General features: G+C 39.2%; 1 pseudogene; it reads left to right on the top strand.

Annotated features, from left to right (window-relative positions):
- Positions 1 to 35755: 35755 nt before the first annotated feature.
- On the top strand, positions 35756 to 131664 carry LOC149183411 (uncharacterized; annotated as a pseudogene).
- Positions 131665 to 144179: the final 12515 nt, after the last annotated feature.

The raw sequence follows: 144179 nt of genomic DNA, 5'->3' as shown, positions 1-144179 counted from the left end.
CTTCAATAATGTTGTTAGAGGTGCTGCTATTCTCCCATAATTCTTAACAAACTTGTGATAATACCCTGTCAACCCGAGAAATCCTCGTAGATGCTCTATGGATATGGGGATTTTCCATTCCTTAATGGATTTAATTTTTCTAGGGTCTACCTTAACTCCTTCATGAGATACAATATGACCCAGATATTTCACCTCTTGTACTCCAAAGAAACATTTGGATCTTTTTGCATATAATTTTTTCTCCTCCAAAAGTTGTAGCACCCTATCAACATGTTCAACATGATCCTTCCAAGACTTGCTGTAAATTAGTATATCATCAAAAAATATTAACAAAAATTTTCTAAGGAAGGGTTTGAAAATGGAATTCATCAAACATTAAAATGTAGAAGGTGCATTGGTAAGGCCAAAAGGCATGACCAAAAATTCATAATGATCCTCATGAGTTCTAAATGCTATTTTTGGAATGTCTTCAGTCTTCATTCTGATTTGATGATATCCTGAACAAATATCCAACTTGGTGAAGTAAATTGTTCCATGCAATTCATCCAGTAATTCATCAATGACAGGAATGGGAAACTTATCTTTAATAGTGAGCTTGTTGAGCTCCCTATAATCCAGACACGTGCACCATGATCCATCCTTCTTGTGCACCAATACTACTGGAGCAAAGAAAAAACTTTGACTAGGTTGAATTATACCAGCCTCTAGCATTTTTGCAACCATACGTTCAATTTCACTCTTTTGGGCAAAGGGATATCTGTACGGCCTAATGTTTGGAGGAACACTTCCTGGAATCATATGAATAGCATGATCATGATCACGAATAGGTGGGAGACCTTTGGGAGTCTCAGATAACTTGGAATGATTGTCCAAGAATTTTTGGAGATCTGGAGAAATAGATGATTCCGATGTGGAAACATCTAGAGAACATAATTGTGCAATTACACCTCTTTGTTGCTTTTTTAGAAGCTTTGTCATACCGTTAGAGCTGATTACATTTCTAGTTCCCCTACAATACCCCTTAATTCAACTTCCTTTCCTTCCGTAGAAAATTTCATGAAAAGTTTTTGAAAATTAAAAGCTATTGTACCCAAGGATTGTAGCCATTAGACTCCTAGTACAACATCAGCACCTCCCATTGGAATGGAAAGCATTGGGCTAGTCAATACATATTTTCCCATGGATAGCTTGATATTATGGCACTTTCCAGAGCAATTTATCATTCTTCCATTTGCAATCATCATTTGACACTCTGGTGTTGGATATAGGAAGCAATTCAATTCTTTTGCTATCTTACAATCAATAAAAATGTGGGTACTTCCTGAATCAATCAACACTATTACCTTTTTCTTCTTGATTTGTCCTTCTATCTTGATGGTTTGAGGAGTGGTAATTCTAGCCAATGCATTACAAGATATGGCTGGATTCATTTCTTCTTTATCTAGGCTTTGTTCCTGGAGTATATCCTCTTCTTTTGACCTTTCTTGCTCCTTTTCTTCTTCCTCTTCACAATATACGTAGAATAATTTCTTCTCAACACACTTATGACCTTTAGTGGATTTGCTATCACAATTGTAACCAAGCCCTTTTTCTCTTTTTTCTTCCAATTGTTGTGGTGTCAACCTTATAGGTTGTGGAAGACTAGGGGCAACAACACTTCCATCTTTATAGTTGTGAGTGGTATGCTTCCTGGTTGCCATAATTTTGCTTTCCATTTTTCTTGTTAACCTGAATGCCTTCTCTAATGAATCAGGTTCCCAAAGGCGGACATCATGTTGGATATTATCCTTTAAAGTGCCTATGAACACATCAATCCTATGCTCCTTTGGAATATTTTTCACCCTTATGTTCAATTTTTGGAACTCCTCAATGTGCTTCATTATTGAACCCTTTTGTTTGAAACTTATCAATTGGCTAAAAAAAGTGTTTCTTTTTGTATCCTCATAATGTGCTGTCAATTCTTCCGTAAAAATTGTCCAAGTGATAATTTGTTTAAGAGAGCAAAGCCATTGATACCATACAAACTGATTTGGTTCCAAATATAAAGTTGCAATATGTACCTTTTGTGTGTTTTTCACATTATTGGGATCGAAAAATTGCTCCATCTGTAATATCCATGTTGAAGGATCCTTGCCATTAAACTTCCACATATCGATTTTTGGAATATGGTGGGTCTTCGATCCAACATTAAAGTCTATGAAATCATGATTAACATTTCTTTTGTTCTCATCACGAGTTTCCTTTACTACCCTTTCACCGTTAGTAAGAATTTCTTGTAGAAACTTTGTTAAATTTGTCTTCAAATCTATCTTCAAGCTTCCATGCCTGTCTTCAAATATTCCATGTTTGTCTTCAAATCTATCTTCAAATCATCCATCTTAGCTTCCACGTCATTCATCTTAGCTTTTATGCCCTTCTTTAAACAATCCATCTTAGCTTCTATGCCTTTCTTTAAACCATCCATCTTAGCTTCTACATCTTTCTTTAAACCATCCATCTTAGATTTTGTTACTTTTTGTGCAAGTGACACTTGTTGCAATTGGTCTCGTAATTTTGATATATCATGTTGCATTTCTTCCTCTTCTTCATGAGTCATGCTAGAGCTTTCAAGTTGCTTACTAGGTGTTTGCATTTGCTTTCCTCTAAGCATCAATTATTGATAATAATGCTTTACGATGCCCTTTGAATTCCTTCAAACTAATTTTCAAAACCAAGCTTATGCAAAAATTAAAAGAAACTACACACATTTTTTCACTTTGTAGGAGCTTGATATTGAATCTGATGTATCTTTGTAATTTTAGATCATCTAGTTCTAAAATTGCGACCTGCAGTAGCCCTCTATGTCCTCTTTCCAATGCCACCAGTCTGATCCAAATTGGGTTCTCCAAGGAAGAGTTATGCCAAATATCCCACAATGACCTGATTTTAGGCTAGTTCAGTAGAGCGAAATTGTACGATGTGCCACGAGTCACTGTTTTGACCTTTGGCTGTGAAAAATATATACAAGAAACTACAGTTCGTCCTCTTTCTACACCTTCTTACAAAATTTCAATCCGATGCTCAGAGAGAAACTTATGACGATTTTCCCTAGGTCACCTGTTTGGAATGTAATTCAGGAGTTTGCAAAAAGACCATCTCACAAAAAGATAGAAAAGATAGTTGAACGCCTTAGAATTCAGCCTCTTCGAGGGGGCAACCTCCTTTACATTACACAAGTGAATATTTCTTGGATGATTTAAATGACAAAACCTCCTTTCTATATATAGGAGTCTAAGGAGTCATAATATAACCCAGTCAACCTAACAATAATAATATAAAGCCACAAAAATAACAATAGAGGAATTCTATGGGGCACAATAATAACAATATGGGGACAATAGGGGCACAACAATATTAACAAGAGATACAACTACAATAGTAATTTGGTAATCACTAGTATTTTAGTGACCTAACACTCTGACCTTAGACCATGAAATTTTGGAAGAAAAAGATGGAGGGATGTTCTTCATGTGCACACTACCATCAATATCTTGAATGGGAAATCTGAGAGGATCTTCCTCATTGTCATCATCTCCATCCATTTCTTCTACATTATTTGCCATCTTCTTCTTCTAGCTACAAAAGTGAAAGGTGATGCGACTCTTACTGCACCATGTGATAAAATGTTAGGACCCTATACTACCAGTGTAACCCCTCATTGTTATTAGTACAAACCCCTTATTATATTTTTGTGCCCACATAATCCCCATATTGTTATTATTGTGCCCCAGAGAAGCCCACTATTTTTATTATTGTGCCCTTAAATTATTATTGTTATGTCAGCTCTGATTATATTATGACCCCTTAGACTCCTATATATAGAAAGGAGGTATTGTCATTTGTATCATCCAAGAATTATTCATTTGTGTAAGGTAAAGTAGTTTGCCCCTCGAAGAGGCTTATTTTGAAGGTGTTGATATCTCTTTTCTATCTTTTTGTGACCTGGTTTCATAACATTTGGTATCAGATCTTTGGATTCTAGGGTTTCGCTGCTCCAAATAGGTTATTGTGGAATTTGCGCTATAACGTTTTTGTTACGAAGTTTCAGAAGCTAAAAAAAACCCCATTTGAGCTGAGATTGTTCTGAACCTGGGGTCCAAATTTCAGATATTTTCTCACTATATTTTCAGAGATATGATCTGAGGAAGTTAAGGTTTCTGGAAGCTCCAAAATTCCATCTCAAATAGGTAATTGTGGAATTTTCGTTATACATTTTTTTTACGAAGGTTCAGAATCTGAAATTACAACCCGTTTGATTCAAAATCTTGCTGAAGCTCAGGTCTGAATTTCAGATCTTTTCTAGCTATATTTTCGGAGATATGATTGAGGGAAGTTAGGGTTTTTGCAGGCTCCCGAATTACATCCCAAATAGGTGACCTTGGGAAAATAGTCATAACTTTCTCTCTATGTATCAGATTGAAATTTCGTAAGAATTTACAGAAATAGGACAGACTTTAGTTTTCTGTGCATCATTTTTAGTTCTGAAGGTTAAAATAGGGACACGTGGAATGTCATACAAGTTCGCTCTACTGAAATAGTCTATAATCAGGTCATTGTAGGAGAATTTGGCATAACTCTTTCTTGAAGAATCCAATATTGATCAGACTGGTGGGGCTATAAAGAGGACTCAGAGTGCTACCACACGATGCAATTTCAGAACTTGTAGATCCAAAATTACAGAGTTACATTCCTTTCAAGATCGAGCTCCTAAAATCAAGAAAATGCGATATGAAGAAGTTTGATAGAAAGGATTTGGTAAATTGGATACTACAGATGGAGAAACATTTTGATCTACATGATGTACAACTATTACAAAAGGTACATATTTCATCTTTATATTTAGAATCGAATCAATTTTTATGGTATAAAGGGCTTTGTTCTCATAAACCACTTGTCACTTGGTCGATTTTCCTGGAGGAAATGATAGCACATTGTGAGGATACAAAGAGAAACACCTTCTTTAGCCAATTGATAATCTCAAACAAAAGGGTTCAATGGTAGACCACATTGAGGAATTCCAAAAATTAAATATAGGGGTAAATGATATTCCAGAGAAGCAAAGGATTAATGTCTTCATAAGGAATTTAATGGATGACATTCAACATGAGACTCGTGTTACATATCCATTTGGGCATATCAACCCCAACTTACAGGTCGGTGTTATTAGGGCTCATCAACCCCTAATATAGTTGTTACATGCCCTAAAGAAGTTAGTCATCAGAATGCCTTACTCCCAAAGAAGTTTCATCAAAGAAAGAATCCAAAAAGTGCCCCTAAAGAGATCAGAGCAGGAAGCCTTCTATCAGGCTACAATGCATTGTAGGAGCTACACTGACTAAGTGCTATGCATCGCATTTAGTCCCTCTTTAGCCTGTGATGAGCGAACTTAGGAAAATTTTTGTGAGGGTTTGAAGATTCCTCATCCAATGGAAGCCTCTAGAAGTTTCTCAAGTGCCACCTGTCCCTCTGAGTTCACCCTTGAATGACAAAGAGAATTGAGAAACATCATCCTATCCCCTCTTTCATGGAACTAATTTCCAAAAATAGAAAGGCATTCATCATCATCATTGATGACACAACTTCCTTCACTCATCTATAAATAGATCACTCATCTAAGAGATCTGGAGGCTGAAAAATATTGAGTTGCAAGGAGATGCTGGTGGTATGAGATTAGGATTGAGTACAAGTATTGTGATATTATTGGAATTTCTTGCTTTTCATGAGGTGAAGAAGGATTGAATTGGAATATTGACTTTGGATCAGACTCGCATTAGTTGTAATCTTTCCTCTTATCAATAAAGTTTTCAAGATTTTTCCCTTATGTTTGTGTTAATGTTAAATGCATTCATGTGTATATCATGCTTTTGATTCCGTGCTATTTATGAACAATAGATCATTATGCTTTGATGGGTTTTTGTTTCTGTAAGTTGTGCAGGTACTTCTCAAGCGATTTAAGTATGGGAAGGAGCAGCGAAATCCGTCAATGGAGATAAGGAACAAGCGGAAGTTACAAGTAGGTTCTCTATCTCTTATCTTATCTGTCGTTTATAGGAAAAATTAAGATTGCTTTGACTGTTGTTTCTAGATTAGTTATTAGATCTAGAGGGTTATGCATTTGTAGAAACACTAAATATTCCCAAAACAAATTGGCGACTCCTCCTTCGCAAAACTACCATTTTATCAGATTTCAACCCTATGGCATACATCTTGTCACGTCAATTGCTGGGGGGAAATATTCTAAATGGATATTTATCTTGTAGGAGTTTGATTTGGAGTTCATCAAATCCAAAACAAATAAATCTCTCGTATTTGCTGAGCTACTTTGCGATCTTCCCTCATCTTCCAATGATTTAACATCAAAATCATCAATCTTGGATGAGTCTATGTTTCTGATTTTGTCAAGTGATCCATGGTATGGAGATATACTGGTCTATCTCCAAACCCAAGATTTTTGGCCTAATACCTCTCGCTCTGAACAACGACGTACTCGATATCAAGCCAAAGATTATCTGATCATTGGTGATACACTTTATCGTCGTGGTGTTGATACGATCTTACGTAGGTGCCTTACTCATGAGGAGGCCAAGAAAGCTTTGAATGAATGTCATTCAGGTGCTTGTGGGGGGCATTTATCTGGTTACGCAACTGCACAAAAAATTCTACGAGTTGGTTACTTCTGGCCATCTATATTCAAAGATTGCATTCTTGCTGTCAGAAGTTGCCATGCTTGCTAGATTTTTGATCATAAAACTAGATTACCACCTACACCACTGCATCCAGTCATTGCTGTTGGCCCATTCGTAAAATGGGGCATTGATTTTATGACATGTAACCCCACCTCGGCCGGGGGGCATGGGTATATTATAGTCACTATTGACTATTTTACCAAATGGGCCGAGGCGATGCCTACATTGAACAACAGTGGCGAAACGACTGCTCATTTTTTTTTAACCATGTGGTTTCCAAGTTTGGTGTGCCACAAGCTATAGTTACAGATCATGGGTCGCATTTTTGCAATCACATGATGATTGAATTAACTATCAAATTAGGACTGTCACATGATAGTTCTACTCCATACTACCTGCAAGCCAACAGACAAGTTGAGGCAATCAACAAAATCCTTAAGTTCATGTTGCAAAGAATGGTTGGAGCCCATAAAAGGAATTGGCATTTAATCCTGTACTCATCTTTGTGGGCATATCAGACCTTGGTGAGAAATGTGACCGGATTTACACCTTTACAATTGGTGTATGGTTTGAAAGCAGTCTTACCATGTTATGCTCTTAACCTGCAAAGCAATACCCAAACATAGAATTTGCGAAGAAAAGATACCGAGAACACAGAATATGCGAAGAAAATATACCCAGAGCACAGAATAGCAATGATTTTATTATTCAGAGAGAAATGTTCACAGGCCTCTTCGAGGGGGCAACCTCCAATAGAGCAGAGCTCGATTACAAAACAAGACACGATGCTCCTCGCAGGGAGTCTCTATCCTTTATATATGACTCATACATGCAATACCACGGGCCAATATCGTGGGTTTTATTAATACCATCTATCTAATACTACCGCCCATTTACCATCTATCTAATACTACCGCCCATTTGCAACTAACTGTGGTCCCGTCATTAATTGCGGGTTAACCACTTACAAATATTAATATGGGCTTTATTGACTCTTGACTATGACGTGATCCCATGACATAAATAAGGGGGTTAGGGTGGGACCCTAACATGCCCTCCCCCTTAAGACTAGCCTTGTCCTCAAGGCTGAAGTTGCGGAAACTGCTGAAGAATAATGGCTGGTTCCCAAGTTGCATCTTTCGGAGAGGTGTCTTTCCATTTGACGAGGACCTCCTTAAGCATGCGGCCGCGCAGGTGCTTGTCTCGTGTGTCTAGAACCTGTTCAGGTTGAAGCCAGATTGACCCTTCTTCGTCCAATTCAGGTAGACTGGTTTGAACTCGGCAATTGTTCCCAATCACTTTCTTGAGGCACGATACATGGAAAACTGGGTGGATTTTTGCTGTAGGTGGTAAAGCCAACTTGTAAGCCACTTCTCCAATGCGCTGAAGTACTTGGTATGGTCCGTAGAATTTTGGAGAGAGCTTTTGACAACCCTTGTCTTTGAGTGATGTTTGCTTATATGGTTGCAGCCTCAAAAAGACCTGATCCCCTTCTTGAAATTGGCGCTCTAAGCGATGTTGGTCAGCCTGTTGCTTCATACGGTTCTGAGCTTGATGAAGATTCTCGCGCAGATGGGCAAGCATGGTTGCGCGGTGTTGTAGGAGTTGATCCACGGCTTGTACTTTGGAGCACCCCGTGAGATAAGAAGTAGGGGAAGGCGGAAGTTGTCCATAGACTGCTTCATGGGGAGTCATTTTGGTGGTGGCATGATAGTTGGTGTTATACCACCATTCCGCCAGAGGTAACCACTATACCCAAAGGTGTTGTTTTTCTGAAGTGAAACACCTAAGGTAGGTTTCTAGACATTTGTTGACGGCTTCGATTTGACCATCTGTTTGCGGATGATATGAAGTACTGAGTTTGAGTTGAGTGCCTTGTATTCTGAAGAGCTCCTGCCAAAAATTACTGGTGAAGATTGGGTCGCGGTCGGACACAATAGAAGTGGGCATGCCATGCAATTTGAAGATCTGATCCATGAAAGTTTGAGCAACCAAAGTGGATGTGAATGGTTGGGGTAGGGCGCAGAAATGAGCATACTTCGACAGTCGGTCCACAACCACCATGATGACTGACTTGTTCCTAGACTTTGGAAGACCTGTAATGAAATCCATGGAGACCTCCGTCCAAATTGACGCCGGAATGGGCAATGGTTGTAATGTGCTTGGTGTGTTGACGGTTTCCCCTTTGTGGCGTTGACAAACGTCACATTCTGCTACGAAATTAAGGATGTCCTGTTTCATGCCAGCCCAAAAAAATGATCTTCTGGTGCAAGCATATGTCTTCTGAAAGCCTGAATGTCCTGCAATGGGAGATGAGTGCAATTCTGCCAAAATGCGACTTTTGAGGGTGGATGTTGGTGATATTACGACTCTGTCCTTGTAGCGAAGAATATCATTCTGCCACGAGTAGCCCTTGCTGGAATTAGGATCTACCTGCAATTGAGAAATGAGTTGGGAGAGCCCAGGATGTGAAAACCATTCCTTGCGAGCCTCTTCAATCCAGTCTGGAATGGGGAGGGAAATTGCGAGCAGAGTACTTTCCTCCTCAAATTGGCGCGACAATGCATCTGCTACCCTGTTGTCTTTCCCTTTCTTGTAAATGATCTCATAATCATATCCCAGCATTTTGGCTAACCATTTATTTTGTTGTGGGGAAGATAGGCGTTGCTCCAAAAAATATTTAAGACTGTGATGATCTGTGCGGATTTGGAAACGTCGCCCCAACAAGTAAGGTCGCCAGGTCTCGACTGCATGTAAGATGGCCATCATTTCTTTCTTGTAGGTAGATTGGCCCAGATTCCTCCCACTTAGTTGTTGGCTGGTGAAGGCCAATGGTCGCCCTTCCTGCATTAAGACCGCTCCAATACCTGTTCCCGAAGCATCACATTCAATGACAAATGATTTGGTGAAGTCCGGTAGTGCTAAGACAGGAGTGGAACACATGGCGGTTTTGAGAGCGGTAAATGCCTGTTGTGCTTCTTCGTTCCAGAAGAAGGAATTTTTCTTTAGGAGTTGCGTTAGGGGCTTCGCTATGCGGCCATAGTTGCGGAAAAATTTACGATAATAGCCTGTGAGACCCAAAAATCCTCTCAAGCTTTTTAAGGTCTTAGGTTGAGGCCATTCTTGCATTGCCTGGATCTTTTTTGGGTCCACCTTGACACCTTCACGCCCCACAATGTGGCCCAAATACTCAACTTCTTCCATGCCAAATGAACACTTAGACATCTTGACAAATAATTTATGCGTGCGGAGCAGTTGCAAGAGTAGATCTACATGCTGAAGATGTGCCGCCCAAGTGCCACTATAGATGAGGATGTCATCGAAGAAGACCAGGACAAATTTTCTGAGATATGGTTTGAGGAGGTGATTCATAAGGCTCTGAAAAGTAGAGGGGGCATTACAGAGACCAAATGGCATGACCAGGAACTCATAATGGCCTTCATGAGTTCTAAAAGCTGTCTTGGGAATGTCGACTTCCTTCATGCGAATTTGGTGGTAGCTTGAGCGAAGATCCAACTTAGTGAAGAATTGAGCCCCATTGAGTTCATCCAGCAAATCGTCAACCACTGGGATGGGAAATTTATCTTTGACTGTTAACTTATTGAGGGCCCTGAAGTCGGGACACATCCGCCACTCCCCATCTTTCTTGAGGACCATGACCACTGGAGATGAATAAGGACTAATGCTGGGACGAATGACACCTGCTTCTAACAATTCCTTGATGAGTTTTTCTATTTCATTCTTTTGGGTGAACGGATATCTGTATGGCCGCACATTTGGGGGTTGGGCCCCTGGAACCAATGTGATGCTATGATCATGTTCCCCTCGCGAGGGTGGAAGCTCATGAGGCTTGTCAAAGACCGTCCGATGTTTATTTAAAATCTGTTGCATCTCAGGATGAATTGGCGGAGACATGGTGTCTACTACCTGGATGGCATTAAATTGAGCTACCACTCCATGATGGCCCTTTTTTTAACAATTTTTCCATCCTATGCGAGCTGATGATAGAGGGGGCTCCCGCCTGTAGTCCACGGAGGGTATGTGTGGAGTTGTTCTGCTTAAAACTCATATATAACTCCTGGAAATCCATTGTGATTGGCCCAAGCGTGCGGAGCCATTCCGCGCCTAGGACAATGTCACAACCCCCCATGTGTATTGCAAACATGTGGTTTTTCAATTGATAATCCCCCATTTGAATTTTGACATTTTCACAGCGACCTTCACATTTCATTGTGCCCCCATCTGCAATCTGGACTTGGAAGTTAGAAACTGCCCGGACGAAACAATGTGCTGCTTCAGCGATCTTTTGGTGGATGAAATTATGGGTACTTCCAGTATCAATCAAGACTACTACTGGGCGATGTTTAAGAAAACCCCTGATTTTGAGAGTTTGAGGGGAAGAAATTCCTGCCAATGCATTTAGCGAAATAATTGGTTCATCAGATACAATCTCCTGTTGGTTATCTTCTTCGATCGCCTCCGGTTCCTCAAGTGGTGGATCTTCCTCGGTGGAGCTGTAATCGGTGGCATCTATTTGAAAAAACTTGTGCTCTTTGCATTTATGACCCAGGGAATATTTCTCATCACAGTAGTAACATAGTCCTTGCTTCCTTCTTTCGGCCATTTCCGCTGTTGACACCTTTTGAATCTTAAGTGTCTGAGTCATATTGGGAGCCTGTGAGGGACGACCTTTAGCGTGGAAGTTGGGGAGGCTGGATTGGGCTGTTAATGCACGTTCCACCTTACGGGCTACCTGGCAAGCCTCTGTCCATGTGGGAGGGTGGTGGAGTAGAACCTGAGCTTTGATGGCTTCTTTAAGACCGCTGATAAAGCATTCCATGTAGAACTCATCTGTGAGACCCTTAGTGCGGAAGGCTAAGGCTTCAAAAGTAGTAATATATTCCTCCACTGTACCCGTCTGTCGGAGCTTAGTGAGATGCCCCAAAAAAGAGTCTTCCTGTTCAAAGCGACTGCGAAGAGTTTTGGCAAATTGGGCCCAATTCTGAAAATGTCCATTGCAACGCTGATGCCATTCCTTCCATTGCCATCGTTCATTGTCCAAGTACATGGTGCCCACCATAAGCTTAGTCCCCTCATCTGTGATATGATTCAATTGGAAATACTACTCCATTTGTGCTAGCCATGCGGATGTGTGAGAACCATCAAATTTCTACATATCCAACTTGGGAGGTCGCTGACTGGGTGGTGGATGGGAGTGCCAGACGTGATGAGAGTGGCTAGACTCACCCTCATGGTATTCATGGCCATTATACGCCTCCTCGTAGGCTGGCTCCTTGCCCTTTGGGAGTGCATCCTGTATCTGGTTACTTATTCCTTTAAGCTCAAGTTGTATCTGGTTACTCATTCCTTTAAGCTCATGTTCGATATTGTTCACCACAGTTTGGAGGGAGTGCACATGGTTTTCAAGTTTGTCGATCCTTTCATTGGCCATCGCTTGAGTGCGAGTTTCTACCATACACCAACATGATGAAAAATTGGGACCGCCTAAAATTTTTTACTAAGAAATTGAATGGTACCACCTTGCTCAGCTCGTCGTCCTGATACTGATGGGCTAGGTCACCAATAAGCGCCCCGGAAGATCTCATACTTTTTTTTTTTTTGGAAAACTCCTAACGGAGTTTTACTCCTTCCTGATCAATACTGCAGTCGCCAAATCCTCAAAATTTCAATGCCGCCAAAAGTCATGCGAAAATTATATCCAGGTACAGGAACCCTTCACAACTACTCCGATCTGGTGGATCTGAATGGTGGAACAACTGCTGCTGCTGATCTGGAATATCCGATCTGGTGGATCTGAGAGATCTGAATGGTGGAACAACTGCTGCTGCTGATCTGGAATAGATGATGTGTGATCCCCTGATAGAAAGGGAACTATGGTCTTGGGGAGTGTCAGGTGCTACAGATCACAATATACATAAGGGTCTGACAGTAGTACTCGGCCCAATGTTTCAGGGCTCTAACTAAGGAGGATCGACCGTACCCTTAGCCGTACAACCCGACTACCCTATCGTACGGGCGAGTAATCTCTCCGAGTGCTGTTCTCGGTGTACTGAAGCCACAAGACGGCTGAAGGTTTATCTATGGCGAGGTTTCAAGGGAGCTAGGGGGCTTCCTATATACCCAGAGGGTACGTGGAAGACAGTCCGTGCGCGGTTCTGTCTAATGCGCTACTACTCGAAGGGGTACCCACAGGGGTTACAAGGGAGTCCAACAGACGTGATCACCTCTTGTATTTCCTGCGTGCATGCCTCCCCAAATCTGCAGGTTTATGCGCTTAACGACAGATCCCGTGGTTTAAAGACGCCGGAACACGTCTCTAGCCAAAAAATTTTTTGCTAAAATTTGGAGATCCCACCGAGCCCTAGAAAGTGCTCTGATACCACTTTTTATGCTCTTAACCTGCAAAGCAATACCCAAACATAGAATTTGTGAAGAAAAGATACCGAGAACACAGAATGTGCGAAGAAAATATACCCAGAGCACAGAATAGCAATGATTTTATTATTCAGAGAGAAATGTTCACAGGCCTCTTCGAGGGGGCAACCTCCAATAGAGCAGAGCTCGATTACAAAACAAGACACAATGCTCCTCGTAGGGAGTCTCTATCCTTTATATATGACTCATACATGCAATACCACGGGCCAATATCGTGGGTTTTATTAATACCATCTATCTAATACTACCACCCATTTACCATCTATCTAATACTACCGCCCATTTGCAACTAACTGTGGTCCCGTCATTAATTGCGGGTTAACCACTTACAAATATTAATATGGGCTTTATTGACTCTTGACTATGATGTGATCCCATGACATAAATAAGGGGGTTAGGGTGGGACCCTAACATACCAATCCAATGTGAAATCTCATCCCTCAAACTCGCAATTGACCTGCTACCTGATACTTCTGAAGAAGAAGCATGTTTCTTGGAATTAATCCATCTAGATGAAACCCTTGGTGATGCTGAATTGGCTAACGAAGCACGTAAGAAACACATCAAGGCACAATATGACAAGAATGTTAAGCCTTCTGTCTTCTCAGAAGGTGACCTAGTCTTGCTTTACGATCAGGATTCTGACAAACTAGGAGCAAGGAAGTTTGAACCTTTATGGATAGGCCCTTATATTGTTAAACTTGTGTTGATAAAAGGAGCCTATGAGTTAGTCGATTATGATGGGATTCCATTATCGTAGCCCCGAAACGGGTTGTATCTTAAACATTACTATGCTTAATTAAGTGTAGTAAAAGTCACTGTACATATGCTTTGATTGCATTTTTGTGTGTTAGTTTTCTTTTAGAGTTTTGATTTGGTTAGGTAATCCACTTCACATTTGTTGCAGATGTCGAACTTTTCAGAACCATTTGTTGGGTATGCCAATGGAGCTAGTCGTAGTACGCATAACCTATCTTCTGTAGCATGGGCCATTTTTGCTCCAAGTGGCGAGTTAGTGAGTTTCAGAGGGATATGTATTGGTCGATCGACAAACAATATCACTGAGTATAGCGCGTTGATTGAACTCCTCTCTGATGCCATTTCACATGGCATACACCGAATCATTGTTAGGCTAGATTCACAATTGGTCATACTACAGCTTACTGGCGTTTATTCCGTTCGAAACCCAGCAATTCATCGCATGTTCCTTAGAGTTCGAATTTTGGAAAGACATTTTGAATTTATTCAATATCAACATATTCCCAGAAATTTAAACACATTGATTGACTCTCTAGCAAACTATGTGTTAAATAGACATTTGCAACATATGTAAAGAAAGAATTTTCAAATCACATCAACATTTGAATAGGATTTCATCAGTTAATCACAATAAAACTCTGAAAGTCAAATAGATAGCTGTATATAAGTTTTTACAAATAGTTTGTGTCCAAGACAAAATCGGTCATATGGCCCAAAAACTCAAAAATGAATGCAAAAAATATCTCAGTAGAATAGTGTTGCTGATGATAACAGGTCATAGCCTGTGCTATCATACACGAGAGTCTCATCCAATGACTTGGACGCCAATGGTATGGCACTACAATCTCATGGGTAACTCCTCAATCCGGACATTCAAAATATCGAGGATTAAACCCTCTATGTGATCTTGCATCTGAGCCAAGGTCTCTGCTATGTCCAAATCTCTAAGAACTTCCCTCCCAACAAATCTTTGAACTAGCGCATCTGCTTTCCGTAAGCGTACCAATGGTCGAACAGATCCAACATCTGCATACATATACAAGTTTATTTAATCTTGGTAATAATTAAAAAAAAAAAGTAAAAACTTTAAAAACAAAAACGACATGGTCGAATCAATTTACCAATAGCGCCCCACTGTGCCCCAACTGGTAGTACCAGATCTGAATCACCACGAAAGTCCATCCCAGCATATGGATATTCCAAGAAGACCATCTCCTGATGGTCAAACCACTTGAAGAAAGCGAAGGAAAATGAGATCGATGATTGGCCAACATTCCTAGCCATAAGATCTACCCACCTCTACATCCGTGGGTCCCTAGGTCCAGGTACTCCTAGAGAAATGTGTTGTGGCTGCATAAGCAAGATTCTCTCCAAGGTGAAGGAAATCAAGATAGACCCATAACCAAAATTTTTTGTCTTCCCAGTCTTCACCTTGGTCAGTTTCTCTCTCATAAATGGAAGAATTGCCTCGCACCAGTTGAATACCTTTGGCTCCAAGCACTCTAAAGCACACTGCATATAAGATCTATTTGCCAAATGTAAAGCCACACTACCAGCCAGTCTGGCAAGGGTAAAGAGGATTGTTCTCAAAGGTAGATCACTAACATCTCGGATATAAATCTTTCCATCTCTACTGGGTTGAGATCCTTCTTGATAGAACTAACGAATATAATCTCTCACTGATTCACCTCCTCTGGTGAATCCTGATAATGAAATGGGGGCACCTTGCCTTGATAAACCTGTCAGAAAGTAAACATCCTCGATGGTAAAGGGGATCGCTTTGCCCCTAATGTGAAAAACCTGGTCAGTAGGATCCCAAGCACGAACAAGATACTGTAGCAGTTCAATTTGTTGCTGCATGCTGGATAAGCGAAAGAATTTCAGCAACCCACAGTTCCTTAAGGCATCAACTGTGCCCTGATCATTTAAGGCAATCATGTCTTGTTCCTCGTGTTCTCATTCTCTCCATGTAACAACCATTTTGATCCGATGAATATCTGAAACACAACCATTAGACAAATTAGGATCCAACTTGTGCAAAAATTAGTTAAAATTTTGGGAAAAAACAACTGTTTAATTTTAGTTTTTGCGCCCATCGCACCCCCTCCTTAGAGACAGTGCTATGCATTACATGCTTCCTTTTAGGTGCATGAAATGCATCGCACCTTTCTACAGGGAAAGGGTGCGATGATCCAGAAAACGTAAGATGAAACCCTGGGGGCCTGAAAAACTAAGAATTTTTGCTCAAAATTGAAAATGAATGGAATAGAATGAAAGAGCACTGGGATAGCTCCTACTTGGTCCCGACGGTGTGAGAAATGATCCACATAATCCTTCGCAATCAGAGGGTGAAGTTTGGGGTTAAAAGCTGCTCCAGAGCTCCAAATCAAATGGTAAAAATGAAATGGTTAAAATGAATTACTAAGCTTGTTTTTAATATTTACTTTTACATGTAAATCAAGTAAATGTTGGTTTTTATTCATTTTTATCCATGAAATATGTATTTTTAATCATCTTTGGTGGAGTTTTGAGCAAGATGAATGACTGGAAGCAGAATCTAACATACTAAATGGCAAATTGAGCATCTTTGACCATAAAGAAAACTTTTTGTTTCTTTTTCGAGCTTTGATAAAAATGAAAAGAAACCATAGAGTCCTCTTTAAACTCTTTTCAGGTTATCTAAATAAGAAAAGATTGTCGAGCGCTTGTCCATTCCAGCTTGTTAAAGGATTGGAAACAACATCTCTCTTGTATTATTTTATGCTTTTTCGGACTTGAGAGATTATTTTACGAAAAATAACTTATAGAGTTTTCTTTTTGTCCCTTTTCAAACTCTCTAAACATGAAAAGGACTGAGTTATCTTTGTTGTTAAACTCGTTAAAATATCAAATAGTGACAAACTTGTCCATCTAGACAAGGCTGAGTTTCACTGTCGCTAGACTCGTTAAAACATTAAATAGTGATGGGTTTGCCCAAAGGGTGAATTATAGAACAAGCATATGTTATCCTCCTCAAGCTTGATAAAAATAAAGAGGTACTGGTCAACAATGACTGGGGAAAATGGGAAAAATCGAGAAAATTTTATGGTAGCGAGTCACTCTTGAACATGACACTTTCACTTCATCTCTGTGACTAGTTGGGTTGGGTCATTCAGTTTGATGGTTATCACACCGTTGGTCTATCACACCATCCATCACTTTTGTTTTGGGTCAATGCTACCAATTCATCTCAGTGTCGCTGATATGTTCAAGAGAAGTCATCCAGTTAAAACTTCATCTGTTGCAATACTGTAAACCTTCATTTTCATGATCGCCATTTCTAAACCTTGTGTCATTAGTCGATTCTCATCTCCAAAATCATTTACTTCGTTTCATGTTGTAGATGTGGGATACATCAAGGCCCTACTACAATGAGTCACTTCTTGTCGACATTAGCTCATCATCCAAGAAGTTGACTTAGAAACACCCTTTCAATACTTTGAAGCTTACATACCTCAATGGTAGGTTTCTCGTTTCTGGCGACAGGTTGACATAAATGGCCTTCGACCGAAAGATTTTGCATGGTGTTCAACATCAAATCGTTTATTCACACCATGCGAAATGTACTATAGTACCTTGAGGATCATTATTATTATCGGTGATCCCTCTCGCATCTGTTAACAACTTACAATTGGTTGGTAATCAGGTGATGTCTCTCCATGTTCAACCTCATAACATCTATTCACATGGTTAGACTTGTACATTGAGTGAATATTGAACGAGATTGAAGACCCTAGATCTAGTTTCATCCATCCGGGCTGTGATATATTCAGGAGTACCAAATAAAATGTACAAAGGCCTTACACAGATAGTCATCTTAATCATGGATCACGCGTCTATATTTGTAGACGACTATCTGATTTATGTACATGTAATGAAAGTTTATAAGCTGAGCATGGGAATGCCTCCCTCAGCTAGTTCATGAGAAAAAATCAAATTATCATGATGTGTTGTATTGTAATTGATGCAGGTCACCTTCCGTTTCAAAACTTCCTATCCTCATGATAAAGCATTTCACCCGACATAGATATTTATGACCTCATGCTTTAGGGGGCAACTGTTATAGATCCATTTGGGCATATCAACCCCAACTTACAGGTCAGTGTTATTAGGGCTCATCAACCCCTAATACAGTTGTTACATGCCCTAAAGAAGTTAGTCATCAGAATGCCTTACTCCCAAAGAAGTTCCATCACAGAAAACATCCAAAAAGTGCCCCTAAAGAGATCAGCGCAGGAAGCCTTCTATCAGGCTACAATGCATTGCAGGAGCTACACTAACTGAGTGCTATGCATCACACTTAGTCCCTCTTTAGCCTATGATGAGCGAACTTGGGCAAATTTCTGTGAGGGTTTGAAGATTCCTCATCCAATGGAAGCCTCTAGAAGTTTCTCAAGTGCCACCTGTCCCTCTGAGTTCGCCCTTGGATGACAAAGAGAATTGGGAAACATCATCCTATCCCCTCTTTCATGGAACTAATTTCCAAAAATAGAAAGGCATTCATCATCATCATTGATGACACAACTTCCTTCACTCATCTATAAATAGATCACTCATCTAAGAGATCGGGAGGTTGAAAAATATTGATTTGCAAGGAGATATTGGTGGTATGAGATTAGGATTGAGTACAAGTATCGTGATATTATTGGAATTTCTTGCTTTTCATGACATGAAGAAGGATTGAATTGGAAGGATGACGTTGGATCAAACTCGCATTGGTTGTAATATTTCCTCTTATCAATAAAGTTTTCGAGATTTTTCCCTTATGTTTGTGTTAATGTTAAATGCATTCATGTGTATATCATGCTTTCGATTCCATGCTATTCATGAACAATAGATCATTATGCTTTGACGGGTTTTTGTTTCTGTAAGTTGTGTAGGTACTTCTCAAGAAATTTCAGTACGGGAAAGAGCAGCGAAATCCGTCAAGGGAGATAAGGAACAAGCAGAAGTTACAAGTAGGTTCTCTATCCCTTATCTTATCTGTTGTTTATAGGAAAAATTAAGATTGATTTGATTGTTGTTTCTAGATAAGCTACTAGATCTAGAGGGTTAGGCATTTATAGAAACACTAAATATTCTCGAAACAGCTCGTCTTTGGGAACCTGATTCATTGGAGAAGGCATTCAAGTTGGCAAGAAAAAATGAAAGTGAAATTATGGCAACAAGGAAGTCTACCACTCACGACTATAATTATGGAGGTGTTTTTTCTCATAGCCTTCCACAACCTAAAAGGTTTACACCACAACAATTGGAAGAAAGAAGAGAAAAAGGGATTTGTCATAATTGTGATAAAAAATACACTAAAGGTCATAAGTGTGTTGAGAATAAATTATTTTACATAGATTATGAAGATGAGGAAGAAAAGGATAAAGAAACATCAAAATAAGAGGATATACACTAGGAACCAACCCCAAAGAAAGAAGAAATGAATATGATCATATCTTGTAAAGCATTGGCAAGAATTACCACTCCTCAAACTCTCAAGATAGAAGGACATATCAAGAAGAAAAAGGTTCAAGAAGTGAAAGATCACATCGAGAAAGAAGAAATGAATTCGACCATATATTGTAATGCATTGGTCGGAATTACCACTCAAACTATCAAGATAAAAGAAAATATCAAGAAGAAAAATGTTCAAGAAGTGAAAGATCACATCGAGCATCAAGAAATGATTCCGACCATATCTTGTAATGCATTGGAAGAAATTACCACTCCTCAATCTCTCAAGATAGAAGGACATATCAAGAAGAAAAATATTCAAGTAATGAAAGATCACATCGAGCATCAATAACAAGTTCTCCAACTTTTAAAGGATAATGCCACTTTGGTGCAGAATCAAATGAAATAACAGATAGATCAACATTGTAGTGAAAGAAGTTTTGATGTAGGTGATTGGGTATTTTTACGACTACATCTCAAGAAAGCTATTTATGAGAAGGAAATGTTGGGAATACTACATGCACTTAAGAAATGGCAACCTTACCTAATGGGAAGATACTTCAAGGTAAAAATGGATCATGATAGTCTTAAATACTTTTTAGAACAAAGATTATCTTTAGAAGAGCAAAAAAAATGGGTCACAAATATGTTGGGTTATGACTTTGAAATCATCTACAAAAAATGGAAGCAAAATGTTGTTGTAGATGCACTCTCGAGAAAGGATGAGGATGTGGAAGCATTGTTTTGTGTTATTTCTATTATCCAACCAGATTGGATAAACAAAGCAAGGGATGAATGGAAGGACGAAGTAGTGTGGCCACACATTCAAAAGTTGCAGAAGATCCCAGTTCAAACAATATTGCTAGAACTTAACGAGGAAGGAAAAATCATATTGGAACTTGGAGCAATCACATAATCAAGAACCCAAAAGCTACAGAATCAATCAGTTTCAGATATCTCATCAAGTGGAAGAACTTACCCACAAAAGATTCCACATGGGAGGACAATAATTTTATACAAAAGCAGCAAGAACTACTCAAGCATTGAGGACAACACTTTTTGAAGGAGAGGGGAATGTTAGGTCCATATACTACTAGTGTAACCCCTTATTGTTATTAGTAAAACCCTCTTATTATATTGTTGTGCCCATGTAGTCCTAATATTGTTATTATTGTGCCCCATAGAAGCCCACTATTGTTATTATTGTGCCCTTACATTATTATAGTTATGTCGGCTCTAATTATATTATAACCCCTTAGACTCCTATATATATAGAAAGGAGGTCTTGTCATTTGTATCATCCAAGAATTATTCATTTGTGTAATGTAAAGGAGGTTGCCCCCTCGAAGAGGCTTATTTTGAAGGCATTGATATCTCTTTTCTATCTTTTTGTAAGCTGGTTTCATAACATCAAATGTGGGGGGGGGGTGGCTTGGTGTTGGATATTTTTTTTTTGTTTTTATGATTGAATGAAAACACTAATGCAATGCAATTTTCTATTTTTGAAATAAAATATGCCTAATGAAATTATTTTTTGTTTTTGCAAAAAGTAAAAAAAATGAATCAACTAGGGAAGAAAGTGATGCATACTTTGACACCTCCCCGACAACGGTACTGAAAAGTGATGAGCCTCGATATTGCAACAAGAATTCTACAACTCCCAAGGCTACCGAATTTAATTATCAACCCGAGGTTTGTACAAACTTAAGTGGTATCGGCACTATATGTGCAACATACAATGCGTCCTTCCTTTGCTATCATGATGTAATGGAGTGCATGCAGTGAAATAAAATCCTAAACTAATTACAGAAAATGCACTGCTCGAAATGGAAACCCTAATCTATTGCAAGAAATAAAGTATAAGGAAAGAAACATATTCTAATTTCATAAATATCATGAACTAAATGTAAAAGAAACCTAACTTAACCCTATTTATCAGTTGTGATGATTTAAACTAACTAAGCATGGAATTTGACCTAGGGAGTATTAACTGCTGCATGCATGTGCTAATTAAGAAATAAAAAGAACTATTTTTCTTTATCTTTTCATTTTATAAATGCAAATTATAATCTTTCCTTGTTCTTTGGCAGGGGCGATAGGTGTGGAGGAAGAGGGTTACAATGGTTGTGATGACATAAAGTTAAAGTATATGCCTAATACTAACTTCAATAATGATTTTTCTTAATTTGGGCTTGTTACAGATCCAATTGGGCACATCACTCCCATCATCCATATTAGTGTTTTAGGGTTCATCAAACCCTAATTTCAGTTGCTACATGCCCTAAACAATTGACCCTTTTGAATTCCTCATTCCTAGATAGTTTCATGACTTGAAGACATCCTGAAATGATCTCTAAAGGGACCAGCGCAGGTAGGCCCATGTAAGGGTGCGCTGCAGAGTAGTTGAGGCCATGCCATGGTGCTATGCAGAGCACTTAGGCCCTTTTTCACCTGCGTTGGGCGAGATTGAGCGAAATTCACATAGGGTTTGGGGAATATTATTATCTCTTGGAGTCATCTAGAAGTTTCCCTCACTTATCAACTCCTATGAGCTCGAAAATGGATGAGGAATGAGTTACGATGCATCCTATCCTCTCATCCCTTCCTCCATGGAACTAATTCTAAGTATGGAAGGCCATTCAATACCCCCATTTATGACATAACCTCCTTCATCTTCCTATAAATTGAACACCCATATAAGTGATCAAGGGGCTGGACTATGTTGAATTGCAAGGAGATAATGTTGCTATGAGAATTGACTTTGAGACATGTATTGTTATGCTACAAGTTTGTCATGCTTTTGATGCGATGTGGATGGGATCCAAGCTAGAGGAGTGACTTCGAATGAGACTTGATGGTTGTAATTCCTTCTTCTATTCAATAAAGTATTTGAACCTTTTTCCCATATGCTTATCTTCTTATATGATGCTTATATGTATGAATGTATCTGATTCCAATTACTTGTATTCAATAGATCTTTTGCTTTGATCGGTTTTTTGTCTTCTATTGATGTTTACAGGTATTTCTCAATCATGTTAAGTATGAGAAGGAGTGACAGGATTGATACAAAGGAGACAAGAGGAAAGAGGAACTAAAAGTAGGTCTTCTCATCTTCTTTGTCTTATCTATTGCTTATAGGAAAAGGTTAAAGTGCTCTAAACCATTGTTCTAGATATGGATACTTATCTAGGGAATTAGTATTTATCCGTAGATACCAAAATTTTCAAAACAAATTGGTGACTCTGCTAGGGAAGATCATCCTTCCTAGTAGCTTATCCACCTCCTCGGACACTCTTGTAGACCCTAATTGTGTTCATTGATTGTATTTCAGCTCTTTTGCATTGAATTTTGGTCAAAACTGTGTCAAATTGCCTCTTGAAATGGCTTATTGTCACCAGCGCAGGCTTGTGAGGGACACAGTGCGCTGCAGAGCACCCTTGGCTTAGGGACAGTGCTCTAAAGTGCACTGTCTCCCATTCAGGCCTACGCTGATCCTCCTAGGGTCAGTTTCCCACCTTTGGATTGAGTTTTTGCCAAATTTCCTTTATTTGATTGCTTGCTAATTGATCAATGAATGTCATTTCGCAGAAAACAAGTTTTTATCTCCTTTTCTAGCACTACTTTGACTTGGTTGATAAATGTTTCTTAAACGTTTTCTTTTTCATTATTGATCCATAGTCAAAGTTAGATTATATTCGATTAATCTTTGTTCAAAAGAAAGTGCCGTAAAAGTCTTCTTTTCCTTCGAAATAAAAATATCGTAAAGTCTTCGTTCTTGTTAAAGATTGATTGACTGTATGTGCATTAGTTTCCTTTTTTTCATATTCAAATTAAGGAAATTGAAAATAAATACATACATTTTGCATTGAAAAGTTTGTGTTTGCTCATAGGAATAGTTTAGGGAAATTGCATTAGATTGTGCTCTTTGCTCTTTGATCGAAAGAAATCTGATTGCTCTATCCCTATTAGCTAATATTTTCATTGTTAAATTGAATGGAAGAAATTCTTATCATAATAGTTGCATTCCTAGGAATTTCAGAATACATCACATGGTGAACTTGAAAGAAAAATTCCTAAGCAAGATCAACTTAAAATTAACATCAATTTACCTAATGGAGCATTGTCACCTAATGAAAAACATTTAGTGGTTCTAGGCTAGAGACATGTTCGAACATCGTAAAACAAAGCATCTATCGCTAACTTTTCTGGAATACATTGTGAGTGTGATACCTCATTCCACGTATGTGAGTATATCGTAGCTCGTCCACGTACCTTTAGGTACATAGGGCGGTGTTACAGTACGTAAAGTATATGGGAATGCTCTCACTGTGTGGTTTTGCATTAGACAACACTTACATGGATTAGGCCTCCACGTACTTTTAGGTATATATGGGAGGACAAAACTAGGTTGCTATCCATCCTTAGGTAACCGAGTAAGCCGCTTTGTAAACTGTGATACACCGAACACAACATTCAGGGAGATTGCCTGCCCGTACTTCTCGGTTTGCCGAGAGGTATTTTGCAGTTCACAATTGCTTAGTAAACCTTTTTGCCTAGATTACCCCTTTTTGTTTATTTCCTTTTTGTAATTAAATTAATCAGAAATCATGGAGGAACATCAACCCTTTCCCCGTCATTCCCAGAGAGCAGTGAGCAAACCGACTTTGCCACCCGAAGCTACACCTATTCGGTTAAAGCGGTCTCATTTAACTAAGTCAAGTACATCAAGAACTCTTGGTTCTTCATCTGAATTACCAGAATCATCCATTTTGGTAAGTACCGAGACTCCAGTTACTCCAACTAATTTTGGTACATTTGTTACTGAAGAAGAAGTTTCACAATTACCAGAGGACACTATAACTGATACTAATGAAACAGTAACCGAAGTTGTTCAACAATAAGTTGATCCTCAACTTGAAATTGCTCAGTGATAAATTACTTCTGAACTTGAATTAGTTCAACTAGAAGTTAATCCAAAACCTATCACAGTTCAAACGAAAGTTACTTCTGAACCTGAAGTTGTTCAGGAACTGCTCTCTGAAACTGTTGTTCTTTTAGTAGAACATCTGGATTTCTAATTTGAACATTCAAAAGTTGTTACTTTACTAGAAGACGATCAACCAATTAACCCTTAGACATCAGTAACTACTGAAACTTCCACTTTACCAACACCAGAAGTCTATAACGAACCTGACGGTGAAGTTCTTACACCTGGTTTAATTGTTGTTGAGGAAGAATTTGAAGAAGATACTACACTTGGAACCCCATTCCATTTTGGAACTGGGCTTTATATTTACCCTTATACTCCTCATTTTATTGCTCCTTTTGATCTTGCTTCTTTTCAAGTACTTGTTGATTCTTTAGGACATCTATTAGGTCAGTTAACTATGGCTAAACAACCATCAACATCCCAGACTATATCATCTGATGCAGCTACGGTAGAATCTTCTATCGCAACCTCTTTGATGTTTTCTACTACTCTTGAGTCACATCTATATGGTGAACCATCCATCCCGGTTGGTTACCAATATTTATCTGGAGCTCACTCAGGGGTTGCTTCTATGCCATGGTCGTTACCCATGTCCTCAACCAAAATTTTACCTAGTTCTTCATTTACAAGAACTCAACAGTTTGATCCTGCATATCAATATCAAACTGGGCAATCTAGTCAACAACAACCTATGTATCCATTACATACTGGATTGCCACCATATGGAGGGCAATATGATTATTCACCGTATCCTCCATATCTTGGAGGACCATCATATGGCAGTATCCCATCGTATTCAAGTCAGCCTGGAATGCGAGTCTGTCAATGGAAACCAACAATGCCAGTCAAACCAAGGCTTGTGTATCCAACACAACCAATGCAAACTGTGTCGAATATTCCTACTACACCTGTTGTTACCATTGTACCGCAGTCACAAGTTCAAACAATTGTATCTCAACCTATACAAGCTGGTCCTTCTACCTTGCAACCATAAGTTTCAGGTTAGGAAGTCCAAGTTTCTCAGGTAGTTGTACAACAACCACTTGTGTCCGGGGTCCAACAACCTTAGGTTAGTGTACCTTTATCCGAAGTGACTTAGGCTTACACTAGTATAGTGTTTTCACAACCTGGTCAACCTTGCATTGCTGGGCAACAACAATCATTAAATTAACAACAATTGTACCAACAACAACAGTTGATTCAACAACTATGGCAACCCCAATATCAACAACCTCAATTCCAACAATTCCAACCCCAATTTGGACCTACCCAACAAGCTCAACCTAGGTTTGGACAATATCAAGCTTACCAAGGTCCTGGTCAACAAGGCTTTGCTGGTTATGGACAACCGCAAATTCAACCTGGTTATCAACAACCACCTTATACCGGATTTGTTCAACAACCACCTTATCAAGGTTACTAGATACAGATGCCCTATGCTGGTATGCAAAGACCTATTGCTTAGGCAATTCCATCATATCTTGGGTATGCTCAACCTGACTTGAATCGATAGTTTCCATTTGTAGCAACTCTTGAATTACCATATTTGAACCGGCTCACTAATGATCCAATTTTATATGCACCTTGGTGGCTAGTGATTTCGCATAAGTTACCTTCTGACATTCTGAAATTCAATGGAAATCCTAGAGAAGACCCATCAAATCATGTCATGACTTTTCATTTGTGGTGTTCATCAAAGTCCTTAAATGATGACTCATTTAGACTCTGTCTTTTCCAAAGAATTCTTACTGGTCCGGCTACGAAGTGGTACATTGAGTTACCACGACCTTCTTTCGACAACTATACGACTCTAGCCACCACATTTTTGAACCAATTCTAGTTACCTATCAAATACGAGACTGGAATGGAACTCCTAACAAACTTTAAACAGAATATTGCTACTCATATATTAGTTCATATTCATGAGTGGCGGCATCATCATCGAATGGTTAAGACTTATGTTCCTAATCAGCTTTTGGCTGAGTGGTTTATAAAATCTTTACTGCCATCAATCACCGAGGATGTGGTGAAAGGTGGAGTTGTCACAGAAGAGCAAGTAATTGCTCGTGCCCAATATTTGGATTCGATCTATACACAATCTGACATGCGCTACGACAAGATTCCGAATGCACCCCGACCAAATTTTACTATTTGTTCTCCTCCATAATCGAGTAAGGACTTTCATGCCGACGATGATGTGATTGGTTCTTCAAGCACGCAAACAATAGGTAGACCATCTAGTCAAACACTTCCCATTTCTAATGAAACTTCTAATGCATCAAAAAACACTCTTGCTTCCAAAGTCAATGCCATGTCATCTAACAAAGGCAAGAATCAAAAGCAACCAGGAGGCAAGAAGAAGGGGAAAAACAAAAAGAAGCAAGATAATCCCCCTCAAGAGAAATCATTTGATTGCTCTAATTCGGCAATGAAACCTCGTTATCCATGTCTAATATGTAATGACGAGCATTTTACAAGAGATTTTCCACACCACTCAGAAGTTTCTAAGCTTTTAAAGACTTCTAAAAAATATGTAGTGTTGACTGATCTGTTTACAAACCCGGAGACACATTTGGTTGCGACAGACCATGCTTCCACATCACAAGTAATTATGCTATCCGTTGTAAAGCCTGAAAATGAGGTTTTGGTGTCGACACGAAATAAATATTATGGAAATCGACAGTCATCATCGAATAATCAAGCCACTGATTAACCTAATCCTTTGACTTCGACTTCATTTGAAAATATTCCACCACCTATTGCACCAGAATTGACAATAAAACCACCAAAGGGAGTTGTGCATAAATCGACATTTAACCCTCGAGCTCGAGCAGCTCAGAATTATAACATAGTAGAAGACCTTTCTCAATCACCTTCTGTTATGTCGACGCTCGAGGTGTTACAAAACTGTCCCTCCCAGAAGCAGGCTTTACTGTCAGAAATTGGTGGAATAGACCCTACGAATTCCAATCTTGTGGTTTTTAACCATGTGGGATATACACCATAGTTACCGGCACAATTAGCTTTCCTAATTCAAGTAAAAGCTCTCAATAAAAATGTTCACCAAACTATTATTGACGAGGGGGCATCTACTTGCATTATGTCAATGAGCTGCTAGAAAGCACTTGGTTCATCATCGCTTTCACGATCACCAACAACATTAAAAGATTTCGACAAACGCATATATACGCCTTGTGGGATTTTTGAGTAACCTGCAAATTGAACTAGGGGGCAAAACAGTTACTATTGAAGTTGAGGTAGTTGATGAACCCCTCAACTACAACATTTTACTGGGAAGGCCATGGGTATATGCTATGGTTGCTATGGTTTCCACATACTTTTGTACGATTACATTCCCTCATAAAGGTGGAATCACAATTATCGATCAACTTTCCTTCTTTACATCGAGTTCTCAGGCTACTGGAAGCATTCCGTTGGTACACGGACCCCCACTATCACTTAAAAATGTTGGTTTAGGTCTCTTTAAAGATCCTTCCCTAATGGGTACTTTTATGCTACCGTCACCATATGATATGGCGGAAGTGGTAAGAGAAGAGAATTGCAACATGATTTCCTCCACCTCATTTAATTTAAGGAGGATTACCAACAATTCTGAAGTTGATAGTAATATTGAAGTTATGCCACTAAGTCCCATTGAGCTTTCATAGAAATCAATTTTTATGGCTTGTGCGGCAAACCCAAATCCACTTTCACCAATTGTATGGGAAGATTGTTCATTAGAATATGGTAGTTCCTCAGATCCTTTTTCACGTATATTTTCTACGGATGAAGGAATTGTCCTGTTAGCCTCCTGTTGCAACAGGTTTCATATTTCATGATTGACAGTGGAAGTGCCAAAAATGTTCATCTTTTTCAAGCTGCAAAAGTTCCATTTTTGAATGATGCCTCAGTTAAGGGAAAGCCAAACAGCCTAAGCTTGGTTTCCCTAGGTTTAAATTTGCTTGCTTTAGAATAGAGAATGTGTCTGTCCAAACAGCTTAAGCTTGGCAGATGTGTAGATAGGTAGAGAATTTTGGGAGCTCAACAGCTTAACCTGAGCCCCTGGCAGATATAAGGGTAGTTTTTAGATAGGAAGGCACTTTAAAAGAAAAAAGCAATTAGGGTTTGCAAGTTTAAATGCACCCTTCCTGAAGTAACAAAAAATGCTAGGTACATTAGGCTGGGTAGGTAGTTTGGGGTTGCAGAAATAAGGTTATCTTCAACTCTGGCCTTATAGAGCAGACTCATCAAATCAGTGGCAAAGGTAGCAAAGCAGTGGTCCAATGGCAGAAATTTGGAAGCATGTCTAACTCCCCTCGGTCCTTTCAAAAGGTTTCTTACTAATATCCCCTTGAAGGCCTTAGGATCTGCCTAAGCAATCCTCCTTCCATTTCTCTCTTCAGAATTTCATGACAAGTTGTGACCTTCTTCTCTGAAAAGAAGCCACATTTCTTGTGTAAAATCATGTCTCACTTTCATCTGCTTCTAAATCTGAGTTTACTCTTTAAACTTAGTTCTCTGTTCCTCTTTCACATCCCCACCTCATATTGACTTCTAACCTTATTATTTAATTCCCCAAGTGTTCCCTTCCCCTACTATTATAACATTCGATGCAAATTCCCAAAAAATATATTGAATATCCCCCCCTTTCAGCACTATAGCTAAGTATTATGGTCAAGGGAGATATTAGCCCATCTGGGGCTATGCTCAACCCTTCTGCGTTCTTTCCCCGGGATTAGTCTAACCTATGGTTAGGACTAAGAACCCTTGCAGTTTACCCCTCGCAGTCAACCCCCATTCTGAAATGTTCAAATGTGTTTATTAAACATCTTGGTGTATTAACCTTCATAAATCCCAACCCAAAAAAAAGAAAAAACCCACTTTCCCAAAGTTTTTTAATTTTCCGCCGGCATATAACACATAAACCCTTTGTTAATGTTAAACACCCCCCCCGCCATGCGTTTTAATTAAATTTAATGGCGGGCGGGTCCCAGTCCTAACCCTCCGCCACATTAAATGTCCCGCCAGCCATTAGATCTGGCCTGCCCCAGATCTACGGTGGGCAGGCTTTCCTATATACAACGCACCTGGCCTTTAGCGTCCAGGAGTTCGGTGGTTTTGCTGCCGTACTCCCGCCACGCGTCGAGCTCGGGGGTGTGGCGGAACCCCTCCTCCCAAAACCACTTGTGTTCATAAGCGGTGCGCCCAGATACCGCTTACCGCCCGCTCCTGCGTGACGTCAGCGCCACGTCCTATCTGCCGACGTCGCCTTCGGCGCTCCGTTGTCCTGACATATTGCCACTACCTCAACCCTCTCGTACCTGTGCCCTACCTCCGTGGCACTGCCACGTCACTGCCACCGTGTGCCTGCTACTGTACTGCCATGTCACCCATCCGTATATGTTGACGTCATCCGGAAAAAGCGCGTCATCCTCAAAGAGCGCCAAAATCACCCAAATGTCATATTTTTGCATAAAAAGGGCGCGCTAACAACCGTTACCTTTCATTTTATCGCCTCATTTGAACGCTCGGCTCCCCTGTTTTATTCACCTGCTCACTCTCAAAGCTTCAAAAGTGACTAAACCAGCTGCTGCGGCCTCCAATTCGGGTTCATAGTTTACCTGAGCACCAGTTCGACCTCTTTGGCACTGTTTTAAACCAGGTATTTGCCATATCCTCCTCTTTTTCACGCCTGTTCTTCATGTTTATCCACTGCACATGACTATAAGCTTGTAAAGTATCCAATTGGTATCCTTGCTGCACCTGAGACTTCATTAAAACCACTGCAAACCCTGTACACCATAAAAGTCACAGAAACCTGGTGCCCATCTGCAATTTTACTGGCGAAATCCTATTTAAACTTGGCCCCTGGCAAGAAATCCCGCAACAGTCCCACATTGCCCTACTTTACCCCTTTTTCCGCTGTTTAAAGTCTCCACTGAAACCACAATTGCCCTTTGCTCCCCTACATTGTCCCTCATAAGTCTCTAGCTCCGAGAAATTCACCAAGAAAAGGGGGAAATTGACCCAAAGTTCTGCAAAGTTGACCTCTTACAGCATAAATTCTTAAGCGGTCCAGCTACTGTCACATTTGAGTGTAGTTTTCCTACTCCTACAGGTTACTACAAGCAAATCTGTTCGCTAGTTGTTGTGTTAGCCCTTGTTCAGCTCAAGCCTTCAAAGAAATGCATAATGGCTGCCCTTTCTGATCTGAATGTCACTCCCGTAAACCCACCAAGCAAAGAAATAGAGTCCATGCCCTTGGCCGATACAGATTTTCTTATCCAAGACTTTGTTGCCAAAAGGAATCATTTACACACCTACTGCCAACTGAGAAATAGCTTCCTTGATAAAACTGACAAGTACTGCATATGGGAGTCCAATCTGCCATGTTATTTCCTCCCTTCTGTGAATATTTTTCCTGAGATTATTCATCTCTGTGCTGCAAATTATGAACCAAGTCAAAGGGCCATTAAGTCTTCATCTGGGAGCATACTTGTCTACACTACTCCTGACTCCATCAACCAGATGCTGAACTTTAGAACGAATCACACGCTGTTGCCCTTTTCCATAAACAGTTTGCTGCAAGAGACCTCTTGGTTACTTGGTACTAAGTTGGAAGTGATCACAGAAACATTTATGAGGCCAGATTGCTAGCCAAAGGAATCACCTCCATATCCTTATGATCATTTCAATGAGGTAGGCAAATTACTGATAGATATGATAACCTATGTGTTGGGCTTCACATCAACTAAACTTATAGATGAGATAGTGCTCGTTATATTATCTTCTTTCAGCCAAGGACAGCCTCCTGCTGTCAAGTATAATTATGCCAGGTTTATATCAGATAAAATCCATGACCAGCTCACTAGACTAGATAGGCAGGGAATCTTCAAATATTCCTCCTATATCTATCATTTGTTCATATTTTATCAATCTGAAATCCTCCAATGCCCTGTCAAGAAGCTGGATTCAAAGGGAGAGAGGAGGTCTGTTGTCTTCTGGTCATCGGTTTTCCATCAAGTTCAAGACTCCCCTTATTCATATTCTGAATTCATAGACCAGTTTGTATATCCTGTGTCCTGACTCTTAATGAAGATTCCTCCTCCCAGAATAACCTATGAAATGCAAAAGATCTTGCAGCTGTCTAAGAATTTCAAATTAGGTGATTGGTACCTATATGAAAACCATACTATTATCAGAATTTATGGTTGTGAGTTGTGCCCTTACAAGCTTCCGAGATATGTGCCAATGAGGCTGTTTGCATTAGAATACTACAGGCAACTTATAAATTCAGATTTGACTCACTTCCACAGCACTAAGAAAAGGGCACAACTGAAATTCAGAGACCGCCTAGGCCCCTTCATCATGAATAAGAAGGATGGTTGGCAAGAAGCTGACCTGATACTCAGTGATCAATTCAAGTTGAAGAAGAGTTTCTGGTGGGCCCCTTATGACCCGCTTGGTTTCATTAATGCCAGAAGGGTCAAATATAGGCTAACACCCTATGACCACTCCAAAAAGCCAGAAATTGAAAAATATGCCAATCAGGATGCATGGGCACATGGAACTTTAATTGAAGAATTAACTCAAGAGGAAATTTTGGAACAAACTGCTAAAGACCTTGAAAAGACTCTTGACTTGGATTTTGAAGACCAAGTAAATTTCAGACTGCCATACCAACTGGAAGAGGGCACATCTACAGCTACAGCTTCAAAAGCTACCCAAGGGCCTTCTACGTCAGCAGCAGTTATAGCCAAAGGCAAGGAACCAATGGAAACAGGGCAAGAGACAGTCACTAAGCAACCAGACACTTCAACAGAACAAATTCAAGGGCAAGCCCTTCCACAACAAAAAGAGGCAACCCAAATACCAGTTTTGCAGACTCCTGCCCATGAAGAGAGAAGCAGGAAGAGAGATAGAGAGGAATCCACACTTGCTAGTGGGTCTGTGTAGCAACCTGAGTCAAAAAGGCAAAGAGGGAACTCCCCGGTTGAGGAGGACATCAGTGAAGAAATTATAAAGAACCCGAGAAGGGAAGAAAGCCTGCATACACCAACAACCTCTTTTCAGCAAGAGTAGCAGGCACGGCAAGAGCAAGATATACAGCGCGGCATGGAGGTATCTTCCTCCACACAAAGGAGCAAGAAGCCAGTCAGCACCAAGACCAGCTTTAAAGAGATCAAGGCTCAAAATGAGCTACTAAGAGTGCAACTATATGAGCAATTCCTAAAAGCCACACCTGCCAAACAGGAAAGATTGATGGCAGCATATGATATAAAGCAAGAAAAGATGTTTTTGACCCATTTCAAGCCCAAGATTCCGCAGCCACAGTCAGCAGCAGATTTCGTCAGGACGAGGCTAGAGGTTCTGTCCAAAGATATTCACCCTATGGACCAGATAGAGCTACACAAGCAGACAGCTGAAGTGCTTTATGCTACCCTTGCAGAAAAGGCCACATTGGCCCATGAGTTAGGTGAATCTTTGAAGAATACCAATACTCAGCTAGATTTTGAAAGATTGTCCTCCACAACTAAGGATAATAGAATCAAAACATTGGAGGAGATCACTATTGACTTGGGTCATGATCCAAAATATCCTAAGGCTGTCAGGACCCTAATAAAAAAGAAAGATGATGACATCGCAGCACTGAAGAAAAGGTTGAGGTTGCTACCTACTGAGCATCCTCAAACAGGAGAACTGAAAAAGGAGAAAGAAGCTGAGGATCAATGGGATTTAATAATGAAATTAAATCAGAAACTAATTGATTTAGAGGGAGATTTGGAGAGGGCACTACAAAGCAAGGAGGGAGGGTCGGCCTCCCAGGCACCTCAAACGCTTCCAACTGGTGTTGCCATTCCTTCAGCACAAACAATGGCCACCCCTCCAATTATTTCAACAACCACAACAGCTACAGAAGCCACAACAACAACAACAACAGTTCCTGAGGCCAGCATGAGCATGGACGAATTGAAAAGAGCTATCAAGGAGGTAGAGCTTCAGGCAATAGAGATCAGACAAGCCAGAGAAAAATTGGCTGAAGTAGAAACAAAGTATGACAAGTCCAAAATGACAGTGGGTGAGCAATCAAGAGAAATCAAAGCCCTAAAGGATAGAATCAAATCATTGGAGAAAGAGTTATCGTTGGACAAGGCCTTTGCTGAAATAAAAAAGCTCCGGTGGGACAAAATAAATCAGTCAATCGCTGGCCAATGGAGGTCAATACAGGCAATATATGAGCAGGTGGAACTTGTTGGCCGTGCTAAACGTGAAATCCAGAGAGCCAAGGCAACATTAGGTAATATGCCTGATCAGGCCAACAAAATGATCAATTTTCTAAATCATCAGACTAGGGAAGAGCTGGCAGCACTCAATATCATGAACAGAATAGATGCCATATTGACAGCAAAGAGTGTGCTCACACTGAGAGGCTTTGTACAAACTCTGGAGGCAAGGTGTCGGGATATACAAAGGGATCTCGACAATTTTGACGTGAAGATTGCTGCATTACAAGTTAGAGGATTGTCGAGCCTACTGACCAGTGCTGGGAGATTATTGACATGTGACCAATATACTACCAGACTCAATACTTTTGTCACTAATCAGCTTACGGCTGCATCAGGTTCTGCAACAGAGACAGGACTGCCTACAGGGTAGACACTTTACGACAAGCTGGAGAGCTTATTTTACCTAGAACATGAGATCAATCATCTGTTTGAGATGCCGCCCAGCTACTACAAATACACAGAGGCCGATGAAACACTGGTCAAGATACAAAGGCATCAGTTACCTTCTGATAACTGGTGGCAGGCAATGCTGGCGGTGTTGCCCAGGTAAGCGTTAGTTGTTCCCTTTTTTGTTTATTTTTACATCACAGTCAGCTACAGGTCATCATCAAGCACAGGTTAAAGCGAGAGGGCACCGACAGAGCAGTTAAAGAGCACGATGAACCGGCTGAGGCGGTCGCAAAGAAATGATGATGGAACGATGAGCCTAGGAGCGCGGATTTTTGAAAGTACAATGCAGCCGACTTAAGCATATTCAAAAGTCAATATTTCCTGGCACAAAAGAACAGCTTTTACATATGTATTTATTTCAGCCTTTACTCTTCATCAAACACTCCTTGAAAGTTGGCAGAGAAGTTATTAGCTATTAACTTCTTGTCTAGATATTTTTGTATCAAATTTTTTTATAAATACCACCCTCTGTATTGTTAAAAGGGTTGGTCGGCTAATGTATCTGAAGAGAGACTCGCACTGTATGTCTGAAACTTTTTTATAATAAAAGACTGCTCAAAGGTTCGGAGGACATCTGTCTGCGCTGTGTTAAAGGGTTGAAGATGTGATTGTGGAATTCTTGCGCTGCTGTATGAATCAATAAGTCTTCTTTATCTCTGTTATCTTCATCTCATATATGCTTAAATCACAGAAAGAAAGATTGGTCTAGAATTTGCATGCTTGCACTCTATGCTTAGTTTCTGTGGTTTCTTAATGTTTGCCTCTTGATTTAGGGATGAATATGAATTCCTTTATGGCTCATGTTTAACCTTTTTCGCATATGAAGGACTGTTAGCTAGGAATTCTTAATTGCTCCTGGGCAAGGTTCATTGAATTTCCTTCTGCTAAACATGTTTGAGAGATTCTTAATTGCCTCTCATGCCTTAGCTTTCACTCCATTCTTTTAGTTTGAAAGGTTGTTTCATATGCAGCTACCTTGCTCCATGATTATCTTATGACCAAGAAAACACCTCAGCAGTCCTGTTCTTTGACTCCATGCCCAATGGTTTGAAAATGACCAGATAGTATTTTGCCTCTCTACTTGGAAGCACCATCCTTCCCACCAGAATACAAACAAAACCCCTGAAACTAATAGCTAGCCTAAAATCGTCATCAACAAAGCTAAATCAAAAAAAGAGAGCCCTCTCTGACTGCAGGTGGGCTAGAACCTGCAGTCCAAAGTTGGTTTGTGGTTACCTCGGCCGTATCCTTTCCGGAGCTTAAGGACAACCTGAGTGATAACATAATGGCGACTCCGCTGGGGACCATCCTTAGTTAATTTTACAAAGTTTCGCAAAGAAAGTTGGAAAGCTCCACTGAGAGAACCAGACCTTCAGAAGCATTATTACAAGTTCAGTTCTGGTCTGTGATGGTGGACAGAGATCAGGCACTTTACAGATGAGTCATCCACTTGGCGACTCCACTTTATTTATAAACAAAACTCCACTGGGGAGCAAACCTAAAAGAGGAATGTATTAAAAGTTTTTTTTAGAGATCTAGAGCTCCAAGATTTCGTAACACCACTTTAGCCAAGTATTTCCCCGTCCAAGAGCTAATAGTGAGAGAGGATGACAGGATCTGTGGGGGATCTTGCAATAGAGAAAGCGTTGGATGAATTCAGGAAGTTATTATCCCAATATGAGCTTGATGAAGATTTTGTTAGATCTCTGCTGCTAAAGGTCAAAACAATAAAACAGCCTCAAATCAGAATGTGTTTACTGGACCTGATTGTTGAAGAACATGAAAATGAAATTGAATGGTTGCATTCTCAAATTCAACCATATGATTTTCCTAGTCCTAAAGAGGTTTTCCAAAGCCTGCCTTTTCCTAGTCGCAAGGAAATCGTATTACCTTCTGACTTGCAAATTGAAGTTGATCATACTTTCAAGAGAAAGAAAGATATACTGGCTACGGAGGTAGTTACTGAGGATGCAGCTGTTCCATCAGACAAAGAAAGCCTAGAAGAGACTCTCCCACATGATTCTTTTATAGACCCTATAGCAGAATACATGGAGGATTTTCTCTACTCAAAGTCTGCAGCAAATTTTCTATATGAAGACCAAAACATTCAGCAAATACCTTCATATGTCACAATCTGGATTGTGAGAGCACATAACCAAGTAGTGTCTTTGATTTCACCGACTATCAGTCAAGCAGTTTGTTTTCTTCTACAAATGCTAAAATGGTTGCACTAGTTGTTTCATTTTACCTAACTAGCAAACAAGTGTTGATTAGGTAGGTAGGTAGGTTTTTAGTTTTCTGTTTTAAACAGCAGCTCAATGCAGTTGAAGCCTGAAGTGAAGGCCCTAAGCTCTTCTGAACTGCTGTTATATATATAAATAAAGCACCCAGCAAAAGGAAAGTTTTTAGAGTACAAAAGCAGATGAAAAACAAGGCACTATGACCTGCTGTTCTTGACTTTTCACAAGGAAAAGCCATCCCCAAGTGGAGCCACTGTTAGCCTCCTGTTGCAACAGGTTTCATATTTCATGATTGACAGTGGAAGTGCCAAAAATGTTCATCTTTTTCAAGCAGCAAAAGTTCCATTTTTGAATGATGCCTCAGTTAAGGGAAAGCCAAACAGCCTAAGCTTGGTTTCCCTAGGTTTAAATTTTCTTGCTTTAGAATAGAGAATGTGTCTGTCCAAACAGCTTAAGCTTGGCATATGTGTAGATAGGTAGAGAATTTTGGGATCTCAACAGCTTAACCTGAGCCCCTGGCAGATATAAGGGTAGTTTTTAGATAGGAAGGCACTTTAAAAGAAAAAAGCAATTAGGGTTTGCAAGTCTAAATGCACCCTTCCTGAAGTAACAAAAAATGCTAGGTACATTAGGCTGGGTAGGTAGTTTGGGGTTGCAGAAATAAGGTTATCTTCAACTCTGGCCTTACAGAGCAGACTCATCACATCAGTGGCAAAGATAGCAAAGCAGTGGTCCAATGGCAGAAATTTGGAAGCATGTCTAACTCCCCTCAGTCCTTTCAAAAGGTTTCTTAGTATTATCCCCTTGAAGGCCTTAGGATCTACCTAAGAAGTCCTCCTTCCATTTTTCTCTGTTTGTTTCTAAGGCAGCTGTCACACCTTAGTGGGATAGAGCAATTCTAAATAGACACTTTTCCCTGTACCAAAATGGCGACCCCACTGGGGAACTAATTAGTTTGTTTGTTTATCATTCTTTGTTGTTTGTTTCATAAACTTACAAGTAGCATTCGAACTGCATTTGTCATAACAAATGCAAAGTAGATAACTGCTACTTCAATCCATCTACCGGATCTATTTATGATTTAAACAACTGATTCACAAACTATCTGATTGCCCTTGTGATAGCTCTTACATCCTCCTTAGATCTACCCCTGATTGTTGCATTACTAATTGCTTTTTACTCGGCCAAAACCCAAGAACTGAACTGCAAACTGTGACCCGGAACCTGAACAAAGTCTCGTTTCTAGCCCAGCGCAGGTACTGTTCAGAGATTCTGAATTTCAGCGCACTTCCCGAGTGGACAACCTGCGCTGCATTTCAGATTCTCTATGTTACAGGTGCACTGATCAGACTAGCTCTGTGTAGCTGTGGCTTCTGTGTTTCATTCTTTCCAATTCTATTCCTGAATCTTGCTGCCTGTGATCAGTATATGTTTGTTTGAAACCCCTTTTCCTTGCTGTTATTCCGCCTCCTTTGTACAAAAGAACTATAGATGTTTTTGTGTGTTTTTTGAGTCATTTACAGTTCTCCTTTGCAAAAGTAGCATAATCGTACTATCGTCCTTTCATTTGAAACTGTCGCAAGTGTCGATTTCAATCGTAGGAAAGAGTTTGATTGCTGTTGATGGTCGATTATCCTGTTATTATTGCTTTTGGTCTGAATTTGTAATTTTCTAGTGTCGAGAACAAGTATTCAGTTCAAAATCGTAAAGTGTTGTGTTCGTCTCCATTTTTTTTTTATTTCGAAAAGAAACTTGTTGATATTTGTCACTTGAAAAGAAATTCAGATTTGTGCATCAACTTTATTTTTAGCATTCATATACTAAGAAAGTCAAAAACAAATACATGCATGTGCATTTGCATATAGACAGTCTGATTGGCTTGATTTAGGAAAGTGCATTTAGAGTGTGCTCTTTGCTCTTTGTGAAAAGATTCTGTCTTTCTTTTCCTTAGTAGCTAGGATTTTCATTGCACAAAGAAGATAAAAAGTTTGTTTATCATCTTAGATTGCATTTTAGGAATTACATCTACATCTCGTGGTGAACCTAAAAGGCAAACTTCATAAACAAGATCAACTTAAAATAAATTCAATGAATCTAACAACGCTTTGGAACTTAACGCACAACATTTAGAAGTCTAGGCTAGAGACGTATTCCGGCGTCGTAAAGCCTGGTAACTATTGTTCTCACTGATGGTTGGGTGATTCCTCCACTTTGAGACAATAAGTGCTAGTACGGACTTGTGCTCCCATGTACCGTCGAGTATATTTTGGGAGACCCCAATAGGCTTAATCCTTTATCCATAGGAAGCTGTGTCTACTGCCCTATCGATCGCAATGCACTGAACACAGCATTTGGGAAGATTGACTGTCGTACCGTAAAAAGTATTCTGCAGTTTTGTGACTGGTTTGGTAATCCCTCTACCTAGATTTCCAGAGCAGTCCCTTTCGTTCCTTTTCAGACTCTTTAACAGAAAAGGTCCATCTGAGCACTTGTCACTTCAGGCTCATTAAAAATCGAAGGAGACTAGAGTCATCTTTTGTTTTTTCTCAACTCTTAAAAATTGAAAAAACAAGTTGTGTCAAAGCGTCTAAAATTCATCTAATTCGGAAACATACTTCCCCTTTATTTTTAGTTGATCGAGTAATCCGCAATCGTGGAAGAAAGTCAATCGAAATCGCTAGAAAATCTTTTGGATAGACTAAATATGTCTGAACAACCGTCGACATCTAGGACTGTGTCATCTGATGCAGTAGTGGCAGAGCCTCCTACTGCTACTCCAACGATGTTTGTTGGTATACCATTTGTCCCGGCAAGTTATCAACAACAAGCCAGAGTCCAATCAGGGACTGTCTCGACGACATGGTCAGTTCCTATTTCTTCATCCGGATTATCATCTGGTATTTCTCATGTTGAAACTCAAAACATTGATCCAATATGTCTTCAAAGGCCAATCTACCCTTTAAGTACTGGATTCCCACCATATGGAGGGCAGTATGCCTTTTCATTGTTCCCTCCCGGAGAACAACCATATGAGAGTTTACAACAAAGTTCAGGTCAAACTGGAATTATGTCCAGCAGTTGGGTACCAATACTGCCTCAACAACCAAGGGTTGTATATTCAATGCAACCAGTCCACCCTGTGTCGAATATTCCCACTATACCTGCTATGGTGACTACGTTGCAAGTATAAGCGCTACTTGTTGTATGTCAACCCCAAGTTTCTCAGGTTGCAATACAACAGCCTCTTGTCTCAACGACTCAATCACAACCTCAGGTTAGTGCCTCCTTATCTGGGGCGACTCAGACTCAAACAGGTACTATGACTCCTCATCTTGGTCAATCATCTAGTATTGGGCAACAGCAAATGGTCCAACAACCATGGCTGGTCCAATCTCAACAACCGCAATTCCAGCAACCATATCAAGGACCTGAGCAACAAGTCTTTGTAAGTAATGGGCAACCGCATTTCCAAAGCGGTTATCAACGACCATATTATAATGGTTATGCCCATCAACCTTGTCAAAGTTTCCAGCAACAAATACATTATGTTGGTATGCAAAAACCCACTGCTCAGGCGATTCCATCTTATCCTGGGTATGCTTCGCCTAACCTGAATCAACAGTTGCCCTTTGTAGCAACTCTAGAATTACCAGATCTAAACCGGCTGACGAATGATCCAATTGCTTATGCCCCTTGGTGGCCGGCGATTCCGCATAAACTTTCATCAGATATTCCTAAATTTAATGGAAATCCAGGTGAAGACCCGTCGAATCATGTGATGACCTTTCATCTGTGGTGTTCATCAAACACCCTAAACGATGATTCAATTAGGCTTCGCCTTTTTTAGAGGACATTAACTGGTCCGGCAGCAAAATGGTATATTGAATTGCCTAGAGCTTCATTTGACAACTTCAGTACCCTAGCCACGACCTTTTTAACCCATTTTCAGTTACCGATAAGGTACGAAATGGGAATGGAGCTTCTTACCAATTTCAAACAAACGACGGCCACTCACATATCTGATCATATACATGAGTGGCGACGTCGTCGTAGAATGGTGAAAACGTATGTTCCCGATCAGCTTTTAGCTGAATGGTTTATTAAGTCATTACTGCCTTCCATCACAGAAGATGTGGCAAAAGGGGGAGTCATCACCGAAGAGCAGGTTATCGCTCGTGCACAATATTTGGACTTGATTTACACTCAGTCCGGCATGCTCTACGACAAAATACCTGACGCTCCTAGATCGAAAGTCTCAGTCCCTCCTCCTAAATCAAATAATGACTCTCATGTCGAAGATGGTGTGATTGGCGCAACAGACACGAGATCGACAAAGGCTACATCTAAAAAGGCCCGTAAGATTTATAGTCAAAATGAAAATGAGGGACTTCTTGCCTCGAAAGTAAATGCTGTGTCGACCGACAAGGGCATACAACTGAAGCAACCAGGAGGCAAGAAGAAAAAGAAAGGGAGAAAGAAGAAGCAGGATGAGTCATCTCCTGAAAAAGCTTCTGCAAACCCTTCTGGGCAAAGGAAACCCCCTGTGGGATGTCATATATGCGATGAGGATCATCGGACGAGAGATTGTCCACATAAAGCTAAAGTTAAGAAACTCTTTAAGAGTTCAAAAACCTCAGCAGTATTGACTGATCCGTTTCCAAACCCGAGAACCAAACTGGTTGCTAATCAAAATGCTTCCCGATCCCAAGTGCTTATGTTGTCTATCTCAAAGCAACAAAATGATGCTTTGACAAGGAATAAAGATTACGGGAATCCACAGCTGTCGGATAACAATGCTAAAGATCAACCTAGTAGTTCGACAACAACTTCGACTGAAGTTGTGCCACCCATCATTCCTGAGCTAACGATAAAGATGCCAAAGGGAGTAGTACACAAATCGACATTTAATCCTCGTGCCAAAGTAGCACAGAATTATAATATAGTAGAGGACCTGGCCCAATCGCCGTCCGCTATCTCAACACTTGAGGTACCGCAAAATTGCCCCTCCCAAAAGCAAGCTTTATTATCAGCAATAGGTGGGATTGGCCCAATGGATTCCAATCTTGTGGCCTTTGATCATAAAGGATATGACCCTCAGTTACCAGCTCAACTAGCTTTCCTTATACAAGTGAAAGCCCTCAACAAAACTGTTCATCAAACAATTATTGATAAGGGATCATCTACATGTATTATGTTGATGAGTTGCTGGAAAAATTTAGGCTCATCACCCTTGTCGAGATCGTCAAAGACGTTAAAAGTATTTGATGGGCGATCATACACTCCATACGGGATTTTAACTAACTTGCAAGTTGAATTGGGGGGAAAAATAGTAGAAATTGATGTTGAAGTAATCGACAGAAACCTCGATTACAACATCCTACTAGGAAGGCCCTGGATATATGCCATGGCCGCAGTTGTGTCAACCTACTTCAGGAAGATTACATTTCCCTTTCAAGGAGGAATTACAATCGTCGACCAACAAACATTTCTCCCCAACAGTTCACAAGTTACGGGAAGCATTCCAATGATCCATGGAAGCAATCATTCACTTCAAAATATCAGAGTAGGTCTCCTAAAAGACCCTGCCTTAATGGGTACTTTTTCCCTACCACCTCCGAGTAATCTAGTGGAAGTGGCCACAGTGGAAACCTACAATATGAAATCTTCTATATCTAATGGATTCAGAAGATTCCTAAACATTTTGTTAGCATGGATCATCACCATTTTAGAAATATTGTAGCAATCAATTTTCTTGGCTTGGGGGGTAAACCCAAATCAACGCTCATCGAGTGTTTGGATAGATAGGTCTAAAGAATATGGCACCTCTTCAGATCCTTGGTTGCATGTACATTCTACAGACGAAGGAATCATTCAATCCATGATGATAGGAGAGGCACCATGGGAAGATTACCACCATCACTCCCATCTTCTGGATTACCACGAAGATTATTCCAGCAACCTTAATCATCCATCAGTTTTTGATTTTCTATCAAATACTGTAAATACGGTGGATTCTGAGGACGGTTCTTATCTCGTGTCGACCTCGTTAAAAAATGAAACAAGGAGTTGTGAGGATAGTTCTTTTACTGTGTCAACCTCATTAAAAAATGAAACGACTCCCTTTCCAAATCGAATCTTTGATTACGATCTTGTAAAATCAAAGTCGAATCTTTCGAAGATCTCGAAGGTAAACCTTCATTCCAACCACCAAGTTGAATGCAATGAAGCTTGGGGGGCATGCATCTCGATTTGCGTTATTATGCTGGGGGCATGCAAACTTATCATGAGCAGTGTTACTGCAGGGTTCAAGCTCGTTAAAAAATAAACCCGCCACGAGCAGTGTTACTGCAGGGTTCAAGCTCGTTAAAAAATAAACCTGCATCGAGCAGTTTTAGCACATAGTTCAAGCTCGTTAAAAAATAAACATAAGTCATGAGCAAATGTTTCCCCCCGCATTTAAGCTCGTTAAAAAATGAACTATTCACCAGTAAATAACCATCATGAATGTAGTACTTCAGCCATTAAAGCCTTGGTCGTGTTTGCACCGTCACCTCCACTTTTGCATTGGTCGATCATTCACCCCCATTTGATTGTTTACCCATTTTGAGGAACAGCTGCGAAGAGTGATCTCACTAGCCATCCTTGTGACACTGCCGTGATTGGAAAATTCCAAACCTTACCTAGAATCAGTTGCTACCCATTTTATCACTCGTTCCTCAAAAGACGAGTCTCCTTTAAGCTCTTTTCAACTGACTCGTAAAATATGAAAAGATTGCCGAGCCATTGGCCTCTCCAGTTCGTTAAAGGGGCAGGAAGTGCTATCCCTCCTCTAGATTTTAATCTTTTTGGACCTGAGGGATTATTACACAAAAAGATCGAGCGCTTGTTTTGTTCAGCTCGTTAAAAGTATCAAAAATTCATCCCTTCTGTATTGTTTTATACTTTTTCGGACTTAATGGATTAGATGAAGAAAAAGGAATTTTGGAGTTACCTTTACGTTCCTTTTCAGACTCTCTAAAATTGAAAAGGACTGAGTTATCTTTGTCATTAAACTCGTTAAAAATATTAATAGCGACAAACTTGTCTATAGACGAGAACGAGTTTCACTATCACTAGGCTCGTTAAAACATAGCGATGGGTTTGCTCGAAGCGAAAATTATAGAACAAGCATATGTTATCCTCCTCAAGCTTGACAAAAATAAAGAGGTACTGGTCAGCAATGACTGGGGAAAATTGGGAAGAAAACTTGAAGAAACTTTGTTGGTATCAAGTCGCTCTTGAACATGACACTTCCAATCCGTGTCCGAGTCGGGTTGGGTTGTTTCATTCACCGGTCACATCACCATGGTCACGCCATACCATCCACATTTGGGGTTAATGCTACCAATCCATCACATCAGTGTCGCCGATATGTTCAAGAGAGGTCATTCAGTGAATTCACCTGTGTCTCACCCACTACCATACATTATACTCCATTCTTTCATGACCGACACCCTGAACCGTATATCACCTGATCGTTTTCACCTCCAATAAAATCATTTGCTCCGTTCCGTGTCATTGATGTGGGATTCATTAAGGCCCTCCTGTGACGGATCACTTCTTGTCGACATCAGCTCATTATCCAAGAAGTTGATCTAGGAACACCCCATTCAGTACTTTGAAGCTTGCATGCCTCAATGGCAAGTTTCTCACTTCCGGCGACAGGTTTACATCAATGGCCTTCGACCGAAAGATTTTGTGTGGTGTTCGACGCCAAGTCCTTTATTCACACCACGTGAATTGTACTGCAGTACCTTGAGGGTCATTATCATTATCGGTGATTCCTCTCGCGCTTGTTAACAGTTTACATCATTGACTAGTAATCAAGCGATGTCTTTCCATGTTCAACTTCAGAACATTTCTCACATGGATCAACTTGTACTTCGAGTGAAGATCGGACAAGATTGAAGACCCTGGATCTAGTTTCATCTATCTGGGCTGTGATATATATTCAGGGAAATAAAGACATTAAATGTACATCATTGCCGCACAGATAATCATCCACTCAAAAGGATGATGGCTCTATCAGAATCATCAGTCTACACTCAAACGATTGTTTGTCCTATGTACATGAAAATGAATTTATAAAGCTGAGCATGGGAATGCCCGCCTCAGCTAGATCATGAAAATGTTATGAAGATAATGTATTGTATTGCATCTTATTACAGGTCTCCTCCCAGCATTGAAAGAACTTTGGATCCTCATAATAAAGCATTTCACCCGACACCAAAAGGTTAACGGCCTCATACTTTAGGGGGCAACTGTTATAGACATTTTTGTGCCCTACAAGCCCAAGCATGAAATGTCCATAAACCAAGGGCTCCTAAGTCCCTAAAAGTGTTGTTCTAACCCCTAAAGGAACAAGGTCAACAGATTACAACTTCTCCCAGAAGTTCTCCATGAGAAACTACTCAGAATTGGTCAAAACAGGATCATTGCAGCTGCTCCACTGGCTAAGTGTGTTGCATCTCACCTAAATACACTGTGAGGGTGCATTGCATTTCAAAAGTCCCTTCTGTGGGGTGCGATGGGTGAGAAATGACAAATGGCAGTGTCATTCCGCAAGGTGGAGAGGCAATGGAAGCTTCCAGAATCTTCTCCTGTGACACTTGCCTCACTGAATTCGACCAAGGATGAGTAAGAGGCCCTCAGTCTCCAAGTGGAAGCAAGAACTGTCAGAGAGAAGACACTAATCAAATCACAAGCTGACTCATCCCCCTTATAGATATCTATATATGGATCCCTCATCCCAGAGATCCAGGGGCTGGAATTTTGCATATTGTAAGGAATTGCTCTTGGTTTCTAGAGACAAACATCAGATTGTTGGGTGATCTAAGCTTTGTTTAAGGTGAAGAGGGGCTTCTTTGCTGGGAGGTTGATGCTAGGTCGGAACAACTGGTTGTAACTCCTCCTGGATCTTTTCTTGTTTATCAATAAAAGCTATTTGAGTTTTCCTCCATGCTTTTGTATCATTGATTTTGTTACATTTGTATGGTCAATTTACATCTGATCCTAGATTGTTTATGATTATAGATCCATGTCTTTGTATAGTGCTATGCTTCTGTGATCTTACAGGTACTTTGTGAAGCTGGGCATGCAAGGGAGCAGGTAGTTGAGGACTATCAAAGAAGAGAGGGATCAAATCGAAGGATTAGCGCAAGACAGAGGTTGGTCTTTCTGTTCCTCTCTATCTATAATTCATAAAGGAAAAACAAAAGTAGTTTTTCTCTGTTTGTTTCTAAGGCAGCTGTCACACCTTAGTGGGATAGAGCAGTTCTAAATAGACACTTTTCCCTGTAACACCCCTTATTATCCGCAAGCGAATGGACAAGTTGAGGCCATCAACAAAGTCCTAAAGTGAATGCTTCAAAGAATGATAGGGATTCATAAACGAAACTCGCATTTAATCCTGTACTCTTCCTTGTGAGCATATCGAACCTCGGTGAGAAATGCAACTGGATTCACACCATTTCAGTTGGTGTATGGTTTGGAAGCAATCTTACTGATACAATGTAAAATTTCATCTCTCAAACTTGTGATTGACCTGTTACCTGACACTTTTGAAGAAGAAGCGTGTTTCTTGGAACTTATCCATCTGGATGAAACCCGTTGTGATGCCGCATTGGCTAAGGAAGTGCATAAGAAATGAATCAAGGTGCAATATGATAGAAATGTCAAGCCTCGTATCTTCTCGGAAGGAGACCTGGTCTTGCTTTATGATCAGGAAGCTGATAAAATTGGAGTAGAGAAATTTGAACCGATGTGGATGGGTTGTGATATTGTCAAGTGTGTTTTGGAAAAAGGTGCCTATGAGTTAGTAGACTATGATGGGATTCAATTGTCGTAGCCCTGAAATGGGTTGTACCTCAAAAATTACTATGCTTAATTAAGTGTAGTAAAACTCACTGTATATATGCATTCATTGCATGTCTATGTGTCTTTTAGAGTTTTTTTTTTTATTTGGTTAGTAATCCACTTTGCATTTGTTGCAGATGTCAGAATCTTTGGAACCATTTGTTGGTTACGCTGATGGTGCTAGTCATAGTACGTAGAACCTATCTTCTACAGCATGGGCTATTCTCACTCCAAGTGGCGAGTTAGTGAGTTTTCAAGGGATTTATATCAGTCCTTCAACAAACAATATCACTGAGTATAGCGCGTTGATCGAACTTCTCTCTGATGCCATTTCACTTGGCATTCACTGAATCATTGTTAGGCTAGATTCATAACTCGTCGTACTACAACTTACAAGTGTGTATACCATCCGAAACCCAATAATTCTTTGTATGTTCCTTAGAGTTCATATTTTGGAAATTCATTTTGAATACATTCAATATCAACATATTTTCAGAAACTTTAACACATTAACTGATTCTCTAGCGAATTACATGTTAAATAGACATTTGTAGCACATGTAAAAGTAACATTTTCAATTCACATCATTAGTTGAATAGGATTGCACATAAACATAGAAAACTATGAAAGTAAAATAGATAGATGTTTTAAATTTTTTCACAAAATTTGTGTCCAAGACAAGTTTGGTCATCTGACCCAAAAACTCAAAATGCATGCAAAATATCCTAAGTAGACCTAGTGATGCTCATGATAACAGGTCACAACCTATGCTATCATGTGCAAGAGCCTCATCCAATGGCTAGGAACACCAATAGTGTGGCACTATAGCCTCATAGGTAACTCTTCAAGCTGGACATCTGGAATACCATAGGTTAATCCCTCTATTTGATCTTGCAACTCTGCCAAGGTCTCGGCCAAATCCAAGTCTTGGAGAACTGCTCTCCCAATGTTTCTCCGCACTAGTCCACCTGCACCCTGTTGGTGTCCCATAGGTCGAACAGTACCCACGTCTACATGCATTAGAATTATTTTAGTTTAGTCTTGGAAACATTAAAAAACACAAAAACATGTAGAAACTTGAAAAATCAAAAACACTTTGGTCAAACAATTTACCTATAACACCCCATTGTGCTCCAACTGGTAGAATCAAGTCTGGATCTCCATGAAAATCCATCCCTGAGTATGGATGCTCCTTGATGACAAGGTGTTTTCGATCGAGACAACTGCAGAATGCATGGAAAAAATGATTGTTGACTGACCCACATGTCGAGCCATCAATTCAACCCACCTCTGCGTACATGGATCTCTAGGACCAACTACACCTAGTGATACATGCTGTGGTTGCATCAATGGGATTCTCTCTAAGGTAAAAGTGATTAAGATCAAACCATAGAAAAAATTCTTCGTCTTACCACTTCTTACCTTAGTCAGTTGTTATTTCAATGAAGAAAGCACAACCTCACACCAGTTGAATACTTTTGGCTCTAGACACTCAAGTGCATACTGCATATATGATCTGTTCGTAAAATGAAGTGTCACACAGCCAGCCAACTTTCTGATTGTTAAGAGGATCTTTCTCAAAGGAAAATCACCTACATCTCTGATGTTTATTTTCCCATCCTTGCTAGGCTGTGTACCTGGCAGACAAAACTGTCGAATGTAATCCCTCATTGATTCACCTCCACGGGAAAATCCAGAAAGTGAGATGGGGGCACCTCGCCTTGATAGTCTGGTAAGAAAGTAAATATCATCAATGGTAATAGGGACCATTTTGTACCTTATGTGAAAAGTATGATTTGTAGGATCCCATGCATGAACAAGGAATTTCAATATTTCTATTTGTTGCCTCATTCTAGAAAATCTAAAGTATTTAAATAACCCACATTTTTGGAGGGCCTCGACTGTACCCAGATTGTTTATGAAAACCATGTCTTGTTCTCCATGCCCTCTTTCTCGCCATTTAATCGACATACTGATTTGAGGAAAGCCTAAACTCCAATCATAAGCTTAGTTAGGATCATTTCCATGCAAAAAACAGGGCAAATTTTGGAGCAAACAGCTAAATCTAATTTGGGAAACTTGCCCAGCACATCCCAGGCACAAAGATAGTGCACTAAAGTGCAGGAAACCTTCTATCAGGGTGCTCGTCAGCATAGTTTTCAATGTGAAAGCCTACGCTGATCCCAGGGCGAAAAAATCAAACCCTAGAGGCCCCAAAAAACCCTAAAACTTGCAAGAAACAGTAAAAGAATGACCTGAAAAGAAAGAGGAGGGACAGATCTCCTACCTAGTCTGGACGGAATGAGAAATGCTCCACAAAATCTCTCGCAATCAATTGATGAAGTTCAAGGTAAAAAACTAGCCCAGAGCACAAAACTGAATGGTAAGTATCAAATGGTAAAAACTTGTTTTATGTTTATTTCATGTTCATTAATCGAGTAAAAATTAGTATTTGCCTATTTTTACCTATGAAATAGGTGTTTTTAATCCATTTGGTGATGTTTTGAATAGGTTTTGCAGCTGACTTATAGAATTTGACGTGCTCGATTGTAAATTGTACCTTTGACCATAGAGTATACTTTTCTCTCTTTTTCGAGCTTTGTTAAATAATGAAAAAGGAACCCCCTTGGAGTCCTCTTTAAGCTCTTTTTAGACTCTCTAAACATGAAAATATTGTCGAGTGCTTGTCCTTTTTAGCTTGTTAACAGATTGGAAACGACATCTACTCAGTATAAGTTTAACCCTTTTTCGGGCTGAGATAGATTAACTATGAAAAAGGAATACGTTGACCGAACATGGTCAATAGGTTCTCTCTCGTATTGTTTTATGATTTTTCGGGCTTCAAAGACAAATCTATGAAAAATAAATTGTGGATTTTTTCTGTTTGTCCCTTCTCAAACTCTCTAAACATGAAGAGGACCGAGTTATCTTTGTCATTAAACTCGTTAAAACATCAAATAGTGACAAACTTGTCCATCTAGACAAGACCAAGTTTCACCTTCGCTAGACTCATTAAAACATCACATAGTGATGGACTCACCCAAAGGGTGGAATTATACAACAAGCATATGTTATCCTCCTCAAGCTTGATAAAAATAAAGAGGTATTAGTCAACAATGACTGGGGAAAATGGAAAAAGGGGAAAACCACTTTATGGTAGCAGGTCGCTCTTGAACATGACACTTTCAATTCATACTGTGACTACTTGGGTTGGGTTATCAATTTGATGGTTATCATACTGTTGGTCTATCATACCATCCATCACTTTGTTTTGGGTCAATTTTGTAGAAATTCCACCTGTGGATCACATGATTATGCAATATACTAAAGCAAAATACAAGATCTACTTCTACAAAAAACTTGCGGAAGCTTAATCGAATATGAGAAAGATCAATTAGAACACATATAACTCAGAATGAGAAATCAATCACACATAACATAGAAGAAATAACCCCGGGAAAACCTCAACCTAAAACCCCAATCTCTGTATTATCATACAAGTGGAAATATGTTCAAGTTACAAAAGGAATCAACTCTCAAGCTATTCTGCTCTCTCTGCAATCAAACAATACTGCTCATAGACAGTCAAAGGCTCTCACAACCTTCTCCTCTGCCCTCCAAGCCTCCTATTTCCTTGCGCATTTTTTCCTGGGATCCAGTGCTTCCACTTGTGTGAATTCCCACCTCACATTGCTCACTTGGCTCAGAAATAACTGCACAAACCTGAAGGAGATAATTCCTTCTGAATGGATGAGTTTCCTTTATAGGAAAATTCCTCCAACTGATAGTACAATGTCCCTTCCTTTGATCTCAATTGGGTCTCTAACTCAACTGACATGCATGAGTTATTTATGAGAGAATATTCAGTTATATGAGGTGGAGCAGTTACATACATGCATGCATTAACTAACTGAACTCACAATTAGTTCAAAAAACTATTTGAACTAATATAACTGGACTTGACTCAGTTAACTAAGCCAACTAATTACAACTCAATATTACAACTCATCCTTATCTCTTTAACTGATGGATAAATTCCTCAATCAATGGAGAAACTATTGCATGTCCCCACATAGACTTCATGTTTGATTTTCTACAACTAATTAACTCAAGATGAATTAATTAATTATTAATCAAACAACGGCTAAGAACAAATTCAAATTTTACTTCTCAATTTTAGTTTAGGGACTAACTAAAATAGGAATCCATCCTGAAATGTTATTTATAGCAATACTATTTTTAGCACTTCCATTTTTCATTCCTTGTTGCTATGTCCAACACTGGTACCCAAACTGCTATTTATAGTAGTGATATTTTTAGCACTTCTATTTTTAGCATTTCTTGATGCTATTTTCAACACTCCCTCTCAACAAGAAAGGCACTCAACTAGAGCCCGACCCTGAAACTTTGGAATTTTCTGCATGCAACACTTCTCCCAAGTGTTGTTACTCCAGCAACTCTAGAAACAAAAAAACTCCCAACTGACCTCTCTGTTGGGCTAGAAACATCCTCTGATGTTGAAGCTCCATATGCCACTGACAAGTGCTCCCTCTCTGACCTTTGAGCTAGTACAACACTCCATGCATCTCGCACCATTGCACACCTCTCTATGCCATCCTGCACTGGTGCAACACTCCTGTGCCTCTCGCATTGTTGTATCCTGCTAGCTCTGCATTGTCTTGGGATTCCTACACTATAGCTCTCTTTACCGCTCCATCCACATCTATCTCTACCCACTTAGCCAGTCCTGCTACTCCTCGTCGGGGCTCTCGTAGCAAGGTCTAATCAAACAGGTTAGGTACCTTAATGATCATGCCCCTATTCCAGCCTTCTTGGGACTGTCACTCCACATCGCCCCACCTCCGACCTGGAGGTATGGATGCATGTGATCCCTCTACCCACTTGGCTCAAAATTTCCCCCTACTGGAGGTCTCTACATGAGTGGATGCCTCCACTCAATCTCCTCTTGGATTCTCTAGTTGTGGCTGCTCCACAACCTCCTGAAGCTACTTCACCAATTGTGGCTCCTCCACAATTGTCTGAGACTTCTTTTAGTGCTGCATGTTAACAGGTAATGTACTCTCCCTCTCAAACACCAAGTCTCAAACAGTTGCCTTGCTTCTCAAGGCTTTGCATGCATCTTTAACCTCAAGAGCATACAGGTTCTTGACTCGTGAACCGATCTGCTTCACCTGTCTTGTGGTGATGTGTCTAAGGAAAACCTTTCCCTTACTGAAGACTACATCATAGCCTTTGTCTTCTAGCATTCGCGATCGATACCAAGTTTTTCTTAAGTCCTGGCACATACTTCACATCAGTAAACATAATGCGAGCTCCATGCTCCCTCTGAAAAACAACCGTGCCTACACCTGAGACACTATACTTTTCATCATTACCCATTGCTATGAGTATCTGGAGATGTTTCTCCTCCAAGGTACTGAACAAACTCTTGTCACCGGTCATGTGGAAAGAAGCTCCACTGTCAAGAAACCAACCACATCCCACCATGGATGAAACCATGCATGTGAAGAGTGTGAAATCCAACTCGAACTATGAGGCCAATGCCTTACCTTCAGATCCTTCCTTGGATCCCATCTTGGATTTCTTCAATGGAAAATTTGTTGCAAAATGGCCCACCTCATGACAATGAAAGCATCGCACTTTCAATTTTTCAAACTTCTTCCCGCCATGGGAAGAACTCGATTTGGGATGAGAAACCTTCTCCTTCCCTTTCTTTGCCTTACTCGCTAAGGCACAATTTTCTTCATCCTCCTTGGATGAAGAACCATCTCTGGTGCTTCTTCCTATCTCCTCTTGCATCAGATCCGACCAAAGTCATTCCCAATCTGGCAGTTTCTCTTTTCCATTAACTGAGTCTTGGTAGCTATGCCAGCTCTTAGGAAGACCGAGGAGTGCAAGACTCACCATGTCATATCGGCTGTCATGATCCATTCAATTCCAAGCTCATCCCTACAGGTGATGAGATTGTTCAGATATGTAGAGATCATGTCACCCTTTTCACACTTGATTTTCTGAATATTGTCTTTCAGTGCTAGCTTCCTCTAATAGTTTCTGTGCTAATATAGATCTTTCAATGTTTTACACATCGAAAACGATGTCTCCTTCCCATGGAGGCTCGAGACTATGTGATCTCAAACTCCCTCCAGGAGGATTATCCTTGCTCTAATCACACATTTCTTCCATTCCGCCAATTCTGTAGCATCAGATGCTACGGGGTTGGGGACTTCTTGATCAATGAAGTCCTTTAGACCGTTATCCTCTAATACTGCTTCCATGCAATCCTTCCAGGCTATATAATTCAAGCTACCATCAAGGGCATACTCGAGTCTTAAACCATTGAATGTCACTGGTGAAATTGAGATGTGATAAGAACTCAATTTCTATATTTAGGAACCTCAACCTTCGAACTTCTCCCTTCTTGTATACTGTTCTTTACTTTGATCACCTTTGCTCTGATACCATGTAGAAATCCCACCTATAGATCACCTGATAATGCAATAAACTAAAGCAAAATACAAGATCTTCTTCTACAAAAAAATTGCGGAAGCTTAATCGAATATGAGCAAGAACAATTAGAACACATATAACTGAGAATGAGAAATCAATCACACATAAAACAAAAGAAATAACCCAGGGAAAGCCTCAGCCTAAAACCCCAATCTTTGTATTATCATACAAGTGTAAATATGTTCAAGTTACAAAAAGAATCAGCTCTCAAGCTATCCTACTCTCTCCGCAATCAAACAATATTGCTCATAGATAGTCAAAGGCTCTCACAACCTTCTCCTTTGCCCTCCAAGCCTCCTATTTCCTTGCGCATTTTTTCTGGGGTCCAGTGCTTCCACTTGTGTGAATTCCCCCCTCACACTACTCACTTGGCTTAGAAATAACTGCACAAACTTGAAGGAGATAATTCCTTCTAATGGATGAGTTTCTGTTGGGTGTGGAGCCTGATTATCTTCTATATTCAGAGGTTTCAGCTGGATGTATACCCCAGGAAGACTGTACACCCCTTCACGCAGGGGGGACTTATCCCCCCTGCGAGGGTTCGGGGGTAGTGCCCCCGAAGCTAAAAATAGATGTAAATTTGCCTTGTAAAAGTCTAGTAATTTCTAGTCAATCTGGGCCGTTCATTAGGTGGATGATCTAATGGTAGAAGTTATGTTTAATTTAGGGTTTTTTTCCCTAGAAGGCAACCCCTCACTATATATGAGGGAATTGTGTTACGTCTATGCATATCTATATTCTGAGTGAGGAAGAGAGAGGAGATTGAGAGTGAACAGGATGTTACAGCGGATCTGCTGTAGGTTGTATATCTTCAGTTTGTTGGATAATATAATAAAAGAAGGATTGGCTGTTTCTCTGTGGACGTAGCCCAAACTGGGTGAACCACGTATTTCTGTGTCTCTCTTGTTTTATGCGCTTTCTGTGTTTATATTTCTGCAATATTTTATGTGTTCCATTGCTCTGTAATATATATAATTTTCTAACAACTGGTATTAGAGCTGAAGGTCTATTTGGCTGATAAACTCGCAGGAGAGAAGGGTTCCTAGTTCGAGTGGGAGCAATGGTGGAAGATGGTAGGTTTAGGGTTGAAAAAGTCAACGACCAAAACTACCAGCTGTGGAAGATGTAGATGGAAGATTATCTGTATCAGAGAGATCTGTACCTACCATTGAGCGGAAAGACAAAGAAGCTGATGACTATGATAGACACAGAATGGGATATTCTGGATAGAATGGCACTTGGAACAATACGGTTGTGCCTAGTGGCGTTAGTAGCGTTTAATATTTCAAAGGAAATGACAACACAAGATTTAATGTCGGCATTGGCCAAACTGTATGAAAAACCCTCAGCCTGAAATAAAGTATTTCTTATGAAGCATTTATTTAATATGAAGATGTCAGAAGGTGGATCTATTGCAGATAATTTAAATGATTTTAATATAGTTACAAGTCAGTTAAGTTCTGTAGGGGTAAATTTTGATGACAAAGTTAGGGCTTTTTTATTTCTGTGCTGATTGCCAGAAAGTTGGAATGGTTTAGTTATGGCCGTTAGCAACTTTGTCTCTAGATCTAGTACTTTAAAGTTTAATGATGTTGTTGGTGAAATCCTTAGCGAGGAAATACGACGGAAAAGCTCCGGTGAGACATCAGGTAATGCTTTGATTGCAGAGACTAGGGGAAGAAAAATGGAAAGAGGAAAGAGCCGAGGATATCGCAGTAAGTCAAGAAAAGGCAGATCCAAGTCCAGATCGGGGATAGTGTGCTGGAAATGCGGGAAGAAAGGACACCTGAAGAAAGACTGCAAGTCTCGGAAGGGAAAATAAGGAGATGCACAGCAAGAAAATAATCATGAAGCGAATGTAACAGGTGATGTGTTGCAAGATGCTTTGATTTTTTCATTAGAAAATATTATTGATGTCTGGGTGATAGATTCAGGGGCCTCATTCCATGCCACACCTGATAAGAAACATTTTCATGATTATGTTCAAGGAGATTTTGGACAAGTTCGATTGGGTGATGATAAACCCTGTAAAATCGTTGGAATGGGTATAGTTTTCATAAAACAGCAAAATGGAAATCAGTGGCCATTGAAGAAGGTAAGGAATGTTCCAGATCTGAAGAAAAATCTAATTTCAACACGGTAGTTGGGAGGTGAAGGTTGCGTAACTACTTTCATAGATAAAACCTGGAAGGTCACTAAAGAATCTGTGGTAATAGTGAAAGGAGAAAAGGTTGGTACATTGTATTTATGCAATGGTATTTATAATTCTGTTAATGCTTTAACCTCTACAAGAGAAGATACAGCATTGTGGCATCATAGGCTCGGGCACACGAGTGAGAAGGGGATGCAAATTCTTCACTCAAGAAATTTGTTACCAGGTTTGAAGCATGTTGATTTAAAATTCTGTGAGAATTGTGTTTATGGAAAACAGAAGAGAGTTAGATTCCTTAGAGTTGGGAAAGAAAAGAAGAGTGAAAAATTAGAACTTGTGCATATAGATGTATGGGGACCTGCTTAGGTATCATCTCTTGGTGGATCTCGTTATTATGTTACTTTTATTGATGGTGCAACCAGAAAAACTTGGATTTATTGTATTCGAAATAAATCTGATGTATTTGATACTTTCAAGAAATGGAAAGCTTTGGTTGAAAATGAGACAGGGAAAAGGTTGAAGTGTCTCAGATTAGATAATGGAGGTGAATATTGCAACAAAGAGTTTGATAGGTACTGTTTAGAGAATGGAATTCGCAAAGAGAAGACAGTTCCAGGAACACCATAAGAAAATGGTGTGTTAGAAAGGATGAACAGGACAATCATGGAGCATGCAAGGTGCATGAGATTGCATGCAGGATTGCCTTTACAATTTTGGACAGATGCTGTAGATATTGTTGTTTATCTAATAAATAGAGGCCCTTCAAGTTCCTTGGATGGTGGTATTCCAGAGGAGGCATGGGCAGGTAAAAAGGTAAACTACTCATTTTTAAAGACTTTTGGTTGTGAAGCCTTTGTCCACATTAATAAAGAAAATAGAACAAAGCTTGAGGCAAAATCAAAGATGTAATATTCAATAGGTCTTGTATAAGAATCAGTTGCAGGAAAAGAAACAAGAAAAAGAAAACACAGAATACACAGTGCTTGATGATATCATAGGAAAAGTGATGGTGCCTGAAAATCATAATGATTAACAGCTAGAACAACAACCACAACAACAACAAGCACTTCAAACACCCGAAAGTGGTGTCAGAAGATCTACCAAGATAAGTAGACCCCAAGAACGATACTCTCCTTCATTATATTATGTATTGTTGATTGATTCTGGTGAACTAGAATGTTATGAAGAAGCAGTGCAGGTTGAAACCAGGAAGAAGTGGGAGCAAGCCATGAAATAAGAAATGGACTCAGCACAAAACTAGACTTGGGACTTAGTCAGGCTGCCTGCAGGTAAAACAGCATTGCAGAATAAATGGGTTTATAGCCTGAAGGAAGAAGATGGAGGAAAACAGAGGTATAAAGCTAGACTTGTGGTGAAAGGGTTTGCACGGAAAAAGGGTATACTCTTTGATGAGATATTTTCTCCTGTTGTTAAAATGACTTCAATAAGAACTATTTTAAGTCTAGTAGCAGCTGAAGATTTGCATCTTGAACAGTTAGATGTAAAGATAGCCTTTCTCCATGGGGATTTGGAGGAAGAGATATATATGCAGCAACCACAAGGATATGAGGTAAAAGGGAAGGAGATACTAGTGTGTAGGTTGAAGAAGAGCTTGTATGGCTTAAAACAGGCTCCAAGGCAGTGGTATCTAAAATTTGACAGGTTTATGTTTGAACAAGGTTATACTAGATGTCACTCTAATCATTGTGTTTATCTCAAAAGGAAAAATGATGGTAGCTATATTATATTGTTATTGTATGTAGATGACATGCTTATTGCAGGTTCTAACATGCAAGAAATAAATGTGCTCGAAAGGAAATTTGCAAACACATTTGCAATGAAGGATTTGGGTGCTACAAAACAAATCCTTGGCATGAGAATAACTAGAGACAGGAAGAATCACAAATTAACATTGTCTCAAAGTGAGTACATAGAAAAGGTGTTGAAAAGATTTAATATGCAGAATGCAAAACTAGTTAGTATACCCTTGGCTAGCCATTTCAAATTAAGGAGGCGTGTCCCAAGACTCAGGAAGAAATGGCTCATATTTCTAAAGTTCCATATGCATCAGCAGTTGGAAGTTTAATGTATGCAATGGTCTACACAAGGCCTGATATTGCACATGTAGTGGGAGTTGTAAGCAGGCACATGAACAATCCAGGAAAAGAACATTGGATAGCAGTGAAGTGGATTCTTAGGTATTTGAGAGGTACCACAAATCAAGCATTATACTTTGGTTGGTTCAAACATTGCTCTACAGGGATATGTTGATGCAGATATGGCAGGTGATAGAGATAACATGAGGAGCACAATAGGGTATGTGTTTACTGTAGGTGGAACAACTGTCAGTTGGGTTTCAAAAATCCAAAGTGTTGTTGCACTTTCAACAACAGAAGCAGAGTATGTTGCTGCTAGAAAGGCTAGTAAAGAAATGATTTGGTTACAAAGGTTTTTGTATGAATTGGGCAAGAAGCAGGAGTTGGGCAGGTTATACAGTGATAGCCATAGTGCCATACATCTTGCAAAGAACTCTGCATTTCATTCCAAGACTAAACATATACAGGTCAAGTACCATTTCATACGATCAGCGTTGGAAGATGGACAGTTGAAGCTAGAAAAGATACACACTAGCCATAATCCTATAGATATGTTAACAAAAGTTGTAACTAGGGAGAAATTGAGAATCTGCTCAGTTTCAATTGGTCTTCAAGTATGATGAAGAAGATGAGAAACAACTAGGTCCAAAGTGGAGTTATTTTCTAGCAAATGAAGCAGCGATGGAGTTGCTATAATTAGTCTCCAAGTGGGAGATTGTTGGGTGTGGAGCCTGATTATCTTCTGTATTTAAAGGTTTCAGCCGGATGTATACCCTAGGAAGACTGTACACCCCTTCACACAGGGGGGTGCGGGGGGGCTAATCCCCCCCGAAGCTAAAAATAGATGTAAAATTGCCTTGTAAAAGTCTAGTAATTTCTATTCAATCTGGGCCGTTCATTAGGTGGATGATCTGACGGTAGAAGTTATGTTTAATTTAGGGTTTTTTGCCCTAGAAGGCAACCCCTCACTATATATGAGGGAATTGTATTACATCTATGCATATCTATATTTTGAGTGAGGAAGAGAGAGGAGATTGAGAGCGAAGAGGGTGTTACAACGGATCTACTGTAGGTTGTATCTCTTTAGTTTGCTGGATAATATAATAAAAGAAGGACTGGCTGTTTCTCCGTGGACGTAGCCCAAACTGGGTGAACCACGTATATCTATGTCTGTCTTGTTTTATGCATTTTCTGTGTTTATATTTCTACAATATTTTATGTGTTCCATTACTCCGTAATATATATAATTTTCTAACAGTTTCCTTTATAGGAAAATTCCTCAAACTAATAGTACACTGTCCCTTCCTTTGATCTCAACTGGGTCTCTGACTGAACTGACATGCATGAGTTATTTATGAGAGAATATTTAGTATCTGAAGTCCAACAGTTACATGCATGCATACATTAACTAACTAAACTCACAATTAGTTCAACAAACTATTTGAACTAATCTAACTGGACTTGACTCAGTTAACTAAGCCAACTAATTACAACTCAATATTACAATTCATCCTTATCTCTTTAACTGATGGATAAATTCCTCAATTAATGGAGAAATTGTTGCATGTCCCCACATAGACGTCATGTTTGATTTTCTACAACTAATTAATTCAAGATGAATTAATTAATTATTAATCAAACAGCTCCTAAGAATAAATTCGAATTTTACTTCTCAATTTTAGTTCAGGGACTAACTAAAATAGGAATCCTTCCAGAAATGCTATGTATAACAATTCTATTTTTAGCACTTCCATTTTTCATTCCTTGTTGCTATGTCCAACACTGGTACCTGAAATGCTATTTATAGCAGTGCTATTTTTAGCATTTCTTGTTGCTATTTTCAACAAATGCTACGAATTCATTTCAGTGTCGCCAACATGTTCAAGAGAAGTCATCCAATTAAAATTCATCTTTTGCAATACGATAAACCTTCATTTTCATGACCGCCATTCCTGAACGTTGTGTCGTTAGTCAAATTTTGTCTCCAAAATCATTACACTCATTTCGTGTCGTTGATGTGGGATACATCAAGACCCTCCTGCAACGAGTCACTTCTTGTCGAAATCAACACATTATCCAAGAAGTCGACTTAGAAACACCCTTCTAGTACCATGAGGCTTGCATACATCAATGGCAAGTTTCTCGCTTCCGGCGATAGGTTGACATCATTAGCCTTCGACCGAAAGACTTTGTATAGCATTCGACATAAAAACATCTATTCATACCATGCAAAATGTATTGTTAACATTATCGTTATCATTATCGGTGATTTCTCTCGTGTCTGTTAACAACTTACATAAGCGGCTGGTAATCAGATGATGTCTTCCCATGTTCGACTTCAGATCACATATTCACATGGTCAGAATTGTACTTGAGCGAACAATTGAACAAGATGGAAGACCCCTGATCTAGTTTCATCCATCCAGACTGTGATTTTAGGAGTACTAAATCATATGTACAATGGCTTTACATTGATGGTCATTCCAATCATGGGTCTATATTTGTAGACGATTGTCTATGTACATGTAATGAAAGTTTATATGCTGAGCATTGGTATGCCTTCCCTAAGAAATTCATGAAAAAAATCAAAAAATCATGATATATGTATTGTAATTGATGAAGGTCACCTTCCACTTCAAAACCTCCTCATCACATCGTAAAGCATTTCATTCGACGTTAACATTTTTTCGACTTCATGCTTTAGGGGGTAGTTGTTATAGATCCAATTGGGCACATCACTCCCATCATCCAAAATCAGTGTTTTAGGGCTCATCAAACCCTAATTTCAGTAGCTACATTCCATAAACAAGTCACCCTTTTGAATGTCTCCTTCCCAGACAATTTCATGACTTGAAGACATCCTGAAATGACCTCTAAAGAGATCAGTACAGGTAGGCCCATGTAAGGGTGTATTTTAGAGTAGTTGAGTCCATGCCAGGGTGCTCTGCAGAGCACTTAGGCCCTCTTTCACCTATGCTGGGTAAGATTGATCGAAATTCTCATAGGGTTTGGGGAATATTCTTATCTCTTGGAGTCATCTAGAAGTTCCCCTCACTTATCAACTCCTATGAGCTCGAGAATGGATGAGGAATGAGTTAAGATGCATCCTATCCTCTCATCCCTTCCTCCATGGAACTAATTCTAAGTATGGAAGGCCATTCAATACCCCCATTTATGACATAACATCCTTCATCTTCCTATAAATTGAACACTCATCTAAGTGACCAAGGGGTTGGATTATGTTGAATTGTAAGGAGATAATGTTGCTATGTGAATTGACTTTGAGACAAATATTGTTATGCTACAAGTTTGTCATGATTTTGATGTGATGTGGATGGGATCCATGTTGGAGGAGTGACTTCGAATCAGACATGATGGTTGTAATTTCTTTTTCTATTCAATAAAGTATTTGAACCTTTTTCCCATATGCTTATCTTGTTATATGATGCTTATATGTGTGAATGTATCTAATTCCATTTACTTGTACTCAATAGATCTTTTTCTTTGATCGATTCATTGTATTCTGTTGATGTTTATAGGTATTTCTCAAGCATGTTAAGTACGGGAAGGAGCGACAGGATTCATACAAAGGAGACAAGAGGAAAGCGGAACTACAAGTAGGTCTTCTCATCTTCTTTGTCTTATCTATTGCTTATAGGAAAATGTTAAAGTGATTTAAACTATTGTTCTAGATATGGATACTTACCTAGGGAATTAGTAGTTATATGTAGATACCAAATTCTCCAAAACAGGGCTCAAAACAGGTCACTGCAGGATTTCCTACGAGATGTCTACAGGATGTACTAGTTCCTATAGGATCCCCTGATTTATTACAAGAATAGGCCGAAATATTAGGAAGTGGTCTAGAAGGTGGAATGGAACTTGGGAAAGGTGGATAATGGAAGAATAAGGCATGGAAGTGGTGGACACTACCCAGAACTCAAGCAAGGGCTTCAAGATGGGTAGATTTTCTCAATGGAAATGGCAATTTTTGCTTATAAAACAAGAATTCAGATTGAGATTTTAGTGGATTTTGGCGACATGGGTGTAGGAGGCTTGGATGAGGCGAACAGGATGAGGTCTCCCTTCAATGTAGAAGATCCTGCAACAAAACAGATTATTGTATGCATCTATCCACAAATTGATCTATACATTGGAAAGATTTATTAAATAACAAAAAATTACTAGTCTAAAATCCAGAAATTTGAGAATTAGTGAGCTAGTAAATCTATCAAATGCCTAACCTAATCAAGTGAAAATTCAATGGCATAATTTTTTTTATTAAATAGTTTTTTTTTTTTTTTTTAATGCAAGTGGAACCAACTTGATTGAAGCTCGTTAGCATTCTCTAAAAAATAGCACAAATTTACTGTTCTTTGCCACAAAGGAGTTCCAAAAATCTAGATTTGGGAATAAGAAAACTAATCCAAGTAGCTCAATTATTACTACGACATTCCAAATATTTTTCAAGGATGAAATTATGCTTGTGATTCTGAAAATAACTTACATCAACCGTTTAACCCAATCCTACAACAATAAATCATTAATACTAAATGCAGAAATAGAAAGAAACAAGAACAAGAGATGCATGTCAATAAGAAGTGACAAGAAAAAAAGAAAATGATACAAAAGGGATCTGAGGCTCTTGGGATGGCCAAGCCCAAGGAAACTCAGAGACCTATGAAGGAGAACAAGATTTAGAAGTTGAACATGACACCAATCTTCATTATTTTCATTAGTACAATTACATCCCTGCAAGAAAATATAATGGAGCTGCAAAAATTCGAGTTATCTATAGAAGAAGACTAATAATAATCCACCCTAGAGAAAAATTTGACGTTTTACTTATACAAAATAATTGGGAATCATTCCCCATGAAAGGAGGAAGCTTTCCCCACCAAACTCCCTTGATTAGTGGATCTGGTTCCTAATACTAGGAATCTTCATTAAATGGCAGGGAACACATTCCTAGATTTTCTCAATCATTGGAATTCCTCAATCTGTGCCATAATTCCATAATATATTGTTGATTTATTATTTAATATTGATCCTCATGTAGTAGGGAGAAAGCCTCTAAATTACCTCCTCCTCCAAATCTTCATAATTTGCTCAATATTCTCATAATATTATGCAAAAATAAATAATATTAGGCACAAAAATGAAATTATTCATAAACCTTCCTAATAAACATATTAAAGTTAAAACACATTATCTAATGCAAAAAGAGAGGTTTAATATGCTGAAGGATGGTTATATGGGCCTTAATTTATGTTTAATTTAGAGGCATGGGCCTTAATTTATGTCTAATTTTGAGGCCCATTACCTTTCCAACTAATAATGGATTAATTTAAGCTATTTCTACAAATTATGAATGATGAACAACTTGTTGGTCAGCTGCGGAAAAGGTTAAAGGCTATTGTTAAAGATGGTGTGTTTTCTAAAGAACCAATTCTGTGAATTTACCTGAGCAACATTCCATACGAGTACAATGGAACAAGAGGTGAATTGGAAGGGAGTTTTGGATAGAGGCTTAGAGTGCAGGTTTTCAAATTAATGACTCCATGTTGGACTTGGGCTTGGATTTCAATATTCTGGAAAGAAAAACTTGGGAAGATCTCGGAAAACCCAAGTTGGTTTTTGTCCCTATTCAGTTGCGCATGGAAAATCAATATCGTATTCTTCCTATTAGCAGAATAGAGTGTGTTGAAGTTGATATTTCAGGTGTCGAAACATATGAAAATTTTGAAGTTATTGACATTATTGGGCATCGACTAGGCTTTTGAAAACTATGCAGTCTTTGATTTGAAGCAGGAAACTATGACTTTTTAAGTAGGTGGAATGTGAGTCATACAACCTCTTGATCCTTATCAGGGTCTGAGTTTTGTTAAACTAGTGGACGATGTTGAGTCACCTTATTTACTAGACCAATTATATCAACTAACCATTGGGAGGTGAGAATATTATATTAACCCCATGAAAACTGGATCTACTAGTTGGCAGAGTATTCAAGGTATTGAAGTTGGCTCCGATGCTACTAATGAGCCTTGATATTGCAACAAGAATGTTTGAACTCCCAAGGTTACTGACTTTGATTATCAACCCGAGGTCTGTACAAACTTAAGAGGTATCGAAAGTATATGTGCAACATACAATGTGTCCTTCCTTTGTTGTCATGATGTAATGGAGTGCATGTACTGAAGTCAAATCCTAAACTAATTGCAGAAAGTGAAATTTTCGAAATGGAACCTTAACCTATTGCAAGAAAGAAAGTACAAGGAAAGGGACTGAAATCAAATGATAAAACACACCATTTTCTAACTAACTGCTAAGAGGCTTTGCTTCAAAAGAATGCTAAGTTAACATGTATGCAATCCTACTATCCTAAGCATGCAGATTAAAACCATCAAACCTTCAACTGATGTGCATGTAAATGAATAAAATAGATCTGTTTTTCTTTTTGTCTTTTTTCATGTGAGAGTGTGAAATCTAATCTCTTTTAGTGATGTGGCAGGTGACTTGGAGATGATGGTGAATGGTCAGAAGGCTTGGGAGACAAGTAGGGACCCTTTGCTATCTTCCTAGAGGCTTTTTCCTCAATTTGGCCTCAAAACAGGGTTTCCTACAGGATGCTATAGGATTTCCTATAGGATGTCTTGAAAACCTACAGGACCCCTGAAAACCTACAAGATACAACCGAGAGAAAAAGGATTGATGTTGAAGGTGATGGAAAGCTTAGGGAAGGTGGTATGAGGCAAGAGAGTGCCTAGGACCACTTCAGAACTCAAAACCAAAGTTGGGATATGGATGGATTTGCTCAAAAAGATTAGAGAATTTTCCTTGTGAAATGATGAAATTGGTGAGGGTTTAGTGAAAGAAAGTGAGGACCATGGGTGGATGAAGTTGGGATGAGGTTGTTGACTATGAAATCTCTCTGTACTCCTGAAACAGTTGCACTGCATCAAACATTGACATTTACCCAAAAATCATGCAAACAAGAAGAATTTCAATTATCTATAGGAAATAGAATTTCATGAGCTAGCTGTCTACTTCATGCATGAGGAAAACTTTGTAGAATGATATAAAACATTGATGAGATCAAATGTAAGACTGAAAATAGAAGAAATGGAAATCAAATCATATCCTTGAAAACTAGAAAAACGCTGACCTAAGTGTGGAGCAAGAGAGTCAAAATGGCCTTGATGGCATGGAGGTCAAGTAGAAGCCTAATCCCAACTTCAATGATGATTTTTCTCAATTCGGGCTAAAAACAGGATTTCCTACAGAATGCTACAGTGATTTCCTACAAGATGTACAGATTTACTATAATTCATCGAATTACCAAGCAAATCAAATCCAAATTGGATGGGACAAACTTTGTTATTATCTATGATGTCTTAGGTCCCTATTCCAAGTGGAATCACTCAAAAATACCTCTGTTAACCCATGCTAGAAAATAGAAAACATTACTAGTCGAAAATCTAGAAATTTGAGAACTAGTGAACTAGTAAATATAAAAAATGCCTAACCTAATCAAGTTCAAATACAGTGGGGTGATTTTTGTTATGAACTAGAATCCTTTTATGATATAATGCAAGTGGAATCAACTCGATTGAAGCTCATTAGCATGCTCTAAAAAATATCAGAAATTTACTATGCTTTGCCACAAAGGAGGTAAAAAAATCTATATTTGGGAATAAGAAGATTAATCAAAGCAACTCAATGATTCTTATGAACTTCCAAAGATTTTCCAAGGATGAAATAATGTTTGTGATTCTGCCAAAGAACTTACATCAACCATTTAACTCAATCCTACAACAAGAAATTAATAACACTAAATGCAGAAATAGAAAGAAATAAAAACAAGAGATGCATGTGAATAAGCATTGAAAAGAAGGAAAGAAAATGATACAAAAGGGCTCTGTGGCTCCTAGGATGGCCAAGCCCAAGGAAAATCAGAGACTTATGGAGGAGAACAAGATTTAGAAGCTGAACATGACACCAATATTCATTATTTTCATCGATAGAATTACATTCCTGCAAGGAAATACAATGGAGCTAAAAAAATACAAGTTCTCTCCACAACAACACTAATGAAAATATATCCCTAGAGGAAAATTCGACTTGGTGCTTATACAAAATGATTAGGAATTATTCCCCATGAATGGATGAAGCTTTCCCCACTAAAATCCCTTGATTAGTGGAACACATTCCTAGATTTTGTCAATCATTGGAGTTCCACAATTTGTGCCATAATTCCATAATATCTTGTTGATTTATTATTTATTATTGATCCTCCTATAGTAGGGAACAAATCCCTAAATTATCTCCTCCAAATCTTCATAATTTGCCCAATATTATCATAATATTCCACAAAATAAATAATATTAGGCACAAATATCCAATTATTCATAAACATTCCTAATGAATATATTAAAGTTAAAAATAAACTATCTAATGTAGAAAGAGAGGTTTAATGTGCTGAAGGATGGTCATAGGTCTTAAATTATTGTTTAATTTAAAGGCATGAGACTTAATTTATGTCTAATTTAGAGGCCCATCATACCCCACTGTTGAAAGTGTTACTCACCCTTTGAGCAACTTAGTGACCTCATTGTGATTCATCCATGGCCCTGGTGGCCTCTCTCTTGTGCATTAAGAATCTTGGTTGTAAGTTCTGCAAGGACAAGCCCAAAAACATATTTGTGCAAAGAAAAATCATTGTTTCTTGAGACCATTAGCTTGCTTTCTTGCCCTTATTCAAGATGATTTCTTGAATATTTTTCAGTTTAGAAAGGTCTTCCATATCCTTACCAACCTTCTGCTACCTTGTTCCACCATTTGGACACCTATAAAACCTTCAAACCACCTTTAGATGAGAACTAGGACATCATGTAGTAATTCCTGTCAAAACTACAGGAAGCCCTGTTAAAACTACATGATACCAATTTTGAGCATAAATGATAGTCTAAGGTTAGGGTAGGCCCTCAACTTGACTCCCATGCCTTTTTCCCACTTCTAGGCCTTGGAAAAAAGCTAAAAAGAGATTGAAGTCCTCTTGGAAAAAATCTTTTCATCACTGCAGTTTGAGTTTTATTTTGATGGTGAATGCCTCATTTCCTTTTGTTGCCTTCTTCTTCTCTCTTGTGGCCTAGATGGTTGCCTGATGGCCTTGGAGTTCTCTGTTTTGATTAGGTCTCTCTTAAGCTTTGCCATCTATGTTCATTTCTTCCTTCTTGTAGCAACATTCTGCCTTCCTGTAGTAGTCATTCCTCTTCTTTCAAGGTCTTCTAACTGCATGGGAATGATGAGAAACAATGAAAAGGGATTGGATGATGATGTGAGGACTCAAAGGGAGTAGTGTAGGTTTGTGAAAATGGAGAGGATGCTTTGTTTTTTTTTCAAGAATGAAATGGGATAGATGAATGATTAATAGATAGTGAATATGAAGGGGATGGAGGGCTTGGAGTGTTGTGGTGGTTGGCCTTTACAAGCATTTCTTCTTTTAACTACTGTCCTCATTCCTTGAAATCATCACCCTTCATAATTTGACTTTTCAACGTGCATGAGTGAAGGAGTGAGCTACAATTAACTGGTTGAAGGTAGCTAAGATTGCTGACCCATCCTTAGCTTATAAAACCTCATCTCTCATGCATTGGAAACAAATTTCTAACTATAATATGCTCAAGAGAATAGGTCAAGAATATTGCATACTTGTACCTACTTGATGGTTGTTGGAGAGACATGCATGCTGCTGCTAAGTTGATGTTGATGATCCTGCTGCTACTGCTAAGCTCTGGAGGAGCTTCTTTGACCTCTGGATCTCCATGCTGAAGTTGACTGTAAATCTATGGCTACTTCATCATCATATCCCCTCAATTTTTCAAAGAAACCCATCCAATTGTGCCTTGTGAATATCTCTAGTACAAGAGGGTGCTGATGAATCCTCACTATGTTGATGGGTTCCCCCTATCATTTTTCTTTGATGGATGGAGGTTCGTATAGGTCTGATACCAAATTTAAAAATTATGTGTATACAAACTAGAAGGGTTTTTTTATGTTCCTCTCACTTGGAAAAATGTGGGGAAATGTAGAGCCTAACTCCTTAACACTCTTGATGAAGCCAACCTCTATTTTTCCCTTTTAAAACTACTCATTGCCAATCCTATAGGTGTTGTTCTGTATCTTGTAGGATCTTAGGGAATCCTGTAGGTTTTTAAGATAACGACATGTTTTGTCCATATCTCCCAAACAGTAGAATGGATTGACCTTAAATTTTCTGAGCATGTTGCCATCATCATTATGCACCTCTGCATAAACAAAATTTGGTCAATGGATGCACAGATCTCGAGAAAAACTAAAAATGGCTGAAGGTGATGGAGGCCAATTTCTTGGAAACCATGCACTGGAATTTTCTGAAATTGCTTGGGCATGTTATCATCATCCATATGCATATCCCCATGAAACAAATTTTTAAATGGATGCACGAATATCGAGAAAATGCAAAAATGGATGTAGGTGATGGAGGTTGATTTCTCGAAAACTGTGCACTGGAATTTGCTGAAATTACTTGAGCATGTTACCATCATCCATATGCATCTTCCCATGAAACATCTTGGCAAATTGATGCATGGTTTTCAAGTTATGGAAAAAACAAATTTCTGCTCTATGTATTTTTGTATCTTGTAGTAAAACAAAGCATCCTGTAGTTTTTTAGGACAACAAGCAAGCTGAATGGTAGAAGCTTGAGAATGATGGGTGGATGGTGGAAATAGATGAGGGTGATGGATTGGCATGGACTTGGCCTTGTTGGAGCATTTGAGAAAAAGGCGGAGAATGTCCAAATTTGACTTCTTTTGACTAAGCTCGACCAATTTTCCTTTTGGTACCAACTTGTTCTTATTTCTTGTAGATGTTGGAGAGTACATGCATTCATCAAAGAGATACATGAAACAAAGATTTGTTTTTATTTTTTCTTTTTTTGCCTTCTAGGCCTACTAATTGCCTCAAGGAGGTTTTCAACTGGTAGGTTTGCCTAGGCGCCTCATGGATGTTTTCAATCAATGAGCCAATCTCAGGTGCCTCCAAGGAGTTTTTCACCTGAGATTTTTATTCTTTTCTCTTTTTTTCATCATTTTTTTCTTCTACCCTACCCTACTTGAAAAACAAAATCACTTTCAAGTATAAGAATACTTCCAACGGAGCCATTTGCACATCAAGATGACAGACAAAATTATGCGAAGGCTTGAAATGTATGCTTTGACATGTACCAAGATTTGAAAGATCAAATGATTTGACTTTGATGATATCAAACACATTTGAAGAAGAGGGTATTGCTGCAACTTAATGACTGTCCGGAACCATATTTCAATATAGTTGTGATGCCCCTGGTCCACTTGCTGATTTGGATAATCTTGAATTTCTTCCTCTTCCATGACCTTCAAATCTTCCTCTTTTTGCTGATTTTTCTCTTGAACACATGGAGGAATTGATGATAACCATGAGGGAGCTTTCTCAATCTCTAATTTTATTTTCTACTCTTCATCAAGTGAAACCCATGATTCTTTGATCTTCTCTTTCAAATCTTCTTTCTCTTCATGTTGGCCCTCAATGGCATCAAGAGAATCACTTTTTTGTAATAATATTCCTGAGCTACGTTGAATACCATTGAGCTCAAGAGGAGATGTTTGGAAGTGTAGTACCTCAGCATTGTAAGTGGGCTGAACTACTTCAATGTGTGGGTTTGGAAATGGTGGTACAGGTAGTTAAATGGGAGTGTATATTTGAGATGGATGTGGATGGGTTGTGTTTGTGATGGAGGTGAATGGTAGGGATACCATGGAGTTAGGTATGGAGGATATTGAGGAAAACATTGAGGATATTGTGGATGGCTTCCATAAGTTCCTTGCCAACCTTGTTGCCAAGATTGGTTTTGGGGTTGAGATGGCCAATGCTGCCAAGGAAATGGTGTGTTCCAATTACTTTGAGGTGGATGTGCATAAGCTTGAAATTGTGAATTAGGCTCTTGCATCATATCAAGCTGAATAGGCTGCCATGGTCCTCTTGGAGCTACATAACATTTCTGCATTGACAATTGACTTGCTCCATTGTCATCTTGGTAAACTTCCTTCAACCTTGGTAATGATGGACACTGTTTAAAATCATGTGATTCTGCAACAAAATATCAACATTTTCTTTTCCTTCATCTTTCATTCTTAACATTTCTACTTGTTTTGTTAGATTACTAAGAATTTATGTTTTAAAATCATCAAACAAATTTCCAAGTTTATCTTGACTTACCGATCCTGATGTTGATTTACCTACTCTTGCTTTTCCTCTTGATATGTGTTTGCATGTTTCAAAAATTTCCTCAAATGATAATTGATATACATCAATTCTACTCATGGGATTAAGGAAATCAATCCATTCATGCCTAATTGCTCTAAGTAAGAGGGTTTTTAGTGTGTCAGATCCTAAATGATGTAGTTTTCCCCTCTTAACATTGTGCATGAACCTCTCTATTAGATCCTCAAGGCTCTCATCTTCTCTTTGATTCATTCTAAAGATTTCTTTTTTAAGATCATGATCTTTATATTTTTCTAGAAATATCTTTTTCATATCATTCCATGATCTTATTGAATTAGTCCCTAAACTCATGAACCATTTAAGAGATCTATCCTTCAATGTTGCCAGAAACAATATCAGTTTTTGAGTTTTTAATAAGTAACCATAATATCTACAAACAATTTCAAATTCAAAGAGAAAGGTTTCGGATCCTCTAACCTAGACCATGAAATTTTGGAAGAAAATATGGGGGGATGTTCTTCATGTGCACACTACTATCAATATATTGAATGGGAAATCGGAGAGGATCTTCCTCATCATCTCCATCCATTTCTTCTACATTCTTTGCCATATTCTTCTTCTACCTACAAAAGTGAATGGTGATGTGGCTCTTATTGCACCACGTGATCAAATGGGGTGGGGGGGTTGGTTGGTGTTGGAGATTTTTTGTTTTTATGATTGCATGAAAACTATAATGCAATGTAGTTTTCTACTTTTGAAATGAAATATGCCTAATGCAAATATTTTTTTTGTTTTTGCAAAAAGTAAAAAGAACTTAATCAACTAGGGAAGAAAACAATGCATACTTTGACAACTCCCGAGCAACGATGCCAAAAAGTGATTAGCCTCGGTATTGCAACAAGAATGTTGTAACTCCCAAGGCTACCGACTTTAATTATCAACCCGGGGTTCGTACAAACTTAAAAGGTATCAGCACTATATGTGAAACATACAATGTGTCCTTCCTTCGCTGTCATGATGTAATGGAGTGTATGTACTGAAGTCAAATCCTAAACTAATTGCAGAAAATGAAATGTTTGAAATGGAACCTTAACCTATTCCAAGAAAGAAAGTCCAAGGAAAGAGACTGAAATCAAATGATAAAACACACCATTTTCTAACTAACTGCTAAGAGGATTTGCTTCAAAAGAATGCTAAGTTAACATGTATGCAATCCTACTGTCCTAAGCATGCAGATTCAAACCATCAAACTTTCTACTGTTGTGCATGTAAATGAATAAAATAAATATGTTTTTCTTTTTGTATTCTTTCATGTGAGAGTGTGAAAGCTAATCTCTTTTGGTGATGTGGCAGGTGGCTTGGAGATGATGGTCAATGGTCAGAAGACTTGTGATACAATTAGGGACCCTTTTCTAGCTTCCTAGAGGTGTTTTCCTCAACTCAGCCTCAAAACAAGGTTTCCTACAAGATGCTACAAGATTTCGTGAAAACCTACAGGATCCCTTGAAAACCTATAGGATACATCTGAGAGAAAAATGATGGATGTTGAAGGTGATGGAAAGCTTAGGGAAGGTGGTTGGTGGATGGAATGAGGCAAGGGAGTGCCTAGGACCACTTCAGAACTCAAAACCAAATTTGGGAGATGGATGGATTTTCTTAAAAAGCTTGGAGAAAATTCCTTGTGAAATGATGAAATTGGTGAGGGTTTAGTGAAAGAAAGTGAAGACCATGGGTGGATGAAGTTGGGATGAGGTTGCTGACTATGAAATCTCTCTGTACTCCTGAAACACCTGCACTGCATCAAACATTGACATTTACCCAAAAATCATGCAAACAAGAAGAATTTCAATTATCTAAAGGAAACATAATTTCATGAGCTAGTTGTCTACTTCATGCATGAGGAAAACTTTATAGAATGATATAAAAGTTTGATGAGATCTAATGTAAGACCGAAGATAGAAGAAATGGAATTCAAATCATACCCTTGAAAAGTAGAAAAATGATGACCTAAGTGTGGAGCAAGAGGGTTAAAATGGTCTTGATGTCATGGAGGTCAAGTAGAGGCATAATCCCAACTTCAATGATGATTTTTCTCAATTTGGGCTCAAAACAGGATTTCCTACAAGATGCTAGAGAGAATTCCTATAGGATGTACATATTTAATATAATTCATCGAATGACCAAGAAAATCAAATCCAAATTGGATGGGACAAATTTTGTTATTATCTAGGATGTCTTAGGTCCCCCTTCCAAGTGGAATCACTCAAAAAGACCTCTGTTAACCCATGCTAAAAAATAGAAAAACATTACTAGTCAAAAATCTAGAAATTTGAGAACTAGTGAGCTAGTAAATATAAAAAATGCCTAACCTAATCAAGTGAAAATGCAGTGGGATAATTTATGTTATGAACTAGATTTTTTTTGTGATCTAATTCAAATGGAATCAAATTGATTGAATTTTGTTAGCATGCTCTAAAAAATAGTATAAATTTATTGTGCTTTGCCACAAAGGAGGTCCAAAAATCTAGATTTGGGAATAAGAAGATTAATTGAAGCAGCTAAATGATTACTATGAACTTACAAAGATTTTCCAAGGATGAAATAATGCTTTTGATCCTGCAAAAAAACTTACATCAACCATTTAACTTAATCCTACAACAAGAAATCATTAATACTAAATGCAAAAATAGAAAGAAATAAAAACAAGAGATGCATGTGAATAAGCAGTGAAAATAAGGAAAGAAAATGATACAAAAGGGCTCTGAGGCTCCTTGGATGGCCAAGCCCATGGAAAATCAGAGACCTATGGAGGAGAACAATATTTAGAAGTTTAACATGACACAAATCTTCATTATTTTCATCGATAAAGTTACATCCCTGCAAGAAAATACAATGAAGCTACAAAAACACAAGTTCTCTCCATAAGAACACTAATGAAAATCTATCCCTAGAGGCAAATTCGACTTGGTACTTATAAAAAATGATTAGGAATCATTCCCCATGAATGGAGGAATCTTTCTCCACCAAAATCCCTTGATTAGTGGATCTGGTCCCTTGATTAGTGGAACACATTCTTAGATTTTCTCAATCATTGGAGTTCCACAATCTGTGACATAATTCCATAATATCTTGTTGATTTATTATTTATTATTGATCCTCTTGTAGTTATTATCTACTCCTCCAAATCTTCATAATCTTCCCAATATTCTCATAATATTCCACAAAAATAAATAATATTTTCACAGATATCCAATTATTCATAAACCTTCCTAATGAATATATTAAAGTTAAAAATAAATTATCTAATGTAGAAAGAGAGGTCTAATGTGCTAAAGGATGTTCACAGGCCTTAAATTATTGTTTAATTTAGAGGTATGAGCCTTAATTTATGTCTAATTTAGAGGCCCGTCAACTGCGATGGAATATTTGCAATAAGGAGCTCATGAAATTCATTCTCGACATTATGCCACTGTTCGATGTGTCTGCTGCATTGGTACTGAGGTATGTGAGTTTCCCATCTTCAATGGTACTAATTATGTTGTGAATTTTATTAAAGAAGTTGATTATTGCATAGAATAAATTTAAAAGGTTCCCCTCATGAGTGTTTCTTTGCAGGCAACCCCCACAAGATGGTGGGCAACCCATTGAGATCAGCTTCAAGATTGGAGAAAAATTAAAGTTGTCCTTCTTTATCGATTTCTTCCTCTGAATGAGCTCTTAGGTAAAATAGCCAATTATGATGGTCGTACTTGCCCACAAAAGAATGTTGAGAATTGTTGTTATGTATGACAGGCTGATGGCCTAGTAGTTGAAATGTTGTCACATCTATTTATCCATTCTTTTGGAAATATTCCTCAAGCTTGGTATTTGCAGGAGGAGTTGAAATGCCAAAAAATAGATTGGGATGTGTTGTCTGATCAGTTTTGAGACTTTTCCTTTTCTGATGATGATGAAAGTAAAGCACAAGACCTTTGAGCTATTAGAGGAGTATTATTTTTAGGTGTGGACACTTTAGCAAAATGCAACAGGTATGGAGACTTTGCACACCAATATCAATAAGGGTTCCATGAAGCTGTTGTTTACAGTAAAGTTAATAAATATTCGAATGGTGACCTGGAGGAGCTAAGACATTTGTCCTTTAAAGAGTCTTAAGGGGAATGGAAAATAAAAGAGGATCTTATACATGATTCTCTGCATCTACAACCTCTCAAGTTGAAGAAGATGAATATCGAGACAAAAGAGAAAGTGAAATATAATTCTATTGGGGAATATTGGGATGTTCCATCTTAGAGTTAAAGGGAATTAAAGGAGATTTGGGAGAAATGAAAATAAAACTAAAGCAATATGAGAAGGCAGTTAAAAATCGACCCTACGGATTGAATGCATGAGTCAAGGAGAAAGTGAAGAAGGAAATTGACAAAATGCTAGTTGTTTGTGTAATATTCTTGGTTGATGAAGCTGAATTGATAAGCCCCATTGTAATCCAGGATAAGAAGGATTCATAAGGAATTCAAGTGTGTGTTGATTATGCAACCTCAATAACGCTGATATGCAGGACCCATTTCCAACTCCCTTTAGCAATGAGTTTTGGATAATGTTGGGGGAAATGAGGCTTGCTCTTTTACTAATGGTTTCTCAAGGTATGACCAAGTCCACATTGTCAATGAAGATAAGAAGAAGAACAAATTCACTACTGAATGGGAGTCCTATGCTTATAATGTTATGCTGTTTGGGTTGAAGAATGAACTCGTTGTTTTCTTGCGTATTGTTATTTCTTCCTTCCGTGAATATATACATAAGTTTCTGGAACTTTATATGGATGATTGGATCATTTATAGCCTGCTCAAGAATCATCCTAGTTCAAAGTGATTTATGTTTGATAGATGCAGACAACTTCAAATATCTTTGAACTTGAAAAAATGTATTTTTGATGTGCCATTTGGAAAATTATTGGGGCATATCATCTGCAAAGAAGGAGTGTTTGTGGACCTTACCAAAGTTATGGTAATACTGAATATGCTGCCACCCACTTCAGTATGATAGTTGCATTCCTCTTCAGGACACACTAGTTATTATCGCAGATTTATAAGAAATTATTCTTTAATCCCGATGCTGCTTGAGAAGCTTCTTAATAAATCTGAATGATTTGTGTGGTATACTGAATGTGATGATGGATTTGATGCTTTGAAGGAGAAACTTGCAAGTGTACCCATCCTGGTCTACCCTAACTGGAATAAGCCATTCAATGTCCATTTTGATGCATCTGGAATTGCCTTAGGAGATATATTAACACAACCAAGTGAAGGAAACTTGGATCATCCTATTTATTTTGCATGATGAAAACTTTCAATCGCAGAGAAAAATTATACTACTGTAGAGTGAGAGGATTTAGAGTGGTATATTCTCTCCAAAAATTATGACATTATTTGCTAGGAGGTCCATTCAAGTTATTCACAGACCACTCAACATTGAAATATTTAGTTAATAATCCTGTACTTGAAGGAAGGATTTATCAGTGGTTATTGTTATTTCAGGGATTTACTTTTGAGGTGATTGTCAAGCTAGGAAGATCGAATGTGGGGCAAAACCATTTGTCCAAGTTAGATTCAAGAGAATTGGGGGCATCAATTTATGATCAGTTGTTGGCTTCTCATTTGTTTCGTATTGAAATTTTCCTTGATTACTTAGAAGATGTTGCCACTTTTCTTGCTATAGGACAATGCCCTCCTTATTATACTACTGTACAAAAGAAGCATTTGGTAGTTAGAGCAGCAGACTAGACTAGACTAGCATAATCCATGGCATTTGATGCTACAGGTTTATCCATTTTGAAATACTATAAGCAGGGAGCATCGAGGAATACAAAGTAAAGGTACCTTGTCTATGTATAGATAAGCTCAAACTATTGGGATTTACTAATGGCCTCTTCCTCTATTTGGGACATAGTTGTGGCCACATCTTTTGCGATTTCCGACAAAAGACATTTCAAAAATAAATCGAGGTGGAGGTCCTTTGTTACGTTCACTTTAAAAAGCTATGAAACTTTTACCACTCATGGACATGGCCTGAAATGTGTGTGGATATCATTATCTGAAAGTGTGTTAACAATTATACCCCTATGTAATGTCAGACCGGGAGCTGGAAAAAGTGAGGAAAGATCTAGATAAGGATTAAAACACTCCATGGGAATGAGAAACCTTGCTTACATACCATTTCACTGCAGGGCTAGTGAGGGTGCACAAAAGTAGTCTCTGTGGAACTAATTCTTCCATGATGCTATTGGATAAGAACCGTAAATGAAAAGTCATGATGTGCTTGGTGGGATCCTCTCCTTGTTTTCCTTCAAACTTAGGGATGTCAAAAGGAAATTTGGTTGGCATGGGGTTCTATTGTTGATTGTGAGAAATGGGATCATTTGTAATATTGGTTATATTTTAGAGATTTAAGGAAGCTAAAAATGGGATTTGGTTGGTATTTTCCATCGTAGAATGACTTTGAAATGTGATGTGAAATGGAATCCTTTGCAGTGAAGTATGCGTAGGACTACTTGGAGAGGTAGTATGTAGACTCCCCTAAGGGGTGGTAAAAGGGGTATCTTGAGGTTTAGGGGTCACGATCAAGGTGGCACCAAGAAAGGATGAGCCAATCAAGGTGGATGTATATTTCCTCATGCGTCGAAATGGTGAGAGACTTGGCACACCTCCCGCTAATGGGGGGATATTTTGGATGTGTCTAGAGCAACGCGTGAGTCTTAGGTCCCCTATGGTGCCATAGAAAGTGTACGTTACTTATATGTGGTGAGGGAGGAGTTTTTGGAAAACCAAATGAATCACATACATAAAACAAAGCAAAAAATAAATGGTTAGTTTTCCCTTTATTTGGCTAATATGTGAAACAATCAACATACAAGGTTTTGTTAGTTTTTTGCATTTGATAAAAATATTATAAAGAACTAAACATCCTTTCCGCTCAAATAGTAACTGGGCCTTAAGAAGTTCTACTATAGAATGTTGGGCAATGTCCTGAAAGTACTAGAGATGTTTCCAACAACCAAGAATCAACGAAGGTAAGAGACGATTATAGTGTGGGGTACTGGGGATACATCTCGAAAGAACTGGCAATGTTTCTAGTAGCCTTACCAAAATCGCCTCAAGTCTTAGGGCTCCCACACCTCAACCTATAGGGAAAGATGCCATAACTTTGGGCCACTAAGTTACTTACATCTAGTGGGAATGAGTGAATCTCAACTTATGGTTATTAGTTTTGGACCCAATACCCCCGCCATGTGTTGGGAGACAACATGAGGGTATGTGATAATATGCCACCCAAGCCTTACCCCCTTTACAAGTTTCTTCTCATATACCATATTTGTCACTGAATGATGTAGGATTTGAATCTCCATAGAAGACAAATTCTGTGTTTCCAAATGTGAAAAAACCACAACAAATTTTGTGCTACCTACCCCCGTAGTCTTGATCTAAACTATAAATTATCTTATGGCTCCTATGGGGAATTTAATGTGTTTAAGTTAAGGTTACTTTTAGAGAGCCTTTTCTGCACTCAGGGTGTGAAGATGTAAGATAAAAGAAACTAAGTACAAAGTTTACAAAAGGAGGACACCCTTTATACAAATTTTAGGTTAGCTTAGTGTGTGCAAGTGAAATTGTGAACATACAAAGTGTGAAGTGATGTGGATATGTGATGATCATTTACAACTCCCCTAATGATTATTTTTTTATGCTTGTTCCTTGAAAGAAAAGAGAGAATGTGTGGATGATGGGTCACTTAATTACCCCCTCATTACATTATGTGAGCACATAGGGAGATGGAAGCCTAATACAGTGAGAGAGATTTTAAATGCAACCATAGGTTCACCACAAAGAAACAGGGAAGCAATGTATACTCTCTTTATTTACTAACACCAGGTCCCGGTCTCGATAATAATTGAAATGAAATAAATTATTTGGTTAACAAAAAATTTGTGTGGATATAAGGCCACTTACTTTCCTCCTAATTAAGCTAAATGTGATGTGAGTTGTGAAATGAGAAAAACAATTTGAAAATATATGTGGATTAGGGCCATTTACTTTCCTCCTAGTTAAGTTAGTTTGATGAAAATTTTTTGAAGTAAAAGATAAGAAATTTCCCTACTAATACTGGTTAGAAAAGAAAATTGAAATCCAATCTGATCTAGAAAAAATTGCAAGAGTGTAGATAGATCACTAAAGGCTACCACAACACTCTCGAAAAAGGAATTACAATGAAATTTTAAACTCTCTATGTGTCTTGTGGGTTACATTTTGCATAGTTGTGAGACCCACGTGACTGTCTCTGCAAAATGGGGAGAGGCTGGATAAGAAAAAAAATCATAAATCTTTTCCAGCCACGTGCTGGTCCAAGGGAGGCTTACACAATTCCATAGAGTGTATGGGATAAAAAAAGTGGAATTATAGAGAAGAAATACCTACAAAATAACTAATTAGACTAAAAAAGAAAAGCAAGTGGAGTCACCATTTTGTATGGTGTGTTTTGTTGCCTATGAGTCCCCAAAACACCTTCCTTGTAGATGGTTGCTTCCCACAAGGATCATACCAACAAATGAGAGATGTTAGTGAGTGAAGATGGAATAACAAGAATTGACTATGATGAAAACAATTTATAAAAAAAAATAAATTAAAACTAAACTAAATAACACAAACAATGTTGTGAATCAAAACAAATCAATTGATCTGAAATGGGGCACTAAAGGCTTCTTGTCAGCTTACAAGAACCTCTCCCACTCCAAAGCTTATATATATTCCCAAGGTCTATGCTTATGATTGATAATTGCGGAATTAAAAGAGCTTGAAAGAGGTGTATTCTTATGTTTGTTTTTAGACTATTTATGTGCTTTGTGTTATTTACTTATGCTGATATTTAAATACATGTAACAATAAACAATACAACAAATAAGCAAACACAAAAGGCAACAATGTAATATAGAGTTCACCCTAATATCTTAGGCTACGTCTCCTTGAGCTCTAATCAACTTGATTAGGCTCTTTGGGATTATGGTATGAATTCTTTTACAAGTCTTTGACTCAACTCCAATGGTTTACAACTAAACCATTGGGATTAGAATACCATCTTACCCTTGGCTTTCCTTACTCTGCAGACAGATCTAGTCTTCTCTGGACTAGACTCCTTCAATTAGCGCTCTGAGCTATCTTGAGCTCTAGCTTGCACCAACTCCCTTGGAATTCTTTTACTGTCTCTGGAATTCCTTCTTCTGTCTTCAGCACACATCGGACATTAGCAATAGCTTGATCATTTGATCTCTTTGTTGTTCTCTGGCTCTGTCTACCCTCTGGCTCTCTAGCTCTCAGGCTCTCAGGCTTTGCAACTCTGCTACATTTAGCTCTCTAGTTGTGCAACTCTGCTGCACTTAGGTCTCTGAGGAATCACCCCTTTACCATCACCCCCAACCTCTGGTGGCTTCTCTGGCTTTCTCTAGAACTGTGACTCTGCTTCCAACCTCTGGTGGCTCTGCCTCTATCAGCTCTCTAAAGGGAAAACTGCTCCTTCGCTTGGCTCTCTGGCCTTTGAGGAATCCTCCGACTCTGTGGCTTCCATCCATTCCTCTGTCCCCTAATCATGAGGAATCATCCCTTTCTAGCTCTGTCTCTTCATGCTTCATACACATTCCTGTTACAGAAATTCCCACTCATAGCATGGCACAGGTGCGATGGATTGTTTCCAATGGAAATGAATCAACGGGCACAGGAAACCCGGTCGTTTGGCCTTCCTGTGCAGAAATCCCAAAAATAGCCACATAACAGAATACACAAGAAAACTGACAAAAAACACATCATGGAGCGTTTTTCTGGAACTCAAATAATATAGAATCGCCCTATAATCCTCTCGGGTCCGTCATTCTATCACATATCGCAATTGCATTGTGTATGGCCAAAAACCCAATACACAGGAAAATACAAAGAAATCCCATAAATCTGGATTTCAAATGATATGAAATCACGCTTATAAACCTATCGGGTCCACACCCTAATCGCAAATTGCAATCACATATGTCAACGACCCTTTATATTGGGGATCCATCGATCACCGATTGCCGATCGCCGATATCGGCGCATCACATATCGCTATCGGCCCCATCGCATCGACGTATCGCTATTGGCCCCCTCGCATCAGCGCTATCGCTGATCGGTGCCATCACATATCACAATCGCAATGGCCTGAGGCCTATACAACATCCCATGGATTGCTCCGATGTGATATATATATCGCCGATCATCGATCCGCTTCGTCGCTATTGCTTTATCGGCTTGCCCAGGTTCTGATATCGCACGGCAGCCTACCTCCGATGCAATACGTTGAAGATCACAATCAGGGATTATTAAGGCCCACTGCTTCACCCTTTATCATTGCGATGCGATTCCTTTAAGGAGCGCTTAAGTCCTATTTATAAGAAATTGCCTCCTTTTCTAAGGATAATGGGAAAACTTATTTTTACTATAACTTCTTCATGTGAAGTATGTTTTAGCCCATTAAAGTTGCATTAGATTTAGAATGAAGAGATCTATGCAATGAGACTATTCCCAAGAGCATCCTTTGACTTTAATTTTCCTCTGTGAGGAATATTTTTAGACTTAAAAGTCTATTACTAGATCCATTTTGGATGACGCCTTCCCACTAAAAATCTTTTGGACTCCAAAAGACTGATATACTGATCTAAATAGTAAATGAGAGTACCTTACCCTCTTCTTTTAGCCTCTATACACTTGCCTTGCATAGTGCCTCTGAACCAAAGCCTTTGAACACTCCCTTCCTAGATGTGCTTGTCCTCCTGGGAAGAACTGTCTTCCTCTTTGACTTCCTGTAGAACTCCTGCTGAGAAGGTCACAGAAGGTAGTTTGAACTTCTCTGCCTTGACCATTGATCCATGGTGGCTCAAACCAATGTGAATTTACGTCTACTTTATAAAATTTTCATTTGTACCTATTTTACATACTGTCAAAAACAACTGTTAACAACAACAGGATTACAGACAACAACTGGATGGCCTAAACTCCTGCTTCAACAAAAGAAACAGATTTTCACATCTTGTGAATTACTTCCATGTCTATACATCTGCATACAAATGATTGACTAGATAACAAGTCAACAAAACATGCCATTAAAACAATTGACCCTTCAAGTCAAGCACGTAGAAAAGGAACTTTAGGATTCTTTTTCAAAGATAAAACACTTCATCATTATCTCCATCTTGGAGACCAAATCAACTTTTTCCAAGTCAAAATTAACATTACATGCATGTTTAAAAACAAAGTAATCAACCCTTCAAGTTAATCACACATACATTTTCAAATAAAAGGAAATCATCAACATCCCTGTGTTCATGCATATCATGCTTATGCATGCATTTCACCTTTCAACTTTCACTTAAGCACACTGTACTTTCGAAGTTGAAATGAACATAACGTTGTAGCAATATGTGCTTGCTTATGGCAGTAAGTGCAATGCATGTGCATCTTCTTGACAGCGTGATTTGCCTTGTCCAATGGACCTTTGGATTTTTTCTTCCTTTCCTTTAAAAGTTTCCTGCATGTGGCCATTCTCTTCCAGCATCTAGAAACATTATGGTTATCCAAACCACAAAAGGAACATGCAATTATTTTTCCATGCTTATATGGAAATTTATTATGCTTAACATAATCAAAATGAATATAATTAGAACCATATTTATACCTTTCTTTTTCACCTTTATTACCTTCATGAGGAGGTGAATTGAATGAAGAAGTAGCTCCCTTTGGAACACCATCAACCTCTTCAATGGTTTCAAAGTTTCCACAACTCTCTAATTCAAGTGTATGCGTATGAACACCTTCTTCCTGAAAATGATGTTTCAAGCTATTGCATCCCCCATGAATACAATTGTTTCAGGGAAAACTAGTGTCGATTCAAACTACTAGTCCCACTAAGACATGTAGCTATCTTAGAAACAAACAATGAAAGCTTTTCAAAGATTCCTTTAAGTGTGATGGATGGAAGAGAAGAAAAGAGGACCAACCTAGATCTTCCGCTTTGATCCTAGCTGGATTTCTCCTTTCCTTGATAGAATTCACCACTCCTCTCCTACTTGTCCACCTGTGGAGTCAAAGTAACAACGAACTATCAAAGAATCTCTATCTAAAACATCATAAACAATGCAGAATCAGAAACACATTGACCATACAATTGCATTCATAAACAATAAGATTCACAAATACGAGATCATATGGAGGAAAACTCAAAGAACTTTATTAATAGTAATGTAAGAGAGGATTACAACCCATCTGTATGATCTAGCATCATCCTCCCAGTTATAGAAGCCCTCTTCACCTCATAAACAAGCAAATCACCCAACAATGCAATGTCTCTTCTCAACAAACCAACATCACTTCCTTACAAAATACAAAATTCTAGCCTCTGGATCTCTCATATGAGGGATCCATTTATAGATGTCTTGCAAGGGTGTGAGTTTGCTCTGGGTTTTTGATTAGTGTCATTCCACTGATAGTTGTTGGTTCCACTTGGAGATTTCATGATCTCTTACTCATCCCTGGGCAAATTCAGAAAGGCAAGTGTCACAGGAGAAGTTTCTGGAAGATTCCATGATCATCCACCTTGCAAACTGTCTCTGCCATTTGTCTATTCTTGCTCATCGCACCCCACAGAAGGCCATTTCAGTATGCATCGCACCTGGCCAGTTAGGCAGTCAATATGCATCACACCTTGCCCATGGAGCAGTCTGTATGGTCTATTTTTGGCTAGTTCTGAGTAGTTTTTCAGGTGGAACTTATGGGAATGATGTAATCAGTTGATCATGATCCTTTAGGGTGTGAAACAACACTTTTAGGGACTTAAGGAGCCCTTAGTTTATGGACATATGAGTTTGGGGTTACAGTGCCCAAATATGTCTATAACAGCTGCCCCCTAAAGCATGAGGTCGTAAATCTTCTAATGTCAGGTGAAATGCATTATTCATGAGGATCTGAGGTATTCGTACTGGAAGGTGACCTATATAAGATACAATACAATACATCATCATCATATTATTTTCATGATCTAGCTGAGGCGGGCATTCCCATGCTCAACTTTATAAATTCATTTTCATGTACATAGGACAGACAATCGTCTGCTATTGCAGACTAGTGATTCTTTGCATGAAGAGTCATATTGCCTAGCTTAGATGACTATCTGTGTAACTTCTGTGTACAATTGATGTCTTTATTTTCCTGAATATATCACAACCCGGATGGATGAAACTAGATCTGGGGTCTTTAAAACTCATCCAATATTCACCCGATGTACAAGTTGATCCATGTGAAAAGTGTAGAAATTTGAATAATTTAACACATATTCAATGGAGATTATCCTGATCATGTAATATTGCGGAATACATACACAATACATAAGCTCCTCTACGTTGATCATCAATATAGCAGCATCAATAACAATAAAACATCAAGAGCATTCATACATTAACACAGTATGTAACCCGGGAAAGCATCTCGCTAAAAACCCCAACTATATGTATATTAATGATTGAGACCATGTAACATTACAAAGTACAATGCTTATCACAAGCAATCCAGTACCAGCTCCACTTGTTACACACAATACAGCTAAGATCTGATCTCCAAATCTATTCCACTGCTTGTCTGCCTCTACTGCTCAATACCTGCTCAAGAATGAATGAGAATGGATTAACCAAACTCGTATTTACCTCCAAATAATCACTCACACTGTGTAAGACGTGATCATAGGCTGTAATACTGGGCAAATAAATGAGCAAACCCATTGGCATACTCAATCCCTTGATTGTTCAAATCCTCATGCACAACTATAGTCACAACTGATAGCAATATGATCCTCTAACACTTGTCCTTGTTGAACTAAACATGCATTGACATGCAACTGAGTTAACTGATGTATTCTATAGTTCTATTATGAGTTAATAATTAGTTTAACAACTCATCATTAGTCTATTTGCAGTTAGACTAATTACAACTAGTTTAACTAAGTCAAACTGAACACAACTCCATCAACTCCACAATCAACTCCACCAAACTCAACTGATTGAGTTCTAACTGAAGTCATGCATGCAACAACTCAACTGACTCATAAGAAAAGTGTACTTCCTTTTGACAGCTACATGGGCCACATCTGTAGCTCAAACTGAAGTGCTCCAAGAGAATAAGATCAAGTTTATAGTCCAAATATTATTATGAGACAATAATATTTGACTTTTCTATTTTGGACAGCCAGTCTAAAATTAGACTTTGATCACTCCTGCTGTGATCACTCCTACTATGGTCACTCCTATTGTGATCACTCCTGCTATGGCCACTCCTACTGTGATCATCCCTACTGTGGTCACTCCTGCTATGATCATCCCTGCTGGGATTCAAAAATAGAACTTGCACCATACTTTGCCTGTAGGCCCACTTAGTGAAGGCAACTCTTTTCACTAAGCTCCATCATCTTGTTGCAATCTCAGCACTCCCTCTCGATAAGATATGGATTATCAGCAACCCCTATCCTACCTCGGTGGTATTTGAATTTGCTCCTGGTGAGAGCCTTCGTCAGAATATCAGCATCCTGATCCTCCGTTGGAATGTATGAAAGCAACATGATCCTCCGCTGCACACAATCTCTGATATGATGGTACCTGATGTCAATATGCTTAGATCTATCATGAAATACAGGATTAGCCGAGAGTTTAATGCAACTCTGGTTATCACAGTAAATCACAATAGGATCCAAATGAGAACCGAACAAACCAACCAGGATCTTCCTCATCCATATAGCCTCGCATGCAGCCAAACTTGCTGCCATATACTTGGCCTCCTCTGAACTGAGTGCCACGAATCTCTGCTTCCCGCTGTACCAAGAAACTGCTGTCGATCCAATACTGAAGACCCCTTCTGATGTGCTCCTTCTGTCCGTTGGGCTCCCTGCCCAATCTGCATCTGTGAAGCCACATAGCTTCACCTCATCCTCCTGTCTGTACCACAAACCATATCCCGATGTGCCTCTCAAATAACACAATACAAGCTTGCCTGCCTTCCAGAAGAGCTTGGTAGGCTTAACCATATCTTGTGAAAGATGGTTAACTGCATAGCATATATCAGGTCATGTATTGACCAAATACATCAGCGACCCCACCAATTGTCGATAAACAGTGGCATCCACTTCTTCTCCCGAAGTGGCATCCTCCTTCCTCCAACCTCTAGGAAGAGGAGTATCAGCAGGCTTGCATCCATGCATGTTGAACTTCTCTAGTATCTCCTGAGCATACTTTCCCTGAGAAACAAACAGTCCACCACTGCGCTGCCATATTTCCAATCCTAGGAAATAGTGAAGGAGGCCCAAGTCCTTCATCTCAAACTCTGTAGCAAGATCCTTCTTGCATGACAGTATCAACAGCTCAACACCCGTTAGAATCAAATCATCAACATACAGTACAATGATAAGCAACCTACCCTCCACCACAATCTGGTATAGGTTAGGATCCGCCTCGCTCTTGGAAAATCCAAGTCCTATGAAATAGCTGTCTATCCGTGTGTACCAAGCACGTGGTGCTTGCTTCAACCCATACAACGCTCTCTTGAGCCTGCACACATGCGACTCGATGCTGAAGACCTCAAAGCCTTCGGGCTGCTCAATGTACACCTCCTCCTCAATGACTCCATTGAGGAACATAGTCTTCACATCCATCTGATGAATGTGCCATCCCATCTGCATTGAGAGAGCAAGAATCGTCCGTATGGAAGAATACCTTATGACAGGTGCAAAGGTCTCCTCATAATTGATCCCCTCTATCTGTGAAAAGCCTCGGGCAACAGATCTTTCCTTGTACTTCTCTACACTCTTGTCAGCTACCTGCTTAACTTTGTAGATCCATCTCGAACCCACCACTAATTTCCCTTCCGGTCTAGGAACAATCTCCCATGCACTGTTTCTGACAATAGAATCATACTCTTCCACCATGGCGTCTACCCATGCGGGATCCTCCACAGCTTCCTCGAAAGAGGATGGCTCGGTAACAACACACTTGCTCATAGAGCCATGTATCCAGTGTACCGATTAGTTGACTGTCTCTACCTGCGTTGGGCTATAGGTGGTCCTACAACTTTCTCTACATCTTGAGCTAGTCGCTCAACTTCTGTCAAGCGCTTTCGCCCTCTGATGGTTGCTGCATGAGTGGTCTCTTCCACTCCATGAACCTCGTCCTGTGGCTGATCCACGTCCTGAAGCTCATCCTTAGTAACTAATAGCTCCTCATCTGCATGTAAGTGTAGCTCCCTCTCAAGCGAACACTTCATGGCTTTCTCCTCCTGAAATTTTATATCCCGTCGCACAGTAGTTTTACCACTGTCTGGCAAATACACACGATAGTTGCGGGGCGTATCAGTGTACCCCACAAATATCCCAACCTCTGTCGTCAGCTCCAACTTCTTCCTGGCATCCTTCGTCACATGCATGTAAACATTAGCACCAAAAATCCTCAAATGAGAAAGATCAGGCTTCTTACCAGAATAAGCCTCCTCGGGTGTACTCATGCCAAGTATCCTATGAGGACAACGGTTCTGCACATAAACTTCTGTATTGCATGCTTCCGCCCACAAGTGAAGGGGTAGGCCCTGATCATGCAACATTACCTGTGCAACACCCACAATCATTCTATTCTTCCGCTCAGCTACCCCATTCTGCTGTGGGTTATGGGGAGCTATGAGCTCTCTTCGAATCCCTTCTTCCTTGCAGAAATCCTTGAACTCATCTGAGATGTATTCACCAACATTATTGCTCCTAAGAGCCTTCACCTTCTTCCCCGACTCCTTCTCGACCAGTGCTTTGAATTCACAGAACTTTGAATATGTCTCGCTCTTCTTCTGCATGAAGAAGATCCAGCACTTACGAGAGAAATCATCGACAAAAATCACATAATACCTGGGTTTTGCTGTCGAAGCAACTGAGAAAGGTCCACACATGTTTGTGTGAATTCTCTCAAGGATCATCGTGGCATGACTATCCTTCTCGTGAAAGGTGGCTTTCACAAACTTCCCCAAAGTACACCCCTTGCACTGATCTGACTGCGCAAGAGTGCCTTTAGGAAGCCCTGTAGTGATCTGCTACACTATCTTCAAGGCTCCATGGTGAAGGTGACCCAATCTCCTATGCCACAACTCGCCATCATCCCAGCTCACCAATCCTTCTTCCTTGCCTGCCATTGTTGCGCATCCATCTACATGCAACTGATAAAGGTTCCTCACTCGAACCCCTATCTTCTGGGTCTCACCAGTTGTCTTGCTGTGCAAGAAAGCCTTTCCCTCGCTGAAAACAACATCATACCCCTTGTCTTCTAACATTGCCACTGATATAATATTCTTCTTCAATCCTGGAACATGCATGACTTCCTTCAATACGAAGGGTTTACCAGACTCCCTCTCAAAGGAAATGGTACCGATACCGGTCGCACTGTATCTACCATCATCGCCCATCTCGATGTGCACTCCAAGATCTTTGTCCTCCAGATTAAAGAACAAATATCTATCTCCCGTCATGTGAAAAGACGCACCACTGTCCAAGAACCACACCGATCCCATCACACTTGAAACCAAGCATGCGATCAATGAAAAATCAAGCTCAAATTGCAAGGCTAGAGCCTCTCCTGCTGCCGATCCAACAACCTACTTGTTCTTCTTCTTCTGCGAACAATTAGTGGCATAGTGTCTGTGCTGGTGACAGTGAAAACACTTCACCTTGGACATATCCTGCTTCTTGACTTTCACACCAAAATGAGAAGCTTTCTTGCTCTTCCCTTTCTTTGCTTTGGCAGCCAAAGCACAATTCTCTTCATCAGCTCCCTTTGACGAAGATCCATCCCTGGTACTCCGCCTGATCTCCTCCTGCACAAGATCTGACCATAGTCTTTCCCATCCTGGAAATTTCTCCCGACCATTAACAGAGTCCTGATAGGAATGCCAACTCTTCAGAAGACCAAGGAGAGCCAAGCTCACCAAGTCCTCATCATTGACAGTAACCCCCACACTTCCCAGCTCATCTCGACACTGAGTGAACTTCGTGAGATACTTGGGCATACTGTCACCCTTCTCACATTTGATGTTTCTGAGTTTATCTTTGAGTGCCAACTTCCTTTGATCGCTCTTGCTTTGGAATAGATTTGTTAAAGCCTTCCACATCAGATATGGAGAAGTCTTTCCATGTAGGCTGGACATAATGTGATCCTTCACGCCCTCCAACAGAATCCTTCGACATTTTGCAGTCTTCTTTTGCCAAACTTCTGCTTCAGCAGCATCAGTGGGCTTTGGGACATCCATCTCTATGAACTCCTTCAGCCCATTATCATCCAATATTGCCTCCATCCTGTCCTTCCATGCAATGTACTTTGAGCTGCCCTCAAGAGCATACTCCAATCGCAATCCGTTGAAAGACATTGCTGCGTTGCCACCAAGAAAACACTGCTGCAAATTCGAATTTCCACCAGCTCCAACTCAACCGCCTCGGATCTAAGATTCGTGAGAACACAATATTTCTCGTACAGAGATTGACTGTATGGGCATTCACCGGATATCTCACCTTCCAAAGGAAGGATGAATCTAGAGGCTACCTAGCCTAATTACAGACTCTGCCTAAAGAAATAGAATGTAAACACTTCATGAATAGTAGATCTGATGATCAACAGCTCTGATACCATGTAGAAATTTTGAATAATTTAACACATATTCAATGGAGATTATCCTGATCATGTACTATTGCAGAATACATACACAATACATAATCTCCTCTACGTTGATCATCAATATAGCAGCATCAATAACAATAAAACATCAAGAGCATTCACACATTAACACAGTATGTAACTTAGGGAAAGCATCTCGCTAAAAAACCCAACTATCTGTATATTAATGATTGAGACCATGTAACATTACAAAGTACAATGCTTATCACAAGCAATCCAGTACTAGCTCCACCTGTTACACACAATACAGCTAATATCTGATCTCCAAATCTATTCCACTGCTTGCCTGCCTCTACTTCTCAATACCTGCTCAAGAATGAATGAGAATGGATTAACCAAACTCGTATTTACCTCCAAAGAATCACTCACACTGTATAAGACGTGAGCAGAGGTTGTAATACTAGGAAAATACATTAGCAAACTCATTGGCATACTCAATCCCTTGATTGTGCAAATCCTCATGCACAACTATAGTCACAACTGATAGCAATCTGATCCTCTAACACTTGTCCCTGTTGAATTGAACATGCACTGACATGAAACTGAGTTAACTGATGTATTCTATAGTTGTATTATGAGTTAATAATTAGTTTAACAACTCATCATTAGTCTATTTGAAGTTAGACTAATTACAACTAGTTTAACTAAGTCAAACTGAACATAACTCCATCAAATCCACAATCAACTCCACCAAACTCAATTGATTGAGTTCTAACTGAAGTCATGCATGAAACAATTCAACTAACTCATAAGAAAAGCATACTTCCTTCTGACAGCTGCATGGGTCACATCTGTAGCTCAAACTGAAGTGCTCCAAGAGAATAAGATCAAGTTTATAGTCCAAATATTATTATGAGACAATAATATTTGACTTTTCTATTTTGGACAGCCAGTCTAAAAATAGACTTTGATCACTCCTTCTGTGATCACTCCTGCTGTGGTCACTCCCACTATGATCACTCCTACTGTGGTCACTCCTGCTGTGATCATCGCTGCTGTGGTCACTCCTGCTGTGATCATCCCTGTAGGGATCCAAAAATAGAACTTGCGCCATAATTTGCCTGCAGGCCCACTTAGTGAAGGCGACTCTTTTCACTAAGCTCCATCATCTTGTTGCAATCTCAAAAAAAAGATGTTCTGAAGTCGAATATGGAAAGACATCACCCGATTACCAGCCAATGATGTAAGCTATTAACAGACGCGAGAGGAGTCACCGATAATGATGATGACCCTCAAGGTACTATAGTACAATTCACGTGGTGTGAATATATGAGCCAATGTCGAACACCACGCAAAGTCTTTCGGTCGAAGGTCATTGATGTAAACCTGTCGTCGGAAGTGAGAAACTTGCCATTGAGGCATGCAAGCTTCAAAGTACTAAAAGGGTTGTTTCTAAGTCAACTTCTTGGATAATGAGCTGATGTCAACAAGAAGTGACCTATCGTAGGAAGGCCTTGATGTATCCCACATCTACGACACAAAACAGAGCAAATGATTTTTGTGGAGGTGAAAACGATCTGATGATATAAGGTTCAGGAATGGCGGCCATGAAAAATGAAGAGTGGATGTAATGTAGTGGATGAGGCATTTGTTGGATGGTGAATTCTCTGAATGACTTCTCTTGAACATATTGGTGACACTGATATGGACTGGTAGCATTAACCCCATGGATGGCATGGCGGACCAATGGTGACGGTGAATGGAAAAACCCAACCCAACTCAATCACGGTGATGGAGTAAAAGTGTCATGTTCAAGAGAGACTTGCTACCAATAAAGTTCTTCAAGTTTTCTTCCCGTTTTTCCCCAGTCATTGCTGACCAATACCTCTTTATTTTTGACAAGCTTGAGGAGGATAACATATGCTTGGTCTATAATTTTCCCTTCAGGCAAACCTGTCGCTTTGTGTTTAGCAAGCCTAGCGTCAGTGAGACTCGTTCTTGTCTGGGTGGAAAGATAACTCGGTCCTTTCCATGTTTAGAGAGTCTGAAAATGGACTAAAAGGAGACTCCAACAATCCTTTTTCATGGCATAACCCCTTAAGTCCAAAAAAGTGTAAAATAATATGAAAGGGATGACTTTTCGATAGTTTTAATGAGCCGACAAATACAAGTGCTCGATCTTTTTGCTTAATGATCCCTCAAGTCCAAAAAGATTAAAATATATGAGAGGGATGGCGTTCCCCTTACTTTAACGAGCTGGGAAGGCCAATAGCTTGAAAATCTTTTTATATTTAACGAGTCTAAAAAGAGTTTAAAAGAGGCTCGTTTTTTAGGAACGAGTGGTATTTCTGGGTAGCAGCTGGTTCCAGGTAAGTTTGGAACTTCTCAAAACATGGCAATGTGAAGAGGGTGGCAATCAGAATCACTCATCGCAGATGTTCCTCAAAAGGGTAAACAATCAAGTGGAAGCATATGGTCGGCCAAATGAAATGGAGGTGACGGAAGGAACACAACCAAAGTACAAAAAAGTGCAGATAGAAAAGCGATCACAAAGGTTATTTACCAAAGGCGGGTTTATTTTTTAATGAGCTTGAACCTTCTGCCAACATGTGCTTAGTGCAGGTTGATTTTTTAACGAGCTTGAACCTTGCGGGAACATTGCTCTTACCAGTCTTTTGATAATGTCTCTTGGTAGATTTATTTTTTAATGAGCTTGAACACTACTATAACATGTGCTCATGACCTTTTTATGTAAGCTAGAAATGACCGAGCTACAAGGTTAAAGGGTTAAGAACCTACAAACTAAGAAAATCAAAGGTCGCTTTTCACTTGCATGCAAAGGTTTGCATGCCCCCAGGTCTTTCAGTAAAAGGAGAGTTTCTAGGTTACCAAATGGAAGTTCCTGCGGTTAGGCAGGATTGTTTCTGTCGGCCGACAAAAACTCTTCCTTTGCTTTGTCCATCAAAATAGACGAAGGTGATTGTTGTGAGCTTCCAATCACATAACATACGAAGGTGAATGCTGTGAGCTTCCATTCACAATTGTACAAAGGAAATAATCGCATCAAACTAATCACATAACCTATACGGGAATGTTATTCAATCCAAGTATTATGACCTTTCAAAAAAATCTCTCTTTTCCTCTAGGTTCGCCTACTGAAGCAGACTAGGGTGCATGCCCCCTAATCTTCATCACACTCACCGAACTACTCGCAGTAATTAGGTGGATAGGATGAAGGTTGAAGAGACATTGTTGATGAGAAAAGACCATTTAGGGATGATGATTGATTTATAGCTGTGTTTGAACCAGGAAATGAAAGCTGGTCGACAAGTTGCACCAGTCTACATTAATGTGGAAAACACATCACTTGAAAGAATGTGGAAACAATGGCTTCCATGCTATATATATAATCACGTCCAAGGAGTAGATTGTAATCTATTGGACCTTGGACTACCATCACGTTCAAATGAACCATTTTCTTTCTCAAAGTTATAGGAAACTTTGGAAGGATCCCTAATGGTCGACTGGTTCCTTTGTTGAAGCTCGACAAATTTTGTTTCTCAGGCAAAAGCAATGGTGAACCAAGTGCTTTCCAAGCAGTTGAGAAAAGGATACTCACTGAAGCCCCTTCATCTATGATTGTGCCAGATATGATCATTTTGTAAACTTGTACTATGATTCAGAATGGTACATTAGATGGAAGGCGAGGTTTCTCTAGTTGATTCCAATCAAAGAAAACAACTAGACTGCTTGGAGGAGGTACCGAATAAATGTTCGGATAAGTTTCATGAATTGGGGGGTTCTCTTCCTGTTGTGAAGGAATGGGGGATTGCCCCCAAGTTCATTAGACTCTATATTGACAAAAAGAATTTAAACAGTGTCGTTCTCATCCTCTTTGGAAACTATATCATCTGAAGGTGGATTTTCTGAAGGCAAGACTGGGTCGACTGCCATCTTGACCAGTTGACTTTGATTCGGTATGGACTCAGAAGGTTCACTTTCAATGATAGGTGATTCGATCGACAATTGAGTTATGTCAATCGGGTTTTCAACTAGCAAAGGACTTGGCAAGAGTTTCTTGTATCCAGGTGGAAGTTGCTGCGGTGAAGCAGGCTGGTTATCCAAAATGCTTTTGGCTTTGTTCAAAAAAGGACAACAGTGAAGAGTATGATCACCTTCACATAACCTACATGGAACTCTGACTTTTCATTTTTGTCTGTTGACTTCATTTTCACTAGTTGATGGTGTTCTGTCAACCTGACTGTCAGGGGTTGATGACAGCGAATCGTGCAAGCGAGGAGACCATTCTCTCAAGATCTATGGGATGCATGGGAAATCTTGATGGTAATGTCTCTCCTTGAAAATTACGCATGGAGTTTTTGGTTTGGAAACTTTAGTGTGCGGATTTTTCCCAGATGAGGTCTGGTCGTTCCCTTGTTTAGCTAGCTTCTTCTTCTTCTCCTTCCCTTTATTTTTCTTCTCAGCTACTTGGTTTTTAGTGTCACTAGTTTCACCAAGCAAAGAGGAAGAAGGGGAAGGAGAAACAAACGAAGTAGAAGGCGAAGGGGTAACTTCAGTATCATCTGGTTGCTGATTAGATTGTTGAGGAATTACGGTGTTTTGAATGACAGAGGTCGAGAAAAGCCATACTGGCAGGTCGATTGTGATTCCTGGAAGGGAAAATGTAGCCATATATGGAGAACCAATATCTCCCCAAGAGGAGAAAGGAATAGGATTCCCTCCAAGAGGGATTCCTTGATTGGTAGACTCCATTATCTCAACCTCAGATCAATGAAGGAACAGGGATGTTATTTCGATTAAAATAAATTTTAAAGACACTTTGACGCAACTTGCTTTTTCAATTTTTAAGAGTCGAGAAAAAGCTAAAGGTGACTCTAGTCGCCTTCGATTTTTAATGAGCCTGAAGTGACAAGTGCTCAGATGGACCTTTTCTTTTAAGGAGTCGAAAAGGAATGAAAGTGACTATTCTAGAAGTCTAGATAGAGGGTTTACCAAATCAATCGTAAAACTGCAAAATACACCTTGGTGATAAATGATAGAGAAATTACCAAGGACTTAAGTACGCTAGTCAATCTTCTCAAATGCTGTGTTCAGTGCATTACGATTGATAGGGCAGTAGAAATGGCTTCCTAAGCATAAATGATATCAGCCTATTGTGGTCTCCCAATATATACTCGATGGTACGGGGAGCACAAGTCCGTACTGGTACTTTTCGTATCAAAGAGGAGGAATCACCCAACCTTCAATGAAAACAATAGTTACCAAGTTTTATGATGCCGGAACACGTCTCTATCCTAGACTTCTAGATGTGTTGCGTTAGGTTCCAAAGCGTTTTTATGTTCATTGAGGTTTATTTTAGAGTTGATATTGCTTAGAAGTTTGTCTTTCAAGGTTCACCGCGTGATGTAGATGTGAAATTCCTAAATATGCAATATAAAATGATAAACAGTTGTTTATGTTCTTTTAGCAATGAAAATCCTAGCTACAAAGGAAAGAAGATTATGATTTTCTTTCAGCAGAGAGCATAGACCACACACTAAATGCACTGTCCTAAATCAAATTTCGCAAGCAATCAAAATTCAGATGCACATGCATGTATTTGTTTTCTGATTCCTTAATGTGTGAATGCCAAAAATAAAGTTAAGTACAAATCTGAACTATTTTCTTTCAAAGCGACAGTACTAACAATTTTCTTTTCAAAATGAAAGGAAGAGTAAGACGACACTTTTCGATTTCGAATTGAAAACTATTTTTGACACTTCAAATACTAATAATTTCAAAATCAAGTACAATGACAAAAGTACAATCAACTATCTATAAGAGAAAGACTTTACGACACTCTTCTTTTGATTCAAAATGACAACTACGACACTTGCATCAAAAACGATAGTTCGATTAGGCTACTTTCGACAAAGGAAGACTGTAAATGATTGACAAATACACAAAAACATTTACAATTCCTAACTGATGGAGGCTGAAATATTGTGAAGGAAGATGGTTACAGCAAGAAGGTACTAGTCATGAATAGAAAAACTACTGAATAAATTTGAAAACAAGGAGGAAAAAAACAAATTTCAGAGAAGAAAAACAGTTCACTCAATAATCGCACCTGCAACATAGGGAAATAGGGATGCATCTCACCTGCAACACATGGGAGGTGCGGTGCATCTAGGTTTCATAGTTACAGACAGTGCGATGGACCAAGAAGCGAAACTAAGCTTGGTTTTTGCTCAAAACTTGCAGCTAAGTTCAGTGATTTAGGCTGAGTAATGATGGACAGTAAAAACAAAGCATAAGGGTAAGATCTGATGAGGTTCTGAGCTACCAAAAGGGCACTTAGGATGCTTTGTAAGTCAGATGTTCAGTTCATAAACCAACCTGGAGATTGACTGAAGCAAAATTTATCTACTTCGCAATTGCATAGAAAAGGAATTTCGAAGGCTAGCTAGCTAACTTCAGGCTCCGTCTATAGTTTATAAAGCAAACAATAAACAAACAAAACAAACTATTCATTCCCCAACGGAGTCGCCATTTTGTTTAAGGGAAAACTAGTGTCAATTCGAACTACTAGTCCCACTGAGATGGGTAGCTATCTTAGAAACAAACAATGAAAGCTTTTCAATAATTCCTTTAAGTGTGATAGATGGAAGAGAAGAAAAGAGGACCAACCTGAATCTTCTGCTTTGATCCTAGCTTGATTTCTCCTTTCCTTGATAGAATTTGCCACTCCTCTCCTACTTGTCCACCTGTAGAGTTAAAGTAACAACGAACTATCAAAGCATCTCTATCTAAAACATCATAAACAATGCGGAATCAGAAACACATTTACCATACAATTGCATTCATAAACAATAAGATTCACAAATACGAGATCATATGAAGGAAAACTCAAAGAACTTTATTAATAGTAATGTAAGAGAGGATTACAACCCAGTTGTCTAATCTAGCATCATCCTCCTAGTTGTAGAAGCCCTCTTCACCTCATGAACAAGAAAATCACCTAACAATGCAATGTCTCTTCTCAACAAACCAACAACAATTCCTTACAAAATACAAAATTCCAGCCTCCGGATCTCTCAGATGAGGGATCCATTTATAAATGTCTTGCAAGGGTGTGAGTTAGCTCTAGGTTTTTGATTAGTGTCATTCCACTGATAGTTCTTGGTTCCACTTGGATATTTCATGATCTCTTACTCATCTGTGGGTGAATTCAGAGAGGCAAGTGTCACAAGAGAAGTTTCTGGAAGATTCCATGATCATCCACCTTGCAAATTGTCTCTGCCATTTGTCTATTCTTGCTCATTGCACCCCACAGAAGGCCATTTCAATATGCATCGCACCTAGCCAGTTAGGCAGTTAGTATGCATCGCACCTTGCCCATGGAGCAGTTTGTATGGTCCAGTTTTGTTGAAAAGTGTGCAACAAGAAATGCTTGTTGAGAATGCAACAAGATGATGGAGCTTAGTGAAAAGAGTCGCCTTCACTAAGTGGGCCCGCAGGAAAATTATGGCGCAAGTTCTATTTTTGATCACAGTGTGGATGATCACAGTGTGGATGATCACAATGTGGGTGATCACAGTATGAGTGATCACAGTGTGGGTGACCACAGTGTGAGTGATCATAGTGTGAGTGATCAAAGTCTATTTTTAGACTGGCTGTCAAAAATAGAAAAGTCAAATATTATTGTCTCATAATAATATTTAGACTATAAACTTGATCTTTTTCTCTTGGAGCACTTCAGGATGAGCTACGGATGTGGTACATACAGATCCCAGAGGGAAATACGTGGTTACCTATGGGATGACTAATATTTGCATGCAGGACTTCAGTTAGAACTCAAGTGAGTTGAGTTTAGTGGACTGGAGGTGCAGTTGATAGAGTTGTGTTCAGTTTAGCTTTGTTAAACTAGTTGTATTTAGTCTAACTGATCAATAGACTAGAGATGAGTTGGGTGAATTAGTTATTAATTAATTCACAAGTTATTAACTCATAATGCAACTATAGAATACATCAGTTAACTTAGTTGCATGTCAGTGCATGTTCAGTTTAGCAGGGATAGGTGTTAGAGGGTCAGATTGCTATCAGTTGTGACTATAGCTGTGCATGATGATTTGCACAATCAGAGGGATTGAGTATGCCAATGAATTGGCCAATATCAAGAATTGTAGCCTGTGCTCACGTCCAATAGAGTGTGAGTGATTATTTACAGGTCAAATACGAGTTTGGCAAGCCATTCTCATCAGTTCTTGAGCAGGTATTGAGCTAGAGAGGCAGGCAAGTAGTGGAATAGATTTGGAGATCAGATCTGAGCTATATTGTGTGTAACAGGTGGAGCTGGTATTGGATTGCTTGTGATAAGCATTGTACTTTGTAATTTTACATGATTCAATCAATATAATATACAGATAGTGTGGGGTTTTTAGCGAGATGCTTTCCCCGGGATACATACTGTGTTAATGAGTTTGATTGATGCATCTATGTGTGCCTGTGAATGTTTATGCTTCTGTAAATTGATGATCAATGTAGAGGAGATTATGTATTATACATGTTCCGCTTATAATTGTATGATTAGGATAATCTCTGTGAATATGTGTTAAATTATTCAAAATTTCTACATGGTATCAGAGCTGCTTGATTTGTAGAAGAGATTTTTTACAGGATATCAAGCGAGGATTGATCATCGGATCTATTATTTAGAAAGTGTTTACATTTTATTTCTTCAGGCAGAGTCTGTGATTGGGCCAAGTAGCCTCTGGATTCATCCTTCTTTTGGAAGGTGATATATCCAGTGAATGCCCATACAGTCGATCTTTGTACAAGAAATACTTTGTTCTCACGAATTCTAGATCGGAAGCGGTTGAGTTTTGAGCTGGTGGAATTCGAATTTAATTCCAAAGCAAGAGATAAAACTCAGAAACATTCAGTGTGAGAATGGAGACAGTATGCCCCAGTATCTCACGAAGTTCACCCAATGCCGGGATGATCTGGGAAGTGTGGGGGTGACTGTCGGATGAGGATGGTGAGTCTAGCACTCCTTGACCTTCCTAAGAGTTGGCATAGCTACCAGGACTCGGTGAATGGAAGGGAGAAACTGCCAAATTGGGAACGACCATGGTTGGATTTGATGCAGGAGGAGATTAGACGGAGCACCAGAGAGAGTTCTTCATCTATGCATGATGAGGAGAACTGTGCCTTAGCGAGTCAGGCAAAGAAGGGGAAGGAGAAGGTTTCTCTTTTCGAATCTTGTTCTTCCAGTGATGGGAAGAAAGTTGACAAGTCGAAGGTGTGATGCTTTCATTGTCATGAGATTGGTTCATGGGTCAGGAACCTGTATGCTCTTGAGTTTCAAGATGCATGCGAAGCCTTGAGCAGCAAGGCAACTGATGGAGACTTGGTGGTTGAGAGGGAGCGTATATTACCTCTCAACATGCAGAGCCAGAAGAAGTCTCAGACGATTGTGGAGGAGCCACGATCGGTGCAGCAGCTTCAGGAGGTTGTGGAGGAGCCACAACAAGGGAAGCTGAGAGGAGATCGAGTAGAGACATCTACTCATCTAGAGACCTCCAGTAGGGGGAAGCTTCGAGCCAGGTGGGCTGAGGGAACGCATGAAGCCATACCTCCAGGTAGGAGGTGGGGTGATGTGGATTGATTGTCCCAAGGAGGAGGGGCAGGATCCTTGAGGTACCCAACCTCTTGGATGAGACCTTGCTATGGGAGCCCCAGATGTGTAGTAGCAGGAACTGACTGATTGGGTAGAGACAGATGCGGATGGAGCGGTAGAGAGAGAGACAGTGCAGGGAATCCTAGGACAGTGCATAGCTAGCAGGCTGCAGCAATGTGAGAGGCACAAGTGTTTTGCACAGTGCTAGGTGGCACAGAGAGGTGTGAAATGGTGTGAGATGCATGGAGATGTTGCAGTAGCGCAGATGTCAGAGAGGGAGCACTTTTCAGCAGCAGGTAGAGCTTCAGCATCAGAGGGTGTTTCTATCCCAACAGGGAGGTCAGTTGGGAGGTGCAGTGCGGATGCAATGCTGGGAGATAGAACCAGCAACAGCACAGATGCAGTCAAAGATCAAAGTGACATAAGCTAGAGCAGTTAGATACTGAAGAGCACAGAGATGCAAATTTTTCATTCGACAGAAGCAATAGCAGTCAGAGACTTTGATGACAGAGCAAGTGGACCAGCCAGATGTGTTGCATGAAGAACATTCCATAGTTTCAAGATCGGGTTTGAGAGGAAGCCTTTCTTGTTGAGAGGGAGTGTTGAAAAGTGTGCAACAAGAAATGCTTGTTGAGAATGCAACAAGATGATGGAGCTTAGTGAAAAGAGTCGCCTTCACTAAGTGGGCCCGCAAGCAAATTATGGCGCAAGTTCTATTTTTGATCACAGTGTGGATGATCACAGTGTGGATGATCACAGTGTGGGTGATCACAGTATGAGTGATCATAGTGTGGGTGACCACAGTGTGAGTGATCATAGTGTGAGTGATCAAAGTCTATTTTTAGACTGGCTGTCAAAAATAGAAAAGTCAAATATTATTGTCTCATAATAATATTTGGACTATAAACTTGAGCTTATTCTCTTGGAGCACTTCAGGATGAGCTACAGATGTGGTACATGCAGATCCCAGAGGGAAATACGTGGTTACCTATGGGATGACTAATATTTGCATGCAGGACTTTAGTTAGAACTCAAGTGAGTTGAGTTTAGTGGACTGGAGGTGCAGTTGATGGAGTTGTGTTCAGTTTAGCTTTGTTAAACTAGTTGTATTTAGTCTAACTGATCAATCGACTAGAGATGAGTTGGGTGAATTAGTTATTAATTAATTCACAAGTTATTAACTCATAATGCAACTATAGAATACATCAGTTAACTTAGTTGCATGTCAGTGCATGTTCAGTTTAGCAGGGACAGGTGTTAGAGGATCAGATTACAATCAGTTGTGACTATAGCTATGCATGATGATTTGCACAATCATAGGGATTGAGTATGCCAATGAATTGGCCAATATCAAGAATTTTAGCTTGTTCTCACGTCCAACAGAGTGTGAGTGATTATTTACAGGTCAAATACGAGTTTGGCAAGCCATTCTCATCAGTTCTTGAGCAGGTATTGAGCTGGAGAGGCAGGCAAGCAGTGGAATAGATTTGGAGATTAGATCTGAGTTGTATTGTGTGTAACAGGTGGAGATGGTACTGGATTGCTTGTGATAAGCATTGTACTTTGTAATGTTACATGATTCAATCAATATAATATACAGATAGTGTGGGGTTTTTAGCAAGATGCTTTCCCCGGGATACATACTGTGTTAATGAGTTTGATTGATGCTTCTATGTGTGCCTGTGAATGTTTCTGCTTCTGTAAATTGATGATCAATGTAGAGGAGATTATGTATTATACATGTTCCACTTATAATTGTATGATCAGGATAATCTCTGTGAATATGTGTTAAATTATTCAAAATTTCTACATGTTTTGGCCAGTTCTGAGTAGTTTTTCAGGTGGAACTTCTGGGAAATGATGTAATCAGTTGATCATGATCCTTTAGGTTGTGAAACAAAACTTTTAGGGAGTTAAGGAGCCCTTAGTTTATGGACATATGAGTTTGGGGTTGCAGTGCCCAAATATGTCTATAACAACAATCTTTAAACTTTTGAGATAGAAGACCTGACATGAAACTCCTTCTAGGAACTGTTTCAATTGTCCTCATGGCAGCTTTGGAACTTTCTCCATAAGCTTTTCCATAGCCAAGACCCAAATACTTAGGCCTTTCCTCAACCATTATTCACTCAACAATACCCTGTGCATGTTTTCCCAAGCCTTTTCCTTCATAGCCCATCTTGGACATTAACTTGGACCCTATGCCTCTGGTATGTTTTTCAAAAGAACCAACATAGTCATTTTTAGAAGAATTCGAAGAAAAAATGGAATTATTTACCTCTTCTTAAAGATAATACTTGACCAAGGCTTCCGTGGCAACAAAGAGTTGTGTCTCCAACTCATGCATCCTTTCTAGGTTCATATTTGCAATATGAAGTTGCCTCTCCATTTCCTGCAGTTTGTCAGAAAGAAACTGCTTCTCTTCCTTCATGGAATTCAACTACTCTCTAAGTACGATGCTCTTCCTTCCATCCTTATACATTTCTCTCACCATATCCATCATGGTGAACAAGTCTTGCTTCATATATTCATCAAAGACTCTTGTGAGGAAAGAAGAATGTGAGGACTCACTTGTAGAAGTTGTCATTATCAAAATGAACAAAAGAACTTCAAACAAGATTAACAAAGAGCTTATTCAAGCAACATTTTTCAAAAAACCTCTTGTAGTTCAAGGGTTGATTTAAGGTCCTTTTGGATAAGAAGAATGCCTTCAACCCTTCTTCCTTATTGTCCTCTCCTAGACTTAGCTAACAGTAGCTTTTCCTTCACCTCTGCAAACTCAAACAATAGTCAGTTTACAACAATCAAACAATCAATCCTCGACTGTTTAAACACCTTTCAAGTTAAGCAAGAAAATAGATTGCTCTGTTAATCAAGCATCCTGCTTTGATCAATCAAGCATCATGATACCACCTGCTTCATGATACCACCTGGTCTGATATAAATTAAGCTCTGATACCACCTGATCTGAAATGGGGCACTAAAGGCTTCTTGTTAGCTTACAAGAGCCTCTCCCACTCCAAAGCTTATATATATTCCCAAGGTCTATGCTTATGATTGATAATTGTGGAATTAAAAGTGCTTGAAAGAGGTGTATGCTTATGTTTGTTTTTAGACTGTTTATGTGCTTTGTGTTCTTTTCTTATGCTGATATTTAAATACATGTAATAGTAAATAATGCATAAAATAAGCAAGCAGAAAAGACAGCAATGTAATATGGAGTTCACGCTGATATCTTGGGCTACATCTCCTTGAGCTCTAATCAACTCGATTAGGCTCTTTGGGATTATGGTATGAATTCTTTTACAAGTCTTTGACTCAACTCCAATGGTTTACAACTCAACCATTGGGCTTAGAATACCATCTTACCCCTGGCTGTCCTTACTCTACAGATAGATCTAGGCTTCTCTGGACTAGACACCTTCAATTAGCGCTTTGAGCTATCTTAAGCTCTAGCTTGCACCAACTCCCTTGGAATTCTTTTACTGTCTCTAGAATTCCTTTTTCTGTCTTCAGCACACATTGGACATTAGCAATAGCTTGATCATTTGATCTCTTTGTTGTTCTCAGGCTTTGCCTGCCCTCTGGCTCTCTAGCTCTCAGGCTCTCAGGCTTTGCAACTCCACTGCATTCAGCTCTTTGGCTCTGCAACTCTACTGCACTTAGCTCTTTGAGGAATCCCCCCTTTGCCATTGCCCCCAAACTCTGGTGGCTTCATTGGCTTTCTATGGAACTGCGGCTTTGCCTCCAACCTCTGGTGGATCCACCTCTATCAGCTTTCTAACGGGAAAACTACTCCTTCGCTTGGTTCTCTAGCCTTTGAGGAATCCTTAGACTCTGTCGCTTCCATCTGTTCCTCTATCCCCTAATCATGAGGAATCATCCCTTTCTGGCTCTGTCTCTTCATGCTTCGTACACATTCCTGTTACAAAAATGCCCACTCATAGCGTGGCACAGGTGCGATGGACTGTTTCCAATGGAAATGAATCGGTGGGTACATGAAACCCGGTCGTTTGGCCTTCCTGTGTAGAAATCCCGAAAATAGCAACATAACGGAATACATATGAAAACCAACGAAAAAACATCATGGAGCGTTTTACCGAAACTCAAATAATATAGAATCACCCCTATAATCCTCTCGGGTCCATCATTCTGTCGCATATCGCATTCACATTGCGTATGGCCAAAAACCCAATACACGAGAAAATACAAAGAAATCCCGTAAATCCGAATTTAAAATGATATGAAATCACGCTTATAAATCTATCGGGTCTGTGCCCTAATAAAAAATTGCAATCGCATATGTCAACAACCCTTTATATTAGAGATCCACCAATCGTCGATCGTCGATCGACGATATCGACGCAACACATATCACTATTGGCCCCATCACATCGGCGTATCGCTATCGACCCCCTCACATCAATGCTATCGCTAATAGACACCATTGCATATCGCAATCGTAATGGTCCAAGGCCTATACAATATCCCATGGACTGCTTCAATGCAATATATATATCGCCGATCACCGATCTGCTTTGTCACAATCGCTCTATCAGCTCGCTCGGGTTCCAATATCGCATGGCAGCCTACCTCCGATGCGATATGTTAGAGATCACAATCAGGGATTCTTAAGGCCCATTGCTTCACCCTTTATCATTGTGATGCGATTCCTTTAAGGAGCCCTTAAGTCCCATTTATAAGAAATTGCCTCCTTTTCTAAGGATAATGGGCAAACTTCTTTTTACAATAACTTCTTCATCGAAGTCCATTTTAGCCCATTCAAATTGCGTTAGATTCAGAATGAAGAGATCTATGCAATGAGACTATTCCCAAGAGCATCCTTTGACTTTCATTTTCCTCTGTGAGGAATATTTTTAGACTTATAAGTCTATTACTAGATCCATTTTGGATCATCAATAAAGGTATTGGAAAAGGATCCTGTTGATTGATTGCTGGTGGTGAAAGAGTTACTATAAAAGTATTAAAGACACTTAAAGGGATTTTCTTGAGAAATGGTTCTCAATAGCTCTCAACAAGGATTTTTCCTTTTTTAATCTCTTTTAAAAGCTCTTTCTCTCTCAAATAAGCAAATAAATCTCTCTACAATGGTGGAATTCTCCTCACTATGGTAAGCTAGATTGCTTGAGAGCAATTTTGGAAAAATAACAATGCATAGCTTCTTATTTTTGGCTCTCCATGAAATTGTATTTATAGACCTTTTTAACACTCCTTCCCTCCTTTGGCTCATCGATGTGGTTGTTTTCCTCATAGATGAGATGACAATTACCATCCTCTTGCCATTAAGGCTTCTTGGGGCTCAAAGTTTGAATGGTCAACCATCATGTCAAGAGGTGAAGTGTTTTTCAAGCAAGTTCAAGTCCCAAGGTGTTGATTGGAATTTTCTCAACCTTTATGATTATCGAAGAAAAAGCCATGATGTAGTAAATTTTTGGATTTTGTGCACCCGTGAGGGTTGATTTTTAATTCAATCTTTAGGAAAGATTTTGATTTTTTCTCTTCATGATGTTTCCAACTGAAAATTTAATCCCTGTACATGTTTTTCACTGACTCTGAGTGTCTTCTGCTATGTAAAAATCAATGTACCATTTTTTCATATTGACATATGGAAAGAGAGATTCAAGCATCTTAGGAGTGGAAGATGCACATAAAGTTTCCTTTGTTTCTGTCAAAGAGTAAGGGTAAGTGATCATAGAAAAGCAAGGAATATTCAAAGAAATAAGACTAAGAAACAATGCGGGAGGATATGAGTCTAGAGCCAAGCTTAGAGAGGGTCAAGCTGGTGGATACCACTAGCTACAAGGAAGAGCCAAGGTATGTACCACCTGTCAAAGAAACCTAGGCATCAATAACAATTCCTAGAGGATTCAAGTATATTGTCGTAATTATGCCTCTCTCACCTCAAGAATGAAATGAGGGGAAAATGTAGAGCTTTCTAGAGTGGATTAAATATTTAGATCAAGATATTTGTGACCCCTCTCAACTCCCAGACATTTAGGACTATTTTCAACTCCTACTGACTCTGGACAAGGTGACCAAACTAGAACCAAGGGAATGGGATGGTTTCTTGGAGGTAAGTCGTGTATTTAATTTATTCCACATCCCACATTTTGGATGAGGTGATGAAGTGAGTGCAGTCACTAAGTGTCTTCTAGCGTGTATTGATGGGGAATGTTTTTGGCTTGATAAACCGATGTTGTTAACTGCAAACTTAATTTGTACGATTATAGCCTTGTTGGTTGAAGGGGAAGACCCAAGGCCCACAATTAAAGACAAAAATATTAGCCAAGAGGTGACTAAAACTTATAAAATAGAAAGGGGAAATCGGGGGTACTTGATTTCACCTGTTAATGGCCAAGCCACCAGATTTTCTACACAAGAAACAACCTTGATTTTGGGACATCTTTCAGTAAAAATCACATTGGAGAAATTTTGTTGATGCATTTCAAACCATCCAGTGTGGTTCATCATCAAGACAAGATGAAGAATCAGATCTAGGCACCAGATTAAATAGAGAAGGCATCCATAAGAGAAAGTCAAATCTAACAGTTATATTCAAATGACTAGTTTGACTCAAATAAAATAATATTAAAAATAGGAGAATAATTCAATTAAAAAATAAAAAAATATAATAATTAGAGGGCGTCAAGAGGAGAAAGCCAATTCTAACGGTTTAAAACAACTAGGTTGATTCAAATAAAAATATTATTAAAAATAGTACAATATCATAAAATACAATTAAAAAAAAGAATAATAATTAGGTTCAAATTAAAAGTTGAGAGCAATAGGGGAGGGAAGCCCTAATTAAATGATAAATAAATCAATATTAGGGTCAAAATTCAAAGTTATAATTAATTATATTAAATTAATTAAATAATTGATCAATTTTGTTATCCTAATTATTCTAGATACTATAATTATTAAAGACGAAGAAATATAATATAGAAAGGAACAAGCTAAAATGAGAATAAAAAATTAAAAAAATTGATCAATATTTGATATAGAGGGAAAGAAATGTGGATGAAGAAATAAAAATAATATAAATAAATTAAAGGATTATATCAAGAATTCGAATAAATAAAGAAACAAATGTTGGAAAAGAAGGAAACCAAGATAAAAACCAGGAAGGGAGGAAAAACATGAAAAAGGAAAACCCTAAAAATAACCTAAGAAGAGATGGTAGGGATCCAACAACTGCTAATCTTCCACCCATCATCTCTATTCAGATTACTAGGCCTCCTTTCGATCTCTAACGCTTCCCTAAACTTCCGGTGATGGAAATGATCAATCCTTGCAATGACCTAGGCCTCTTCAATGCATATGTGGTGTTTTGTCTTCTCAGCATGTTCTACTAATGCTGAGGAGTGGGTCCTCCCATGCTTGATGTCAGCTACATGCTCCTGAATCCTTTGATTTATTGAGCAGCATGTCTCACCAATGTAGGGAGTCCCACATGCACAAGGGATAACATAAACATCTTTCATGCTCTTAGGGTCAACAAGGTCTTTTACCAACCTTAAGGAGCTACGAATGGTTCTTAGGGGCCTAAAGGTCAAGGGGACCTTATGCTTCCTTAGGATCTTTGCAATCTTATCGGTGGTCCCTTGGATGAATGGAAGATGCACCCCTTGTATTCTGATCTTTAGGTTCATTTTTAACCTTAGGACCTTTACCATCTTTAAGGAATGCATTAAGACACTGGTGCCTACTATATCCATTATTTTTTAACACATTCAGGAGATGAGTATTTTCATCACTAAGGCAGTTCTCGTCAGAAACTCTTAACGCATGAGTAGCCAAGGTGTTTAAAACACCCAAATTCTGAGCAGAGAAATGATGGGACTTAGCATGAAATTACTGCTATGTGTGGGTTTTCTTCCAAAAAACTTGGTGGGAAAAAGAACTGTAAACTTTCTTAGAAATAAGGACATTAAGGTAATGAAGACTACCATTAATTTCACATTCTATGGTAAACTTAATGGGGTTGGATTGATTATTGAGATGCTAGAAAAAGAGATCCAATTTTTCTCGACCATGGGGCCATATGATGCATGTGTCATCCACAAACCTCTTCCACAACTTTGGTTTGAACTGAGCTGAGGCTAGGGATTTGGATTCAAAGTCCTCCATGAACAAATTCACTACAATGGGGGAGAGGGGGGAACCCATTGCAACACCACAAGTTTGTTTATAGAATTCACCCTTAAATTTGAAGAAAGTGGAGGTGAGACCGATTTCGACTAATTTAGGCTTATTCAAATCCGTAATGCACTTTTATGACCTCAATGACATCATTAATAGCGATATTAGTGTAAATGGAGACAAAATTAGAACTTACAAGAATATCCCCGGGATCAATCTTAATACCTTTTAATTCATTAAAAAACGATGAAGAGTCCTTGTCAAAGGACTCAGTAAGGCCAATAAGAGTTTTAAGCTTTTGGGCAAGAAACTTAGCAAGAAGATAGGATGGTCCTCCTATATTATTGAAGATGGGTCTTAGGTAGAGCTCCCTCATTATGGATCTTGGGAAGACCATAGATCTTAGGAGTCATAGGGTTACTCTCAATGAGTTAATGGTTAAAAGAGATGGCCATGCTACTAGACTTTATAGCTAGAGCCATAGTTCTGGAGATATTCTTTAAGGGATTTTTACTAAGATTTTTATAGCTTCGACTACTATAAAGATGGTCCACTATCTTTCTCTGATAATCTACTCTATCCAAGATGACCACTGCCCCACCTTTACCAACCTTGAGAATAACGATGTATTTGTTATGGTTCATGGATCTGAGGGCCTTTCTAAGGACAACAACAAAATCTTTCCTAATAGTATATTTAGTGTTGTCTGGTAAGCCCCTTATCCTATATTTTATATTGCATATTATCTCTTCTAGAGGGATTTCTCTAGGGGCCAGCGCAAAGTTTAATCCCTTCCCCAAAAGACTAAAGATAGAGGGGTCAAAGGAAGAACTAGAAATATTAACTACCTTATTATCAACATACGAAAAATAATAATTATTATTATTCATGTTCTTATTATTGAAAACTTTAAGGAAAAATTAAAGAGAAGAGGAGAATTTTCAGGGAGGAATTATTATTATTATTATTTTATTATTATAATAAAACACAAAATAATGAGAAGGGAGATCAATTGCAAGCTCAGAGTTAATAGGTGCAAACACATCATTAAAATAGTTACGTGGAAGGTTAACACCACATTTGACCTTGGTGTATGCATCTTGCTGCTCGACTTGCAATGGAGAATCTGAGGGCGAAGAGGGGGGCAATGAATAATGAGGGATAGGGTGTAATGTAGATGTGGAGGATCGACATATAGACATAATCAGATCAGAATGCAGTGAGGGGATGACCAAAGGCGAGGAGGGTTGACTGTTGAGAAACTGATTTGCAGGAAATCTGGAGTCACAACAACCAGGACGACAGGAAGAGGTCAATGTTGTGGAGTCATGATTCATAAAGCTGACAAAAGGCAACACAATGATTTATGGAGCATAAACAGGAGAGGAATCACCTATGGAAAGCATGGAATTCACTGGTTCTTCTACGAAGCGATCAATCGGAAGTATTCCTTGGGAAACCAGAACGGGGGAGGAAGGAGGAGGAAGAAGTTGAGTGCTGGAATGCATACGACCTTTGTAACAAATCGCAGAACTTGCCCTGGATTCATTATGCCAAGCCTCTGTATTAAGAAAAACATAATATTTTCTCTCATTCGAAGGGGAGGAATAATTATTGTATCTAGGGGAATCAAAGCTGCTAATTAATGAATTGAGAGCATAAATTTGATTTTTATTGACCCCGCTCTTGGAAGAACAACCAAAAACTTTAGATAGACCTCCATCAGGGGGATACTTTTTTGCGATCTTCAGAAACTTCTTTGAATGCCTTTTCTTCCGGATTACTTCCATTCGAAGGGATTTTAATGTAGAACCACAGAAGAAAGTTCCAAATGAAACGAAATAAATTTTTGAGAACTGAGATCAAGATAATTTCTAACCCTGCAAATTTCAGCACGAATTAGGGATAGACTGGCATTCAAAAATATCTAATGATTTCGGGAATTGTAAAGGCGATGATTAATAAGGGAAAATGAAGGAAGAATAGACACATCTCTACATTGTTTTAGGAATGTCAGATCAGACTTCAACTTGGAAACCTGCATGCATGCCCGTTCAAATTGATGAATTTTTATCACAATGTCCCTTCCATGCAGGGTTGTAATTTATGAACTTAGGATTCTGTGATCCATATCTTGATTTTGAGAGATCTTTCGGTAAAAATCACATTGCAGAAATTTTGTCGACGTATTTGGAATCATTCAATGTGTTTTGTCATCAGGGTAAGATGATGAATCATATCTAGGCACCAGATTAAATACATAAGGCATCCATAAGGTAAAGTCAAATCTAATGGTTAGATTTAAATGACTAGTTTGACTCAAATAAAATAATACTAAAAATAGGAGAATAATTCAATTAAAAGATATAAAAAATATAATAATTAGAGGGCGTCAAGAGGAGAGAGCCAATTCTAATGGTTAGATTAAAACAACTAGATTGATTCAAATAAAAATAATATTAAAAATAGTAAAATATTGGCAAATTCAATCAAAAGTAAAAAAGAATAATAATTTGGGTCAAATTAAACCAAAGGAATAGGGGAGGGAAGCCCTAATTAAATGATAAATAAATCGATATTAGGGTCAAATTTCAAAGTTATTGTTACACAGTAATTTGTCATCGTTTGTCACCGTCCCTGTTACCCCTCTCCCGCACACTGGAGGACTCATTCTGGTACCTGTGAGAAGTGACATGACTTGAAACCACTTGCATTATATTCCTCTAAGTATGAGCTTCATATGCCCTGAAGACATCTCCTGCAGAATACCCATAAAAAGACCTCTTTTTGCATTGGCGCGGTTCCACAGTGTACTGCTCGTGCTAATGGGGGAAATCCTCTAAAGAGGGCGCGCCATTGGCGCTCTGTCTTAGAGTTGCACTCGCGCCAACGCAGTTGGGTAAAGTTTTTAACAAACAAACTTCCGAAGGTTCTCCTTAACCCATTCACCAACTGAATCCATGTTGAGTTAGGATGGTTTGGCTTCAAATCTCCATAAAAGGGAAGTGGTTTGCCACCTTTCATGGAAGCTTCTAAGTGATAAAGCCAATCCCATGGAAATTGTGATTGATCTTATCTCCTCCCCCTCTATCTATAAAAGCTTGTTCTTTTGCCTTGAGCAAGCTAGTTCCAACAGAGTACAAGTTCAGGCATGCGAATACATGAGTTGGAGTCGAACATGCATGAACATCATCTGATTACCAGCCAATAGTGAAAACTGTTAACAGACACGAGAGGTAAAACCAATAATGAAAATGGCCCTCAAGGTACTATAGGTACAATCTACGACGTGTGAATGAGTGAGCTGGCGTCGAACACCCGTAGAATCATTCGATCGGAGGCCAATGATGAAAACCTCTCATCGAACATGAAGAACCTACCATTGAGGCATGCAGGCTCCAAGGCACCTGAAGGGAGTCTCTAGGTCAACTTCCTGGATAATGAGCTGAAGTCGACAGGAAGTGACCTTGATCGAAGGTGGGTCATAATGTTTCCCACATGATCGACATGAGACAGAGAAGGATAAGATGTTTTGTGTGAGGTATCAGAGGGAGGTTGAGTATTCTGCAGAGGTCAACTTCTCTTGAACATATTGGCGGCACGACAATGGACTTGGCAGTATTTGACATCAAATGATCAAGGGTCATGGTGACGAGGTAATGAGCAGATGAGAGGTCAAACACGATAACCCAAACCCACAGAGGCAAGTGTAAAAACAAGATGAGATGTCCCCACCCAGACACGAATGCAAACAAGTGCCATGTTCAAGAGCGACATACTGCCGACACGACAATGATTGTGGTTCCATTTTCCCCACCATTTCTGGCGAGTACCCCAGTTATTTTTATCAACAAGCTTGACGGGGATAGCATATGCTTGTAAGGCATCATTTCGATGGAATCCAAAGTCATCAAGTTTTAACGAGCCTGACAGAGGAAAAACTTGGCGTCTTTTCATGTTTAGAGAGTTTGAAAAGACAGCAGAAAAGTAAACTCCAGGGGGGGTCCTTTTTCGTAAAGTTGTGTCTCTCGAGCCCGAAAAAGTATAAAACAATGCTCGAAAGAACCGCCCAATCATTACAATCGAGGAGTACTTTTCATATGTAGTGACATCGACCTGAAAAAGTAAAAAAGCGATCGATATCACGTCGTTTCGTAACCATTAACGAACCTGAAACGACAAGGGTCCGACGATCTTTTCATTTTTTACATGGTCGGAAAAGAGTTTAAAGACGACCACCTCTTATTTACGTTTAATGAGTCAAGAGGGATAACTCGGCGATCTTTTCATGTTTAGCGAGTCAGAAAAGCGCTGAAAGATGACTCCACAGTGACTTTTTCGTGTATTTACCGAGTCCGAAAAAAGTATAAAATACAACTCGTTTCACCATCGAAGTTGCGTAAAAGACCTGTCGCTGCACAAGAAGCAAGCATAAAATCCATTTTCGACCAAAAATATATTAAAATATTCAAAAAATAACTTTTTAAACCTAAGTATAAGTCAAAAAGTTTATAAATATGGTGAAAATGGTAAAAAATAGAATTACTTTTACTTTTTACCTCTTTGAAGAGTAGCAGTGGTATGTTTGGGGAATGAACTTCAGACGGTGATTACAGCCAATCCGTACAACCATTTGGGATTTCTTCGGTTCTAGGTAAGAGGCGCTTCCCTTAGCTCCATTTTCATACATTTTTTATGCATTTTGGTTTCCTGATTGAGCCTCTGCAAGGAGGATTTCAAAATTTAGGGCCGCGTCCATTGGTGCGGGTATCCGACACGGACCCGTGCTAATGGGGCGATTTTCCTAAAGGGGTCGCGCCAACCACGCGACCTAATTTTTCCTTTGAAATTTCCCATTGCATTTTAAATTTGTCTAGATTGTAGGCTTACCAGTGTTCTAATAATGATTTATTCATCCTTGTGGGTGCAGGAAAACAGGCAAAATGGTGGTGGAATGGAAAGAAAGGGAACATGATGCCATAGATGCTTTGGCTATAGAGGACGAGGGATGCATGAACACCTTAAGAGACTGTGGTATCAAGAAATTCTTCCTCACATCTTACCTGCGAGCTCAGCCCGAGCTATTGCAGTTCATAGTTGACGCTTGGGATGTTGATGACCAAGTATTCCGCTTACGGGACCAAGCATTAGAGCTTGATGTGTCCGATGTGTATTTCATCACTGGGTTGTCATGGAGAGGGGCGAGGCCCATCTTGACTGGAAGTAGACCTTCCAGGGAGAAGATGAGTGAAGTGATGGACTGAGTGTGTCCAGGGGCACAATTTGGGAAAAACAGTGCTAAGGTGGATATCCCCACTGTTCCGGACTTGGTTCTCAGGGTGATACTATTCACGATCACTCATGCAGCCGGGGTACAGGTGCCCCATGAGGTGAGCAAGAATCATCTGCTACTAGCGACAGAATGCCTCAACCCCACCATTTTTGACTGGGCCACAGCGGTGACCACCAATATCAAGAGGCAGCTTACAGAGTGTAAGCGAGGAGGAGTGAAACAGTTCGGGTACGTCTCAATTGGGTGTCATTCTTCTTGGAACAATTACTCATTTTTCAGATTCAGGGAGCTATAGTGGCTGATCCATTGCCACGAGAGCCTAGGATGGCTCGCTGGGCAGCACTGATGCCCAGAGGAGGAGGGGGCCAGCAAATGTCCTGGCAACCCGAGTTCTTTATATGGCTCCGCCGTCAGCTGATTATGGTGGAGGATTGGCCATACGCGGGGACTGATTTCACCGAGGATCCAGATCTCCCACTGCCAGAGGGAGAGGAGTGGGATGAGGAGATGGGTATGATCTCTTTGTTTTTTTGATGTTTTATGTATTTTCATTTTTTTTGTCAATACATGCATGTTCTGATGACAGTTGTATGTATATGCAGATGTAGGCCCAGAGCGACCAACCGGCTTGTCTCCTATAGCGCAGAGGGGCCAACCCACAGCTAACCCTCAAGCAAGGGGTGCCGTGGGGGAAGAGCTGGTGCAAAATCTCGAGGGACTCACCCGAGGGATTCCGGGTTACGTTAGATTGGCAGACGTGCCTTTTGCATACCAGAGGCACACAGTGGGGGTGCCGACTCGTATCCATCGTCTGTTGAGACGCTTGGTGCGCACGGTGACGTGCTATCATGAGCACCACCACGACTAGACTTCTAGGTTTTTTTCATGCATATTTTTTGAGGGACATGTCGTCCCAAGATGGATCAGGGTGAACATGTATTATTTTTTGAACTATGTAATGCACGCGGTGCAAACATTGCGACACACATATATATATATACATATGCCTATGGTTTATTATTGGGCTTTTATGTGCTTGCTTGTATGATGTTTTGATTATAAATTACGCAAATGTCTATCTAATACATGATTAGCCAATGCATCAGATAATGTGTTTAATCGTCGTGGATTATGTTGATATGTGATAAAGTCAAAATTCCTTTCTAAAAATTTAACACGTAAGTATAGCCTTAAAATGTGATGGTCTCTGACGGAATATCACCCATTGAGCTGATGGACGACAAGTTGAGAGTCTAGGTTAACAACCAATGTACGAATACTGAGATTAATTACCTCAGCTAATAATTCAATAACATCGCTATATTCAGCAACATTGTTTGTAGTACAACCTAAACACACACCTTGAAGATCTATCAACTCACCGTGAGGATCGTAGATCACCCACGCCGCAGAGGACAAATTGCAAGTGCTGCGGCAGGCACCATTAGCGAAACCAATATAAGGTGCACCTGAAATCTGCACAAGGAGCAAAAACACAATAAGAGGCAATCACGCCTTCACACCAAGCTGAAAACATGAAAACACACACACACACACACACATGTATAAATCGAAGTGCATGAATCATGCATAGTACTTTTTCAAGTAAGGCCCATTGCGGGGCTTATCAAGAGGATTACCTTCGTAGTCAACTAGCTCATATGCCCCTTTCTACAACACTTTCTTTATAATATAAGGGTCTAGTCACATGGGCTCGAGTTTGCCTGCCCCCGGCTTGTCATTTGCTTGGTCGTATAGCAGGACTAGATCCCCCTCAACAAAGGAACGAGGATGGATGGTATGGTCGAAGTGAGTCTTGACTCTCTTCTTTTGAGCTTCGATGGCTAGAGAGGCTAGGCGACGGGTCTCGTCCAACCGTTCTAGATAAAGAAGCCGTTCTTCTACCGAAGTAGTGTTGGGAAGCAACTCGACGGCTATTTTCAACGAAGGAATTTCACATTCTATAGGAAGGGTAGCCTCCAGTCCGTAAACTAGTTGAAATGGAGTGAAACCGATGGCATCCTTCACAGAGGTTCGGTAGGCCCACAAGGCGGGAAACAACATCAGATGCCAATTAGACTTATGCATGTTAACAGTACGTTGAAGCATAGTAACCAAAATCTTGTTAACGGCTTCAACCTGGCCATTAGACTGAGGATAGTACGGGGTCAAACTATCATGCCGTAAGCCTAGTTGGTTTGTCAGTTCGGTCATCATGTGATTACGGAAATGCTTTCCGTGATCCGTGACGATGGCCTGCGGAACTCCGAACCGAGTAATAACATGATTGAACAAAAACTGCGCCGCTGTGTGACCGTCTTCAGTTAATGTGGGCATCGCCTCGGCCCATTTTGTAAAGTAATCGATGGCAACGATGATAAACCCATGCCCCCTGGCCGAGCGAGGCTTACAGGTCGTATAATCAATGCCCCATTTTGCAAAAGGGCCAACGGTGACTATAGGGTGCAGCGGAGCTGGTGGCGCACGCATCTTCCGCTGGTATATCTGGCGATGTTCATGCATGTTCGACTCCAACTCATGTATTCGCATGCCTAAACTTGTACTCTGTTCGGGTCGAGATGGAGCGCAAGACCCTGGATTTTGTTTGTTGGAATCCAGGTTGTGATTTGTGGCTCATTATGATCATTACATGACTCATTCACTAGATGGCTGCAACCATGCCTGAGTCTATTTATCGATCCTCACTGGATGGCTGTGCCCATACCTTGGATCTAGATTCTTGTGTGCTCTGTTATGGATGGCTGCGCCCATACCACATATATCATGTACTTGAGATATCAGTTGTACTTCTTTACGCAGGTTCTCCGGTGGCAGTGTTTTTAGTTACGCATGTTCTTGTAAAAGCATTTCACCCCTCTCTCTCTCTCGGGCCTCATGCTTTAGGGGGCATCTGTTACACAGTAATTTGTCATCGTTTGTCACCGTCCCTGTTACCCCTCTCCCGCACACTGGAGGACTCATTCCGGGACCTGTGAGAAGTGACATGACCTAAAACCACTTGCATTATATTCCTCTAAGTATGAGCTTCATATGCCCTGAAGACATCTCCTGCAGAATACCCATAAAAAGACCTCTTTTTGCATTGGCGCGGTTCCACAGTGTACTTCTCGTGCTAATGGGGGAAATCCTCTAAAGAGGGCGCACCATTGGCGCTCTGTCTCAGAGTCACACTCGTGCCAACCCAGTTGGGTAATGTTTTTAACAAACAAACTTCTGAAGGTTCTCCTTAACCCATTCACCAACTGAATCCATGTTGAGTTAGGATGGTTTGGCTTCGAATCTCCATAGAAGGGAAGTGGTTTGCCACCTTTCATGGAAGCTTCTAAGTGATAAAGCCAATCCCATGGAAATTGTGATTGATCTTATCTCCTTCCCCTCTATCTATAAAAGCTTGTTCTTTTGCCTTGAGCAAGCTAGTTCCAGCAGAGTGCTAGTGATAGTAAGAGTTCCAGGAGTCCAAGAGATTGAAGTTGCAAGAGCCTTCTTTGCATCCATAAGGCCAAATCTAAGTTAGGAGATTCTTGTCACCAAAGAGAGAGAGGCTTGTTTCCCATCCCAACAAGCTTTGCAAGACTTGTGTAGCTGATCACCCAGCCAAAGGAGGATTTGACGTCAGAACTATGGTTGTATTCTTCTTTGTTGTTTATCAATAATAGATGACTATCATTATGGTTCCACTCTCATTGTCTTTTGTAATGATTGATGTTGAGTTATATCTTTTCTGACTGATATATCATTGCATCTATTGGATTTTATGCTTGTATTTGTGTTGTTCTTTGCATGTGCAGGTGTCCAATCACGGATATCGTGGGGATCGTGACCGGCCGAAGCAAAGGAACGAGAGTGACGTCTCTTCTACGAATATTAGCGTTGGAATCCAAGTAGGTTCTCATCATCCACCTTTAATTTGCAATTAGGAACTTGCGTGATAGCATTGTTTGATTGTTGCTAGACCCGATCTGGGCTAGTAGGGATCGTCTTTTTCCGCAGAGGGGATTTGCCTCAACAACAGTTATAATTAATTATATTAAATTAATTAAATAATTGATCAATTTTGTTATCCTAATTATTCTAGATACTATAATTATTAAAGATAGAGAAACATAATAAATAAAGGAACAAGGTAAAATTAGAATAAAAAATAAAAATATGATCAATATTTGATATAGAGGGAAAGAAATGTGGATAAAGAAATAAAAATAAGGAAAAAAACAACGTATGTTATTGCAAAAATGTCGGGTGAACGAGGTTATAGCAGGGCTATTGTGGTGGTAAATCATTGTGCTAAAAGAGAAAGGTTTGTCTAGGTACTTTTTCCACTAAAACAATTTTAGCAGGATTTTTTGGACACTCGGAAATGGAGCGCGAAGTTCCATTATGCATGGATTTTGATTCTAATTTCTTTAGTCACCTAGGAGAAGCTAGAAAGTTTCCATCCCATCCCTGACCCTTCTTGACTGATATTAACAACAAAATTCTAGAACCTCTAGGCCTTGAAAGAACTAGAGTGGAAGAAGTGTAATACCATATTTTTTTTCTCTATGGGGAAATGCTACACAAAGCTATTAGGGAGACACCTTGGCTACATGAAGAAAGTGTAACAAAGTTTAAATTTGTGGAGTAGTTTAAAACTAACTTGCACTTCATTTTGATCTTGTCATGCAGGGACCCGAATCAATGTTGGCTAAGGACAAGCTACAGGTTGACAGTGCAGGATGTTTAGGACATAGTGGACTCATGGGAAGATGTTTAGAGAGTACAAATGGAGGACATGCCAGATGTTGAAAAAATATCAAACGGATAAGAGACGGATGGTACCCCCTCGGTTTAGTTGCAACAGGAGGCGTAATCCCTTGTTGTTCCAAAGCAGGAGCCATAGGAAGGAAAGAAGATATTTTTAAGGAGCATTGTAGGGAGCACATTGATAATATAAGCTATGAAAAAGGAGAAGGCTACCTGCTCATCTCCAGTCCAAACCATGTAGAAAGATGATGACTTTGAAAGCATTGCTGATCAGATGGAAGAGGTAGCGACAACGAAGTTAAACAAGATACAATAGATGATGAGTGAGTTAGGTTCCAAGCTATATGTCCAAGAATATTTGTCTTAAATTGGAGGATTACATGCTGCAAGGTTTCAACTCCATAGCGGCCAATGCACACCTAACACATCTTCATTTAAGCAGCCCAAGAAGATGATCTAGTTTCCTATTAAACTTGTGGAAGTATGGGAAGGGATTGTGCAACAGAGTATTCCTAACATGGCTCAAATTAATTTAGTACTATACTAGTCAAGCATTGAAGAATTGACTCAGTTGTAGCATAGAACTATCCATGAATTACAAGATAGACTAATGGTGACCTAAACAAAATTGGAACAAAAGCATAACACTGAGGAGAAGCTGTGCCAAGAACAAGAGAGGCTAGTAGAAGAAAAATTATAATTCCACACTACCTTAGCATAGGTGTACGACGAGCTTATAGAAGGATGAATTGATGACTTAGTTCCAACCAAGGAGGTAGCAGAAAAGGTCAAGGAAGCCATACAGAGCCTAAAAATGCAAGTGACAGAGGTAGAAGCCCATCAACAGTTGCAAACACCACCAAAGGAATGTAAGAATAGAGAATTTTCCTAACAAGTGAAAGAAAAGATGGTCAAGTATGAGAAGTGGTGTCAGGATATAATCGATCAAGGTGATCCTTTATTGAATACCTATTAGCAGGTCCAGCTGTGGCATGACCCACTAAATGAATATTGAATGTTGATGAACAGATTCATGAAATTGAGCAGGGTGTGGGTACAGTGAGTTTTGCTCACAAGTGGAAGGCAATTGATGAAAAGTCATGTATTAGGGAGATAATTGATAAAATATGCAAAGAAAAAAATCCATTGATTAATTTTCAGGATCAAGTGATTGTAGTTACCAATGAAGGTAGGGAATTATTGAAGAACATGTAGAGTGCAAGTAGTGAGAATGTTGGTGTGGTAACCCAGGATCCAACTACCGAAATAAAATACAAGGATAATAGTAAGAGGGAGGAATTTATGGTTAAGTTAGAGATGCAGGAATAAGAATTGAGAGCCTTATAGAAGGCTATGAAGGAGAAAATCTCCTCGTGGAAGGAGGACTGAGTGGCTCAGAATGGGCGAAAATTTTATGTTGGGGGCCTATTGGAGCCCTTTTTTTTTTTTGTAAAATTTTGATAAGCAAGGGATCGCACATGAGGATAGAAGAACACAGAAGGTGTAGATGGTTTGTAGTAGAGGGGTTGGAATAAGAGGAGAGGTGCGATGCAAGAAAATTCCACATAGGAAGGAGACATTGACATTTAAATAGAGGGGATGGGTACGAGGAAGAATAAGAAGTTATGATTTTGCAGTAATAGTGAAGTAGGCAAGGGATGTCATGGATAGGAGGAAGTTAGAAATATTTTGCAGGTAATGGATGGTTGGAAGAGTGGAGAAACCAAGCGGGACATATTTCAAAGGGTAGTTAAGCATGCATGGGCTAGCTCAGGGGAGGGATCAAGAAATATCTTGATGACTTTTGGGACATCTAGAACGATAGAGGAGAGAGTTGGGAAGATTGTAGGAACCTCCAGAAAGAGATAAAAGGAAAGGGTGGAGATGGATCACTGGTTAGAAGGTTGATGAGAAAAGCTCACTTAGTGAAGGATACAACAGGTCAATGACTGTTGAAGGTGGAAGACGATACTTTGTGTATGTCTTATGTCTTATGTTTATGTATGTCTTTCCATAGTATTAAGTATGAATGTTTAAGTATATAGTTGCAATGTATCCCTGATGTAAATCATATATATATATATATATATATATATATATATATATATATATATATATATATATATATATATATATATATATATATATATGGAAGTTTCTGAACTGTATGGGTGTTTCTCCCTTTTTACATGTTGTGTAGAGGTTAATGTATGGTGAGCCTAATCATATAATTGTTGCATTGTAGCACTTGGCGACCTTCTTTATATATATTGACATACCAAAATTAATGTTTTGGTTGCCCCTAACACTTTACTTAATGTTTGAATGCCTCTTGTTGTTTATGGTGTGTTGAGGTAGAATGTGTTTATTGTTTCGATATAACTAGATATACATGGAAATCATGAATGGTTATGCTATCTGAAGGTTTCATAATGAGTGCATATTTCCTTGTTTGTCTGCTGAGAATAGTTCCTAGTATGTTAATGTCATCAAAAATTTCAAAATATGTAAGTCTTCTTAGACCTCTGCACATTGTCATTTATGACTTGAACATTAATTGGTGACTCGAAGGGCTTGAAGGTCCTACACAATGCACAATTTTAGTGGAATGGTTCAATATCCATCAGGTGGGAGTCCAATGTCTTAAGTCTCATACAATCTTTTCAAACTATGGAAACATGGTTCTGAAAATCACCTAATGGCATCTCAGGTGAGACTTTAGCCACCCCATGGGTGTTGCAAAAAGGGTTGATGCTAAGATGGTTTTTATTGGCCACTGTGCAACAAATCTTGGGTCTGTAAAAATCTGGCGTGCCAAAAAAAAGTACAAAGGTATGTTGTCATTTAAGTGTTTTAATTTTGGAAGCATAAGACACCTTGTTGCAAAATTTATGTACAAATATAGTGCTAATAAGGAAGAGAAAATAAATTATTTCTCTAAGAAAAATATCAAGAAGAATTTCTCTAAAAAAAGAAGTTTATATTCTCATGAAGCTAGTGATAGTTTTTGACATAATGAAATAGAATATAACATGACTCTAACCTTGATTAAAATATTCTCATTTCTCTTGAAGATCAATTTCATAGTATATATAATAGGGAATCATAATATTGAGAGAAAAATGTTGACAAGATAGATGAATTGTTGAATGCTTTGAAAGAAATAGACAGGCTCAACAATATAAATAAAAATCAGAAAGAATAAATTCAAGCATACAAGGAGAAAGAGAATAATATTTATGAAGATATTACGTTTCTTAAAATTCCACTTAGAAGAAGCTAAACAAGTAGAGGAATTTCCAATGAAACAACTTCGAGAGAAAGAGAAGTATTGTGAGAAAGTGGAGTCAGAGGCTATAACACTAAGGAAAGATCTCGAGAAGAGTAAATCACAACTAACTATGAATATTTATTTTAAAAGGGATCTGAAACACTAGACAAAATAACTAGTAATCAATGGTATCCATCAATTAAGTCAGGTCTCAGATATAATGGAACACAAAATCAGGATAGTAGAGATTCAGAAGCCAAGACTTCAGCATATCCAGGTCTGAAAAACTATGTTAATTCTGTAAAGAGATTCAATGATCAACAAAACAAAGGCAAAAATAAAGATAATATTCATCAAAATAAAAATGATTCAACCCACACAAATCATAGACAAGCAAGGAGGAAACGAAGATACAAAAATTCATCCTTTCTACAACCAAGGGTGAAACTTTCGAAGCAGATTCTACATTCCTAGGTACTTATATTTCTTCTATGGTAATTATTTTGTTTTTCATAAATTTGGTCACAAGGATTTTCACTGCTTAGCATACAAAGTTATCAATACTAGAGAGGCAAGGGTCAAGTCTAATATAAGTTATTGACAAAGTCTAAGAAATCCTTCAATAATTGATTTTCCGCTCTTATGGTTGAAATTGAATGTTTTATCTGGAATAATTTTGGACACGAGGAAAGTGAATGCAGAAGGAGATTGTTATCTTCCTATTAGCATGAAATAAAGAAAAATCCTCCAAAAATATGGTGAAAGAGGACTCCATCTTCAAAAAAATGTTGGTCGGTTTATATGCTAGAAATCAAGAAAAACAGTGGCATGTTGACAATAGATGTTCAAAACACATGATAGGTGACATAAATAAATGTATTTCCTTTGATGAAGTCAGGAGAAAAAAACATTAATTTTTGTAATAATGCTCCAACAAGCATAAAAGGTAAAGGTACTATTGTTTTAAAAAGTAAATCTAAGGCATAAAATGTATTGTTTGTAAATGAAATAAAGATAATCTATTGAGTGTCAACCATATGTGTACCAAAGACATGAGGTAATCTCCATATCATAAGAGTGTGTGGTCATAGAGATGGATACAAGGGAAACCATAATCAAAGCAACTAGAATTGTGGATAATGAATACGTGCTAAAAGGCGACAATGAAAATTTCTATTTGAGAAAAATTGAAGTTTGATTGTGGCATAAGAGGCTAGGTCATCTTAGTTTCAATCAGCTAGTTAAAATAAGGAAGAAGGGGGATATTAGTGACATGCCAAAGATTATCCCACCTGAAAACAAAGTCTAGAAATCATGTCAGTTCAGTAAACAATCAAGGGTCCAAGTTAAGACAAAAAATATTATTTAGAAGGGCCTCTTTATTTGATCCATATAGACATATGTGGACCAATGAGGAAAACATACCCACGAATTGAGCACTATTTTGTGTTTTTAATTGATGACTACAAAAGAATGTATTAGTTTAATTTGTTGAAAATTAAAGATGAATCCTTTGAAAAACTCAAAATATTCAAAGCCCTAGTAGAAAACCAAATGGATATAAAGATTAAGTGCTTAAGGTTAGACAAAGGAGGTGAATTGAAATCATATGAGTTCTTTGATTTTTGTGAACAAAATGGAATCAAGAGACAATTTTCAATAGCCAAAACTCCTCAAAAAATGGATTTATTGAAAGAATGAACCAGATAATTTAGTAAATGGCATGTTCCATGCTTGATGAATCAGGAGTACCTAACACCTTTTGGGGGGAAGCAATGCAAACAATTGTTAATATTATATATAAATCCCATGTGAGGGTAAATATTGTGGAAACACCATACAAACTATCATATGGAAGACTTGCTTTAGTAAGGTATTTTAAAATATTTGGAAGCAAATGTTTTATCAAAATAAATGATGACAAAATCAACATATTTGAACCAATGGAAGATGAAGGTATCCTTCTCGTCTACTCTTCTAGAAGAAAGGGTTACAAGTGTTATAATAGAATACTTCACAAAATTGTTGAAATTATAGATGTAAAATTAAATGAAGGCTCGATTTGTATCAAAAGACAAATACCATATGATGAATTAGTAATGATGACTCTCTAGACAATGAGATCAAAGAAATTGAAGGGGGAGACAAGCATAAAGAATTAGAGGAACACAACAGAGAAAAGTTGGCCAAGAAAAGACTCCATCTAGTTATGTATAGAAATATAACCCTGTAAGTCAAATTCTTGGAAATAAAGAAGTCAATGTACAAACTAGAAGGAAGTTCACCGGCTTATATAGTCATGCAAATCTAGCTTTGTTGTCTGCAATTGAACCTCAAATTTTTCATCATGCAAGTCAAGATGAATGCTTTATTTAATCTATGCATGAAGAACTTAATCAAATAGAGAAAAATCAAACTTGGGATCAACTCAGCCTACACAATGAGGATGATCTTGGCCCAATAAAAGTAAGCCCAACCTACAAGGAACTTGATCCAAAAACAGAGAATAACTAAGCCCAATAAGGATGAAATTTTCCTAAAAATTTTGGACTCTAAGAAATTTGACCCTACACACAGTTCAACCTCTAAAATTAGGATAATTGTGACCCTCCTGAACAATTCAACCCCTATGAGAATGGTGAATTGGTCTCTTCAAAAATTAAGGACTTGATCCTCCTGATATGATAAATTCGGCCTTCCTTTGAAATAGGAAATTCATCCTCCAAAAAGATAAATTCAGCCTCCAAGATAATTGGCCTATGAATTCTGCCTCCAATTGAACTCGGCTCCTACAAGAAATGAACTCGGCCTTTAATTAATTCAGTCCTCCACAAAACAAATCAACTACCTAGAAATTCAACCCTCGTGTAACTGATCTTTCTTCTTATAGCACAAACTTCTAGTAACTCGATATTCCTGTAGCTACCAGAACTCATACTTCTTGTTGCTTAGTCTTCCTAAAAATTAACAATTTGGCCTCTACAACAAGAGTTATACCTCCAATAAATAATATTGATCTCCAATAGTGAACTCAAAATTCTAATTTTTTTTGCAATAAGACAACATTTCAAACTCCTATAAAAACTCCCCAACAACAGCAAAATTTAGACACAGATGGAAGATATAAGTGATCTTCTCATGGTCCAACTAGGGTATCACTCTAGGTTCACTGAAGCTAAAGAGGAAACTAGGGTGGCACTCTAATTCCATTGAAATAAGCTAAAAGATTTTTCTTGAAACCATTGAACCATACCCGCTTAATCCAGATCAATTCTCCACAAATGATAAGCCAAAATTGAATGTCTGAGAAATGATCTCCTCTCTCATTTTATATATTTACTGTAATTTTCTTCAATATTCTAGAAACACATTTTTTATTATTTTTCATTGATATGGTCACTAAGTGAATTATTATTGTTTCTCCAAGTGACCTTTTCCCCTTTTTATTTATTAATATTTTGACCCTTTCATTTAATTAAAGTAGAGTTAGGAAACATTCCTTTATCCCCTTAGGAATTTCCACTTTTCCTAGCCTAAATGAGATGAGTTGGGCTAGTAGGAAGATATAATCATGCTCAAGTAAGTGGGGACATAAAAGACCTTGTTGGGCTTCCAATTTGTCTTATGTTGCTGTTTGGTTAAATGATTAATTGTTGCGAATATTTGTTACCTTCCTCGTTTTAACATGATTAAAACATTATTAAATAAGGTTTGTATATTACAGGTATAAACATTAATTCGATCATGTCTTATACAACCTTTGAACCTGTGTTTACTTGCCTACACCATTGCACTTACCTGCCTGTTACCGGGAATAGTGTCTATGCAGAACTGCTAATCCCACTAAGGCTGGTAGCTAGCTTAGAAAAAAACAAAGTAAAACTACTTTCGTTTTCCTTTATGAAAGATAGACGAGAGAAGAATAAAAGAGACCAACCTCTGTCTTGCGCTTGGTTCTTTGTTCGATTCCTCTCTCTTCTGATAGTCCTTTGCTACTTGCTTTCTTGTATACCCAGCTTCACAGAGTACCTGTAGAATCAAAGCAGCATAACACTATACGAGAACATGGATCTATTATCATAAGCAATATAGAATCAAATGTATATTAACCACACAAATGCATAAAACATCAATCACACAAGTGTATGGAGGAAAACTAGAATAGTTTTATTGATAATCAAGAAAGAGCCAAGAGAATTACAACCAATTGTTCTGACCCAGCATCATCCTCTCAGCAAGTAAGCCCTTCTTCACCTCATGAAAAGCTTAGATCACCCAACACTATGATGTTGCCTCAAGAAACCAACAACAATTCCTTACAAGATGCAAAATTCCAGCCTCTGGATCTCTGGGATGAGGGATCCATATATATATGTCTGCAAGGGAGATGAGTCAGCTTGTGATTTGATTAGTGTCTTCCCTCTAATAGTTCTTGATTCCACTTGGAGATTGATGATCTCTTACTCATCCCTGGTCGAATTCAGATAGGCAAGTGTCACTGGAGAAGTTTCTGGAAGATTCCATGCTTCTCCACCTTGCGGATTGACCCTGCCATTTGTCCCTTCTCGCCCATTGCACCCCATAGAAGGGCTTTTTGAAATGCAATGCACCTACTGTGTGTATTTAGGTGGGATGCAATGCACTTTGCCTATGGAGCAGGTGAAATGGTCCAGTTTTGACCAGTTCTGAGTAGTTTTTTATGGAGAACTTCTGGGAGATGTTGTAATCAGTTGACCTTGTTCTTTTAGGGGTTGGAACAACACCTTTAGGGACTTAGGAGTCCTTGGTTTATGGAAATTTTATGCTTGGGGTTGCAGTGCCCAAAAATGTCTATAACAGTTGCCCCCTAAAGCATGAGGTCATTAATCTTTTGATGTTGGGTGAAATGCTTTATCATGAGGATCCGAAGTTCTTTCAAGCTGGAAGGAGACCTGTAATAAGATACAATACAATACATTATCTTCATAATTTTTTCATGATCTAGCTGAGGCGGGCATTCCCATGCTCAGCTTTATAAATTCATTTTTCATGTACATGAGACAGACAATCGTCTGAGTGTAGACTAATGATTCTGGTAGAGCCATCATCCCTTAGATTAGATGATTATCTATGCAGCAATGATGTACATTTGATATCTTTATTTTCCTGAATATATATCGCAGCCCGAATGGATGAAACTAGATCCGGGGTCTTCAATCTTGTTCAATCTTCACTCAAAGTACAAGTCGATCCATGTGAGAGATGTTCTGGAGTCAAACATGGAAAGACATCGCCTGATTACCAACCAATGATGTAAGTTGTTAACAGGCGCGAGAGGAATCACCGATAATGATAATGATCCTCAAGGTACTGCAGTACAATTCACGTGGTGTGAATAAGGGACTTGGTGTCGAACACCACGTAAAATCTTTCGGTCGAAGGCCATTGATGTAAACCTGTCGTCGGAAGTGAGAAACTTGCCATTGAGGCATGCAAGCTTCAAAGTACTGAAAGGGTTGTTCCTAGATCGCCTTCTTGGATAATGAGCTGATGTCGACAAGAAGCGATCCATCATAGGAGGGCCTTAATGAATCCCACATCAATGACACGGAACGGAGCAAATGATTTTAATGGAGGTGAAAACAATCTGGTGATATATGGTTTAGGGTGGCGGTCATGAAAGAATGGAGCGAAAATGTATTATTGTGGGTGAGACACAGGTGAATTCTCTGAATGACTTCTCTTGAACATATCGACGACACTGACATGATGGATTGGTAGCATTAACCCCAAATGTGGATGGTGTGATGGAACCATGGTGATATGACCAGTGAATGGAACAACCCAACCCGACTAGGATGCGGAGTGAAAGTGTCATGTTCAAGAGCGACTTGCTACCAACAAAGTTTCTTCAAGTTTTCTTCCCAATTTTTCCCCAGTCATTGCTGACCAGTACCTCTTTATTTTTTTCAAGCTTGAGGAGGATAACATATGCTTGTTCTATAATTTTCCCTTCGGGCAAACCCATTGCTATGTTTTAATGAGCCTAGTGATAGTGAAACTTGTTCTTGTCTGTTATGGACAAGTTTGTCACTATTAGGTTTTAATGAGTTTAACAACAAAGATAACTCGGTCCTTTTCAATTTTAGAGAGTCTAAAAAGGAATGTAAAGGAAACTCCAAATATCCTTTTTCGTCATCAAATCCCTTAAGTCCGAAAAAGTATAAAATAATACGAAAGGGATGAATTTTCGGTAATTTTAACGAGCCGAACAAGACAAGCGCTCGATCTTTTTGTGTAATAATCCCTCAGGTCCAAAAAGATTAAAATCTAAAGGAGGGATAGCACTTCCGGTCACTTTAACAAGCTGGAGAGGCCAATGGCTCGGCAATCTTTTCATATTCTACGAGTCAGTTGAAGAGAGCTTAAAGGAGACTCGTTTTTGAGGAAAAAGTGATAAATTCGGGTAGCAGCTATTTCCAGGTAAGGTTTGGAATTTTCCAATCACGGCAGTGTCACAAGGATGGCTAACAAGATCACTCTTCGCAGCTGTTCCTCAAAAGGGGTAAACAATCAAGTGGAGGTGAATGATCGGCCAATACAGAGTGGAGGTGATGATGAGAACACGACCAAGGCTTTAAAGGCTGAAGTACTACATTCACGATGGTTATTTACCGGAAATTAGTTCATTTTTTAATGAGCTTAAACGCAGGGGGAAACACTTGCTCATTGCTTATGTTTATTTTTTAACGAGCTTGAATTCCGCAATAAAATTGCTCGATCCAGTCGTATAATAAGGATGTCTCATCTAAGATGCCATTTTTGTGGAGCTTGCACCTTACAAAGCTTTGCTCCGGATCCTTTCTTTATGAAAGTTAGGAAACGACTAATCCTACAAGTTTAAAGGGTTAGAGGACCTACAAATTTAAAAAATAAATAGTCGCTCTTCGCTTGCACGCCAAAGGTTTGCATGCCCCCAGGTATAGAGAAAAATTTCCAGGTTACCAAGAAAGTTTCATCCGCGTAGCGGATAAAATTCTTTCTCGGCGATGCCTATCAGAATAGCCAAAGAGGAGTGGTGTCACCCGGCATAACCTTAACGAAGGTATCTTATTCCAGTCTATTCCCATTTTCCTGTAAGGACGGGTTCACCAGATTAGTCATATATCCCTCGCGGAAATCAACCCTATACCCAAGGTTCTTCTGCCGAAGCAGACCAGGATGCATGCCCCCTGGGTTTCAGTCATGTCCCCTAAATCACTCGCGCTCATCAGGTGGACGGACTGGGGATTGATGAGACATTCCTTGCATGAAAAGACCATTCAGGGATGGTATATGACTATTTGCCATGCGTGAACCGGGGAATGAAAGCTGGTCTACGAGCTTGACCACTCTTCCTTCGTGCGGAAAACACATTACTCTAAAGAGTGAGGAGACAATGGCTCCCATGGAATAAATATAGTCTCGTCCAAGGAGTAGATTATAATCCAGGGGTCCTTGGACTACCATTACGTTCATGTGAACGGTTTTCCCTCTTAATGTAATGGGCACATTGGGAAGGATCCCTAACGGTCAACTGGTTCCTTTGTCAAAGCCTGTTAGATTTCTCATTTCAGGCAAAAGCAATGGTGAACCAAGAACTTTCCAAGCAGTTGAGGAAAGGATACTCACAGAAGCCCCTTCATCTATGATGGTACTGGTCATAACCATTCTATATACTTGAGTGATGATTCAGAATGGTATACTAGCCAGTAAACAGGGTCTGCCTAGTAGATTCCAGTTAAAGGAAACGACCAGGTTGCTTGGAGGTGGGACCAAATAGACGGCCGAGTATCACTCTGACGAACTTCCTTCCTGCGGTAAAGGAACGGGTAAACTGCCCCCATGTTCATCAGAGTCTGTGTTTATGAAGAGAGTTTGGATGGTGTCATCTTTGTTCTCTTCGGTGACTGTATCATCTGAAGACGGAACCTCTGAAGGCAAGACTGGGTCAACTACCACCTTGACCTTTTGACTTTCGTCTGGTATGGATTCAGATGGTTTATCTTCAATGATAGACGCTTCGGCCGACCACAAGGGCGTGTCAACCGGATCTTCAACTAGTGACGGACTCGGCAAGAGTTTCTTATATCCAGGAGGGAGCTGTAACAGTGAAACCGGACGGTCGTCCAAAACTCTTTTAGCCTCATCTAAGAAGGGACAATGGTGAACGGCATGATCGCCTTCACACAGTCTACAAGGAAGTTTAATTTTTCCTTTTTGTCCAGGGGCTTCACTTTCACTAGTTGACGGTGTACTTTCAACATGATCACCAGAGGTTGACGACATCGGGTTGTGCAAATGAGGAGACCAGTCCCTTAGGATCCAAGGGATGCAAGGAAAATCTCTATGATAGTGGTCCCCTTTGCAAATGACACATGGCGATTTAGGCCTGGTCGGTGCAGTTTGTGGATTTTCGTTAGACGACGTTTGGTTGCCCCTTTTCGCCTTTGGCTCCTTCTTCTTCTCAGGAACTTGATTTTTGGCTTTACCAACTTCATCAAGTGAAGAGGAAGGAGGAGAGGAAGAATTGGACGAAGTAGAGGGTTGGGGGGTAACTCCGGTATCATTTAGTTACTGACTCGATTGTTCAAGAGTCGCGGTGTTCTGAACGACGGAGGTTGAGAAGAGCCATATGGGCAAACCAATTGTCAATCCTGGAAGTGACAATATGGCCATGTGGGGTGAACCAACATCTCCCAAAGAGGAGAAGGGACTAGGATTTCCTCCAAGAGGAATTCCTTGGTTGGTGGACTCCATTTTCCTCAACCCAAGACCAACATAGGAAAGGTGATAATTATTCCGTTTAAAATAAATTTTAGATGCTTTGACACAACTTGTTTTTTTAATTTTAAAGAGTCGAGAAAAAACAAAAGATGACTCTAGTCGCCTTCGATTTTTAATGAGCCTGAAGTGATAAGTGCTCAGATGGACCTTTTCCATTAAGGAGTCTGAAAAGGAACGAAAGGGACTACTCTAGAAATCTAGACAGAGGGATTACCAAACCAATCGCAAAACTGCAGAATACTTTTTATAGTATGGCAGTCAATCTTCCCAAATGATGTGTTCAGTGCATTGCGATCGATAGGGCGGTAGACACGGCTTCCTATGGATAAAAGATTAAGCCTATTGTGGTCTCCCAAAATATACTCGACGGTGCATGGGAGCACAAGTCCGTACTGGCACTTATCGTCTCAAAGTGGAGGAATCACCCAACCAACAGTGAAAACAATAGTTACCAGGCTTTACGACACCGGAATACGTCTCTAGCCTAGACTTCTAGATGTTGTGCGTTAGGTTCCAAAGCGTTGTTAGATTCGTTAAATTTATTTTATAGTTGAGCTTGCTTAAGAAATTTACCTTTCAGGTTCACCGCGTGATGTAAATGTACAATTCCTAAAATGCAATCTAAGATGATAAATAGTCGTTTTATCTTCTTTGTGCAATGAAAATCCTAGCTACTAAGGAAAGAGAGATGGCATTCTTTCAACAAAGAGCAAAGAGCACACACTATATGCACTGTCCTAAATCAAACCAACAAACAATCTAAATGCAAATGCACATGGATGTATTTGTTTTCAGCCTTCTTAATGTGTAAATGATAAAAAGAAAGCTAATGTGCAAATCTGAATTATTTTCAAAGTGACACTTACTAACAAGTTTCTTTTCAAAACAAAATGAGGACAATGACACCATTTTGCGATTTGGAATTGAAAACTTGCTTTCAACACTAGAAAAACTACTAATTCAGATCAAATACAATAGTAACAGGGTAATTGACTATCAAGAGCAATCAGACTCTCTTCTATGACTGAAAACGACACTTGCGACACTTTCAAATCATGAAACGATAGTACACTTACGTTACTTCTTTGTAAAGGAGAATTGAAAATGACTCAAAAAATACATCAAAACATTTACAGTTCTTTGCACAATGGAGGTAGAATAACAGCAAGGAAAGGGGTTTCAAACAGAGGTGTACTAACTATAGGTAGCAAAACTCTTGAATAGATCTAAAAAGAGCGAACACAGAAACCAAAATTTAGGAACAATTCCTAGTCTGATCAGCTCACCTGTAACACAGTGAAACTGAAATGCAATGCACCTACTACACTCGGGAAGTGCGCTGAATTTGAGATTCATAGAATAGATAGTGCGCTAGACCAGGGATGAGACTTTGATTGGGTTCCGGGTCACAGTTTGTAGCTCAGTTCAGGGATTTTGGCCAAGCAAGTGGTAATCAGTAAATCAATCACAGGGGTAGATCTAAGGAGGTTACTAGAGCCACCACAAGGGCAATTAGAGAGCTTGTAAATCAATTGTTTAAATCATAAACAAAACCCAGAGATTGACTGAAGCAGCGTTGATCTACTTTGCACTTGCATAACAAATGCAGTTCGAAGGCTAGCTAGCTTGACTTCAGGCTCTATCTGTAAGTTTATAGAGTAAACAAATGTAGATGAACAAACAATCTACTCACTCCCCAGTGGAGTCACCATTTTGTTTCCGGGAATAGTGTCTATGCAAAACTACTAATCCCACTAAGGTTGGTAGCTACCTTATAAACAAACAAAGTAAAACTACTTTCTTTTTCCTTTATGAAAGATAGATGAGAGAAGAATAAAAGAGACCAACCTCTGTCTTGCACTTGGTTCTTTGTTCGATTCCTCTCTCTTCTGATAGTCCTTTGCTACTTGCTTTCTTGTATACCCGGCTTCACAGAGTACCTGTAGAATCAAAGCAACATAACACTGTACGAGAACATGGATCTATTATCATAAGCAATATAGGATCAGATGTATAATAACCACACAAATGCATAAAACATCAATCACACAAGTGTATGGAGGAAAAATATAATAGTTTTATTGATAATCAAGAAAGAGCCAAGAGAATTACAACCAATTGTTCTGACCTAGCATCATCCTCTCTGCAAGTAAGCCCTTCTTCACCTCATGAAAAGCTTAGATCACCCAACACTATGATGTTGCCTCAAGAAACCAACAGCAATTCCTTACAAGATGCAAAATTCTAGCCTCTGGATCTCTGGGATGAGGGATCCATATATAGATGTCTGCAAGGGAGATGAGTCAACTTGTGATTTGATTAGTGTCTTCCCTCTGATAGTTCTTGATTCCACTTGGAGATTGATGATCTCTTACTCATCCTTGGTCGAATTCAGATAGGAAAGTGTCACTGGAGAAGTTTCTGGAAGATTCATGCTTCTCCACCTTGCGGATTGACCCTGCCATTTGTCCCTTCTCACCCATCGCACCCCATAGAAGGGCTTTGTGAAATGCAACGCACCTACTGTGTGTATTTAGGTGGGATGCAACGCACTTTGCCTATGGAGCAGGTGAAATGGTCCAGTTTTGACCAGTTCTGAGTAGTTTTTTATGGATAACTTCTGGGAGATGTTGTAATCAGTTGACCTTGTTCTTTTAGGGGTTGGAAAAACACCTTTAGGGACTTAGGAGCCCTTGGTTTATGGACATTTTATTCTTGGGGTTGCAGTGCCCAAAAATTTCTATAACACTGCCTACACCATGCAATGGATTCCTGCACTATTTCAATGCTTGCACTCTGAAGGATTCCTGGACTGCACTTACATTCTCTATGCCTGTACTCAAACCCTCCATTCATGGGGATCGAATTGCATGAGATGTTGACTTTTGTTTTGAGGGGGCATGGTGGTTCTGAAGGATACCAAAGGTTTAATCAATTTGGAAATGGTAGCAGGAGTGCTCGGCTTAGTGGTCCAAATCAGATGTCCAAAAACATGTAGAGGATTATATCACTAGACTATAGTGACTATATAGCTGAGATAAATACTCTGGACTCTCAGGATTCTTAAAACCAGGAAGTCCTTGTACTAGTAACGAGCGCGATGAATGGAAAAGATGGTCTAAAATAGAATTTCACATAGTGTTTCTTCCTCTCTCCTAAGAACACGAGATACTTTGTTTTAAACAATGTGTTCATGTACTTGGATGAGCCTCCATAGTCAGAGACAACTAACATATTTATTAATGGCATCCCGGAATAGACTTCCAAGGTTCCTGCTCCCGAGCCAGTTGCAGAGCCAACACCATCACCAAAACATGTAGTTGATCAACTAGTTGCTGAATTGGACAAAGAACCTCAGGTTGAAGAAGTATATGTGCAGTCAAACCATGGAGAAGGACCAGTGGTAGTAGAGGAAGCTCCAAATGTGCAGGTTCATGAAATTGTTCAAAATGAGTAGCAGCCAGTTGCTGAAGTTCCTATTTTAGCCTAAGAAGAACCACCTAAGAAATCCTATTCAAAGGTTTAGGCACCAGTTCAGGCACCATCTATACCAAGGACAATACCATTAAACATTGAATGACATGCAACAAGGCTTCTATTATGGTTTTGTGGAATTTGAGTCATCAAGTTCTATGCATAGTACTATAGAGGCATCACTAATTAACTTTGGTGGACATCCAACATATGTTGAGGAGAAGAGGCCTGCTAGCCCCATAGCTATATGTGGACGGTTCCCACCTGGGAAAGGTGGCTTCCGAAATGATAAGCCAAATCGCACCTCAAAAACCACTGTAGGAAAAGAGGAATGATTCACCAGAATCGTTCCCTCTTATAATATTTAGTTGCAAAACTAATTCTTATTCCAGAAAATCGTTAAAACTTATAATCTTCTATATTTTAATTGGCTAAATTAAAAGGCCTAGTTTGTAATTCGATGCTATATAAGAGATTTCCGAGAGCAAGAACATTTAGTCAATTAATTAGACAGACAAGAATTAGGAAATCGATCAAGCGAGAGGCAGTGCACACGAAGGGAGCACGCAGAAGGGAAGAGGAGCTGTCCCAATGTAGCATCACACATTTATCACCAGTAGATCACTCATATCGTCTTGCTGGAGTTGAATGTTGTCTTCTTGATGTAAAGATTTTTTTTTAGGAATTAATTGAAGCAATTTTCATCTATGTTCTATCTATTTATTTATTGCATCTAATGATTTTGACTGTTGTGTGAACTAGGTTAATCGAGGGTGTGAGCTGGCTGGGTTGGCTGCCAGACCAGCTCACCACCGCTCTTCATTTCTTAAATTAATTAGCATTTAAATTGTCATTTACTGTGTGAAGTTTATTTAATAATTTATAGTCTCTTTCCTTCTCCAGATTGATGTTATTTAATTTGCTGCAACATTTTCCTTTCAGCTCTAAACTTCATTGATTTTCCGCATTAAGAAATTTTTCCTGTACTTGAGATTTGTGCTTACACTTGGGATATTTCTTCATATCAAATTGTGTCCCTCCAGTTGTTATTATTCATAAGATCAGCTTATGCTTGATGAGCTGTAATTGATTTATATTCTAGAACATGAAAACGATGTAAGTGATTATGGTTTTGAGGTACTGACATATTCATTCAATCTATGCTTACAAAAACCATATATTAATTGTATGTCACGTTGCCGATCTTAATGAAATAAAATTGCGTCAAGTTGAAAACAATAATATTTACCTTCCATTAAACTTCTGGATAGTTATCCATGATTTATTTTCAGGGTCAAGGAAGGTGAGATTCATATTAATTTAATTTCATTCAAAAGTTATTTACGAAGTAGATTTACTCACTGATCCTTTCAAGTTAATTTCACACAGAATTAGTACAAGAAGAATTAGTATAGGTAGAATGATTTTGAATTGCTTTTGATTTCCTTCCAGCATTTATAGTCTCTCGATATTGTGTTGACACTGTTTGGTTTCTAGTTATAATTTCCTTTCTAAATTTCCTTTCGCATTGTTAATTGCCTTTTATTTCTCGCATGATTTTTTTGTTTGGATTGGTGTTTCTTAAATTCTCTTTGTTGGCATTATGATTCTGGTTTGGCTCTATGGTACAGATGTTGTACTTGATGGCAGCTCACTCAAGTGGCAAAATTCTATTTAGGCTCTCAAAATGATGGAAAATAAGAGGTTTGCAGGTGCATCTTTCAAAAGGTGCGGACCTGCAGGTTCGCCGTCCAGGAAGTGCGGACATACTCGCAGGTTATCCGTTCATAAGGTGTGGTCCCCTAGTTCACTCACTCCAATGCAGAGAAGCACGCTCACGTGGGGTTTCTTATGTTTGGCCCTTGGTATTTAGCCCGTCATTCATGATCCTATGGTTTTGGCCCGTGGTTTAGGATCTAAATTATTTGAACCCCTGTTTGGATCCCTTGTATTGGTTTTCGATGGTTTTGACCCATGGTTTGAATAAGGGCTTGCCTATAAAAAGAAAAAGAGATCACTTGGCTAGACACTTGTGAAATTTGAATATCTTAAGATCTAAAAGTTTGGGTGATTGGTTTTAAAAGCTAGATCTAAATCAAGGAGAAAATTTAAGGCAAATATATTGATAAGTCGTGATATCTCGGGCACATGATCAGATCTGTGGATCTGACTGACTGTGGCACATTGGAGGATTGTTAATTTGGCCCTAATTAGAGGTTCGTAGGCGATCCATAGCGTGAGTGCGGGGGTACGCAGTGCAGGAGAAGGCGCAGTGTGGGGGTACGCAGCAGAAGGCGCAGTGCGAGGTACGCAGTGCAGGAGAAGGTGCAGTGCGGAGGTATGTAGGGAAACAGAAGAACAAGTCGTGGAGGTACACTGTCAGGTGGGCAGTGCAGGTGCAGATCTGAGCAGGGGTACGTAGGGCAGCAGAACGAGTGGTGCGGAGATACGCAGAGCAGTAGACCGACCAGGTGCGAATCTATGCAGTTTAGACACAGAAGATCTGCGGGTATTCGCAGGCCACTATTGGTGAAGTTGCAGACCTATCTTGAAACATTTGTTGGCTGTCTTTTATCTATTGTTGCAGAGTTCTGGGTTTAGATTTCTGGTATTACTTTTATGTTTACATCTTTCTGAGAAGTTGGGTGATTCATTGGTTGATTGTATAAGGATATTGGTTGATTTTCATGTACTTGATGATTATTTGATCTTCTTGGATCCAGTTTGAAAATTAATGAAACGTGGTCCCTAAAGAAGTAAAAGAGCAAAGGGGTTTGTAGCTCCCTTCTAGGAGAGACTGGAAAACGAGAGAGAGTTGTAGCTCTCTGCAGGTTGCAGCCTGCGTACTGGTAAAGGACTGCACCAATAAAAAATCCTTGTAAAAGAAGTTTCTAATTGAAAGAAGATAGAGACATATTGCAGCAGGTGGTTTTCACCCACATTGGGTTTCCACCTTATATCTGGTGTTCTTTGTTGTGCTCATCTATTTTTCTTGTTCTTGTTCATTATTATATGGCACTGACATACAAATTAATGACCAATATCTGAAGAATAAATTAAAGTATAAATCTGGAAGGCATATTGAAAAGAATTTGATAATACTGATTCACCCCCCTCTCAGTATTATTTCCAACAATTGGTATCAGAGTAGGTTCTTCAGAAGAAGCTTGATCGCTTGAAGAAAGATCTTTCATCATGAGCAACTACGAGAGGGAAGCATCAATCAGGCCACCAATTTTTTATGGGAAAAACTTCGTTTATTGGAAGGTAAGAGTTACTGCCTATCTTCAATCTCTTGGTACAGAAGTCTGGGATATCATAGATACAAGGTGTACTTTTCCATCAGCAACTCCTACAGATCCGGCTGAGAAGAAGAAATATGAAACAAATGCAAAGGCGGTTAATACTCTATTAGGATGCCTATCTCAATCAGAATTTGTTAAGGTAATGCAGTTTAAATCCGCAAAAGAGATATGGGACAAGATTGGTGTGAGCTATGAAGGAGACGATCAGGTAAAACGAGCAAAACTTCAAACCCTCAAAATTCAGTATGAAAATCTCAGGATGTATAATGATGAAAGTGTGGCTAATTATTTTCTTCGTGTAGATGAGATTGTTAATTGTATGAAAAATTTGGGTGAAGAAATAAAAGAGGCTGTTGTGGTTGAAAAAGTTCTAAGATCTTTGTCCCCTAGGTTTGAATCTAAAGTTTCTGCAATAGAAGAAAAAGAAAACCTACAAAGCCTTAAAATGTCACAGCTGCACGGAATTCTAACTGCTTATGAAATGAGGAAAGGAGGTCCATCAGACAGGAGATAAGTTGCCTTCAAGGCTTCAGGCAAAGGAGAGTAGTATGAGTCAGGACACGTGTCAGAAGAAGAAGAAGAATCAAATTTTGTCAGAAATATTCAACGGGGTACTGGTCGTTTCCGAGGTAAGTTACCTTTCAAATGCTTTGCTTGTGGAAGAGTCGGTCACTATGCTGCCAAATGTCCTCACAAGGATAAGATTGACAAAGGGAAGGAACCTGTTAGATGGAACAAGAAACAGAATGCAACTAAGAAAAGTTACTACACTCATGAAGACAGTGATGTCCTATCAAATAGTGACGAAGATGAACGAGGTAATGATTATAAACTTTTAATGGCCTTTCAAGATGATGATTACATGGACGCTATAGATGTAGATGGTTTTTATGAAGAGATTTCTCGACTCAAAATATGTTTAGAAGAAAAAGATATGATCATTGATACTCTGCAATTCCAACTTGATGAAAAAGAAAAATCTCTTGAGAGGTTAGAATGTGAAATTGTTGGCCTTAGAAAAGAAATGGAGAAAACAAAGGCTCTTAATCTTAAATTTGTTAAAGGATTTGAAACTTTGGATGAGATTATCAATGTACAGTGTTCTCCACTAATCAAGATAGGTCTGGGTTATAATGGAGAAACATCTCAAGCATCCACCTCAAAGAGTTATCTTGATGCAGCAAGGAGGAATGAGAAAAAGCCAAATGGAGATCACCAGGTAAGGCAAGGACAAATTACATCAAGAACAAACAAAGACTACCAGGTAAACCAGGGGCAATCCATCTTAAGGGTGAACAAAAGCTACAACCACCCACAGGTAAAAACTTCTCAATTTGCTTCAAGAATGGATGACAATAGAAATTACAATAATTTGGCTGGTAGATTTGATAATCGCGGAAGTTTCTTCAATGGCCAATGTTTCTCTTGCCATAACTTCGGTCGCAAAGCAGATCAATGTGTTGCTTATAAGACAATCATGACTAGAGAAGCTCAAAAACAAAGAAGTATGACTGGGATTACGAAAAGGACCTATAACAACTTTTCTGCCCTTGAAAATGAAATTGAATGTTCTATCTGTAATAACTTCGGTCATGAATATTCTGAATGCAGGAGCAGGTTTCGGCAAACAAAGGAACAAGCCTCAAGCACTAGAACATGGAGAATAAAGGAACCACAAATAGAAAGATGTGGGATAGCATTTTATGCAGAAGGACAAGAAAATCTATGGTACATCGACAACGGATGTTCGAAGCATATGATAGGTGATAAAGAAAAACTTGAATCATATACTGCTTTAGAGAAGGGAAAGAAAGTTTCTTTTGGAAATGATACCCCTGCAGCTATAAAAGGAAAAGGCACTGCTCAGTTGAAAGAAAAGGTCAAAGCTGGAAATGTTTTGTATGTTGATGGCTTGAGGCATAATCTACTAAGTGTCAGTTAGATGTGCGATCAAGGAACAGAGGTAATATTTCGATCAAATGGATGTAGTGTTCATGATCTTGATACAAGAAAAACAGTGATCAAAGGTAGAAGAACTCCAAATAATCTATACATATTTGAAGAAGGACAACAAAAATGCTATTTGAGCAAAGATGATGAACATTAGTTATGGCACCGGAGGTTGGGGCATCTAAGCTTTTCACAAATAAGGAAAGCATGCAAATACCAAGCAGTTCGTGGTCTTCCAGATATCAAAATTCCAGACAACACCATATGCAAATCATGTCAGTTTGGTAAGCAAACCAGAACTAACTTCCCTGAGAAGGAAGGATCAGCCAGCGGGCCTCTTGAACTAGTCCATACAGATGTTTGTGTTCCATTTAGGACAAGGTCACCTCGAGGAGAAGAATACTTTATATTATTCATTGACGACTTCTCCAGGATGGTTTGGTTGGGACTTATGAAACACAAGGACAAAGCATTCGAAAAATTCAAATCTTTCAAAGCCTTGGCTGAAAACGAATCAGATCACAAAATTAAGTGCCTTAGGTCCGACAGAGGTGGGGAGTTTACCTCAAATGAATTTTTCGATTTCTGTGAAGAACATGGAATAAGAAGGGAATTCTCTATAGCTAGGACTCCTCAGCAAAATGAAGTGGTGGAAAGGATGAACAGAATGGTCCAACAAATGGCTCGTGCTATGCTTGATGAGTCTGGGACTCCTGCAATGTTCTGGGGTGAAGCTGCTTTTGCTGCGGTTGTTATTCTCAACAAAACAAATGTCCGAGTGAACAACACTCAAACTCCTCATGAGCTCTGGTATGGTGAGACTCCATCAGTAAAGCATTTCAAATTTTTGGAAGCAAATGCTATATTAAGAATAATGATGAACAGCTTGGCAAACTTGAACCTAGAGCAGATGAAGGCATTCTCCTTGGTTATTCTCCCCACAGCAAAGCATATAAGTGTTACAATAAAAGACTTGGAAGAATTGTTGACAACATTGATGTAGTGATTGATGAAAAAGGATACATTCCTAGGCAAGTAAATTATGAAAATATCGAAGAAGATGAAGACTACTCTCCAAATCAGATTGACGATGAAGAAGAACCTCAAGAGGCACCAGAGGAATAGATAAGAATAGAAGAGAAGACTCCATCCAGGTACGTTCAGAAGAATCATCCATAATCTCAGATTTTGGGGCAGAAAGAGGCAAGTGTACAAACAAGAAGAACAATTGTAGAAGCCTCAAGCTATTTGGCATTACTCTCCTCCACTGAACCACAAAATGTAAGAGAGGCATGCAAAGATGAATGTTGGGTCAAGGCAATGGATGAAGAACTTGAGCAGATCGAAAAGAACAACACTTGGGAGTTGGTTCCTAGACCAAAAGATAAGAATATCATAGGGACAAAATGGATCTTCAAAAATAAGTTGAATGAAAATGGGGAAGTAATTAGAAACAAGGCCAGACTTGTTTGTAAAGGGTATGCTCAACAAGAAGAAATAGACTTTGAAGAAAATTTTGCTCCCGTTGCTAGACTTGAGGCCATCCAAATGTTCCTTGCTCCCTCAAGCTTTCAGAAGTTCAAAGTATTTCAAATGGATGTAAAATCAGCCTTTCTGAATGGAGACTTAGAAGAAGAAGTGTACATTGAGCAACCAGATGGGTTCATCCTTGGGAATGATCCAAATCTTGTATGCAAACTAAAAAAGGCTATCTATGGTCTTAAATAGGCTCCAAGGGCTTGGTACTACCGCTTGGACAAATATCTTCATCAACAGGGTTTTTCAAAGGGATCAGCAGATAGCAATCTTTATATAAAAATTGAAAATGACAAACTACTAATACTTGTTGTGTATGTTGATGATATTATCTTTGGCAGCAATGAAGAAGCTATGAGTCAAATCTTTGCCTTGGTGATGCAAAAAGAATTCGAAATGTATCTGCTTGGAGAACTGACATATTTTCTTGGATTGAAAATCCTACAAAATGAAGGCGGGATCTTCTTGTCTCAAACTAAGTATCTCAAGCAGATTTTGAAGAAATATGGCATGGAAGATGCAAAACCAGTATGTACCCCCATGGTCACAGGATGTAGCCTCAGTGCAAATGATGAATCAGCAGCAGTGCATCAACCAACCTACAGATCCATGATTGGAAGTCTTCTTTATTTGACAGGTACCTGACCAGACATCATGCATGCAGTGGGAATAGTTGGAAGATTTCAGGCAAATCCAAAGGAAACTCATCTTCAGGCAGTGAAGAGAATTTTCAAGTACCTTCAAGGAACTCAAAACTATGGTTTATGGTATCCTAGAGATACAGATCTCACACTTCATGCTTATACAGATGCAGATTGGGCCGGAAGCGTGGATGACAGGAAGAGCACAAGTGGTGGTGCATTCTTTATGGGTTCCAGATTAGTATCTTAGTTCAGCAAGAAACAGAGTTCGATTGCTTTATCTATAGCTGAAGTGGAATATGTGGCTGCTGCATCTTGCTGCGCTCAACTCCTTTGGATGATGCAGACCTTGCAGGATTTTCAGATCACTTGTACTCCACCTATCTCCATATTATGTGATAATACAAGTGCAATCAACATTTCAAAGAACCCAGTCATGCATTCAAAGACCAAGCACATACCGATCAAGTATCACTTTCTGAAGGAATAAGTGCTTGAACAAAAGGTCAAGTTGGAGTATGTTCCTTCGAAGGAACAAGTTGTTGATATACTCACCAAACCATTTCCCAGGGAGACCTTTGAATACCTCAGGAAAAAGCTGGGGGTTGTTGATGCATCATCATGTTGTTGAATCTCATCTGTTTCAGAGATTGTTGGTTGTATGCAAGTTTCATATGGGGTATACGTGTACATTTTCTGGGTTGCAGATTGGTCGAAGATCGAATGGCACAGGTTCAGGGGGAGCATATAATGAATTTTTGGCATTATGGTAGAAGATCTTGGAGGAAGTACAGAAGGAGATCATGGATGCTGATCTGAATAGTGCTGCAATATGTCTCTATCTCTTTCATGGTCAATTATGGTGTTTGGTGGATTATGGTTCTTCTTGAAGAAATTTCATTCCTTTTACAGATCTGGTTTATAGTCAAGGGGAGCATGTTCTCAGGGGGAGCATAACCCTTTGCCCTTGATGTCAAAGGGGGAGAATGACATTGAGGATCTTGAGGTTGCCATCAAGTCCAAAGGGGGAGATTGTTGGCATTATGATTCTGGTTTGGCTCTATGGTACAGGTGTTGTACTTGATGGCAACTCACTCAAGTGGAAAAATTCTGTTCAGGCTCTCAAAATGATGGAAAATAAGAGGTTCGCAGGTGCATCGTTCAAAAGGTGCAGACCCGCAGGTTCGCCGTCCAGGAAGTGCGGACATACCTGCAGGTTATCCATTCATAAGGTGCAGTCCCCCAGTTCACTCACTCCAATGCAGAGAAGCATGCTCACGTGGGGTTTCTTATGTTTGGCCCTTGGTATTTAGCCCGTTGTTCATGATCCTATGATTTTGGCCCGTGGTTTAGGATCTAAATTATTTGAACCCCTGTTTGGATCCCTTGTATTGGTTTTCGTTGGTTTTGACCCATGGTTTGAATAAGGGCTTGCCTATAAAAAGGAAAAGAGATCACTTGGCTAGACACTTGTGAAATTTGAATATCTTAAGATCTGAAAGTTTGGGTGATTAGTTTTAAAATCTAGATCTAAATCAAGGAGAAAATTTAAGGCGAATCTATTGATAAGTCGTGATCTCTCGGGCGCATGATCAGATCTGTGGATCTGACTAACTGTGGCACATTGGAGGACTGTTAATTTGGCCCTAATCAGAGGTTCGCAGGCGATCCACAACGTGAGTGCGGGGGTACGCAGTGCAGGAGAAGGCGTAGTGCGGGGTACGCAGCGCAACAGAAGGCGCAGTACGAGGTACACAGTGCAGGAGAAGGTGCAGTGCGGAGGTACGTAGGGAAACAGAAGAACAAGTTGCGGAGGTACGCTGTCAAGTGGGCAGTGCAGGTGCGGATCTAAGCAGGGGTACACAGGGCAGCAGAACGAGTAGTGCGGAGATACACAGAGCAGTAGACTGACCAGGTGCGGATCTGTGCAGTTTAGACACAGAAGAGATGTGGGTATTCGCAGGCCACTATTGGTGAAGTTACAGACCTATCTTGAAACATTTGTTGGCTGTCTTTTATCTATCACTGCAGAGTTCTGGGTTTAGATTTCTGGTATTACTTTTTTGTTTACAGCATTCTGAGAAGTTGAGTGATTCATTGGTTGATTGTATAAGGATATTGGGTGATTTTCATGTACTTGATGATTATTTGATCTTCTTGGATCTAGTTTGAAAATTAATGAAACGTAGTCCCTAAAGAAGTAAAAGAGCAAAGGGGGTTGTAGCTCCCTTCCAGGAGAGACTGGAAAACGAGAGAGAGTTGTAGCTCTCTGCAGGTTGCAACCTATGTACTGGTAAAGGACTGCACCAGTACAAAATCCTTGTAAAAGAAGTTTCTAATTGAAAGAAGATAGAGACATATTGTAGCAGGTGGTTTTCACCCACATTGGGTTTCCACCTTATATCTGGTGTTCTTTGGTGTGCTCATCTATTTTTCTTGTTCTTGTTCATTATTATATGGCACTGACATACAAATTAATGATCAATATCTGAAGAATAAATTAAAGTATAAATCTGGAAGGCATATTGAAAAGAATTTGATAATATTGATTCACCCCCCCTCTTAGTATTATTTCCAACACTCTTTTAGTGCAAGATTTCATTTATTGATGAGATTAATACAAAAGATAGACTAGCATTTGTTTTGCAAGTTGCCAGGGGATTTCTTTGGCATTTCCAGTGCTGCAACCCGAAGTTCACAAACTATCCGAATTGACAAATTAAATGTTGGTACATTTATAGACCCTATACTGCACCCAAAATTTTGGCATTGTTGTCAGGGAGGCGCTCAAGGGATTGACCTTCGTGATCTCCCGCATTTTTTTTCCTTCACCTAATTTCTCTTGCAATTTTATGTTCTTCGAATTGATTTCTTTCCTACACTGTTTCGTTAAGGTTTCTCATTTTCTATGCTTTTGAAAGAACTCCCCACCCTATACACACACACACACACCATTCATGTGCTTAGGAATGTACCAGTGGGCTTGTTAAAAATAGGAAAATGGTATTTTGGGTAATCATTTAATGAGGAATTTTTATGCTGCTACAGAGACATACAATTCATCCAATGAGGAATTAACAATTAAAAATTTTAATATTTTGATTGAACATAAAAATGATATTATTAAATATTTGACTTTGAAATTAGATGATTTGCAGGAAGAGTGGGAGAAAGATGAAAACCCACTGCTCATCTTTTGTGCCAGCTGTAGAAAGAAACACCTCCTTGGAAATTGTCCACTTAGTAGCCTAAAAAATTTCAAAATTTGTGGATAGGATGACCTAACGAAACATCTCCCAGCACTACCAGGATTACTAAAGGAATTCAAAAAATCAAGTAAAGAATTGAATCAACTACCAGGTATAACCCAAGACCCATCACCATTTTATACTTGGAATAATGTTTATCATCCTGAGCAGGTTCCTCAACATGTTTATAATCTTGTAGTTTCATGGCAAACTTTTAATCCTCCTCCAATTCAACACCCTACTTCATGGCCGCAATGGCCCTCTCCTTGGCCCTCATCCTCGAGCCAGATATCTCCATGCCCTCAAGAATCATTTGGATCCTTCTCTCTAGCGCAATATCCCATGCAAATTCAATCACTTGAGCATCAACAACAACCACAATTTCTTTCCAATGCACCATTAAGTTATCCTCCTCCATTGTCCCAGCTGCATGTGCAACCTTACCCTTATCCATACCCTAACCCTAGTTCATACCCTTATCCTAGCCTTGATCCATACCCTAGCCCTAATCCATACCCTAGTCCTAACCCAAAGCCTAATCCATACCCTAACCCTAGTCCATACCCTAATCCTAGTCCATACCTTATACCTAACCCTAATTTATACCATAACCCTAGTCCTAACCCAAACCCTAATCCATACCTTAGTCCATACCCTAGACCTAACCCTAGTCCTCATCCAAAACCTCGATCTAACCTTAGTTCAAAGCTTAACACCAATTCAAATTCAAAGCTTAGTCCAAGCATTAACCAAAACCCTAGCCCAAACCATATCATAAACCCTAATCTAAACCATCAGGTTGCACAACAGTTTCAAACACCTATTCTTCCCATTGAAAAAAATGCTACATCTTCCATGTTTGGAAAGGGAATGAATTTGGAAACTTCCCCCATTACTACATAGCATTCATCCCGGGAAGATATAATTCAAAGACCACCAGAGGAGCAATTTTTCATTGGAACTTGTTTTGAAAATGTTGTTGAAACTCAAAACCCTAGAATCTCTCTCAACCACTCTTGTCAATATGAAAATCAAATATTTAAGCCTATATTTGAGGGATTTATCTTGTCTTTCACTAGATTCTTTTTGCCTCCAGGAAAGTGATTATCAAACTGTGGAAGACTCGCATCAGTTGGAGAATCATATATATGTGGATTCCATTGAACCCTGGTTTCAAAGTAGTCATCAAGCCATATTATTTCCTCATCATTCAGAAACTCTTGGTACCATATCAATTGAAGCAACTGGTTTCTCATGCTTTGGTATGTCTTGAAGTCTATTCTTTAAAAGTAAGTGTGAGTATAATCAGCATTTTGTTACACACATGGCTTCATTGGAAGTATGCCTTCAATTAAAGGTGATATTTCTTTATTTAAAAATAGGGTAGGATAATAGGAGAATAATGAATAAAGATGCATAACAACACTCTTGAACTTGTGATTCCCTAAAAGCACATATTTTGAAATTTCTATTATCATGCACTCTCATGGTAAGACTTGTCAGAAGAAATTTACACTTAATACCTCATATTTTAAAGTGACTTTGATTATGGATTAACATATCAGTAAAGGATATTGTTATAAGTTACATGTAATACTTTTCTCCTATCCTTAGAAACTATTATTCAGAACATCTTTTTAAGTCCTCTTTAAAGGGATCAATGAAAAACCTCCTATGATGGACCCCGCCTACAAAACTATAATAAGATTTCATAAAGAACCCTAGCATGATCAACTCAAGGAATATTTTTGGTCATTATCTGAGATGTTTTTAATAAGTTCTTAGGATAGCATGACCAAACAGTAAATAATAGTAATTAAAACTTTCACGCCATCCTACACTCTTAAGGAGTAGATTTGCTTCCCCACCTATTAAGTAACCCATCTACGGTTAATCATAACCATAGTTTTCTTCTAAAAACATAAACGAATTAATTGAGGG

The sequence above is a fragment of the Pinus tabuliformis genome, chromosome 3_2 (genome assembly GCF_031772625.1).
Source record: "Pinus tabuliformis cultivar Carrire ecotype Pingquan chromosome 3_2, CPIR1, whole genome shotgun sequence".
NCBI classification, from domain to species: domain Eukaryota; kingdom Viridiplantae; phylum Streptophyta; class Pinopsida; order Pinales; family Pinaceae; genus Pinus; species Pinus tabuliformis.
The sequence above is the reverse complement of the archived record's forward strand: the minus strand, read 5'-3'. Positions and strand labels throughout refer to the sequence as shown.